We start from the raw sequence: 142,602 nt of genomic DNA on the forward strand, positions 1-142,602 counted from the left end.
GACTCGAGTCAGACAGTCAATACAATGACCTTCATCCAAACAAAAGATTAGCCGAATCTGATAGACACACTAGGCATTCTGGTAGACTCAAAGAAAAACAAGCGGAGCCAAAGAAGAAATCAAAGTTACCAACAGCTTTTCTTTTTTTTCTGTCTGTAAATGAAAGTGAGGTTTAACAATCTTCACCAGACATGTCAATGTAATGTAAAAATATTTTGTATTTCAGAATTAAAAAAAAGTATAATTCTTATTACTTGTGATAAAACTATGTCATTCTTGGATACCAGTAGGTTATTTCACCAAATATCATTCATGAAAAAATCCAGAACAAGAGATGAAGATGATTTGGGTAGGAAAACATTAGAATTATGCATTATAAACTTTATTCATGCCAACTTATGAAATATAAGCGGAAAAAAGTAAATATGTTGTTACAATTAAAAACTTGAAGACGAATAAAAATATAATTGAAAAGTTAATTTAGTTCAGCAACTCCGTTCAAAAACGTGAAACTCATAAATGCAGCATAATTTTAGACGGTGAATTTGGATGGATAAAGCCTACAGCTAATGAAAACCTGAAAAATTACGGTTCTCGAAGTCTGGAGGAAGAAATGAAAACGAGAGACACCAGACCCACCGATACAGACGAGTTGAAGGTCACTGCAGAGTCTCCTGGACTTCCTTAATATCTCAGCAGTGGCACAGGATGAACACCTTGATGCTGACGTACATCGTTGCACTAATAAAAAACAGCTAAATCCATCCACATGTTAGGTGCATATACTCAGTAGGCCAACATTTCTTTATCAAAAAATTACATTTTATAATAAACAATTTTTGAAGGTTTTCATTACCGGCAAGCTATAGCAACCAGATTTAACTGAATTTCTAATAATTTGTGTAATAAAAGTTCCACTTTTTGAGTTGAATTATTCAAATAAATTCACTTTCCAATGATAATCCAATCGCTGCACCTGGATACCATAACAAACATCCATAAACAACTGCAGAATGCAGTTTAAGTCATAAAACAGTATATATGGACAAACAACTTTGAATTTATGCAGCCAAACCTGTAGTTTGGCACTGTGCCATAAAGAACAGACAACAAATAAAATTAAGATTCTTCAGCAAACGTGTTGAGGTGAACTGAGATTGAAGATCAAAGTCACTGATTATTTCTTCTTCTTGCCTTTCTTGGATGAAGGAGGGGGTGGAGGCGGCACCTCAGCCTCCTCCTGAGCTGGTTTCTCTTCGTGCTCCTTTACCCACGTTATCAGACGGTTGCAAAATTCTTTGTAATCCTCGGATAATTTCTCACTGGTCTCCTACACGCAAAACGAAAGCAGAGAGAAACAAATGATGTCAAACCAGTGTCAGATGTAGCGAACTTAGCTCATTGTTTTTTGGGTTTTTTTTTTTTTCCAAACAATTACAGACGACGCTTTCATTAGTTTCACTGACCAGCACTTTCTCATACGTCTCGACGTGACGCTTCTTCAGCTGATATTGTTCCATCATGTGCTGCATGTAGCGCTCCATCATGCTTTCACGGGCCACCCGGTAGCTGTGGATCTTTTCGTAGAGCTTCTCCTCCCTTTCCTCCTCTCCCCGCGAGTCCAATAGCTCTGGAAAATCTTTCTGCTGTCTGCATCCAAACACAAAGCCTTGTTAAACACATTTGCAAGCACGTATGTGTGCATCACAATTTACAGTCGTGTTAACATTTCAACATCTTTCGGAGAGGTCTCCTTCCAGAATGGACACTCATGAGTAAGTAGCACATTTTGGATCAAATTTATTCATTAACAGTGCACGGCAAAACCTTTTCTATTGTAGCATTGTCCAACTCCAGAGGCTTCATGTCAGAGATTGATCTGTCTAAGAAAGTTCAAATTGTACAATTGTTTTCTCTACATCATGGGTCAAACTCGAGGTCTGGGGACCAAATCCGACACGCCTGGAGTTTTATATGTGGCTCTGTAGATGCAATCAAGGCTGTGCACTTTATGTCCATGTGGTGCGGATATCAAGTCACCATTTCTTATTTTGACATTATTTTATATGCATCTAATCCTGGAATCATGAAGCGTTAAAATATGTTTTGCTTTTGCTTTGTATAGTGCATGCTATTTGGATCAAGATTGTGGAAACTTAAGAGCTTAAAAAAACTCTTTTTTTTATTTTTATTTTTTATTTTTTGCATAATTAAAGATCAATTGACCAGCTGAGAATAACAATCCTGAGTCTATGGGAAATTTAGTGGAACTGCCGTCAATTGGAACTGCATTCACCATGCAAAGGTCAGTGCATTTTCATTAGTGCAGGCACAGTGTCTGAATAGTGGGTCATTGTTGCCATATTTAAGTGTCATTCGGGTAATTTCTGTTGCATCAGCGTGTGACCGATATGTCTCGTATAGCGTCTCAAGGTTCAGGTGTCGAATTTTTAAAGTCATTAAAGGAAACAAAAGCCAGTTTTAGCTGGACTGAAATGTTATCAAAATGTATACTGTGTTTTTAATTTTGTGCAGAGCAACAAAAAGTGCAAACATTAACAAAACTTCCAGTTGCACTAAGCTCCATGCAATTTAGAGTTGCAATGCAAGGGGGATAGAAAGGCTTCTATTGGTAGGCAGATATGCGGCTGAGTTACATTAGCATATTTATAGATCCTTATTTACAGAATTTGGAAAAGGTGTGGAATCATATATCCATCTGCGAATAAGAAGTGACAAGGAGCATTAATATGAAAGGGACAGATTGAAGATTTGAAAGGGGAAAAAAATAAGTGCAAATTAGCTAATTATACAGACAGCTGTGGTTGATGGCTTTTCTGTCACAATAGTGTGTTCAGGGAGGAAAAAAGTGCAAGTAAGATCACAGGAGCAACACTGTGAATTTCAAAGATTTACTAAGGACAACGCATACAGGTAGATGCAGGCAGGGCAGCAGAAAAGAAAAAGAGACATTAAACACACAGGAAGTGTGTTTAGAGACGTGGAAACCAGTTATTATCAGGGAGATGCCGAACAGCTGAGGAAGATGCTGAGCAGGGAACTGAGGGAAGGTGGCGCTAAAACACAGAATCAAAACAACGGGAGAAAAGAAAAACAACACACACACCAGCAAATCATTATATCTATGATTTAGTGGCTGACTTACAGTTGTGAAAAATTAGGAAACCCAATTAAAGTTATGGAGGTAAATAAAAAAAAAAAAACTTGTGAGAAAAAAGTTAGAACACAATACTCACTAGTAGCTGGATACATAAAATTAAACCATGTCTTTAAATACAGAGATGTACAGCAAAAGCAATACATGGTCGGCTTTTAGCAATACATGGGCTGCATTTTACTTGATTGAATTTACTTTGAATTGTTCAAATGACTAAAATAACAGAACATTTTAATGGCTTCAGTTACATCCTAGTATCGTCACATCAAATTTATTGAGCGCTCTATACATGTTTTCCCAGTGCAAATGGCTATTTTTGCCTGAGGGGAGGAGAAAGTCAGCAAAGGTTAACACACAGTTAATGAGCAATAGCCTTCTTGTATCTTTGTTACTGTGTGAGAAATTGTGCAAGTCTGAATAAGTGCAACACAGCGTCCTGTTGCACAAATATGTAAGAAACTAGTGAACCGCTGGTTTCAACCGGTGCCTCTGACAGACCATTGCTTTGGATCATTATCTTTTCTAAAATTGCTGGATAAGGTGTCTGCAGTCATACATGCCTGGACATAGTAACACACACATGAAAGTGTCACAAGAGGATTCGAAAGGTGACATAAAAAAGGCCACATCTCTTCGGAGCAACGAACTCGTTGGGGCTCGGAAATAGCTCTCTAATTAACAGACCCAAATATTATCTCATTTGTCCTGCAGCAGGATGGACAATGGGAGAGGAGGAAAGAGGGAATAAAAGAAGGCATGTGGGAGATCCAGCGGGAACTCAGGTGAAGACTTTAAAAATACTGACTATGACTAACGGCAATATTCATCTAATTTAAGGTGTTATTTAAAGGTTGAGACTAACCACACAGTCGTAAATATGGAAAGGCAGCAAAGCTAGGACCAAGCTGTGTGAATAGCCACCACTCTTTAGTTGATTCATAAACAGTTATTCAAAACTTGCCCTCTGGACAGGATGCACTGCCCTTTCAAGATGTGGAAAAGTCAAGGGACATCTTTCTTCACTGCACTAATAAGAGCTAAGTTCACTTAAGGGAAATTACTCCAAAAGTTTTTCGGGTAGCTTTTTAAATCCACTCTGTGGTCACAAAAATGCATGTTTCTACAATGCATTATGTAACCTGAAACATCAGTGTTCAAACACAAAATATCCCCTCTGTGAAATTAAGTAGCAAAAAAAGAGCGAAGGCAGACCTGAACAAATGACTGAACTTTGTGTACAAATCTGGCATGGCTGGGCTGGTCACTTCACTGCTGGTTGTACTGGGCTGGGTAACATGATCAGAACTGAGTGGATCTGCAAAGGATGAAATTATTGTATTTAAAAAGATAAAAGACAAAAAAAAAAAGCTAAATACATGATTTTAAGTCTTTGTAGAATAATACCATGGGCCTGGGTTTCAGGTGGAATATGATGACCACCTTCCAGTTGCTTAATTTGTTTGAGGAACTGGAGGCGGGACTGAGAAGCCTACGACAACAGAACAAGATCATGTATGTATGAGCAAATAATGCATCAAAATGTATTTTCATTTGTGGTAGGGATTAAACTACCACTGGATTTGAAATCTCTCTCTGGGTTAACTGGGCTACCTTTTCAAAACGCCCTGGATCAGTCATTTCCCAGGCTTTTTTCATGGATTTAATCTGGTCAATTCTCTCTGTATCTCTCTTTACTTCAATACACTCCGGGTTGGTGTGGTCAGCGGCGACACGCAGTGTGTAATTTGCCTTAGTCAGGTCCAGGGTCTGTGCAGAGGGACACACACACATAAACAAGATGATAAAAGATCATGCTCACCTCAACAAGCACAAGCTGAAGGTCGTTGTTCTGCTACTTGTGATGCTTTTTAAATTAGAAATTCATTCTGGTTATATTACTAATAATTAAGTTGGACAGTAACAGTTGCCAGACGACCTTCTTCTACCTCACAGACTTAAAATGAATAAATATGATCTGGCCTGCATTGCACCTGTTTTGTTGGCTTACCGTCTTCTGTCACTGTACTTTTGTGATACATTACCGATTCTTGCTTGGAAACCGCTATGGAGACAGTAGATCTTCCTCTGTGCCTCTCAGCTTCAACTTTTCGGCTCATTTTTGGTGTTTCAGTCTTGGTACCGTTGTGGCCCGGTGTGCCGATTCTGGACAAAGACTTAGCATCTCCAGGCTTGAACACTGAATGTTAAAGATAGTAGGAAAGCATTGTTTTATTTATTTATTTTTTTTATTTTGCCTCATGTCATTTGAACATGCTCTTAAATACAAACAGTTCAAGAAAATGCTTCAGGACTTCAGAAAATAGAAATATTTTACAACATGCTGAGCTGGTTTGCAAACCCTTTTAATTCAGTGTTGGACTGTTATTTTTACATTCTGCAAATTTTACTTGATCTTTTTCAATTAGATATTCTAAGATGAAAAGAAGCAGCAGCATTTAAAAAGAAGTCATGTCCATTTCCAAATAAAAATTGTTTTTCAGCCTTGTTTAAACAAGTAAAGGAGATTGACTAAGTGTGGCAAGAAGTGCATGTGTTGTGCAGTCACATGTATGCTAGATGGCACTGTTGCACTTCAAAAGCTAAAACCAACAGACTTCTAAGTGTCAATGCAGTGAATCCTAGTATTGTAACATCATTTTGCTAACTTCTTGCCATTCTCTCGGAAGCACTTTGATAGATTCCCCTATGGATGCAGAAACTTGCTGTTCTTATTGTATCTAAATATTTATGTGCATTGTTGCAAAATAAATATAACATTGTTAAAACATTAATTTTAGCTAAAATTATGTTTTCATGGTAAAAATTCCATAGTCCTCACAACAAATAAGTGTTGGTGGATAACTGCTTTAATGGAGAAATAAAGAACATATAATTCACCCATAATACTATGCATATGCCAAAACACTTGCAGTGCAGTGTTTTAATTGCATCATGTTAGACAACTTGTAAATTAGGCTTAAAAGCTTGGCATGGCATGCACTGCATGTGTATTTGCGTAGCGTGATGGGAGCATGATCAAGGGCACAGTCCCACCACTGAGACAGAGTTAAACTGGGTGAAATTAATCCAGTCTTCTGCTTGGATATTTCCCTGGGCACCAGGGGGCAAGAGCCAACTTCATTTGACATCCCATTGACCCATTTCTACAAAATTATCTGAAGAACACAGGAGGTTTTTGAGGACTGACCCCTCCACAGACATACGAACAAAAGCAGCGACAACATGCTTAACATTCTTGATAGGATGGATAATAATAGTGACATTGTGTCCTATCATTTAGCAATTTAAATCAAAGAACCAAGAAATTGTGATGATACATTTTAAGTTGGGTTGATATTAGTTTTGGGGTATGAATTTCTTATACATAAAAAAATATTTTATATGTTATAAGGGATGTAATATTGCAATATGCTATCATATTTTGCTTATTTTGAGACAAAATAGCTGAGTTAAGAGGTGGTACAAATGTATTCATTTGATCTAACCCTAACACCCATCCATTGTCTAAATGAGTGAAATCAGATGTCTACACAGACTTTAGGAAACTACTATCTTTCCCACCTTACATTTTATCTGACGTTTATTCAGAGAAAACTTCTCAAGTTTTACGTTTGTTAGGTTATGAAACTATTACTTCTCCTGTTTGCTAATGCATTAAGGGACAGAGACCTTAAATATTCGGAGAAAAAAGGTGGAAACTTGCAAATCGTGGTGTAAAAAAAAAACAAACAAAAAAAACAGCCTACAAACCTAATATAGTTACACCTGATCTTGGAGGAAATGCGAGCAAAAAAACTTCTAGCAAACAATTGTGTAAACCATGTGGAACAATACCCTAAATTTCTGACTCGAGTCAAACAATTTAAAGGCAATTCTACTAAAATCAAACAAAATTTATGTAAATTTATAACTTTAAAGAAAGGGATATTTTTTTCTGTATTTACCAAGACGGCATAATTATTCTAGAATAATTTCTAACATACCTAAAAAAAAGTGTGTATTTTATTATTAAGTGTATGTGAATATCTCATTTCAACTGTGATAGAAGCAAAATTGTCAAGAGCAGTCAGAATTCAATGACAGCAAATTGGCCTTTTTCTACAGACAATCATGCATACTCTTCCCATGCTGATCTGTTTCACAGCAACACAGCTGCAGTCAATGAATTTTCTTCAAACTGTTCAAAGTGTTCTATAAAATTTAAACCAATTTCTTTTATTTTTTCTTTCCAACTGATCTGATCTAATGGTTAAAATTAGAAACCCAGATCCAAGAAACTAAGATTGCTTCAACAGTCAATAATAAATGGGCTAAGCAGATATCTCTTTGATTTGCTGTGTTCATCTGGTTTGCATTAGACTTGTAATTACCGGCTTCTGGCCACTGGAAGCCTGGAAATGCCTAAGCTCTAACACTGCTTCTTGAGTATCAATAACACTTCAAAACAAAGAATGAGATGTACAAGAGCAATGATGATGAGAAAAAACAAAACAAAAACAAAAAAACATTTAGAACCCGAGGCCTAAATGCTGCAAAGACAAAAGGAAAACGTTTTTTATTGCCTATTATAGGCATACATGTATCAGTGGGGTAGATGAGTCATGTGGAATGCATACTAAGAGCTGCGAGTTCAGATCAAGATTCACTTGAGTGACTTGCTGTTCTAGCTTTCCTAGGGGGTATTGAGAATAGCTGTTTGTTGTGGCATCTATGTAGTTTTATATGGTACGTACCTCTGATTTCATTCTTCTTCATTTCTTGTAGCATATGGACAAAATCCAGCTGGGTTTCATCCAAATGCCAGCTCTTACACAGCATCTCTGCTTGCACCACATACTTATGATCCTGGGAAACACAAATAAGCAAAGATTCACGTAAAAAATGTAGCAATGCAATATATATAAACAAAGAAATTCACACAGTACTAAAACGATGCATACACATGCAGCATACAGCAGAATAAGCATGAAGCCAATAAGCCTTACTTATGATACAGTGGAAAAGGTGTTTTAAAGCGCAAGACATAGCTTTAGCTATTCCGTGTTTTGACTAAAGCACACAGCGAGCAAAAACAAAGACCTGCTTCGTTAACATTAAATCATGAGTATGAAAGGGAAAAGAAAAAAAAAAAAAAACGTTTCAAAACTTCAACACACGTTTTTTTTTTTCTTTTTCTCCACTAGAGGGGAAAAAAAAAATTCTATTTGTACAGGCATACACTTTTAGCAAAACTGTTTTAATACTTTTGGCACTATAGTGCATGTGTGGGTGAATGTAAATCAAGCCTGCTTACAAATCCGTATGCAGGATATGGACAGGCAGAAACTAACTAGGTGAGAGGGACAAGCATAGAAAGTCTTTGTACCGGGATGGAGTCAGAGGGCAGGTCTGATCTTTCACTTATAACATCTAAGCTTTGTCGCCTGTCCTTCCTGGGTTCTGTAAAACAAAATTCACATCAGTTTATATCTGAAGTAAAAATTGATGAAGCGCAATAGTCATCCTTAACAACATGCTCATTCAACAAGTATGGGTCTCCAGGGTGACAGAAATGTTTTAAAAATGGGGCCACACACATAGTTAGTTGATTTGCAGTTGTGACATAATTAATTTTAATTGGTTGGGTGAATAGTGAATAGCACAATCAAGTAACTATGTTACCTTCAGTTGTTATAAAAAATTATAGATTTCAAATATAACCCAAAAGAAATTTGACTTTGTAATTTAACACCTTGAAATTGGGCCTCTGTCTCTTTAAGAAAGGACAGTTCTTTAACGCTCCGCCTTCAGGAAGTCATCACAATGTTGTTCATCTATTAACCTTTTAGTAACGTTTTTAACACCCTGGCTCTAAGAAGTAGCTAATATAATGAGCTCAGCAAATGTGCAGTTTCACAAGGTGTTTGCTAATTGCTGCTGGCTAGTCTGAAGGAACCGAGTGGAAGAGTCATAGGGGAGGGCTGTTCTACGAGGCAGAAGCTTGGAAGCTGCAGCTCTGAGGAAGAGCTTCGTCCTAGGTTCCCCCAAGCGTTTTACACAGCTGAATGGTTGCCATGGGAGATTAAAGGATTTCTCAAACATGCATTAAATAATCAAAGCGGCACTCCAGGTATGTTTTTGATGAGGGAATATCACTACAACATGCTGTGAAGCTAAAAAAAAAAAAAGAGACTATTTTACATAATACTGCTCTTTTCAAAATGTATTTTCTGTCAATTTCATATCCATCACTTTATGGTGTTTAAATTTCAAAAGAAATTCAGTGATGTCTTTACACTCTCCAAAAGACGTTAAAAGTGTAGACATATATTTATGAGGCATTTTTACTTTCTGCCACATGAAGAACGTAAATTAATTAATTTTTCTCATAATACAAAAGATTTTAACAAAAAGTCCTTAACTTACCTGGCTGTTGACCTTTGTTTGCCTTGAAGAAGAATACAGGTAGTACAACAAAGCCCCTCCCAGTGATGCCGGCCATCTCCTCCTCCTTGTCCAGAACAGACAAGTGTATCAACACGTTTTGGTCAGAAGTTTCAAACTGAATTGTGCCCATAGCATCTGCAATCACGTGAACACTGTAACTGAAAGAAATTTTCAGAAAATCATAGTTTTTTTAGTCTCAGAGGAGCGTTACCGTCGGCCTGTCCATACTTTCCTAAACTGTTAGTTTAACATAATTTGTCTTCTCACCGACATATGAGATTTTTGTCGCTCGGAATGTAATAATCTTGGAATTGCTTCACTGAGAACGCACTGACGGGAACTTCACGGCTCAGTTTTGGAAGTGGTTCTTTTAGGCCGATCAACCGCATCCTCCATTTGCTATCACTGAGAGAGAAGCCGGGTTTAACCACCTCCGCAACAAACGTATAACCAAGCTACAAAACAAAAACAAAAGAAAATTAAGAATGTAAATGTAGCAAAATATTTTCTGGTGCTTTGAGAAGGAAGGTAGAACAAATCTTTGTATCCACAGACCTTATTGGGCTTGTAAACGTGGGGCACCACTTTGAGCATCTCGACTTCCTGTCCCGTGTCGTTGTTAACAACGTGCAGACAACAGTTAGAAATTGGAGACAAGATGATCGGCACCAGCAGCATCTCCTTTGGAACAATGAATACCTCTCTATATAAACAACAAAAACAAAGTGGTCAGCTAGAGATACAACTGAGTAATCATTTTAAAAAACAAAATTTAGAGATGCAACAAGAAATTGCCTTGCAACCAGAATTGACCAATGTTTCAGCTCGACTTGACACCGTTTGGTGATTGATTGATCTTTTTGTGTATCAGGCTTAGTGGTAACAGGTCTGGCTGACAACACCCACTGGTGTGGATACTTTAAAGAGTGGAGGGGATTAAATAAGGAGGACACATTGGTTTATTTAGGAAGTGGGAAAGTATCTGCTAAAATTACACTTGTAGCAGATAACATGAAGCCTACCAAAAAAAGTTTCACTCTATTGACATTGTGGTGGCTTGTCAGAGTGACTTTGAGTTACCAAACATATAAGACGTATTAAAGGTTGATAGGAAACTGTTTAATTTCCAAACCTAGCGATTAAAATAGAATTGTTCTCTAACCTGAAGACCAAAGCCCAGGACTGGTTTGTGTCCTGGCAAGAGACTGAGTAATCAGCGAAGGCGATTCTTGACAATTCATCCTGCAGACAGGGATACAGTTCTTCTTCCTCCTCTAAATTATCAATAATGTATCTGGACAGGAAAGACAGAAATCAGAACATACTTAAAAACGCAAAGAAAGCTCTATTATTATTATTAAGCACCATTTCTAAACATTATTCTCAGAGTAAATAAACATTTACACTTCAGCAGAAAGTGAATGAAACCTACTAAGTATATCACATGAATAAAAAGCTACTCTGAAGAGGGGGAGATGCCGTTTTGTTGCCTCTCAGCGTGGAGTAGATGCTTCTGTCAGCTAAGACAAGCACATGCTTAAAGGTTGACAACAGCCAAAAAATGCCCCCTCTGTCCTCCATACACACACTGACTGAGCTTTCAGTGTTCGTGCACATATATACTTCCCCAGGCAGCGGGTCATTCGACAGACGCTGCAAGCCGATTGGTACGGGGTGAGTATAAACAGCAGATGGTACCACTGGGAAAAGATGGAACACAATGTGGAAAATACTCCCTGCATGGCCCCCACAGGCTGCCACAGCCAGGAGAGGGAGCAAACTCTGGGTATGCGGTAGATCAGAGGCAAAGTATATGATCACACAATCTACACAATATTCACAAAAAAAAAAAAAAAAACCTGAAGCTGGAATGACGTTATATTTTCTCTAATGTTGGCATTTGCTCTCCAAATCAAAGTCAAGCGTTGATGCTTATCTCAGTAAATTGAAGTATGCGTTTCGATGAAACTAGTTTAACAGTGTATTTAAAAATTACAACCTCTAAGCAGGTATTAAACATTCTTTTCAGTAATCCAACATTTTTATGATATTATTTTTGGTTGTCTGAAGTAATTTAATCTTCCAGGAAATAAAACAATTATGTTTTCCCAAGCCATAAGCAGAAAGTCATCATAATTAACAGAATTAGAGGCTTGAAAACATCCATCTGTTTTAATTAAAAATTAATATTTACTTATAGAATTTAGTTAAATAAATAAACTTTTCAATAACATAATTTAATTAGATGTGCCTGTATCATTGTGTCTCTATTCCTCATAGCAGTTTCACATTCTAAAAATCTGTCTTTTATTTACCGTAGCAGCAAGGCAGAATGTTTTGCTGGATCTGCTTCAATCTTCTGCCACATTTCTGAAAGGATCTTGGAAGCACGAAGGTTTTCTTTTTTTCCTGCATGGCATAAAGAGCACAAAAAAAAAAACTAGAAAAAAAGCAGCCACCATTAAGATGTTTATGCAAAAACACAAACCATTGTTATTGATGAACTAGTTCGGGCAGGGCCACAGAAATTGGAAATCAGACTTACTTTGCCAGTCTGTGGGTTTTTCTATTTTCCTTCTTTTTTTTTAGTCCCTTTAGAAGGATTTTTTTTTATTTATTTAGCTAAATTAGATATTTAAATTCAGCTCTAAAATTGGCCAGAGTCTCAAAATCTTATTGAGTAAATATGACATGACACAGTCCAGCATTTATTGGAACTGTTCGTTGGGATGGATGGGGGTCAAGAAAATGGTGAACAAATCTTCAAAGCCCACTTTTGGCAACTTGCATAACAACAATTAGATTAAATTGAAATTTAGTTAGTTGTTCTGGTAGCCGTACGTCTGTTAGGTGAAGTGGAGGATCCATGACAGAATTTTACACTTCTGTAAAGATCGGGTTACGTTTTTGCCAGTGCTATGCCTCATACTGCGTTTTACCCAAGACTCCCCTGTTATTTCCTAGCCCCCTTATGTGGTCACATTTTCAAAGTAAATGTCGTAAGGTCTGGGTTTTTGGGGACAAGCTGCTTCACATATAAAGAGAGAAGTAGAGAGAAAATATGCCAACAGGAAAGAGGTAGGAAAAACCAAAGCATGACAGTCCAGTTTCACACAGATCAAGCAGCTAAGCCTGAGTGAGTGCTGTGGTCAATGGTATTTGACCCCCTTCAACTTTTTCTGGCAGTGCTGGCAGATTCTATAACAATGTAAGTATTCTAGATGTTTTGAAGACTCCAACTACATGTCAACTTTTTTCTTTTTTAAGTGATGCCTTATAGAAGCTACTGTTGTTTCGACAACGACACATATCATACCTGGAGTTGCCAAAACTAGTCTTAGGCGACTGAAATAACAACAAATGTCACCTTCAGAATTTCCTCATTATTCTACAGAGGCATCAAACGTCATATTGTTTTCTACTTCTTTCTATAAAAGGATAGTATGAAACAACTAGCTTTGATTGTAACATGTTAATTGGGATCAAACCACACTGAATGTGACTATGATTGCATTGTATCGCAATGAACTGGGTTGATATGAACTGATTTTTTTATATGACGGCACTGTGGCTCAATGTGTACAGTAGTCAACTTGAAATCTGAAATTTGTTGGTTGGACAGTTTCCTTCTGCCTCATCCTGATGTGCACCTGAGCATGGCGTGGTGCACCTAAGAATGCCACCACATTATTTTGTTTTTTTTTACATATTTTGAAATATTTTCAAGCATAATTTATTCTATTTTTTATTTATTTTCATTTATCTTTTTCAAAAATTGACAAATTATATTTTGTTTGCAGTTCGGCATGTTAATCTGCCTGCATATATAGTGCTTTCCTGAGGTTGGGATGGGAGCAGCAGTGGCGAAGCGGAACCTTTGTTTGCGGGGCTTTGTGAGAGCAACTAGCTAAATGTCTTCCACCATTTCCTCATTTACAGAGCTCTTTGTCTTGGTGTATTGGTAAGAATGGAAGTCCTGCACTATTTGCGCTTCTGCTTCACAGCTCAGTTTAATAAACCAGGCAAATTTTAACAACGGGTGAAAAGTAAATGCGTTTCTCATATACTTATCTTTACCTTTACCAGGCTTTGAGGCTTTAAGTGCCCTTCGCACCAAATACCCTTTTAATCGAGCTTGCAGAATTGTGGCTGCCTGGATTTCTTTGTCTGTTGGCTCCCTGTCTTCCCATGCTTCAGGGCATTTTGTATTTGCTAGAAACAGGACGATGAGAGAAACAAACCAACATGTTAAAATTATAGAAAATGAAAAAAATAAAGAATAAAACAGTTCAAATGCTATATTCTGAAATGGTTTCCCCTCAAGCAGATCTGGATTTAGGAGTAAATCCACAGATTATAGCACATGTAACAGCTATTGCAAAGATAAGCTGCAAGAAAGCATGCCATAATTGTGAATTATAAACATATGCAAATGTATAAATTTTATTTGTCAACTTTAAAATGAGACCTACGGATAGAAGGTGATACTTCTATGTCAGGGGCCCAAAGTGAGGGGTCAGCAGTAAGAGCTTGAAGTGCAAAGTACTCCTGTGATGTCAGCTTTCTGCCCTGGGCCTCACGAAACATGTGTAACACTGCCAAGTTAAACAGCTTTGTTTCCGGCAAACAAACACACACAAAGAAACAAATGCATACATAAATGTGTGAAAAATAAAAAACTGACTTTGCAACATCATAGTTATGAGAACGACTAACTGTAGGACAATAACTGCTGGACAATTACTTCTCATGCTTGCTAAAAGTTAAACATAGTAATCATTACTAATTAAAGATGACTTGTTACTGCTATTTTTATATACAAACTTTTGTGTATATAAGAAATAAACTCAACAGAATCTCTGCTAGGGCTATTAGAACTTTACCAACTTATAATTTTTGACACACCAGTCTTTCTCCAGTATATATATAAAAAAACCTTACAGGTGATTTAGTAAAGCACGTTAAAGCTTTACCATAGACGAGCTTTTAGGTCGGAGAACTTTAATATAACAAGTTAACAACAGAGAGAGGTGCATATATAGATAGATAATTATGTGAATATCAGGACAAAAATGTGTATAGACCAAACTGACACGTGTTCATAATAGCTGTGACAGTCAGAGTCCCATCACTAATTCCGTTTTTACAGTTCAGCTGTTCAGCCCAGCACTTTCAGCAAGTTTCTCTGCATCATCCATACATATTTGCTGCACAGTAAGATCATTGTTGTATGGCATTACGTTCATGTCACATTATGATCGCAAGTTACCTTTTGGTGCTTTCTTGTCCCAGTTTTAAAATAGATGCTTTGGGGGAAATAAGTAACTTCCAGGGTCTTTCTGCGTGACGGGAGCTTATGGTCATCAGTAAAGGAAGCGACCACTTTGGATAAGGCTTTGAATATGACCAAGGCCTGCTCACTGAAGCGAACACTTTCCTGTTAAGACAGGACGATAGTATATGTTTTTATTTACTACTGCCTTTTAAACAAAACTAAAATTGATGCAATTGGTGCAGAAACGTAGCAGGAAAAAAAAAGAAGTTTAAACTGTAAACTGTGCTGGCAAACTGAAAAAAAAATCTGCAATAGTGAAGAAAAGTACATGGACAGCTGCACACATTTAAAAGCTGGAGGGGTAAAAAGAAAACTAATTCCAATATGTTTTAGAGAAAATATTTCAAAAGAAAGTATTTATATTAGTAAATGTTTAAAAAAAAATTTGAAAAAATGTTTCAAATTCCTCTGGTTTTGTCTCTTTGTTTCATAATTAGTTTTCTGACAAAGAAAATACAAAATATTGCACAAACAAGTGTTCTTCAGTTCAGGAACAAAATATTGTTTCACTCTTGGAGAAATAGACAAACACAAGATTTGTCTGAACTCCCCCAGCTACGTACATGAAAGGATATTTCTATTCTTCTGAATTTTTTTGTTACACAGTGGTTTTCTTATTTAACTGGTCAAACGTTCACACATCAGAAATAAACCGATACGGTCAGTGGATTTGTCCAGTAAAACGGAAATGAAAACAATCTGTTTAGAATCAAAGGTACTATGTTGTCCAGTTGAGCCACCAACATGATCAGCTGTTTTGGGTCACCTTTGCTAGGCTGGGCATAATGGTTTCTTCATCTCCTAACATGAATTGCGTCTCGCTGGTCAGGTGGATGTGGTAGCCTAGAGTCGAATGTACGTGGAGGGAAAACACGTTGCGCCTGAAAAATGAGAGAAAGTGACAAAATATATTTTTAAAACAGCTCACACTGTTTACTAAACAGACTATAAGGACTTGTTCTACCATTTATTCAATGTTTATTATCAAATATGGACTGGATTATTGAGCATTAAATATAAACCAAAATCAATTTAGTATCAAATTTACCATTATTGTTTTACTTTACTTACACCTTCCTACTTTTTATTTTAAATTAAACATTTCTTTATGCTCCAGAGAAAAACATCTGAAAATCTGAGCATCTTTCTATACAATTTTTCCTAATATCATACTTAACCAAAGATGGAAAATTATCAAAAGCTAATTTCATACTTTTCAACACTGAGTAGGAACCCTATTTTTAAATTTTCCTGAGTATTTTAGACAGATTCACTGCATTCTTAGAAACAATACTGCATGTTTCCATTTTCCTCTGTGGTAATTAGTGGGTCAACTGGTCAGGAGCGCGCCAGTCAAAAAGTCTGTCTGCCAAGTTCCCAGCTGAGTTCAGAGGGACTGAAGCGTGGAATTGTGCTACCCAAGACCCGTTAGCTTTATACAATTCAGCCATCACAGCATTTAGTAAATGGGTGAGCAGTGAATCAGAGTTTGGCAAGTCTACAGAAACAGAAAAGGAGGAAACAAAAAACAGTGGAACAGGATAAAGAGCAGAACAGGGAGTTGAACACAAAGATGTGCTAGGGCAGTAAATTTCGTAACATAAAAGCATGATAACAGTTCACAGGAGAGGAAGTATTATGGGGCATTGTCAATTGAGTGTTGTGCATGATTATGGCTCAGCAGTAATTGCACTGCTGCACACTTGCTCCTGACCCCAGAAACTAGGCTTTCGCCTTCTAGGCCAAACTATTGCCATTAATAGAGACGAGACCAGATACTCTTTTGCTGCCTTTCAGGACAACTATAGTGGGAAAATATATGTGCTCACGTTATAAGAGCCACTGGTAGATTTTTCAATAACTGTAAACACACACACACACACACAAAAAGGAAAATAATGAACCACTTATTTACCTCTGTAGGAAATAAAAAAAATCACATAAAGTATGGATTTCTCGTACTATTATTTCTTTTGTTTTGATGTACAATTGTATGTCATCCAATAAATTAAGTACTTAAGTGATGCCAATGAGAGTGCCTTTGCTTTTATGTTTTTGAGTGCAATTTAAAATTTGTTTGCAGTTTTAACAAATGAGTCCTACCCTGGTTCCAAGGTAAGAACAGTTGCCTTTGAGAAGGTGGTCTTGATAGTGAGAACTGGAAGCTGAGCCTGCAAGCTTGTCCAGGACTGAGGTTGAATAAGAAGCGCTGCAGACCTGTGCATTCCGAATGACGTTTTCTCAACAGGACTTGCTGAAATGGAAAGCATGTCAAACATAATGGTTGTACAGTTTAACATAAATCTACATTACAAAATGTTAATGCAGGTGAACACAAAAAAAATTTTTTTTAGAAACAACTTGACATACACACAACACGCAAGTCGAGCTTCTTGCAGAAACTGCGCAGAAAATTATTTCCAGTACGTGTTCATGCGCAGATAAATCTCTTACCCTTTTCACCAATGTCTCCCCAGTGAAGCAAGGCAGAGAAACCGATGAGGATCTCGCAAGGTTCCAGGGAGTCGACTAAAAGATAGTAAGTTCCTCTTACCTCTGAACACTGTGCCAAGAAACACACACAAGACCGATATGTCCTTAAATAAAAACTGCAAGAGGAATGAAGCAAGAACAAAGGAAAGCTTTATGGAGGGAAAAACTAATGTTGAAGTTAAACTCTTAGCAGGAGAAGGTGAAAGGCATATTAAATATTTTATCAGTGCTAGCTGCTTGTGTTGTTCTGTTTTTGAACACTACGGGCAGTTTTCTAATGATCATTTCACTGATCAATGAAAACGAGCTGCTGCCCAGAAAATTCCTACATTTGTCTTGGGGATCAATGCATTTTTTGATACAGTTTTTCCCTCACCTTGCAACCACAAATTACAAGGTATTTTATTGGGATTTTAGGTGACAGACCAACACATGGTCTCTTTCTTTAAAGAAAGACTTCAAAGAGAAACTTTGCCATTTTCCCATAAAGACCAGACTTGTGGCAAACAAAAGTAATAGCTGTCCTGTTGACAACATCTCCCACCAAGCTGTGCATCTCTGCAGGTCCTCCAGAGTTATCGTGAGCCTTTGTCGTCTTCTCTACTTAATCCTGTTTGCCAGAGAGAAGACTTGACTTTTGAATGCAACTGAATGCATTTCATTTCATTTAGGCTATGAGAAATGTGAAATGGATCTTTGTCCAGTCTCATTCTTATTGTTGACTCATCACCAAGGTTCTTAACGGAGGCATGTGTTAAGCCTGCAGGGCTAAATGTTGTCTTAGGTTCTTTCCTGACCATCCTGGATGAGTCATTGATGAACGGGAGTAATGGTCACTGATGAGAAGGTTCAACACTGCTCCATGTTTTCAGAATTTATGGACAAAAGTTATCAATGTAGTTTTCTTGAGTACCAATGTAAGTGAGCTAGTTTCTTTTCTATTCTCTTGAGTGTCTTAAAATTTGGCCACAATATTTTGCTTTTTAGATCTTTGAGTACACTTTATGTTATGAGGCAGCTTCTATCTCAGTGATATTTGGATCCTACATGCCAAACAAACTTAAGACAAGGTGTGGAAACTACAAATTAATTCAGCTTCCAAAACCAAAAACTTAGTCATAATTAAGTTGATCTAAATAGCTGATCATTTACTTTTTCCACATATGGTCAAGGTTGGTTTGGAGAGCTTTTTTAGTGTTTACTCGTATTATATTTGTCTTTACCTAAAATGCCTTAGGTGATTGGAAACTTTGGCATGTCATAAAAAAAAGAAAGAAAAAGATCAAATCTATAAAGGAGAAAATAAATTTTCAAAATGTGTGTGTTTGCGTATGTACCTCAGCACTCGCTATATCCACAGATCTATTGGTAGGATATTGACAAGACGTTGCAGAGCCGCTGATACTACCCATATCTTTTGACAGGACAGTGGTCTGATGATAAAGGAACAGTCAGGTTACGGTTATCACAATAATCAGTATTAAGATAATATCCTAATCACAAAAGAATGAAATGTCAGGAAACAGAAATGTTAAAACTGCAGATATTAGTCACTTATTCTGAGATGCTTTTTATTTATCTATTTATGTATTTATTTATTTATATTTTTACCTTGAATTGTGATTTCTGGATATGATGAGAGTACATCTGGGGTTTGTGAAAGACCAACAATGACCTAAAGAAAAACAACAAAGGATGATTGATTTGTTTGTTTCACCCGACCATTACTTCATGCGCTGTAGTATTTCTTGCTTTCATTTGCATTTGTCTCACTGAAAACATTTTGCAAAGTCATCCATGTCCACCCATGTGGTGAGTAGGGGTTTGACGTTCTTGGATGTATGATCTTTAAGTGAAGTTGATAGTTGATCTGGAAGGAAGTGGATTGAACTTAGGTCAGTAATTCGTCATGACTACAGGAATGTTTGTCATACGATGTCTTTGAAGCACACACACATTATATATGGAACAAAATAATGACCTTTTTGAGACGATTAACAGCGGCGCTTTTCAAGTCACAGTGATAGTTCTAGTCTCAAAATGCTGCAAGTAAATGCGTGTGAGTCATAGCAAGTTATCCTAGACTCAAATCATTACAGCAAGTTGAACTGGCCAAACTCCCACATAATGGCACAGTGTAAGCACACATGCACGTCCGTACTCCCACTCAAACTCCCACTATCTGTGCATCCTGTCCAAAGTCACAGACATATGCACGCATACAAGCTCCATCTCAAAAGAAAAAAAAAAAAAAAAAACACGCGCACATGCAAACGGTCTACCCCCCCACCCCGAGCTCTACTTGAAGTGAGATTCTGATCAGTAAGCTTAGCCTGCGAGGGCAAGCGTCTCTGCCGCTGAGCAATGGTGGTCTGCTAACTCAAACTGCAGGTGTTACTAAGCAACTAAAAAGGGGCAGAGAGGAGGCAGAGAATCGGTTTGATGTCACAAGCTGAAATTTCAATCCTGTCTTCTTCAAATGTTTGCTTCGCCCACAGAGACACAGAAAGATGGGTGCAAATATTTCCCATCATAGTAACTAGGCTGAACTCCACCGATGCTTTCAACTAGACCAAATATAGTAACATTTCATGATGTATAATTTCATGATGTGTAATTTGTCTTATAATCAAATATTTGACTTCTTACAAGGCAGTTTTCCACACAGATATTCTTTTTAAGTAGTGAAAATATTGCATGGAAATAGCATTTACCAACAGAGAACTGATCAATGTCCTTTGTCTTGTCCTCTGCTGTAACCTAGAGGGATAATAAGAGAGACAGAAAAAAAAAAGGGAGAGAGGCATGAACTGTGGGACGCTGACAGAGTACCACTGCGAGAGATGTGCTTCTACCCTCTAGTTATTCCACGCCAGCTGTGGTGTTGTGCCATTCTCACCCGACACAGAGACACAGTTTAATGTGACAGGGCCTGCTCCGCCCCAACTAAAATCACCACCAGGGAATACCAGCTCTAATTTACTCTGAATGCAAGTGACAGAGGAGGAGTAGTTGTGTTGTGTAGTTTGTTATTCCTTTTAGAGGTGATTCACACAGTGGCTCTGATTTCCCTGCAAGTCTGCCCAATCCTTTAAAGTTATAGCACTAATGAGTCATAAATATATGCTTGAAATGTTTTCTTGAGCCATTTTTCCTCTCGTTACCCCTTCGCGTCCTCTCAGTCTGCCACCAAATACTCCTGGCTGCTTTTACTTGAAGTGTTTTACTATTAAGAAAGAAAGCGAGGGCATTAATGAAGTTAAGGACAAAAGGACCCAATCTGAATAAAGATTTAGTCAAATACATTCAGAACATCTAGATACAGTTTTTCCCCTCACCTTGCAACCACAAATTACAAGGTATTTTGTTGGGATTTTAGGTGACAGACCAACACATGGTCTCTTTCTTTAAAGAAAGACTTCAAAGAGAGACTTTGCCATTTTCCCATAAAGACCAGACTTGTGACGTACAAAAGTAATAGCTGTCCTGTTGACAACATCTCCCACCAAGCTGTGTATCTCTGCAGGTCCTCCAGAGTTATCGTGAGCCTTTGTCGTCTTCTCTACTTAATCCTGTTTGCCAGAGAGAAGACTTGACTTTTGAATGCAACTGAATGCATTTTAGTTCATTTAGGCTATCTGAGCAAAGGGGACCAAACGCAAAAGCTGGAATACTTCCATTTTCTTGGGAAAAAAAACAATAAAAATTTAAAAGACAAGTATCATTTTCCTTCATATTTTCCTATAACATTAAATGAAAAAATATATTGGACTTTCAGGTTGTGGAACACATTTTAAGGAGTATTTAGATTTCACTTTTACCAATTTATTCTTAATTTACAGTGCCGTAAAATGAGCTTTGCCGTGAGCTTAATTTAAACAAAAAACAAGGCGATTGTTCCAGAAAAGTATGCCTTTGATATCAAAGCCAATTACAAGAAGATGTGCCCGTGTCTCACTGATCTAAACCTTCCTCCCTTCATTTCAAGTCTTTGTCAAAAAAAACATTCCCTTGAGGAACCAATCTGGTGAATGTCCAAGGGTTTACTCAGTTCTGAACAAGAATTATCATTTTGTATTGTGTAGCTTCAAAGTATCCCTCGCCAAGACTCTCTGACTCAGAGAGAGGCAGAGAGTGTGTCTGCTGCTGCATGTGAGTCACCACTTATTCAAATAAGTACCCAGAGATTCAGACAGACGGAAAGAGGCATTGCGATCGGGAGGCACACTTGACCTCCTCTCTACCACTGTAAAAGAGCTCAGCTGCAACAGAAATGCCAAGATGCAGATGTCTATATATGTTGGCAAAAGTTCATAAAACTTTAAGTCATGCAATGTTTTCTATACCCATCTATGAGACTACTCATCTGTGTGGTGAGATGGGATTTTGAGACTGGATATTCTAAATATTGCCATCAGAGATTACAAGAATACAGAAAGATGATAAATGACAAAGCTGTAAGTTTGGATGACCATCCGGCAATAAAAGCAGAGAGCTTGTATCATGAGCTAATAGCATAAACCCTACTCCAGCAGAGGGTACTAATGATATCATGTGATGGCACCTCCCTTTGGTCCTGGAGTCAGCAGCAGAGCTTAATTCTATTGGTCAGGGTTAACAAAAACGGTGGGAGGGGGAAACGCAGCAAGAAACCCTTTTTGCTTGATTCACAGTCTCAGCATGTGACCCACCATGTGCTCGCCATGAAAAGTGTCACACACATGACACATGCAAACTGATCTGAGAAGTCTGCACACATAAATCTAATTAGCATGCCAACACTGTCCTAACCTATCCGCCCTATAACCGCTCAGAGTTACACAAGAGGGCGATTAATATGAATGCTATTTTTTCCTGCATATGCTGGGGGTGGAGTGTAATAATGAAGCCCCCGAGAGATGTAGAGACTCATGGCTCACCATCTAATTGCAGTCCTTTTTTTCATCAGCATAGTACATGACACCTTCCTGTACGACACCTATGCACCACCACACTGCAGGGGATTCTTTTCTTGCTTTGCACCTATGGACTTATCACTTTCTATCCATTTTTAAGCCCCTTTTCATATCCTGTTCTATTGCCCATTAGTTGCCTCTCTGTGCTCCTTGCCATCCTTGCTTCTGTCTTCGTCTCAGACAGAAGCAAGGATATGTCTCCTGCTTTGAATGCTAGCCTCTGGTATTTCCCTTTCTGAGCTGGTTCTTTCTTTAGTCCAAATGTGCCTCTGGTCAGTGGCGGCCTGACCGGGAGATTACAGAAGTGACTTTGAGACTGGGGGATGGCATCCGTGCTGTCACAAACACACAGGGCTCTACTGATCAGCCTTCAGCTGCATGGATAATGACTCTAAAGAGGTGTAAGGGCACAAGAATGAAACGATGGAAGGTAGTAACAGAAAGCTACAAAATATCACTTCTACTGAAATACAATTTCTCAAAGATCCTAAAATCTGTAGAAGCCATCAGTCCATTTCCCCTAAACAGTTAAGTTTCACATGTTAAATTCATTTATTCTAAATTTATATTAAAAATAGACCTGTGGAGGCATCTTCAGTTCGCTGCTTAGCTGAGCTACTTCAGGATCACGTCTGTCTGCCTCCTCTGACTCAGTAATCACCAACATACTGGGTCTACGGGAACGCTTCCTTGGTGTGCTCACCTTGGTCTCTCTGCCACACACAAACACATTGTCATTATAGTAAATGGAACTACGGTAGTCATTTTACCAAGAATATAGTTGTGTAGTTGCTGTATACCTAACAATAGAACAAAATTTCTACTTTAAATTAAAGGATAATTAAAAAACGCATAATTTTTATATCTTACAGTTCTGAGTTAGAAATCTTGCAATGCCATTTTGCATCAAAGGACAGAGAGAGGAACATGAGTAGCATCATTTTTGGGTTAGAACATATGGGGTCAGTTTTCTTGCTTTCTTACCTTAGTGATAAGAAAGGAAAGCAAGAAATAATATAATATTAGCACAATTTAAAAGCCAATTTTCAAAGAAAATAGCATCTTGCAAAAACAGAAAGAATAATTCAACTTTTTCATATTTTGATCATTTAAAAGAACATACGGTTCTGAGACGCAGGATTCACTCCTTATGTCACTGTGAAAAACAAAAGCCAATATTAAAAGACAATAGTATCTTGCAAAACCAAAACAGAAAGAACAGTTCAACTCGGTTTCATCTTTTGGTCATTTAAAAGAACGTACGGTTCTGGGACAAAGCCTCCAGTGGTTTTGGCACTGCGAAAAACGAAAGTGCTGGTAACCTCAATGAATTTCTCATGTGGTGGCTCAGGTTCCTCTGCAAATGGAGAAAAATTGAAAACTCAACCATACCATGCCAACATTACTTGGACAGAGTCATAAGGAATGAAAATGACATTATAGCAGACAATACACACCTTTTATGATCTTTATTCGAGGTGTTTTCTTCAGGGAGTAGGTACTGCATTCCTCTATTCTCAAGAAACAGGACAATAATTTCTTTCATGCCACTTTTCCAATCATGGTCAAAATATAGTGAGTTATGAGGAAGGCAAACAAGGTTATAGGAGACAATACATACCCCTTAAAATCTTCATATGAGATGATTCCTTCATGGAGAAGGAACCGCCTTCCTCTATGCTCAAGGAAACAGGACAAAAGTTTTCTTTCATACCACAAGAAATTAAAATAATTAAACAGTAAAAAGGTACCATAAATTGCTGAGGTATTCAAATCCCTTTGCTATTAATGTCACAGTATAATGTGTGTGTCTTTTCATGCAAATTCTTGCTGACAATCAATCAATCAGTCGAATTTATCCAGCTAGCCAACACACTGTGGCATTGCCTGCACCTTGTTTGTTTGATATACTCCCATGCATCCTCTTCCAATTTTCCTTTCACCATGCTTTTATTTCCAAACACAATTCAATGTCTCTTTTTCTTACTTTGAGGCTCAGATGTGACTACTATCTTCTTGCGCAGACGGATGAGTTTCCATCGGGACACCATCTTAGCTTTGGGAGGAGGTATCAGCGAACATGAACGGGTTTTGGTCAACAGGACAACATGGCTGTGCAGCATCGACAAACCATAAAACCGTAAAAGCTCTGAGGAAGTTGCCTGTGTGACCACAAATGTCAGACGCACAGAAATAAAAACATCTTCAGCAAAAGTTATAAATACTTGTTTAAAACAGTAAAGTTAAAAGTATCTGCTGCTGACAGATTTCTGCTTATTTTTGTTTTTGCCACACAGATCATTAAATAAATGCCAATCTGAGATAAATATAACTTCAGAAAACAGAAAATCCAGTATTCAAATAATAATTTTGTCAACTATTCAAACACATTTAGCCCTTTGTGAAAAGGTGTCTGCCCAATTAAACCTAATAAATGTCTGTGACCACATGAAACCTGAAGTAGCCAGCAAGAACAGAAGAACACTAGAAACATAAATACCGTTTGAACGAGCCCAAAAGAATCTTGTTGAGAAGGGTAGAAGCTGGCACATACTGCAACTTTTGGAGGACCTGAAAAATACCAACAACAATGGTTGAAAGGAAAATCAAACCTAAGGTTAATGCTTTTACAAAACAGGCTGCACCTCCAAAATTTTAAGGTTCTACCATTCTAATTCTTAAATATTTATTTTTCATCCCTAATGTAGCAGTGAACATCAATAACTTACAGGGAAAGACTGCATAAAAGTGGCAGAAGCAATGTAGCAAATGAAAGAGAAAAAGTATGTAACAATGTGGCCCAGAAATGACCCTTGTGAAACCCCGTTGGTTAGAGGAGCAGAGATCAAGGAGAACTTGCCTGTCTATAAGAATTTCCTATATCATATAAGAAAATAACCAGTCCAATGCAGAGCCAGAAATACTAGCCAGAACTTTAAGCCTATTTAACAAAGTCAAAGGTTAGCAGTATCGAAGGAGACATTAAGATCAAGTAGAATCAACACAGAACATTTCCTTTCATCAGCAGCCATTAACAAATCCGGAATGCAAACTTTTACTAAAGTGGTCTTAGTAGAATGCTGATTTAGTAGATCTGTAACCAACACAAAAGTGAGATAAAATGGAGGTGTGCATTTTCAACTTGCCCTCTTTACAATGTTATCTCTAATAACATATAGTGAGGTTATCAGTGTGCATATTATCTCATAAAAACAGGGCCATACAATAAAATATCCAAAGCTTGAGAGATATAATGTCCACAAATAGAAAGAGTGTGTCACAATAGCAATCCATCCCAGAAATAGCCATTATCCAATTTGACAGGCTGGGTAAAGAGAGGATTCATTAGAGAAGCAGGAGTGGAAATTGGCTAATGGCCAAATCTCAGGTAAATTTATGAAGTAGCAGGTATTGGGTAATTCGATCAACCTACAAAAAAGGGTGAGTTTGCAGTCTAAACCGCAAAAATTTGTTAAATTTCTACAAAAAATAAAATAAAATAAAATACTTTGAAAAAAGGGATGCACTGCAGCGCACTTGGTTGCAGCAAGATGGTCCTAGGCATGAGTCCTGGCCTGAGGTCTTTATGCATGGAGTTTGCATGTTTTTCATGTGTCTGCAAACTACTTCTCTCTAAGTACCGGTAGTTTGACTTCCTCCAAAATTTCCAAAATATGACTATTAGGTTAATTGGTCTCTCTAAATTGTCCAGGAGTGAGTCTGCACAGGCATGGTTGTTTGTCCTAAGTTATTCTGTGATGGACAAAAACTGTCCAGGATGTACAAGGTCTCTCAACCAATGATTACTGGACATAGGCAGTAGCACCCATGGGGCTGCAAAGATAATGATTGTACGGATGGATGGATGAACAGGGAAAACTATTTGGGAAAAACAAAGACGGAATGTGGAGGAAAAAAAAAACCCACACATTTAATAGGGCCCTAAAAAACTTAATTTTACTTATTTTTTGTAACCAATACAAATACCATAAAGACATAAGTTTGAAACTAATAGTTGCTTGTGAAATTTTGAATGGCTTCAAATTTCTATTACCCATTGTTGCTGGTGAAAGAAATGTATTTCCAGCAGTGTGAAGAGGTAGATAAGTGGCCAATGGTAGAGCTGCAGGAGCAACAGAGATCCACCACTTCAGCAGATTCTGCTAACATGGTAGCTGTTACTTATGCACTCCCCAAGCGTGGCCTTTAGGGAAGAGTGACAAGAAGACATTCATTGCTCAAAGAAATCCCTCAGAAGCACTGCTTAAAATGTGCCACAAGCCATGTATCTGACAAAGAAAATATATGGAAGGAGGTCCAATTTTAGGTGTAAGTAGCTTTACTTTGTAAGGGTAAGGGTATTTACATTTTAGGGGGCTTGGGAAAGGAATATATAGGAGGCTATTGTAAAAACAAAAAAGAACCAGTAGGTAAAAAAAGAGAAGGGTTTAAAATAGTTGGTAGCTGAAAACAACCAACAAAAAATAATAAAAAAAAGTTTTTGTCAGTCTTCATCCAAATGTTAATGCCATTTTACAATCTGTTATATGCATTGAACAGTTCCACTTTATCATAAAATGGTCTTTTCAAATTATCTCCAGATTCATCTACAAGTTCATCTCTGAGGATGTTTCATTCTTACCTGGATCGGAGATGTAACTAAAGACGGAGTGTCTTCTGGATTTATCTACATAGTTGCAAAAGAAGATAACACCAAGAAACGAGACGTAAACATACATACTCCATATGGCCAGATGTTAGATGATTGGTTGACTAATTTAAAACCAGATGCAATTTAGAAATATGATGTAGACATTAATCTGTTGATAAATGTGTATCTAATTATACAACAATCTGGACCTGTGCTTTTTTCTGACTCCTGGACCAGACTCTTGTTGTCATGGTCTGAGGTCCCTGGATCCTCACTGTCAGACATCGACATTCCAAAAAACATATCATCGTGTGTAAATTTAGGAATGTTGTCTAGAAGGAAATCCCATATTCTTTCCGAGTGCTTCGGCCTAAGAGGGTGTAAAGGAGAGCAGAATTATTTTAAGACAATATGACTCATTGTTAAAAAAAAAAAGAGGCATTCATAGTAAAATTACAAATGTTTTATGTGTTTTTTATCTAGAATGTAGTTAGTGTTTTGGGTGTAACATCCTAAGCTGCAAAGAACTGTTTATAACAAACATCCAGCAGATTGGTAAAAATCTCACACTATAGGACTGATTACTGGCATCCAGCCAGTGAGGGAGTGGATAAAGGTGAAATCGCTCATGTCGCCACCAACCCGGAAAACTGGTCTGAGAAAAATAAAAATCAAAATAAAAACTGGTTAAAAATATGCCAACTGTAGTATGTAAAATGCTCAATTATGTTGGAAAACACAGTAACTTACATTGTGCAGGCTATTTTAATTAGAGCTTTAGCCAACAGCATTGGCCAAATCTCTGACTGACAAGTGGAGGCAGGGAGAAGCAGATTGTTCTCCTCATCAAACGGCATGTTATCATCCACGGTTATCTTTCTCCAGGAACCCTGAGGGTGAAAAGGGAGGACAGAAGAAACTGAATGAGCTGCGCATCTTTCAGGTAGAGTGGAAGAAATATGCTGTATTAGTCACCCAGTTTTTTTTATTTTTTTTTTTTATGTCAATATTAAGACCGATATATCAGTCTTACATTAATGGATTTCTGATTTTCTTTGCGGTCTAACTGATTTTAATTTTTAGTAAGCTGAAAAAAGTACAAAAAAAAAATTAGATGTTGGAAACTGATGGGTTTTACAGATCAAAAATAAATAGGAGGAGTTTTTAGTTTTGATGCACTTTATGAGCAGAGAACAATCCTCTTTGTATTTTAACCAACCAATCACTTATCAAAGACGATCATAGGAATGTTGGTGCTGTCTGACATTTGGCCATTAGATTAAAGCTATTCAGAACATAAACCATTCTTGAAAATAATAATTTCCATGAATCTACATTTTTATTACAAGTCAATTCTGTTGTTCCAAGGCAGCACATGGCTTAGCACCTTCGACCAAAAATCATTTTTGGATAAAAGCTATGCTTATAGATAAAATGGTGCTCGTTTTCGCAGTATCCCTTCTTTAATGGAGGGAAGAAAAGAGGGAATATGGCACCAACATAAGACTATGTTTGCATAGTCTTTTTATATCATTATAAAAATTATTTGCTTTATTTATTTTCATTTTTATATTTATTTTAAAAGCCACCGAAAGTGTTCAGTTGAAAGTATTTTTTGCAAAAAAATTGATCTTGCTGTTGAATTTCAGTGTTTCATCATTGTAAACACCCAAAAGCGATAAAACTGTAATTATTTGATTTTACCACATAACATTGTAAATACTATGCTGAGCATTTATAAAAAAAAACTAAACTGGCTCTTTAAAATAATGTTAGCTCATTAGTTAACATTAAAAAATGTACAACCCTGTCCCTTGTTTGAATAATGGCATATAGAGCCACTTGTCGTACGAGACTAGATGTTTCACAGATAATGTTTAAAAAAAACAAAAAAAAAAAAAACAAAACAAAAAAATAGTGCCAGCAATGAGGTAAGCGAGTAGGTAATATGGGTAACTCTAGTAATAATGCCGAGTTACATTTATTGCATGCTAACTTCTGGCTTCATGCTTTTCTCCATTCTACCTTCTAGCAATTACTGCCATTAGATTTAGAGTAATAGCTTGTTAAACTATAAGTCTGTCTGCAAACTATGAAGAAAATAAGCAGTCAGGTGACATGTCTGATTGCTCACAACCATATCTTTTACTTATCAGAACAGTGTGAACAAGCACTGCAAACCAGTATAGAAAAGAGGCAGGGAAGGGTGGAACACTTAGTTTCTCACTTGTTATTTTTAGGTCCAGGAATATATTTTCCCCACAAATGAGGATCAGGATGTGGTCATGTGATGAGGTGAAGTATAGTGCAAGACAGTGAGTATAGGTAGAGACTTTAAAAAAAAAAAAACATGGTAATCGAGTTCAAACTGAGGGCAAAAATGTAAATAAGTTATTTGCACATTGCAGAAACCTGAACAAATAAAGGAGCTAAGCAGTCTTAGAGGAAAAATGTGACAAGGAAACAGGAAAGGAGGGTAGTGGGGGCTGGGTGCCTAATAGCATCTCAACAACCATCTGTTGGGATGATATGGTTGGCAATGGAAGTGATGCCTACAACTGTGTTATGCTTGTTTGTCAAAGCAAGAATCAGCAATGTAATAAATCCTTTTCCCAGTTGACCCAAACTGTCGTGGAGAAAAGAATTGAAAAAAAAAACAAAAAAAAACCCATCACTTTAGAGGTCTGTAAGATGCACACAAACTCAAAGTGTAGTTTCAAGCTGTACCCAAGAGAAAGATTTTTAATTTTGACCCGCTTTACAGAAAAAAAATAAATCTTAAAACTTGCATACAAAATAATATACCTGCAACCAAAAGTGTAACCATCGAAATTGAGTCTTGAGAAACTCCAGACTCGTGTTAAGCCTCATCTATTCAACATATCCGTTTTGGTACAGCAGTGAGACTGATTGGTTTTAGCTCAGAGAACAAGATTCTCTTATCCCTCCCTCCCTACCTCTATTTCAGTTCATTCACATTTTCATTGGCTAAATCTGATATAATCTCCTGCATAAAGAAATGAAACACTCTGCCCTCATGCATGCATGATTACAAAACTACTGTGACTTCAGGGATGTCTTTATGAATGCATGTTTTTTTTTTTTTTTTTTTTCTGACAGGCTTACCATCCAGTAAAGTCTGATCACATATTTCCCATAGCTGTTGTAAAGTGGCACATGACCTTTCACCACGTCACACATTGAGTAGATGTGCTCCCAGGGTCTCCAGTTGTCTTGTTGGAAGGTTGAGTCTGTATAAAGCATCCAAACAATATGGATCTCACTGATGATCCACCTCATCAGCTTTACAGAAGGCAGGACAGAAACAGCAGAGAAGACAGGCAAAAATCACTGTGAGTGTAAGTGCTGCATGGTCAATGCAGAAGTTAACATCAAGACGTAGAACATGTTAAAAACTAACCTCACAACCAAACAAATGATTGTTGGGGGAGACCAGGTCAAAGTCCATTTTGTTTTCAACCACAGTGACATCCTAAAAACGACAGAGACACTGACTTGACTTTAAGATAATTGACTATTCAACACATCTATGATTTAAATGCATACAAATGAAAACATATTTACATACACAGTATAAAAAAAACCATACATAACCTTAGGTTTTTTTTGTAGCAATACAACACTACACTCTTTCCTCCCCAGTCTTCTTGACAGAAAATGCGTCAAGTTTGTGAGCCACTTTGCTAGCACAGCTTTTTAGGTCTGTCCACAATCCTTCACAAATTTGCACTCGAGCTTTAGTTTCATAATGGGACAGGATGAGGTTAAGGTTTCTGTACATTCGCAAACTAGAATCTGGCTTTTTAAATTGCTTTTTTGGGAGGGAAAAAAAAAAGGCTTCTTCCTCTCTGACTGCATAGCATTTGTTTCACTGTGGATAATGACATTCTTGTCAGCCTCAGCCAGAATCTTCACAAAGATGTTGCTTCATGTCTGATGGATACACAAATCTTACACCAAATGTATGCATCCACAAATTTTGGTGAAAAATTGTGCACCAAAATTTGCGGTGCACGTACAGTTCCGTCGTTTTGAACCGTATGATAACTGGACATTTCCATGGTGTTTGTACTTGCAAATATTGCCTGAACAAATTATCATGGTTCATTCAGGCATCAGAAATTTGTGCCAAAGAATGAACTAGACTAGAGAAGGTCCACATGGACATTTCTAACCGTCTTGTCACGTTTATTTTAAATGTTCTTATGACATAAAAGAAAGCAGTGAGTTTGAGTTTGTGCCTTAAAAACACATCCACGAGTGTGCCTCAACTTAACTTATATGTTGTGTGTTAAGCAGTTATTTAATCAGAAGCTTAGAAAGTCATTATAATATGGACTTTCTTAAATAGTTTGGGTGTAGGTAACCTACAGAACTTCAAGAAAGTGATCAAAAACACTCATTATTCTGATAATAATCAAATAAAAATACCTTTGGTAAACCTAACTGACATAATAGAGAAAACATTAAGACTAAATTAATGTCAAACAGTGAAAATAAATGGCTGTGTGCATTTTATACAGTAGCTTGTACAATTTTAACTGAATATAAACACACAATTTATGTAGTAATTTGTCAAAAGCCAATATAACATGCAATTCAAGGTCCTTATATTTAAATATATGTGTGTTTAAATTGAAACACACATCCTGCATCAAATGTCAGAAACACAGGTTTGCTGCTAAAGGAGGAAGTTTTTGTTGCTCAAACTGAAGCAACTTTTTTCAAGGACATCAAATCTTTCCTTTCATAATGCACATCTTCAGCAAGACAAGACAGCTTTTTCAGAAGAGTGTCTGCTTCCTTCTGTATGGCTGATTGCTTCCTTGATTAGCCTCTGCTCCTTTTGTATGAAACCATTGAAGTCGTTTTGACTTCTTGCGTGAAAAGACAGCATGTGACTTGGCAAAGACTGATTCAAAAATAACAGGAAGCTTCCAGTTAGTAAGTGGTCCATACACCAATGTGAAAAGTAAAGTGATGCAATTACACTTAATTGGAGAAGGTTGGAGAAGATATCCGTGTATGCTTTTCACATTGTGACGCAAGGAGAAATTTGCTTTAGGGATTTATTGCCGAGTAATTTACCCTAGGTATTCAATTGGCAGATAAATACTTTACAAGTAGGTAAATCTGGATAAATGGAAAAGGCAAAAGGAAATCATTGCCTTGTAAATAAATTTGTGCGTCTTGAACTTTTTCGCCTACCGTCATGTTTGAGTCACAGACTTCAAAGCATATCAGGATTCTATGAAATAGACCCATACAAAATAGTGGACACCAGTGAAGTGGAAGGTAAATCTGGGTATTCTTTTCTCACATTGTGATAAAAAGAAAAAGTAGAAACTGTGATATTTATTTGTTTTTTTTACGCTTATTTTCTCCGTTAACCTTAAAGGGAAACAAGACCAGTAGCCTCTGGATGATCTGGAGAGATATAATGCTCAGGTGTGCATAAATCTGGGACACTTAGTTATGAACTCAACAAATTGTTCCTTTATGGAAGAAAGATGAGAATAAATCTATTGATGGAGGGGCGGGAATCTGGTTTTAGCTTTAACAAACTATGTAGAGGATACAAGAAACATGCAAGAGAAGGTAGTCACGTTAGTCTCCCACCATGTCTAATAGCAACCTGGCACATGAGTATGAACACATGAAGTCCCACAATAAAACATGGTGGTGATGGCATTATGTTGGAGAGAACGGTTTTCTTCCACAGGGACAGACAGGGTGGTTATAGTAAATATAAACCTATATGGAGCTAAATGCCGTTTAATCATAGACGAATAACTGCTGCAGGCTGCGAAAACACTAGCGACGGGGGCGGAGGTTTCGATTTCCAGTAGAACAACAATAATATTACCAAAATTATAATGGAATAGTTTATTTCAAAGCATGAAAGGCCCAGTCAAAACCTAGACCAAAATCTGATTGAGAACTTTGAAAAAACTTGGAGACACTTTCAATCTGATCGGTCCGACTTTAAGCCATTTTCCATTGAAAACAATATCTGCATTTCAATTTCTAGATGAGCATAACTAACAATGAGACTGCAATTGCAGTAAGAGGCGACTGTCAAAAGCTATGACAGAATATAAACGCATACCACAGTTTTCACCTGTTCATTTCAATTTTCTCATGTTTGTTTTAACTTCCACTTTACAATCAGGCACTACTTTATTTTCATCTATCACATGAAGTCTTTTCAAATGCATAACATTTTAAGTTTGTAATGTAACAAATTGCATAAAGGTTCAATGGGATAAGAATACCATTTTGAGGTACTGTATCAAAACTGATACAGAATTAATGTTAGTTGCAATCTGACACAAGATCCAAAATAAATTATCTTTTAAGGATAAAAGAGGTTAAAATTATTACAAACAATTTACTTATTTAACATGATTTATTTTTTTTTTCTTATTGCTGTAACTTGGTTACCCATTTAGCGGGACAGACTGCACTGTTGGACGACATTTATAGTCCAATAGGAGTCAACATATTTACTAAATGACCAAAGTTAATATAGCTTCACTACAGAAGTATTAGACTATTATATTAGCAGGTATCCCCAACTAAAACTAACTGAAATTAAAGGTTTATGTTTTAATTCCAAACAACATAATTCTGAAAGGGATGGTTACCTTATCAACAATAAACTCAGTTGGACGTTTCCATGTGTGCACCTTCAGGGATGTAGGCAGAAACAACTTTCCTTCTGGATCTTCGAAGAATGACTGAAAAGGCAACTTGATTTTCAAATATGCGTACATGCACATTTTAATCATTTTTGTTTGAACGTGGTGATGAAGTTTAACTATCCCCCGTCTGTGGATTAGATGAATCTTTCATGAAAATGTTCAGCGCTTTCCAGAATTAACATTCTACGAAATACAACGTTCCACAATGAATAGGATATTTAGTGCAGAGGCTTTAAATGATAGATCTGTAACAACACAGACTGTAAGGACAAAGGGAGCAAAGAAAAGACGTAACAGGAAAGAAAGGGAGGAATCAAAGAAAGAAAAAAGTGTGGGAGAAAGGACGATGGAAAAAGAGGGAAGCTGAAAAGGAATGACTGAAAAGGAAGTAAGGAAGGATAACAACAAAGCGTTTTAGATGATGATACGGAATAAAATCCGGAAACATCCTTTTGTCCATGCTCTTTAGATCTTTTCCAGACGTAGACCTGGAAAATACTGAAATCAATTTTCTCACTGTAGGAGCCCCCGCCCCCCTCCCATATTTACAGAATTACTCTTGCTCTTGATTGACTTTCTGCCTTCTCCTTTAGATACGTCCCATTTCTCCTTGCTGACTTCGGCATCGCTCCACTCGGGCCAGATGTAAAGTTTGGATTTTTCGAGGCTCTCAGAGGAGTTGGGTGTCCTAAAACACCGAGACATTCGATTCACCTTTGTGCACTTTTCTCTGTTAGCAAACGGCAAAGCAGCAACGCAGCTGTATTTAATGACTCACTCATACTGCCGGTCAGATGCAGACGTTTTGCTGGCGGCGTGATCCCTTTTCTTTACCTGTGCTGGTTTGGACATTGTGTTTATGTTAAAAAAAAAATAAAAGAAAAGTAAAGTAACACGAAGCGCCTTAATTATATTCGTTTCATAAGCGTTTCTTTCTGCCTGTCGAAGTTTGACAGTTGCTACGCAACCGAGCTTAAAGGTGGGCGGGATCTAGAGCAGGGGCATTTCCTGCACTTTCTTATTTTGGCAGTGTGTGCTCAAACTTTTCTGCCAATCGCCAGTAAAACGTTAAGAAGAAGGAGTTATATATCTGCCTGATATAAAATCAATTTAGAGTAAATGATCATATTTCCAAAACATATGTCGAAGTTGTTTTGTCGTAACATCTGTCATCAGAGCCCTGCAACAAGCATTAAACCACAGCGTGACAACAAAGAATTGATAAAATGTTTATTCTATTTTGGTTTTGCATATTTAAAGTATTTTCGCCTGTAAACATGTTTAAAACAATATTTACATTTAATCAACACTTTCAACAGATTGCCATATACAAAAGCCTGGAGACCTCTGTCAGAGTCTGGTTTTGCTGCACAGTCAGTTATGCAACATTTGACACAAAACATTTTAAAAGTACAGGAATTTACACAGACACATCAGCAGAAACAAAGCTAGGCAAAGGTCTGCAATTGCTTCTGTAGTCATGCAGTACCATCAATATAGCTCTGTTCTTTTTTTTTTTGTGAAATACTGCAGTGTAATTTTGATTGTACTATGTGAAGCATAAAAATTGTTACCCATGCTGTTGTTAAAATAATAACAATGTTATGCCACAATGCTTAATTAGAGATAAGTGGACTAATACAATACAGCTTGACAGCAATAAAAGCCAAATAGCAATTTTCAAATTTTACAGAACGACTGGCTAACAGTAGTCTAATAATGAAAAAAGTAGCCAAAATTCACTCTGTGTGCAATATAATGCAATGTCCATCTACAGGCACTGAAAAAAAGCTTCAGCATCTTTATTTTTTTCTTTTTGTTCTTTTTGTTTCACAGAAAACTGAGAGGTGAGAAAATAAAACATACATGGAGTGATATTGATTAAGAATACACTAACGTGACAATCACAAGGTCAAAAATTGCTTCCAAGCGTGCGCTCCTCAACTTTCTGCATTGAATGTACCACACCCCACAACCTGTTTCTTGTGTGATATTAGTCCAAGGCTTAAGAGGTTGTCAGGGCAACAGTTTGAAAATCAGCTGTACATACTGTAAGCATTTTTAAAGGAACACAAAAAAAAAAAAAAAAAAAATCCCCCAAATGCAAAGTAAACGCAGTAGAAAACCTTTGAGGCAAGATCAAAAATAAGAGTAATGAGAATCTTGGATGCACAGGTCAAATTGGCATCAATGTAAGAAGTTCCTGAAGGTTTGAAGAGACAAAAAAAAAAAAAATCATATTTGTCTCCAAGGTTGCATCAGGGAGCTGGAGCCACAGGCTGGGTGAACTCACTGGACCCCACCAGAGGGAGGCGGATGGTTAATGTGAGTGGATTGAGTGTTAGCAGCAGCCTGACTTGCTCTCAGCAGCTATAGTCTCCTGGTCCAGTTTGATCCGGTCTCCGTTGCTCTCCTCATACGGCAAACCTTTATCATTCGCCAGGATGTTCTCTACCAAGAAACGAGCTGCCTCGTCTACGTTGATGTTGTCCTAATAACGCAAGAAAATAGTTCAGTAAGATGGAGATACGACAACATGATGTTAAATGACACGCACTACTAAAAGAAATGACAGATATGAGGTACAATAATTTCAAAACAGGTTTACGCAAGCCATGGGAACAACATTTGTTTGCAATTACAATTTCAATTTGGACAAAAGCTTTAAATGACGAACGGACATTGACTGCCAATGCAAAATATACCAAAAAATAAAGTTTTGTTCTTTCCAACTGAAATCTTGGTTCTGTTTTGCTTTTAGACTGTACACTGGAACAATTCACATTGTCGTCTGTTTTTTTTTTGTTTTGTTTTTGTTTTTTTCCAGCCAACAGAGAGAGTTTTCAAGTATTTTAATTACTTGAAAACTAGAAATACACCACCTTTTTAACTGTGGTAAGCTTCCTGGTCATTTCTCCTGTCCACCATTTTGTATTTGGGTTGGTTGTGTCTGTTCTGCCTTGACCTGGTTTTCTATTGCTTCTTTGCCTGTGCAACCAATGGGTAAGTGGTGTCCGTGGCTGCTGAGAACAAAAGGATTATTTGATGTGCTTTTTATAAGACATCATTAAATTGGGACAAAATGGCACTGATGTATTGAGAAGTTTGTTTTTGGGATCAAAATGGAAGTAGGTGGGGGGGGGAATCAACTCGTGGGTCGAAAATGGGTGTTGAAGATGGAAAATGAGTGAATTGACCTGGAGCAATCAGATGCTAGTTTAAGCTGTCAGAATATTCTATCAAGCAGATGGCTGTTTTAATTGTTTAAAACTGCTGACAATGTTTTTTTTTTTTTTCTTTTGCAGTTGTTCATGTTCACTATGTTCATGCCTGACCTGTGCTGCAATTAAAAGGCAACATCTAAGTGGATCATCTAAAGGATCATTTTACATTTGTTCTCATTAAGTCTTGCAAAACTGATGATATGCCAAAAATAACTGTACAGTGAGAGATAATTATTTTTCAAAAGTAATTGCTGAATACAATGAAATGTTATTTGCATTTTAGTAAAACTGAAATTATTCTTCAGTGTTTCTTGGATTTCTTTTGGATCAAAAATAACATTATTTTTGTATTTTTTTTATGTTGATTAACTTCTATTATTTTCTAAAATACATAAATAAATAAAAATAAATAAATAAATAAATAAGTCCCCAACTTTTCCAGTAACAAGGCCATACATTTCAGACTCATATTTCAAAAATCCTCCAAAAACATTGATTTACTTCACCAAGACAATGTTATTTTATTGCTTATGTCCTTGAGAACACATTGTTCTGTGAACATTTGGCTCCCATTAAGAGAACTCCCATTCCAGGTTTTTGTGGGTGGGGTTGTACACTAACGTGACCAGCGCTTTACTGCACTGACAGAAAGGAAACTGCTCTGCAGTCGTCACACACCCACACACTTCACATGACACAGCTCCAGGGGCAAAAGTTTCTTTGTTTTTGTTTTTTTTCATAATTAGATCAACAGAGTCAATTCATTCCAAACACATCAACACATCTCTTAACAGGGAAACAATAGCCAGCTATTATTCAAAATGTAAGGAGGCCTCTTTCTTGGAGTGTTTCCTGTTTAATGACTTCAGATGTTTTCCTAGAAAGACTCATAATGCCAGTGAGTAAAAGGCAACAGTAAGAGGAATTATGACAGGAAATATGGATGACGTTTTCCTACTCTCTTTTAGTTTTAATTGTGAAATGTACTTCTCTGTTGTTCGAAACACCCATTAGTAGTGATAATATAAAATAATTTAAACAAACAACACCTCCCCCCAAAGATATAACAAAAGTAATTTGTTAAAGTACTACCCCTTGAAGTACCTATGAGTTGTGCACAAAGAGAATGTTTTGCCTATTTTCAAATAGCTCAAGCTCTGAAAGACTGAATAGAGAACATCAGTGAAGTCTTGCCACATATTATGGGTGCAGGTCTGGACTTTGACTGAGCCCTTCTAAAAGATGACCATGTTTTGAATTAAACTGTTCCATTGCACCTCACTGTATGTTGACAGCTTTTGCCCTGCTGTGAGGTGAATCCCCATCTCAGTCTCTTTAGGACATTCTAACAAGTTTTCTTTCTTTCTTTTCAGGTCTTAGAAAAAAAAATCACTCATGCTTGATTGTTAAGAGTGGAACAAGGCAAAGACTTGTTGATTCTCAGACATTGTTGGCCTGTGATTCGAGTTTCTGGCAAAGTACCAGCTGACAGTCATGTGCTTTTAGTCAGGATTCCTATCTGGTGACAATCAAAAAGCTCTAAATGCTGAACTGCTACATCCCCCATGCAAGAAAACCCTCTGTTTTGCTTTTATGTTATGCACAGTTATAAACAGAAACTATGGAAGCAAGAGCTTCAGTTAGCCAGATTCTACTTTACGAAGACAGTTATTTGTGACGCCAGCAGAAGGGGAAAAAAAAAGTACGAAATTTCCTTTATTTGCCAATCTCAAACCAAGCCATGTGATACCATATTAAATCTTTTTTTTTCTTCTTCTTTTGCTGCGGTCTGTGTTTACCAGACCGGTCTAAACACTTTTAACCAATGTGGTTGCTTGTTTCAGGCACTAGCTGTTGAAAAGTTCATAGCCAAAAAAGAGTTCAGCATTTTGTAATTTCACAATAACCACAGGAGCAGAAGAGGCCAGGCTTCTCCACAGGATAACTTTGGATGATTTCCTGTCAGCCAGTGGCAGTAAGGAAACCATTCAGGAAGACAGCGACACATCCGGTGACAACTTTTGTCTCTTCTTGGGTCATGTAAAAAGCTCACATGGTGAAGCTGTAATCTCTCTTCAGCAACAATCACATCATGTCATGATATTAAAACAACTCCAACACTGGGAATCTAATGCTGCTGCAGAATGATTCGCTATGAAGGAACACAATGACTCAACTAAAATAGAGAGATACTGAATGTGAGATGAAAAGAACACATCAAAGGTTGAACACAAAGTCACTACATTGATTAGCAAAAATCGCAGTTTTACATTTTGTAACATTAAAACCAAGAACCTTGATAGATCCTCCTGTAATTTAAAGTGCAATTAGATCTTCACATTTTTGTTCATAATTCACTGCAGAAGGAATATTTTAAAAAGCATTTAAGTAGAATGCATAGACAGATTTTACCTCCTTTATGGCACCGATGAAGTTGCAGTTTGCCAACAATTGAAAAATTGTGTATTTTGCATCACACAGAGTAAACTATATACTATATGGAGGCTCGTTTCCCCAAATTTGCTGTGAAGTTTATTAAGCTGCTGATTTTTATATTAAACCAGTATTACAAATTAAATTGTTTTAGATCACAAGATCAGACTGCATTTAATAATAAACAGTTGGGTGAATGTAGCTCTAATGCAAAGTGTCTGAGTTGGTAGCATGACTAGAAAAGCACTATGTAAATTTATTTACTAGGTTTCTTCTGGAAAGGTTGCTGATGCAGAGTAAATTTGGCCCATGGGCAACTCCTGGGGAAATTCACCACAACTCTGTGTTTTCTCAACTTGTGGATAAACTAACTTTTGCAGTTTGTTGGTTTTGTCACCATTCACAGACTGATAGATGTCAATAATTTTGTTTCTCAACTGTCTTTGATTTTTTTTTTTTTTTCAAGACTGAGGTGTGATTTCCTGCTTTTTGGGACCTTTCAGTTTACTTTATATTGTCAGAAATATTTTTATTGAACTGATTACTTCATTCCACTGGTCTGGCATTAAATGTGTTTGGTTTTGACTCACAAAACTGAGTAAGACCTAATTGGTTAATCAAAACTATTTTATCATTTTAAAAGTATGTTGCTTATATATCATTTAATTTTTTTTATTTTTATTTTTTTTTGCTCTTTGTTGAACATTAAAGTCAGTTTGTGGATCTGAAAAATGTTAAGTGTGACAAAAAACAAAAAACAAAAACAGAAGAAACCTGTAAAGTGACAAGTACTTTTTCCAAGGCACCACATGTGGGCTATTGCTTGTTTCTCACCTTAGCTGATGTCTCAAACCAGCCCAGAAAGCCTGTCTCTTTGCAGAAATTGTCCATTAGTGTTGAATTGTTGACGCTGTCTTTCTTCTGGTCACATTTATTGGCGAGGAGCACTGCGGGGATGGGGTTGCCATTAGCCAGCTTCACTTTGCTGTCCAGGTCGTGCTTCCATTTAGACACGGCTTCAAACGTGGCGCCCCTCGTCACGTCAAACACAACAAATGCCCCGACGGCTTCCTTGTAGTACACCCGCGTCATGTTTCCGAATCGCTCCTGCCCTGGAGGGATGGAAAGAAAGAGTGAAATATTTATCTGTGGCTACAATCTTGGAAGAGTGCCATAGGTTTAGAAAAATACGAGATTTTAAACATTGCTGTTAACAGAGCTGTTATAGGGCCTCCTCTCCATTTAAATTCAAAGAACCACCACTTCCAACTCAACATTTATATTCATGCTGCATTGGCGTGAAAATGGCTGCAAACAGTTGCAAAACTGTGCAATGGTGGATTTTTATTTATTTATTTATTTTTTTTTGTAATAAGGCAGTGCCTGTTAATTGTTATTTAATAATTGGGAGGTTTTTGAAATGGCTCATTTTCCAGACATCAAGAGACATGAACATATCCCCGAAGAAATGGCAGAAGGTTATTTTATAACTCTTGGACAGTTTCTAGAATCAGCACAGAGGTGATTAGATTGAGTCCATGCATACAGGTTCTCCAAAGATTTGTGGCATGTGACAGATTTAGTACATAACTTTTTGCTCTATTGAGCCCATTAAAGAACGAAGACTCTACAGTTAGCGTATTGAGGAAAAGACAGCCGGTATATCTTTGTCACAAAAATAGGAAATGGGTTTAGAAAGCAATTGAGGAAGTGCAAGCAAAGCTCCTCCTAGCACACTTTCACTTTGCAGCATAGGTGCCTTCCCAAGCTCGCAGAAAACCAGAGAGGTGTGTTGCAGTGCAGGTTTGCGAGAGAGAGCGAATCCACTGTGGGGACCACAGGCCTGGCGGTAATAGCTCATAATTGAGAGTCTAATTTTAGCTGATATAACCCCAGGTGAATTCACCAGAGACACGACACAGTGGGATAAAGAGCCGATGGACTGAAAATAAGGCTTTTATTTCAGACTGTACAGACCGTGCGTCCAGAACTGAGCGGGCCAGGGCAGAATGAAGACAAAAATAAAGGGCCTCGTCATTCTCTGTGAACCTCTGCTCTTGTTAATGGGCTTGCTGAGTAAAATGCAACAATTATGCCAGAATGGGTTGACATTTTCGCACAGCATCATCACTGTTGGTTGGTGGGCCGGGGGAGGAGAACCCTGAGGAACATCACAATTCAGCACACTAACTTTAGGCAGCAGGCATAGCAAGTACAACAAGGATATACAGCCACATTCAAAAGTTTCAAATCTTATTAACATTTTGCCACCTTCACACCACAAGTGGTGAATGCATTTATATGAGTCTCCCTCTATTCCATCTTTGAGGATGGGATTCGACCAGAGCCATTTTTTTTTGTTTTTTGCTAAGTGAGGCGAGATTGGAAGTGTCTTTCATAGGCAATTTCCAAGCCTTACCACAGATTATTTGGCTTCATTAACCTTCTCATCTTCTCTGAAAAGCTTCACCGTGGCTCCAGAAAACATCCCCCTGCCACAATACAGCCACCACCATGTTTGACAGGGGACAAGGTATACGTTTTTCACATTTGACATCAAAAAAGTTACATTTTAGTCTCATCCTTATTTCACGTGTTTGCTGTGTCTCCTCCATGACATGTAGTAAACCCTAAACAGACTTTCTTTCAGCAGTGTCTTTCTTTCAAGTGCTCTTCCAGGATGTGGGATGCAAACTGATAGTTAGTAGCTCCTCCAGCATTATCACAGGGCTCTAGATAGAAGAGCCAGTGATCCTTTCAAGTGTATATAAAAAAGGATACTCTTCCTCTTGACATGTAAGTGGACTAAGTGATTATTAAGTGAAAATGTCAAATTTACTTTAAGGCTTCTCTTTTTAGTTTACTATTAAGACATATCCCTTTGTTTGAAAAGTAGAACTGGAATATTTTTTTGGGAAATTTTGCTGTCAATTGACCTTTTGTTCAGGACTTCCCCTTTTGTGTACCCTCCAGGCTTCATATAATTAATAAAGAAGTTTACTTTGATTCGTTTTGATTCATAACATTTCTGCCGATAACTGTATAGGGTCAATATTTTCTTTTTGTTATCAAATGGTTGCTGAGATACTGTTTAGCCGCCCATGCTCACATTTTTCTGCTTATATTAAACAACCTTGTTGATATATAATGTAAAACTCTACATTTAGCACACGTTTCGACGATGTCGTGATTTCCACAACAAACTATCAAGCAGGGGGAAAAAAATCTGATCAGCAAAAATCCTTCTAATGGTGCTCATACTTTTCTGCTTTATTTATTTAATTTGTCATCTTTCGACATATTCAAGCAAAGGAAGTGAATATCGCAACAAGATTTGTCTTGTTACGTAAGGAGAAAACAAAATTACACTGCAAACATTAATGAGTGTCATATGCCGCTAACCTAATCAGCAAAAAACATGGGAATGGACTGAACTACAATAACAATAGAGTATTTACTCAGCGGATGCCACAGAGGAGCATGAGATGCGTGCTGCTACATAACAACGCACAACATAAAGCGACTGCCAGCAAACTAAAGAAAAAACATACATCTGAAGCTGTACATTAAGACGCAGAAATTTAGAAGGAAATCAGCAAGTTTCATAAGATGAACTTTTTTTTTTTTTTTTTTTTAGCTCAGTTTCCCAAAGTTACAAGAACTGGTGCATGACCTCAAGTAACAATTAGACACCCTGGTTAGATGCATATCAGTCAGACCTCCTGCACAACTACTTTATGAAACGGCTAAGTTACAGCCACTGGTTAATCTGTGTTTGCTGCGTGGGAGAAACAGAAAGAAAGCACAGTCTCATCATTATCCACAGACCCAGCAGCCCCTGCTTCCTCTATGGTCATACACACTCTTGTGGGTGGGTTACTATAGAAACTGTCCAAGCCAGACGTTGCAGCGGCAACAGCGGCAGCAGCCTCCATCTGTTAGGGAGCCAACCGCCTGTGACCCTCCTCGTACCCTCCACCCCCATCCCAACAGCACTAAAATAAGAAAAGCAACACAGTGGCTCTGTCTTTAAGGTAGTCTTCAGCAGGGATTCCATAGCGAGACTGTGAAGAACACATGACCGACACGTTAAAATTCCTCTGAGCAGCATGTGAGGAAAAGCTGCAGCTTACTTAAGCGCTTAGCAAAGACTGAGGGAAAAATTCCATAACTTCAAGTGCAGCGTTTCATCTTTTACGTTCAACTGAATGCATTACATTCGAGAAAGTGCAACTGATGTCTTCAGAGTAAGAATTAGGTGTCAGAGCTGCAACAAAACTGATCCACAATAATCAGGAAAAACTACAAAAAGGAGCACCAATCTGTAATGGGCATCCTAATCTTTCAGTGTGCAAATATTTCAACACTGTGGCAATATGGACTTAGAGGGGATTGATGAAAAATTAACAGTTGTGCCATTATTCCATTCAGTTTGCAAACTGTGTATCAGTAAAGTTATGTGTAGTGAATTTATAGGAATGTGGAGCAACACAGACCATTTGTATAGTTGCTAAGTATGAATCATTAATCAGAAAAAATGCAAATATCAGAGTAGGTTACTTTAAAGTGTCACAAAGTTTAAGTGTGAGACAACGTTTAAAGAAAATCCTGATTGAAATCTACAGTTTAGCAAAAACAAAGAGCTTCATCATAGTGAAAGCACCTATTTTTGTGGCACTGGTTTTCAAATACACATTTGTATGTTCGATCCACCGAATCCAGTCTAATGGTTTAGTGTTCAGAAAAAAAGCAGACAATCTTAATCAAGCGTTATTCAAACTGAAGACTGTGGGGAAGTAGGAACACAGTGTTGTCACATAGCCTCTTAGAGCATTAATCAATCAGCCCACTTTCCAAATATCTGGTCCTAATTGGTGGCATTTCTAATAGACCAGAAAACCTACAGTGGATGTAAGGCAGACATAAAATAATCACAATCACAGGAACTAGATGATAGATATTGCTTCTAAAACATGCTATGATTATCTAAATACATTTCATTTAATGGGTGAATCTCAAGTAAAAACAAAACAAAACAAAAAAAAACTTACACTTCTTTAGCTTTCCCTCAAAAGAACCTTTTTTTTTTTTTGCTAAGTTGGTTCCATCTTTTAAAGAATATGGTTGACAACTTGTTAGACATTAAAAGTACATTGGTATGATTTAAAATACATTTTAGATTGTGTTAAGTCATGCACTTATGACAGCGTAATGCAAAAGAATTTAATTAACTTAAATTGCTGTATTGCATACTCCTGTGCCCTTAGATAGATACAGAGAATTTGCTGAACACACAAATCTCACATCCTTCTGAAACTTGTGTTGGCTGAGAGCAAAAAAAAAAAAAATCCCCAGCAAAACAAGTTTTCACCTGCACGTCAAAAATGTCTGTATCCTGTTTTTGGGTGTTCATCTTTCCACTGGAAAGATTTGGACTATTCTCCCTACAACTTCCACCACGCTGTAATCCCTGAAAGAAAATCTAAGCATTTAAAGACTTGGCTTTGCCTCTAAATGCTTTTGGGTTTGCCAAAATATTTGAGCAGATTGTAAAATATGTGGATTGATGTTTGTTTCTTCCAAGAAGGACTCCAGCATGGGGATAGCAATAAAGACCTTTGCTGAAATATCATTTCATCCCCCAACTTTTCTCATTTTATATGATTGTGATCTTCTACAGCAGGAACCTGAACTGGTGCTCTGTTCCTACAGACTTATGCTAAATGCATGGGGTAAGCAGTTTGACTGAAGGACCGTTTCTCCAATCACAACAATGGTCTCATTTTCTGTCAGAGACAAGAGAATTACAGTTAAGTGAGGACAGTGTGCTTTAAGTTAGCAAAGGCTACAGTAGAGTCAGGTTTGGAAAGAAGAACACAGTCATGTCGAATGAAATGGCATCTCATCTGTCTGATCTAGTCTATTGCTCAATTGGCTTTCAGTGTATGCGGCACATCTCAGCACTTTGCAGCCGTTATGGTTTATTTATCTACAAATTGATCTGAGCTGTAACTCGTTCATAGGAAGCAGAGAAAGTAGAGCAGGGATTTTTTTTTTGTTTGTCTCCAAGGGGCACCGGTGTTGTCATTTTCTAGACTTCACTAGAAAGACCTTTTGAAGATACTTTACTGTCTGTGCAAATACCTGCCTTTAAATTGAATAGTTTCGGACGGCGCAATGGGAAAGGAAAATGATGTTCTGGCACTACCTTGAGTCAAAATGAAAAATGCAGCTGAAGAAAATATCATCACCAGTTAAAAATTGCTGACCATGTGAATTACATGGCAATCACATGTACACAGTCATAGCCATGACTCACTGAAAACATTTGTTCTGTCATGCTTTACTGTCGCTGTCTACACTTTAGAAGTATCGCTCACCTCGGCATACTGGACGCATAAAACTGAACGTGAAACTGTCAGTACAACCAACTCACTGGTTAATTTGTCTAATTGTCTAACAATTGACAGGACTTGATGTCCTTTAAACTCTCCGTCATCTCCTCATGCTTACCCCCTATTTTTCAACGCACCAATGTACATAAAAAACAATCTGACAGCAGAGGAGTTGGTTTATATATGCATATACATAGTAGTTGAGGATCTATTTGTCAAAACTGCCAAAATATTATCAATTAGACAATTAACAAGGAGCATGACTACCATTTGCATTTTATGAAGAACCTTTATTGATCCTGGTGTCATTAAAATGAAGATATTTCTTTTCAAAAGAAGCACGGATCTGAAGGCTACAACACATAAAATAAGTAAAAGAATACAACAATACCCTTTACAAATACAACTTATATTTAGAATAAGTTCAACTTGTCAATTTGACAGAATTTGTAATTGGTCAATAGCCTCATTTTAGCACAGGAGCTCAGACACAACTTCCGTCAAACCTTTACGGCCCATCCTGCTCTCTGATCCTCTTAAAGTTGAAAATAGGAGTGCAAATTAAGCATTAAGGATATCCTATATGCAGAATATGTTATTTTTGCAGTGGGTTCCTGTGGGAGCTTCTGGTCCATATTTAAGATCGCTGAGTTAAAGTGTTAAAGTTATAACATTCCTTAACTTTACAGTGTCAGAGATTAGCTGTTCACAATGTTTTAAGAGGTGTGAACAAAGGTCAGCTGGTATCAGGTGACTGGTTGTGAACGCCGAAGACAGTAATGACCCACGTTGCAGGTGATGACCATACAATCGTCTACCAGTTCTGCCGAACAAGATGCATCCTCGTTTTACAATATAGCATAGTGATAATCACATCCTGTCCGCAAGCTAAAAACATCCCAGCGAAAGTAGCAATTGTGTTTGAAAAGGGGCTGGGATACTCTCCAGCTTCATACTGATTTCCTACCTCTTATAAAAGCCCCTGATTACTATCATTCTACACGGACTGTAATCACAGTTGTGCTTGTTTTAACAAAAAATACACAACTCAGAAATTGCTTTCTCTGTTTCCAAGATAAATTCTCCTTCCTTCTTTTTCTGCATGACCAAATCACCTATAGGCCATTCATTAATGACTCATCTAATTTACCTTAAGCTGTCTCTCTTACACCCACGTTCAGTTTTTTTTATTGTTTTATTTATTTTTTTATTACTTTCTCTAAGTCATCTCAAGTTTTATTGTAGATGTGGGCAACATCAAGTTGTTTTTAGTTGGGAGTAAAAATCTGTGCTCTCTCAATGTATGCAAATGATTCATTGTCTCGCCACAAAAACATCAGGCAAAGTATCATGTTTTTTTTTTTCTCTTGCAGATGTTCTGATTAGGTCCTGATTTGCAGTGACAGGCAGTCGGCCCACCCTGATGTTTAGTCACGGATGCCGTGCACACTCACTGAGCTTGAGCTGCGAGGGTCTGAACGTCAGCCTGGACTGCCAATCCGCTTCTGACAGAAACTCAAGTTGTTGTGACGACCTATCCAGCACCCAAACGTTCGCCCCCTTTCTGTCACCGCTATGAGCAATGGAATATATATATATATATAATAATAAATAATTTTTCAATTTTTGAAAAATTGTCACCGCTGTCACCGCTATGAGCAATGGAATATATATATATATATATATATATATATATATATATATATATATATATATATATATATATATATGAAAAAAACAGAAGCCTTTATAACCATCTGTCCCGATCTGTCTCAGCATATGAGGTTTGTTTGATTGAGGGAGTGGGTAAAACAGAATATGTCTAGAGGCAGGGCATATTTTTTCCTTCCAAAGGATAAAAAACTGTTTTGAAAAAGAAGTTTTAGATTTTAAATCTAACCAGTGACGCTCTAGAAGGAGATGCTGTCATGAGGAACACATCTAGAAATAATAATAAAAAAAACCTCCTCATGTGACTTGTGTTTTGAAATAAACCCAAAATGGCAATAAGTCACATTATTGGAATCATACCAGCACTCACAAGAGCTTAGTGCAAAGCTACAGGAATCATATACCCTAACCCTAAGGATTATTGTAAGATTTTGTGCTGCACAATACCAGGAAAAAAATATGTAACTTTGAACATACTGCTCAACAGTCACAATATACACGGTCACTTTCATTAGTGGAATACAGAATATGAATACTTAAAATATAATGTCATACCAAATGCGGCATTTAAAAACTCAATTGAGATTATCACAGTGCAAACACTGATATTACTTTCACAATTGTTGACTGGGAAAAAACAATTCAAAACAATGTATGAGCTGTAACTGTACTGCCAAATCCAAATGCCTCCTTGAATGCCCTTTATGAATTCTTTACATACGTCTTTTGTGATATTAAAAATCTGCAGCAATGTGTTCCAGATGTAACAATTTTGAAGCACTTCACTTAACTTTAAGTCTTCCTGAGTTCAAACTTCTCACAAATTTGCACATTTCCATTGTTTAGCTAAAATCCTAGAATCCGTAGGATGTACAACAGATCAAAAGAATATTGTCATACAAAGGTATCAGTCAGGATAAGGGTTCAAAAAGTACAGCATCACATACTCATGCAACTTTTATTTTGATTATTTTCATGCACTATACTGCCGTATGTTAAATTGGACTGTAATTTAAATAAATAAGTAAAAAAATGCTTTAAAAAACTGCTTGGATCTTTCTTTTTAAAAAGAAACCATCATTTAAAAGTTTTAATTTATTTTTCTATTTTAAAATAATTATAAAAATGACATATCTGCTTAATCAAATGAGATTTGATCAATATCTAATTAAGTAAACAGACTCTACTCTACTTTAATACATTTCCAAAAGTACAGTATTAGCCTATAATGAATAAAAAAATTACATGTTTTCCTTTCTTGGTGTTTTGTTAAATTATGGTCAGTTTATATTGTTGCTTTAGATGCACAGTTAGATGGTCTGTCAGTGTAATCCTGCAATGTTTTAGTGCAGAATTTTTCCAAGGACTAATCACAGCAAGCACTCCAGACCTTAAGTCAGCACACCACTGCAAAACTGCATTATCTTCACAACCATGTTAGCATGACGTTTTGAGGCATTAGGTCATTAACAAACACTGCCCTCTGTTACTAAGATCAAAAGTCCCTCTTTGATTGATCTGACCAGTGAACATCATTCCAGAAAGCGTGTGTGTTCAAAGGTCTGTGTTAAAATATTAGTATTTATGGGGCCCCTGAAGCCCTGGGGGGCTTTATTGAGCCACTGACTTAATTTGGATTAAACAGAAGTGCAAATAATTGACATTCATTTTAATTGTATTTTTTGATTTGTTGTTTTTAAGGCTGGTTGTGGGTTTAAAGAGTGTTTCACTGGCGATGTTTTCCAGTAACATGTAATTACCCAGTAATTTTTTTACACTTCCTGTCTAATTAACATCTTTTAATACGGTGGACCGCCGGTGGACCGCCTCGGCACCCCGACAGGGCTTAACAGGTTTTCTGGGGGAAACCCTGATGTTGATACTTCTAAAATACAAAAAAAACGAACATGCACCACTTGTTTAATTATATTCCATTTATCTACAATCACTGTTACAGAATAGATCAAATGTTTGGTTTTTCAATGAAATGTATACAGTGTATCTTAAAAGACAGAAATTTGTTTGCTCAAGGCTCAAGCGTCTTTTTTTTTGTTTTTAGAATTTATAAAAATAAAAGATTTAAAAATGTAAAAAAAAAAAAAAGTACAACAAAAACTGTTAAGTCTGTAGAAATTACATTTTGCTTTTCCAAAATGACTGAAGAAAACATACACATTCAGAGGCCCTGTGCCACATGATCTTCCACACACAATGATAATTAGCATGAATCGGCCTCATGACTTTCAGCATGCTCATGAGGGTTTATAACCAAGGAATTTCAAAAGTCTTGATGTCAGACATATTTTTAATGATAAAAACAATCATATCAAGCATAATAATAAGGAAAGGGTTTCATGGAACAATGCAGACACCATCTTTGTTCATGCTGACTGACCTGTGGTAACGCCTGCCTGGCTACAGCTATAGTGAATTGAAAGCTTCACGCCGTCTTTGCTCACTTCCTCATTCATCGGTCTTTTCAAGCATGTCGCTTTCTTACTGTTGTGATAACTCTGCTATTTTTGCATTGACATGCCAGTATCAGTTGCCTGGCTGACTTCGTAAGGGGTTAACTTGCATTTACCCGGCTCCTTTCAGCTTGCTTACTCAAGCTGCTGGAATGCAACAGGTTGGCAAGCGGGCCAAGTCTGGCAGCATTAAATAAAGAAGGTTATTTAAGTTGAAACCAAAATTAAAAGTCAACAAGTTATCATAAGTCAATGATAATTTGGCTGTGTTTGAAAATAATAAACCACAGCAGGAAAAATATGACTATATCCTTGAGCAAGCCCATAAACAGTTAATTCCAATGGTTCTCAAACATTTTACCACTTACTTAATTATGTCTGTCCTAATAATACCTAGACAGATACAGCAGTCATTCATTCATTTAACTGATATCACTTTATGAACTGTTCCTATCTGTGTAGGAACAGTACTGTGATGTAATGTAGCTGTTGCAATTTAAAGGAGCCAATCAATGCCTGGACTTTGTTATGAAGCGGTAAAGCAGCAATTTAAGACATTAACAATAAAAAAAAAGACTAAAAGAGAAAACTTTCTCCCTCATTCTTTTAAGAACAGACGAAAAGACAATTACGCTGCAACTGGACTTGGATATTTGCAGTTTGTTCAACAAAAAAGAGAACGAAAGAAAAATATTTTTCAGCCATCAGCACTGACGTTTTTCTCTATTGCTCTCCTCATTTGAGAAGTTGAGCACAGGTCAGTGTGATTAGACAACTTATTTGTTATGTCATTGGCTCTACATTACAAATAATTAGCTAAAAATTACCGCTCAGGACAGCCCAGGTGCCAGTTTTACGGGCACCACAGTTTGAGAACCCTGGTTTTATTCTAACAAAAGATATGTAAAAAATAAATAAAAAAAACTGAGAGGAGCCAACTCATTGAGGCGGCGCTTAGTCGGTAATAACAACGTGACCTACATTCCATTGACAATTATGAGCTGCTGTGATCATAAAGTGGAAAACACAATAAGCAGGCATGAAGGCTGCGGGAATTTCCTATCTGGAGTCTTTAAACTCACGGCCTACCGGAATTAAAACAGTTTGGGGGGTTTTCATTCTGTCTCCTTGCATATCAGATTTAGCGTGGCTGTGACACATTGCATAATTTCACGGGTTAACTGTCAACAAGTCGCAAATAATCTCTTAACACTTATCTGCTAAAGAGGAAACCTCAGTGACACAGGACTCTTACCCACACAACGTTAGAAATAGCATCAACTCCAAGCCAGATGATTCTGTTTTAATCTAATTTACGAAATAAGAAGTGAATATCTTACCTGCTATGTCCCACAGCTGCAGACGAACCAGCGTTTTGCTGTCCCAGTTGATGACTTTTAGAGCGAAGTCGACTCCGATCGTCGCCCTGTAGTGCTGGGAGAAAAGCTGGTGGACATAGCGTTTGATGATGCTGGTCTTCCCCACTCCCAATTCCCCGATGACCAGCACTTTGAAGAGATACTCCTTACACTCTGACACCGAGCCTCCGGCCATGCTGAGACTGAAAGCTGTTAGCGAAACTTTAAGCAACTTCTGCTTTCACGCTGACAGGAGCCGAGGAGAACTGGGCAGGTCAGAGAGCTGGGCCGGTCAGGGAGTCCCCCCAACTCCGTCCCTCCTTTTTCCACTACTTTCTAATTCTCCGTTTTTTCTCCTCCTCCTTCCTTCCTTCTTCTCCTCCCTCTGCCACACAGAAACCACCTGATAAGTCATAGGACCCGGAAATGTCGAGTAAGTTTGACATGCTTGTGCATTGAGTGCCATAAGCCTTTGCTGCTTATTATAATAAGTGAGACACTTTTCTGCGCTTCTCTGCTCCCCGGTAATCAGTCACTAAAGCCAAATCGTCTCCTCAACGTAATGTTATTTTTATTTCCTGAATCAATAGGCAACATTTAGGAAAGTTATACACATTTCTGTTTATAAAAATTGATATAAAGCAAACTGAAAACTTCTTACAAAGACATTTGAATGTAATGCCAAATCATATTGTTTTAATATTTCTTGAGTTAATATTAATAATTTCTTTATTTTTTTCTGTACTGTCCTTATGCACAAATGATAACAGGGTTCACACAGTTCTGTGTTCCTGGTAACAAAAAGACAACATAGCCTTTAAAGGATCTTGACCACATGCCACAGTATATTTTAAGGAAGATGTATCAAGAAGTTAATGCTGCCCAAATTTAGTGTACTTTTCCTTGTTGTAAGTACACTTGACTATACATGGGGCTGTGTGATTTGACACAGCAGTTGTTAGTTTTGGGAAATTTTGTATGAGCCATGTGTACAAATGTAAATACGAGTTTATCGGATCATGGCTTTTGGATATCTACTTCCCAAGTCCCTGCAATTGTCATGATGGTATAAAATCAAAGCTGTTTTTTCAGGGGGTTTTTCTTCACTTACATTTACTTTTTACGGAGGACAAATCCTGCCATAATTAAGAATAAATGCAGATATCCATGTAATAATAAATAGACTACTGTACTAACCTCGTGAGTTACATTTAACACCATAATGTTGGAAACATGGCTCAAATAGAATATGCATAAGCAGTTTAAAATATGTAAATTGCAGCAATTTGGAAAGCAATTGTGGGCAGTGACCAGACTTCTAGATATAAATAATTTTTATTTTTACAGCATTGTTCATGTCCAGTTTACTCAAAACATGAAGGCCTATTTCACTCTAGATTCAACAGTGTTAAAACAGGTGGCACCTTGTATATTTTACATCAGCTTAATTCATTAAACAACTTACACTATTTTTGACTAAAAACATTTGGAAATACAATACAGTTGCACTACAGCATGAACCATGTAGTCCTTTAACTTTGAAATTATTTTCCATCTTAAAGATTTAAAAAAGTAAGGGTAAGAAATCTAGTCTTAATTAAACTACTTAAGTTTATAGCAAGATTTAAGCGAAACTGAAACATGTATAATCCCATTACAGAAAGCAAGAGGATACAGTTAACTCAAGTTAGCTTAAAAGTTACCAAAAATTCAAACACACAGCGTCTGCGGACAGTTTCAAAATGTATAAACTTTTTTTTTTTTTTCTGTTCACATTCTAAATATATAAACATTTATTCATATTACAAACATACCACCTGTGTGAAAAAAAGCAATTGATGGCTTTAACAGTATTACAAACTTGGAGAGCTTGTACAACTTGTACTGTGTTTCAAATACAATGACACAGTAAAACTTTGAAAAACATGGAAAAATACCAGCGCAGCATAAAAAGGAAAAAACATTTATTTATTTTTTTTATCACCTTTCTAGCCAGTTAAACTCATTTCCAGGGCTATAATTTAGTGTAAACTGTATTAATAGCAATGCCATGATCTACAATCACACTTTCACTTTCATTGGATAATTTATATAAAAGATTTAAAACCAGGGATTGGCACATGATATGTATATCATACAGCTCAAGCCTTCAACTGAATGGCAGTTTTTATTTATTTATTTATTTTTGGTGTTTGAGACCTTTTAATAGTTAGTATGTAACCAATGTTTGGCACATTTCTTAATATTTTGTTATATCAAAGTCTCGCTTAGGTCTCAAGACAAAACAATTGGAGGTTACATGAACTAACAAAGGAATATCTTTAACACAGCTGAGATTTCTTTACTCATCTGATCCAGACAAGAATGAGATGCATTTATTCTAACAAAGACATGAAACTTGTCTTTTTGTAAGAATAGCAACACATTCATTCATATTTATCATTTTTGGTATGTGTCTCCAACCATATTCCTTTTTTAATTGATTTGTAAGATAATAAAGCCACATTACAGTTTCCCTCATCAGCATTTCATCGAGCACATCAGCATATATAAGATAGTAGAAACTAAGGTTATCCAAAAGTTGTGCTGATCCTCCCTCTAATTTTAATGCAAGAACAATATTAGGTTCATGGTTCCCAAGTAATCTTAAAGTTCAGAAGTTATTAAATTGCTTTTTCTTCCAACTTTGGAGAAATATGGAGAAGTTAAAACTCCAATGTGTCCAGTTTGTTTGTTTCATTCAAATGTATAAAGAATAATAAAAAAACCTTGAATAACCCAGTATATTTTAAAAATAAAATAAGTTTCAACTGATTTATATTTGTTAAACTCTCAAAGGAACTGTTAAATATGCATTATCAAGCTACCAAATGGAAGTATTATTATTATTTCAGTATTATTTTAAGATTTGCTAAAAAAAAAAAAAAAAGTTTTGAGCTCAAATGTCAATCAAGTCAAACCCTAAAAAGTAAAACCTAGAAAACTAAAATAAAAAATAGGAAATGGAAAATTTGCAAGAAGCTTGTATTCAGGTATACTGTATATATATATATAAAAAAATAATAAAATCAACTTTTGTTGCCTTCAATGTCACCATAATGAAAATGTTCTCCCATCTGGTGTTAAAGGTGAGGTACAAACCAAACTGTGATTTGTATGTACCCTTACATCTCTATGTTCTCAATAAAATTGTTTTTCTTACAGACCTTTTGTTTGCACCATCAAAACCAGTTACGTCTTCTATCACAATTTCCAGTTTTCGTTTGGCTTGAAAGAAGAGGCCGGTACTACAAAGCAGGGTTTTTTTTTTGTTTCTTTGTTTTAGCTCAACTAAATCAACTAACCCTTGGTCAGTCTGCCCTTCCTATAAGATTGACAGATTTGGTGTCAGAGAATCAACGACAATGAAGAAGCAGAAAATAATGCTCAGTATGTTCAACACAAAGATTTATAAACGTATCAATATCAATGCCACATCACTAAAGTACAAATTTATCATTGCATATTGCATTATCTTAATATGCCCCACATGCAAAACTGAAAACCAGAAGAAAATAGATGACCTTGTCGTTTATCAATTCATTTTTTAGCAAGTCTTGGGTATTTACCCATTTTCCATTTGCACTTTATGTGATCCTCATAGCACTTAATCTTCACATGTAGCCTAAGACTTTATTGTAATTTTCTTTGCCTCAACTATTTCATTTTCCTCTAAATCGTTCAAATTGTCATGTGTATGGATGTTACAGTATAAGTACATCTGTCTTGTCCTCTGTCTAAAACCATTTAGTTTTTGCATGGTGGATGAGGACTGAACATTTAGTTGTTTTTAAATTCATTCTCAGTAGTTGGAATAGTTGGAATTTAAATTCATGTTTGAGCATGAAAGCACTGCTGAATTTGCTTCAGAAAGGCAAACACGTAAGTTGGTTTTAAATAAAATGCAAGTAATTTAGTGTTAAAGGGAAAATGTTTGCCCTGTTGTGTGTGTGTGTATACTGTGGGATACTGTATCAACCCATTCTACCATGTAAGGTCCAAATTGCATATTTCTATTCCAAATTGTTGAGGAGTTGACATCATTTGGGTCATGTGTTGTGATTAAGGTTTGTTGGTGGTACCTGAAGCCAGACCAAAGGAGATCCACTAATCTTAAAAGCAAGATCATGTAGCTGAAAAGTGAGAAATTAAATATGTGTGTTAAAGAATGTTTAATACTCGCTTAATATGTTTAAAAGTTGGATATCCAGTGTTTGCAGGGAAGGTGCTTCCTGTTATCGAGACCTGAGACAAAGTTGAAATATTAAGAAAACGATTGTTCCACACACTTTACCCTAAATACTATTCAAGTTAAAAATCATACACTCCAGGTAATGGGGTATTGTAAATGTCCAAGTTCATTTTCAGTCATTTAGGATCTACAACGTCACATTATGTAATTAAAGATTCTTTAATATTTAAGCAAAACCTCTGGATGATTCAGTCTGTGTTATACATATAGATAAATATCAATTCTGGTGGGATGCACTTTATCTCATTGAAACAAATTTAGAGAGACAGAAGACACTGCTTTGCTGTTCAGTCACCTCTGTCATTTTAATTTATTCACACATCTTTAGAAATTTTATCTGGAAGCCTAAGCTGCTTCAATAAACCTGCTTCGTAGCACAAGCCTCTGATTGGTTTTGGCACTCTTCCTTCTTGTAAAATAAAAAAATCCCAAAAAAAACACGTGCAATAACAGCCTTTCCCAAAAGCGCTTTTACAGTAAATAATTCCTCATATATTTATCCTTAAGCTTCTCTTTTTTTTTTTAACTCACCTACGAATAAAAGAAATAAACTCAAGCTAGCAAATCACTTAATGAAAAATTTGAAAAGTTGTTTTGTATCTGGATGTTTCTAAAGAAATGTCTATTGACTTCACCGGCTCTGCTCTCACAGTGTTGAGGAGCTGTGTGCAAAGTTTTGGAGGATATTTGAGGTGTAGACCGAGCTACCGAGCATGGAATCGATGATGGGGGAGCCGTTCGCCGAATCCCCTGAACACAGCGAGTCTCTGAAGGGGGAGGGGGGTGACAGAGCCAGAGAATCTTCCAGAATGGTCTTATTTGGAGTTAAATCCTCACCTTCTCCTTCATCCCCCTCCCCCCCCTCCTTGGCGTCGTAAATGTAGCTGTGCAAGAGGTCCAGCTCCTCATCCTCAGACCCTTCGTCCTCAAATTCCCCCAGTCTTGGGTCTGAAGGAAACTGAGAGGGTGTCAGGCTCAAAGGCTCATTGGCAGGAATTTGCTCAAAGGAAGTGCGGCTTTTTAGTGCAGGGACGTGAGAGCTGTGCGTGTTCAACAACTCCCCCTGCAAGCACTCGCGGGTGGGGCGTGTCAAGTCGGAGGGCAAATTAGAAGCCGGCTCATCTAAATCAAATTCCAGTCCTTGTTGCGTCTGTTCCGAGCAAGTCGGAGTCCAGAGGGGGCGCTGTGCGTCCCCCTGGTCGTCGTCTTCCGCCTTATTGCATGGAGGCTTGGTGCCAGGCGTGTCCTGTGGAGGTTGGGGGTCTGTGCCATGGTTGCCGGTGGAGGGCTCACAACTGTGGGGGTCGGGGGTGTTAGTTAGGGGCCTGATGACCGCTGTCTGATTCGAGCCGGCTTCCTGTTTCCTCACATGCACAGACAGTCTGTGCCACACATTCCCCCCCCTCGGAGGGTGTCTGGGACCTGATTCAGACCATGACACAGACTTGCCATTAGAACTATGAATGAGATAAAGACCCAAGTTACTATCAAAGGAAACCAGGAGGTGGAGGCAGCAAAAAAACAAACAGCAAAACACAACAGCAGCAACATACCACAACAGGGTGATAGCATTTTAACATTTCTGGAGCATGTCAAAATACTTTTAACCACATAACTAGACATTAACAGCTTTGCTGTGAGAGCTAACTGGTGAGCCGCTAGGAGCATTACACGTAGTGGCTCAACAAACAGTGATTCATAATGCACTGCAGACAGCATTATGATCCTCATTTAAAGAATTAGGAGCCATCCAACTCATTTCTCGATTCCTTCTTTTTTTCTTTTTTTTTTGGCTTTAATAAAACAGGATGCATGCATTTGCACAGTTTTTTTATTTTATTTTTTTGTCCCTGAACTGGCCTGATAAAGACATACAGCTTAGCTCAGAATGAGCTTGGACTGGCTCTAATGTGATTAGTTTGAGGGGTGGTCAGGGAGGGTGTACATGCTGCGAAAAGTTAAATGTGAGGTTAATTCAGGATAAACCAAAAGCAGCAGGGCGGCAGGTCTCCTCGTTGGAAGGCTGCAGTGTCAAAAACACCGAAGCGACCAGATAATTGAGGGAGTGATGCGTCAGTGGCAAACTGCTTTGTAGCTGAATGCAACATTTTAAAAAAAAAAGAATGCAGAATATCCTAGTCACTTAAAAATTTGCTGTTCAAGAATCTTAAGTCTTCAAATCTCTATCTTGCTTCCAAGTAGCCAAGGTGGTCGTAAACAAGATTTTGTCCAAATTTCTAAAGGTCTGAAAAAGTTTTTCTTTGGACTTTGGACTACCATTTTTAGGAGAACAATTTTCTTGTTTCTGAAAATATTTATATGTGGCCTATGAATCATTCAACATAAAAGGCAATTTTTTTGGATGAAATTATTCAACCACCCAAATATACTTCTTCATCAGAGCAAACTTTAGAAAATCTGATGCAACCGATCAAGGTCTTCGTCTCTTATATTCAATGATGTTTTATGGGATGTCAGAGATGAGGATAAGTCTGGAGAATCTTTAAAGAAAAAAAATCTGAGAAGAGATCATAGCTTGCACAAACGAGGAAAGAGGTCTAATAAGAAAGTAAAACTCCTAAACCTTCCAAAGGACTCATGTTTCACAAGTTTAAAATTAAAGTAGTGGTGGCTACGCCACCTGGATCTGGCAGAAAGATGAAGCCAATAATGATTATCTACCAGACCTATAAGCAGGCAGCTGGTGAGAAACCCTCAATTGACTGCACAAGACTAACAGCAAGACTAGGTGGTGGCAGTAATTGAGGTTTCAGTTTCCACTAAACGCTGAGAGGCTCCAAACTACAAGTTGCTAAACAAATTACTAAACAAAAAATTCGAGAAAAGTCTGTGCTCACAACTACGCAAATATTCTGTCTGAATTAGAGATGAACCAAAAGCGGACCTAGGGCCGGTGTCTCTGAAGAAGAAAGAATGAAGTCTGAAAAGAACACCATGAAGCATGGTCATGGCTTAGTGGTGCAGCTGCTTCCTCTGACACTGGAAGCCTGCAGCATGTAGAGGGAAAGGTGAACTCATTAACGTACCTAAAGTAATAAGAACGTTAACAGATGCTGCTTTATGAGACATTTAGGAATTAATTTAAAGCTCCAGCTCTGCAGTGGGCTTTATCACAAAGCCAGTGCATATTTCGTCATCTGCAGGGCCCCACTAGGGTCTTCCTCTGGATTTGTTTCACTTTAAGCTTTAAGATCTTAATATAACAGTGGCACTTATAAGAAAGAGGCCACAAGAAGACTTGCTGTAACCATTTGGATGATTTATATCTTGCAAATAAAAATAATTCTCCAGCATGAATTGCTACAGCTTTCACACTCCACTGCCACAGAACTGAAGGAAATGTGACTCAGATATTACAGCAGTGACCCAATAAGAACAATCTCACACAATCCTCTGCTGAGTTTGCACTGATGAAGATTCTCTCACTTCGACGTGACGGATGCTCGAAGCTAAAATTGAAAATGATTTACCCTACTTTCTTAGTAACTTGGCTCATAATTGTCAGACCACTGAGTTGACCGAGATGATGAATATTTCCTTCCAAGAACATCCGTGGATTTGCCAAATGCAGCTGAACACCGTAGATTCTAACCCTTGATGCCACAACGCATGCTCTTTCATGCTCCTTTCAAAAACAAAGCTCATCAGAAACAACAAACGTATACTACAGACAGGACTTCCATTCTTCACATCTAGACTTCATGTTTGTTTTTTTTATTTCATCTTTGGTTGCATGACCAGATAGGAAACAGTGAACTAAGATTAAATTCAAGATTGTATCTGCCAGCTTGAACTGTGCATCCTTTGACACCACCACCTAAAATGTTTTGGACAATCATGCAATCGTTAGTTGGATGCCACTCAGGTTTTGTGATGAAAGGAGAGAGGAAAGTACCACTATTACCCACAAACAGAACATGTTCGGGGCAATTGTTGAAGAGCTACAAGATGCACTAATGAAAAAGTCACAAATGTTAAAGCACTGCGATTTCTAATGCGCTATGTTGAGTACATCACTACCCAATTCTTTGCAAGAAGTCTTGCACTTCAAACAGTCCAAGTCTGTTTATTATTAACTGCCACGTTTGTTTCCTGTCAGATTTTGCAGTGGAATATTTGACCAAATATTTTCATTGACTCTGATTGAAGAGTGATGGGGTTGCTCAGACTCTAAGGTAAGCACTAACCTCGGAAATGCAAGTTCACTAAAAAAATCCCAATTGAAGAGATTGATGGCTGTACAGCTTTCCCTCTTCCCTGCATCAACAGGACAAATAAAACACACCTTAATATTGGTGTGACAGCTGTTAGGGCTAAGTGTTAGGTGGGACATGTCATCTTATTGTTCCCCATCCTTTTTTAGGCACTAAGGAAGAGTTTTGTTCAAATTGAAACCCTCGTGTTTTCAAAGCAAAGTGCAAAGAAAACTGGGAATGGTTTAAGGAATTAAGAATTTGAATAGCACACATTGCTTTTTTTTAATATATTGCAGTTTCTGAACAGCCACTTTGTTGAATGTCAAAAATGAAAACAGCTCCACTGACAGTGCAGCCCTCCAGTAAAGAAGACAAATAAGCCCCCTTGCCACAGCAGTTGCCAGCCTTGAGACTACAGTGCTTGTGTAGATGAGTAAAGGTTAATGTTAGGTAGGATGCATAGCAAGGATTTAGAGACAACACCTAAACATTTTAGGATCCGTCTCATTCTCTGCCCCACTCCTTACTTCAGTCACCTGTCCACGCGTCACTGCTGTGGAGCTCAAAAAAGTTACATGCAATTCTGACTGACTGTGTAACATCTGTTCTCAAATAATCACTTACATGAAGAAAGGCCAGTTCGCTTCAAATCTGTAAAACCAGTCTATTTTGTGTGTGTGTGTGTGTGTGTGTGTGTGTGTGTGTGTGTGTGTGTGTGTGTGTGTGTGTGTGTGTGTGTGTGTGTGTGTGTGTGGTATAATAAATTGAAGTTAATTTCATCAATAATACTTTAGAACTCAGGGGGAGGGGGATGTGTCTTATGAAATCATTTATAAATATTTATAAAAAAATCAGTTTCACATTACTAAGACTAGAGTACCAAAAGTCAAATTGATATGATTTCACACACCCTAAACTTTTTCACAATTTGTTGCATTACAGCCACAACCCTAAATGGATTTTATTGGATTTTTAATGGGACAGACCAACAGAAAGCGCTGCTTAATTCTGGAGTTTAAGGAAAACGATTCATTGTTTTCATAATTCTTGAAAATGAAAAGATCCAACAGTTGTGGCATTCATCTCCACACCCACCTCTTGTGACAATAGTTTGTAGAGCCACGTTTAACTACAGTTATAGCTGCACCTATCCAAGAAAGATTGTTCTCATTCGTCCTTAGAAAAAGAAAAAAAAAAGCCCGAATTGAAAATCGGACTTTAAAAAGATCATTGGAGGCCTTCACAAGTTGGTTGTTTTCACAGAGTGCCGTAGTTTGTGACTTTATTTGCCAATTAGGTGAGTTCTAAATGGCCATCCTAGATTTTGTTATGGGTATCAGAGTAAATTAGACTGAATCAGGATCAGGAAAACCATGTTTCCTTTTCTTTCTACTTCACTGTTTCATTCAACTACATGTTGGTCTGTGACATAAAATCTCTCCCAAAATACATAGAAGTTTGTGGTTCTAACATAAAAGAAAAAATGTGAACAAGTTCATGGAGTAAAAACAATAACAGGACCTACAAAAAGAACTCAAACTATTCCACGTACAAGCTTACATACATACATCATGAACATGGATGTCATGGCTTGATTTGTTTTTAATTCATTGGGAAATATAAAGTAGGATTAATCTTATGAATTAAAAATGTAGATTTTTAGATTTGTATTTGTCCACTCCAAACATATGTGTCAGCTTCCCAAGTCTCTTTGACTTCCACTGAATGACCGTAAATCAACTCATTAGATAAGAGTTTGTTTCACAGAAGTTATTAACCAACAATGAACACTGCAGTGGTAAAGTAAATGGAGCTCAATGCAGATCTGAGAAAGAGGATTATTACTTTTAAGAGATTTATCTTTGAGAAATTTCTAAAAGACTACTCAACTCAAAGCCATTACCTGAAGTAGCTTATGTAAAATATGCTAAGCCAAATTTCATGAGAAGTCATCCAGCGTAGTGTTGCGTTCTTGATAAAACAGCAGCCACTGAGCAGTTCTGTTACAGATGGGCCTAAAGAATATGTTTTTAAAAGCACACAGCTCTGCACGTATTTCTGTTTTGTAGTTTCATAACATTTATGTCCATGATGTTCATGCAAACTTTTCCCTTTGGCTGCACTTTATAAGAACGACAAATCCATGTCGTTTGGAAAAATAGTTGGTAGACTTCTAATTTTCTCATTTCATTTTGGTGTTGAATTATACTGCAATTCCCTCAGTTCTGCCTCTAAAGTCAGAACTGGGACTTGAAAATGTCTTGGACAGTCGATCCCTTCCTGGGAGTCTCAGATAAATGAAAGCAAATTCTGACTTACAAGTTCAAAGGGGAAGGCACCAGTATCTTCTAATTTGAATGCATGCTACTGAACATGATGCAATTTTCCCAAATATCAAAAAAGATGACTCACTTGGCATTTCCGGAAATCGCCTTCTTCCGACGGAACATGTTAAGGAAGCTGTTGCTCCCGCACTGAGCCGCAGACTTCCCGTCGCCGACGTGCATTCGCACCACGTCAGATGTGGTGAAGGCGCTTCGGACGTTTCTCTCTGGTTTGGAGATGATAATGTACATCTTGGGCGTGAACATGCACCCCAGCGCTACCGTTACACTCAGGCTGACGGAGAAAGACGTGGTTATGATCTTGTAGTTGGAGCCGAAATAGATTGGCACGAAGGCAAGCCAGATGATGCAGGTAGTGTACATTGTAAAGGCAATATATTTGGCCTCATTGAAATTGGCAGGGACGTTCCTCGTCTTGAAGGCATAGTAGGTGCAGCTCATGATAAGCAGGCCGTTGTAGCCCAGCGGCGCCACCATGCCTACGTTGCTGGTGTTGCAGATGAGGTAGACCTCACGTATGCTTGGGTACGATTTGATGGGCTCGGGAGGCTCCAGAATAATGAGCGTTATCTCAAGAGTTAGCTGCACGCTGATGAGCATAAAGGCAATGATGACCTGGGCCCAGGCACTCATGAAGCGCGGTTTCCTGGTGCAGATCTTCTTCTTGCTGCCAGCCAGAATACGAGCAATTCGGTTTGTTTTAGTCACCAGAGCAGAGTAGCACATGGCAGAAGAGAGGCCTACCAAGAGTCTCTGCAGGTAGCAGGAGGCGACGGTGGGACGAGCGATTAATGTGAACGGACAGATGTAGCCCAAGAATATGCCTGCCAAGATTATATAACAGAGTTCCCTGCTGGAGGATTTAACCACAGGCGTGTCGCGGTACTGGATGAATATGAAGGTGACAAAGGAGGTGATCAGGATGCCAACGCAGGAGAAAACAACTGCGACGATGGATTCCACATCGGCCCAGTCAAGATACTTCAGAGGCAGGGGCTGGCAGCCTGAAAGACATTTAAGGTACAAAGAGTTATTAGCATGCATGTATTGTAGAAAGACATGTTTCTTTTCAGCCACTGCAAAGATTCTCACATGTTCCTGGACAAATGTCTTGTCCAGGAATGGTATAGTGCTCTGGCATCGACTTGGCTTTGCAAGACAGGAATATGTGCGTTTTAACTGCACTAGTTGCATGCTTGTCATCTAGCATGCGGAGGAATATTGAAGAGCTTAATTTGGAGGAGGAAAAAAAAACTGACATCCCTCGACTTCCCTGGCTTAACACTCCATAAATTATGTGCTTCTGCTAATAGCATTAAAATGACTTCACTGTGAAGCCCACTTTTGATCTGACGCCTAACATGTCAAATCATTAGAAATCTGACATTTAAAAGTAGTCCATGTTGTTTAACACTGCGAGAACATGCTTTTTTTCTTTTAGATAAAAACTTAAATTTGCCATTCTAGATACTTTCATTTACAATTCTAAAATAAAGAAACCCTTCTAAGTAAACCAAGTGTTCCCCTCCTCCCCCCTTTCCCTTTCTTTTCTCTCAAAATAATGAGAGTGAAAGGGAAATTTCTTCCTCAACACACTGCTGAAGTGTGTTCCCAGGCTTCTCGTGGCAGTAATGGGATTTTACACCTGGGAATGGAGAGCTCCTCTCAACTTCATAAATTGCTGTCAAAACAACCACCAAGATACAAGGTGAAGAGCAGGGAGCAAGGAAACGAGCAACTTCACCTTTTTTAAGTAACAGGGAGCCCGAGGAAGCAATGAGAGGATCACCCTTCAGGAAGAAGAGTGATCTGTAAAAGTATCAAATAGTTTGTATTTTATTCCATCTACCTAATTATTCACATCAGGTAAAGGATTAGCCTGACAGGAGCTGAAACGGGTGAACTATTATGGGTTTGTTCAATAACTTTTATCACTTATATTCAAATTAATCTAAATATTTCCTGTTTTAGATCAGACATGATTGCCGAAATGATTTTTTTAACAGCAAAAAACGGAGACAAACTGTTTCACCTCGGGGTGTATTTTAAGGAGCACCTCAAACACATTTTCCTTGTTTGACGTCAAGGTGACATCAGAAGAAATCTGGCATGATTTATTTGGCAACATTTTTTACAGTTTAAAAGGAAATTCAATGAAATGCTAATGATATTTAAAGAGAATTTACAAAAAAAAAATCTGAGATTTTGCAGTAAACACATACATTTTGTATTAGTAATCCCGACTGATCGAAACAGGAGACGTTTAATCTGATCTAATGTCAGACAATGAGAAAAAAAGCCTTTTTTTTCCATCTTTTTGTACAGTGCATGTGCATATCTGGCTTAAAAATTGTTTGTAGCAAGATATTCTTACCTGCGAGATCTTCGTCGGGCCACCATCCCAGCTCACAGGCCTTGCAGGTAAACTCATCTTGAACATACTCATTGTCCTTGCAGGTCGTGCAAATCCAACAGCAGCTCACTTCACCTTTCCTTATCACCTGTGTACAGATGGAGAACAGGCATTGTCTCAGCCAATCACAACGCTAATCCAATCACTTTAAGAAGCACAAAATTGTAATTTGCATCAAGGAAAATTTCAAAGTCAAGCATTTTTTTTTGTGTTTTTTTTTTTTTTTTTTGGAGTCAAAGACAGTGTTTGGAAAACAAGGCCAACTGCTCTCTTACATCGGGCTCCCAGAGAGGCTGTTACCAGCGCTGTGATATGCAAAGCAGGGTGATAAATGGGGCAAGAAACAAAGCAGACAGAGGAAGAAGTATGGGACAGAAAACAGAGAGAGTCTCCCTTCAGGACAGCTCAGTGTACAACAACAGAAACTATTCATCCCCAGCAGAGGCCAGTCGGGGCATTTCATGAAATTGGGCACAGAACCAGTTTGATTATTACTCAGTGAGGCAAACTGGCCTGCTCCTCGTCCAGTTAGGGTAAATGTCCCAGTATCACTGGAATATGTGTGCGGTATGTGGCATAATCTAAAATTAGATGATTCAGGAATAACCTTTCTAAGGTTACATTATTGATTACTTGTTAAAACCAGGTAAGGTTGTATTAAGTAGTCAAAACTTAGAATTTATTCCTTTAATAAATATAATATAATATAATTATTCATGTCATCAGTATTTACTAAATATTGATAACATATTCTTGTACAGAATACCGGAAGAGTAAATACTGTATATTTTATTGAGATGCACCACCAGCTTAAAATTAAGCTAATTTCAAGTTTAAAATTAGCTTAAAATTTAGCTAGTTTTAAGCAAGACAACATTTTATTTTATATTTTGTGTGTATTAATGATTTTTGATGATGGCACTTGACAAAATGTAATCTGTGTTACTGGTTTCTCGATTGGTGAATGGCGTTTTCATGACTTCATTATATATATATATATATATATATATATATATATATATATATATATATATATATATATATATATATATATATATATATATATAGCTCTGTTTATATTGTTTCCCACAGATAAACTCTTGCACAACTACAGACTTAGCCTAAGTATGGATGTTCAAAAAAGGCCTGAGAAGTTTATTATGTAAAGCAGATATTGAGTGATTTTGGACATGAAAAACAGGAATGTGAGAGATAATCTGACAAAAATCAGACATCATCTGCAGCAGCAGCAGCAGTCTCATACGCGACTTTCTAGAAAATGTCTGCCATCGCTTTTGATATGTGATGTAGGCTGCCTCTGATTGAGAAAGCAAGAATCGTTCATAAAATCATTAGAATGCGACTGACTTCCAAGCTCATCCTCTTCTGCTGCAACAGCTATTTGCAGCTGTTAAATGACTATGGATTTCTTTCAGACTATTTTGACAAATCGCTGACGGTGTTTATTCACGGTTGCAGAATTCCCTCTAAGCATGATTTGAATCCCTACCTTTATCTGTCCCTTGGAGCAGGGGTCGCTGCAGACCGAGCGAACCATCTCGCTGCTGTTCATCCACAGCTTGTTGTCGTCGATGTTAAGGATGCCTTCATGCCAGGACCCTACGTTTATGTAGTCGAAGCGTTCGTCACCCACATTCTGGAGATTCATGATGTCATACCTGGAAATACGGAGAGGAAGAAGGGAGGAATAGCAGACAAATGTTGGTATGAGCAGGATGAAGTCGAAGAGGGGGAGGTAATTTAGAGAGATTAAACAGCCTCGCAACCATTTTGTCTGTTAAAATTTTGGTTTTGCAGTGCGAGACCTTGTTGGTGTTTGCGTGCGTTCAGGAGTACACGGCGTTCTCATTTTAAAAATGAACGGATGTGCATCACCTAACCTCGCACTATTGTTGGAATGGCCCTGCTCTGTTTTCAGACTGTCAAACAGTGTCTATTGTGCTGGAAAGAAAAAGAAAAAAAAAAGATGTAAGTGAACCGCCGCAGCGGACCGTCCACTGAATCTGTTCCAGTCCAAACTAATTACGTCCCTCTGTGTGCTCAGGACCAACGCTCATGTATGTGCTTATGCACGAAAGCTCCGCTTCTCATCTCCTCCCTTTTCTCACCTGCCTGGGGTGTCTCCGTTCTCATCAAAGTAAATTTCCTCCCCTGACACTCCTCTGAAGGACGTCTTGAGCAGGTAGTCCAGCAGCTTGCTGCCATCAATCGGATCCATCGCCTCACAGAGTCCCGTCTGGCCCGGGCACAGCTCCTTGTGCATATCGTGGAGGCCATGAGCCATAGCGTAGATGGCGTTGATGACGAAGCCCATCTTACTGTCTTGAACATAGTTTTCATGGAGGCCCTCTTTTCCTGTTGAAAGAAAATAAAATACAAAAAACAGTCATGAAGTGCAAGCCTTAGAACTGTGGCGAAATCTGATTTAAATGAAGTAAACAGGACTGGAAGCCATTGTCCTTTCTCTATCGTAAACATCAACATATTCATCCAAATTTCTACAGGAAACAGATTGGGGAAACATTCAGGAGAATATTTTGAGAGGAGTTAACATACACACCAATCAGTCTAATTAAATTCAAATGGATTTTTGTTTTGTTTTGTTTTGCAGGATGTAGTAAATGTACGAGAAAACTTCAGAAATAAAGGTAGTTGAACAAGTTTGAATTTCAGTTGCATTTTCTCTAAAAGTGAGAGACCCCATAAACAATTTAAATACATCTATTTCTTCAGGTGGATCCAAATCATGTTCCTTTGTGTTTCTGAAGGTAAAAGTTTAGAAATCTTTGTGATGGGTTGCATTTTATAACACATCAAAATTAAATAGAGCCACACATCAGTTTCTACTTCCACTAGGGGTGATCGATGCTTACTTTGAGAACGGATCATTTAAGGTCATTTTGTGTAATCTACTCTCGTACAATCATATGCTGTTGTGTGATTCCAGTAGTCGCCATTTATCAGCAAGAGAGGTGTGCAGATATTTTGATTTGAAGGACCATAATCTCTCATATTTTGAGGAAAGGGGACAGAAAAGCAATTAATGGAGTTGGGGTAAAATGCTAATTGCTGCATAAAATGTTTTTTTTTTTTAAATCCCGAAATATAACGCATTTAAATTAAAGGAAAATGAAATGGAATAGCCTTATTCAAATTGTATTTTAATTTAATTTAATAAAATGTAAGAATTGTTATGACTTGTTTTATCCTCATGATACATCTAAATTGTGGTTTAGATGTATGGCAAGCGGGTGAACTGTGCTCTGTGTCAGATGCATGCATTCACTCTAGAAACCACAATGTGCTCTAGATCCACATAGGTGCCAGTGTGAGCCATTCATTAGTGCAGTCTATGAATCAGACCCTTTTTTTTTTTCTTTTTCTTTTCATAAACTTTTATTTGACTCCGAAAAAAGCAGCTTGGTACTTCACATATCAGTTTGACCATTGAAAATCTCAGTATGCATCATAACAGCCTCAGAGATCCTTGTTTTCAAACTGGCCAAACTCATCTCGCCTTTGAGGAATCAAACATAAACCATGTGCAAGTGGCAAAAAAATTAATATTAACCTGACACTCACCACCTTGAAGATCTTCGGGAGGTTTGATTTTAAACGGCGACACAGACAATGCAGAAAAGCAGCTGTGACTACAATGACTGTACACGTGTGAAGCAGTAAAATTCATAAGATTTCATTTCGTTTATTATTATTTTTTAAAAAAAAGCAGGCGGTGCAACTCAATCAACTGAATGCAGTGGTGGTCGATTGTGTCAAGAACAAAATTTACCGTGATCACCTTCGAGAAGCAAACGAAGAGAATATTCAGAAAGAGAAAAATAAAAGATGTCATTGTTCTTTTACTGCTTAAATGTAGCTGCTCCAAGGGGGGAAAAAAGCATAAAAAGTGACACTTTAGATCAGGGGTCAGCAACTCCAATCCTCGATTGCAACTGGAGTTGCAGACCCCTGCTTTACTTCAAATCTAATTCAATGCAACCTCCTTTGTTTTAGTTCAGAAACTAAATCTGAACTTCTCACTGTTGCCACCTACCAGAGCAGACTTTTTTGTAGTTCTTGTTTTCCTGCGGATGCCCCGGAAGGCGACACTGGAATCGATACTGCCAGAACTCGGCGAACCAGGGGTTCCTGGTGTTCTTGTCGAGACGCAGCTTCAGGTAGTAGTCGTCGAAGGACTTCACGACCTCCGACTGCAGCTTCATGGTGATGCCTCCCTCCGCCTCCTCCTCGTAACCCTCCACCACTTCGTAACGGTCAGCCCATCCATCGCTGCGGTGACATGCAAATAAATAAGCAAAACAAAAAAAAAAAGAAAGAAAAATACTTAAATATATAAATCATAGTCATCAAGATAATTATAGACAATAAAGCATCGACAGAACAGTAAGAAGTCACCGCAGACATAATGACAGACTTTGCTCGTCACTGTCAGTGCTCCTTTTAAAATAGATTCTTGTTGGGTGTAATTTGCGATTAGTATCAGATTGATGCAAGAACAAACATTTGCAAGAGCTCAGAAATGTATTCCTTCATTCACTCACTCGTTTCACCAGTGCAGTGTTTGGTTACACAGCTCCTTCCTTGGGTTTTATTCGCAATGCTTTTGGTAAATTGATGGCTCAGTTTTACCAAGTAATCTTAAAATTGATACATCAACACACTGATGATGGTTTGCTTTAAAGCAGCTCTCAAAGAGGATAAAAAAAATTGTCATTTGAAAAGCACTTAAATGTCAAAATGGAGTTTTGTTAATGTGTTCATATTTTGGGTACAGCATATCCACAGCTGGAACTACATATTTATTAGTCCTGTATATAAAAAGATAATTAAGTTCGTTATTTTAGGTCAGCTAGGATGGAAGTTGTATAATTTTGTTTGTTTTATTATTATTTCCATATGAAGATGGTATGATGTTTGGACAATCTGCTGCAACAATCTTTAAGTCAAGAAGACAGAAATCTCACCAACACTGCCTCAGCTGTTACTGTTGGTTTTAGAACGTCTTTCCAGCTTGCTGGTTTGCTCGCTTGCGTAACCCAGTGCGCCCAAACGTCTACCCTATCGAGCTCATTTGGATATTATCTGGCCAGTGGGCTCAAAAAGAAATGAAAAACATCAGCGAAAGTGACACTGAAACACAAAATTAACAGATGAACAACGCCGCTCAGGGCTGCCTTTTTTCCCCTCACAGCCTGAGCCAGAGAGTTTTCAGCTCCTTGACTCCCCGCGTCTCTCCGTCGTCCTAATGTTAGCTCCGGGCTCCTGCCTTCAAATACCTGTACCGTCTACAGCTGCAAACCAATTAAGTGCAACTCACCGTGGAACCAATTACCTCACACGTTGTTCCAGGTGATGGATAAGGACACGAACATGTCTCTGTGAGTTCAGCTCAGAGTCTCTGACCTTATTGTCTACAATTACTGCCAGTCAGGAAAAAAGGAGGCAGTCAAGCTAATTGGCGAGATTGTGTGGGAGAGGCAGCAAAGCCAAGTGTGGACCTTATCAAAGCAAAAGCCGTGCATATATTTGTTCAGCTGGAAAAGGGAAAAAATATGGAAATTATTTTAAAGGTAAAGCTCAGGTTAGTCAGAAGTTGGCTCTGATGTCTGATCCTCTGATCTTTTTTCATCTTGGTTAAAACTGAACTATCACGCTTGAGCAAACTTTTATTAAATATACTCTGTGGTCATCCCACTGTGCAAAATCAGAGACACATTGCCATATGACATTTGTGAATATTGGCCATTCCCAGTACAGAAACAGTTTTTTTTTTTTTTTTTTTGGTCAATCTGATGTCTTAAAACATTTACATGCAATGTCCTTATTTATTCACAACTTTCAGTGAAACAGTGCAATTTCACAAGCCACACCTTGAGCTAACAATTACTTTACCTGTAGAATTAATAAATCCCTCAACAAACAACAACAAAGAATTATTGATAAATTATTGTTCAGCTGCCTAATTCAGCTGACAGTCGTGTTTTTGAGTTAAAAAGTGTTTAAAGTTGACAGGAAATTTGAAAATATCACTTGATAATTATGTGTTATTGTAAGATTAATGCTTGAATGCTGGCTATAAAGTCTTAAAAAATGCAAACATTAAAAAAAAAAAACAAGTAAAGCCTGGTGGCCCGCCAGGCTTGTAATGCACTATAACATATATATCTTATATTAAGTCAAAAATCATATCTGGGCTAAACATTAACTTGTCAAAATGGTCAGCAGTCAGACAAGATCTAATCAAACATTGTTTGTTGACTTTATAGTTCCACAAAATAGCATAACCTTGCATAATCCTGCTGCGTTCTTAAATGCCAATAGATGAGCTCTGTGGATGATGTACCAACAAGATTTCCTGCATTTCTGCTGACTGTTTAAAAGGAGAGTTGATGTGACTCACCACTAGAATTCTCCAAATTGAGTTAAGACTCAGAAACACGTGAACGTCATTGGGTCATAAGTCACATTTCCTTCATTCTCTCTGAGTCAATACCGTCTCTGAAGCTCCTTCTCTTCCTCAGTACAAATGACACAAAAAACGAGCCCCGTGTTATCATTTAAAAACGTTAAGCGCATCGTAAACACGCCAGCGTGAAAGGTTAAAGGCATTTAGTGAAGTCTGCGCTTTGCAATTTCATGTTTCGCTCTGAGTAAAGAGAAGGAAGCAGGCGGTTCTAAAATAAAGACAGTGAGCGAAAGAGAGGCAGGAGGAGTGCTGTTCAACACTCCACATGAATAATTCACAGCGCACTGAAGACATGCCTGACTGTGTCTCACAGTGCAGTTTGTGATAAAGTGAAATGACATTTCTTTCTTCTCACACTTCTCTCTTTGAGAATATTCCTGTCTGGCAAAGGTCCAAACCGCTCATCAAAGCTCACCGTGCCCCATGAGGGCTGCCGAATGGGACCAAATCTGATTTACTGTCGCCTCAATGTTCTGCACCTTCGCGCTGCATATTTGAATGGTCCGCCGTTACATAAACGCAGTTGGGCAGACCAGAGAAACACCTGTTTGAACAGATTAAGTGTGGCATTAGCGACGCAGATGGTTCCACGATGACAGACAGCCAGAAGGTTTAAAAATAAGCAAATCTTTCCGGAAAAGGATCACAACTTTTGATATTTGAGATATTGTAGAGCAAAAAATATATACTATTATATAATAAGAGCTTTTCCACCTTTTTTTTTTTCCATTTTTGACCTGAATTGTTTGAAAAGGTGAATTCATTTTTGCACCTTTAGTTTCTAGGTTTGTCAAGGAAAAGAAGAGGCTGAAATGGACAACTGGGAAACGGGTGTTAGACTCACTAAATTATTCTGTAGCTCTAAAACATGATAGATTTACATGATGGGTGTGAATGCTTTTGAACAGATATTTGTCTAATTCTCATTTCAACCAAAAATATATAATTGTAATTTCACAGCCGACATGCCAGGAATGGTGAAGATTTCTGGATGGAAGCGATGTGTAACAGACCGGAGTGTTTGACCGGAGTGTTGAAAGGAGATCAAGCTTTTTCTGTTGCTGCTCCTGTTTTATGGAATAACTTGCCTTTCCAGATTAGATCTGCCCACAGCCTGGATCATTTTAAATCACTTCTTAAAACTCATTCTTACTCTTTGGCATTTAATTGATGTTTTGTGTTCTGTTTTGTCATTTGTGTTGTCGTTCTTGTACAGCACTTTGGTGCAGTTTTATACCTGTTTTAAAGTGCTATATAAATAAATTTGACATTAAAACCAGACAGAAGGTGAAAAGACATGGTGCATCTGCTGAGGGTCATGTAATGATTTTGTGAACATGCCTCATGAACACATAGGACAGCATTACAGCATCATCAAGTGCACATGCAGTAAATGTCTTGACTCATAATGTGGTCAAAAACTGGAAAATTTGACAGACAATCTGTAATTAGCTGCAATGATTTTGTGAACATCACAAAATCATTGTGATTTTTCTTCCTTCAGCAGAAAAAAAAATGTGTTTGAAACATTTAAGATGGATGAAGGATAACATTTGACTTGGATAATTGCAGGTTTTATCACATAATGAATAAATCCTGATCGTCCTCATTGCAGTTTGCCAAAAAAAAAAAAAAAAAAAAATTATGCAACCAGATTATGCAACAGGCTACTTTTTTTCATGCCTGTGAGGAAGCATTCACTCAAAATCAGAAGATGTCTTAGAATGGTAAGAGTTTGTCCTCGTGCCTTCGAACACCTTTAACTAAGCCAGATTAGTGGGACAACGGGGTAAAATTTCACAAAAGGCACATCTAGACGACGTTTTTCAAATGTCTCATGTTATTCCTTAAACTCAGCCCTGATCTCAGTTTCATTCTTGATAGAATGAAACTGAGATCCCGTGTGCCGTTGCTTAGATGAGAAAACACATGTGAGCCGCTTAGGTTATTTCACAGAAGTGCATGAAAATTGTGGCAATCGAGGACTCTGCCGGATGATCTGGTTCCAGTTTGAAAGTACGCTTGTATATTTATAAAATCATGAATTAATTGGCAGGGAAGAGTTTTAATCACATGCACCGTTTTCCTTGGAGGACGACTGAGAAGAATTGCTTTAGAAAAGTGGGGTAGGAGAGTGAAGAGTTCCTAAATTTGCTGTGTGGATTTAAAAATAACAAAACTTGTAATCATTCACAGATTGGGACAATAATTGGGTTATTGTTAGTGGGAATTATAGATGTACTGATTAATATTTCCTGGCCAGTACGCATTTCAGGATTTCCTTCAATGTCTAACTTGTTGCATATGACTTTGAGCAACTCTGAATTTTGTTTTTGTTTTCTTTTGAAAATGTTATTTATTAATTAATTTATTTATTTGACCTGCTGATCACCAAATAAAACCAATCAAGACAAAAATGGGAAAATAAGAGATAGACTGGTGCATCTCTAGCTCTTATTAAGATTTTGCATGATTGTTGATGAATTAAAAAATAATATTTAAAAAAGTTAATTTAAGTTTGAGTGTAAAACGTCTAGATTTTATATTGATTATACATCATGAAATAAATGCATCACAACTTTAAATAAACTGCAGGATATAAAGTAACATAATATAAATGTGTGGGGTTTTTTTAGTATTATTGGATAAAAAATCTCAATGTTTAATCTGAATAGATGAGAAATTTATAAGTATAACCCCAGGAAACACTCAGCAGGGCATAAATAATATTAAATGCATGGAATGCTCAAATAAATGAACAGAGATTTTAAAAATAAGCATGATGCCAAATTTGTGGTTTTGTCTTTAAAGCATGCGGTTTCTTAAATGATGCCGAGTTAGAATCATGTCCAGAACTCGCCTCAATCTTGCCAGACTGCCTCTAGCGATACAATCCTATCTACACTTATCAGAAAACTTGATCTACATTAATAAACAATATGTTGTTCGAACAGTAAAAAATAAATGCAATATGATCCAAACAAAGGCAGTTAACATGTATTCACCTGAAGACTCCACAAACAAAAATATCATCCCTCTTTCTGTAGTTTAGTTTTCATCCATTTTTCTGCCTTGTAGTAAACACAGCTCTCTTGGGGTGATGCATAGACCCAAAGTGGTCTATGGAAGCCATGCAAGCTGCGTTTTTATTAATTCATCTTGCCCCAGTTTAGGTTGAGAGATCAGTGTCCTGAGCGTTAACAGGAAGGACCACAGGGGGGAGGAGTCCATTTTTCTTTTTACTATGAAAGGATTCAGTTCACTTCAAAATCCCTTCACAACATTTATTTCCCAAATGGTTCTAAAAGATATTAAAAAGTTGAAAACGACTAGTTAAATTTTTTAGCGCTGCTCTTCTTAAACTGGGTTAAGTTCTGGTGAAGTTTACACTTTCCTGTTTGTCTGTAAAAACCAAAGAATTGCTATCAGTTTTAGTGAAAAGCTTTTAAGACCCGACTATATAAAAAGTGACCTGTTAACTAACAATCAAATAAAGGACCATTAATTAATTGTTGAAACGTTTCAGAAAATGTGTAGTCAAGTGATAGCATCCAGAATGTTAAATGTCAAAACACCTTCACTACATCAAAAAGGTGATGGCATCATAAAAATGTCCTCTGTGCATTTTTACCTCACTTAAATGATTCAGATCAAATTAATATTTACATCAGACCAAGACAGCCTGAGCAAATTAGTCTTTAAATCTTCTGCACTGTGAACCAACGATGAATAAACATGGCAGGAAATGATGGGTGGAAAGTCTTATGCAGATCCTGGCAGGGTGCCGGCACGGGGCAGAATTTGCGTTGAGTTTTCCAGGTCATGACATCCCCAGAGAATCACACTACCAGTACCGTGTTGGACTGCCGGGACTTTGCTCTTTTTCTGAAATGCTGTGTTAGTGTTACGCCAGAGGAAACACAGTGAACACCTTTCAAAATGTTCTCCTTTTGCCTCATCTGTCCACAGAGTATTTTCACAGAAATCATGGGGATCATCAAGATATTTTCTGACAACCATGAGACATACACAACATTTTGCTAAGTCTCTTGTTCTGTGTTAAAGCAATGAGAACTGCAATGCTTTAGATTCTGGTCCCTAAGCTCAGTTCTAAGGTGCTAATATCCTGCAACTTTTAGATGCATCCCTCCTCCAGCACAACAAACCTAGAAGCTGCAGAACAGTAAGTTTCCAGGAGTATTGCTTCTGAAATACTTTTGCTGTGTTAGAGACTCCTGGGAAGGTTCACCTTTGTGCCATTTGTTCTCCATTTGTTAATGAATTTCTCAGTGGTTCAGTGGAGTCTAAAGCCTTACAGATCTATGGCCTTGTAAATCCTGGATTACTAGGTTACATTAGATTTTTCTTTTCTCTCTGAATAAATTAAAAGCATCAGTCTTTTGTATTTACCTAGATTATATTTGATGTAAAAAAAAATGCATATTGGATGATCTGAAATATGTAAGTGTGGAAAACTAGCAAAGGGAAAATACATTTTCACATCACTGTACATGTGACTACCTATGTAGATTTATTTGAAGTGCAACCATCGCCATCTTTCTGTTTTTTCTGCAAACTCAATGCTTACCTTCTCTTTTCTTTCCTTTCACATCTTTTCAAATGGCCTCTTTGATTCGCTGAACCCACAAGGTCGACGCAGACCACAAAAACATCTAAAACTTTCACAATTTTAGACATGTGCGATTTAAAAATTCAACTAATGCATGTAAAAAAAAAAAAAATCGTTCGGTTCAGTTACATTGTTCAGTAGAAAAGCCTAGCACCCACGCACTTTGTTCTAGAGGCCTCTGTCTGCACAAAAAGCCTTACAGCTTCCACTAATCAGCTTGTGACAGCTATGTCCAGATACGAGGCCAGCGAGCTATTTTTGATCCCTTCAATGCCGTGGAGCCACATCCTTGTACTTGGAGCACAAGGCATCAATTAGAAAGATAGATGCCCTTGACAATGTGTGGCTGCTCTCATTTAACATCATAGGTGTGATAAAAATATCCAGGTGCAGCACATTGTTCTCCACAAGCGAAGGCAAATAAATCCATCAGTCTTGACCCAACATGAATTAAGATTCAGAAACAATTCCTTTACTGCAATACATTCCTTACTTAAAGATGTATTTTTTGAAAAAAAAAAAAAAATGTATTAATGGAATATTTTCAGCCATGTCTGCTGAGAAAGAGCCATTGTGTTGGCTTCTGCGAAGCCCCGCTGACAGAGCGCTCAACGGATCTGCAATGCAATGACCACACCAACTTTTGTCAAGAGGTCAAACAATGTCTCCATGGAGACTGTTGTGAAAGCAGCACGCAAATTAATTTCTGTTTGTTTTTTCGTGCTTTGGTTCAACAGATTCTTGTCCGCAGACGTAAAGTGGAATGATTTTCATGTGGAATCCCACAGAAAAATCTCAGAGCACCTAAGTTTCCTATAGAGTTAATGAACTGGAATGAAGCCATTTTTTTTTCACACAAGTCTTAAGAGAAGTAAGCAGAATAAATGGAAATAGTACACTTAACCTGTGTCTGCGTGAGGCATAAAAGAATGCGAAACAGGGAAATTAGAAACTAAACTGTTTGTGGCATTTAACTGGATGATAACTGAATCCTGGCAAAGTTTGACCCCTTATATTGTGTTCGTAGGTTTATAACGTGGCAGAAAGGTTGCTAACATTAAAAGAGTGTTTTCTCTTCCACCAGGTGATTGCAAACAAAACAAAATAAATAGGATAGAAAGGACATCTCAAGGCTGACATATTTCTGAAGGTGATCGAAGCATGGAGATTATGTTTTCTTTTTTTTTTATCTTTGACAAGAGTTTGTAAAGCAACATATAAAAGTATAATTTTACATTTTCCAAAGTGTTGAGGTCGGAGCCATTCCAGATCCCCACTGTTAGCCGGCTTTATCAGTTTTTGGAGTGTGTTTAGGATCAAAATCCTTATGGGAAATCCAATTGTGTTCATCTTTCCCAAACTGTCAGAAACTGGTTTGACTCTCCAAGTCAAACCAGTCAAGTCAAATTGTTCAATCATAAATCATAAACTGGAATCTCACAATGTAGACTCTTTTAGACATGTATTAAGTGTGTTCTTTTTCTGCTCCAAAACTAGTATCTTTAATCTTCACAGAAATGAGCAGCAGACATGTAGGTGGAAGACTAATAATCATCAATAATCAAAAACCCTTAATGTTTATGAACTTCATTCTGATTCCTATTTTGTAAACTACTGGATTAGTGAAACATGTATAAAGCATGGTAGTGCTTTTATTATTCTAGCTAATGATGTGCATATTTGTGGGATTCTTAAACTGAGTTGTGTAACAAAAACATTTTGATCTCTTAATTATTTCAAAAATAATTTCATTCAGAATATTTTGAAACATTTTATTGAGGAGGATGGATTGTGCTTGGTTAACAAAAAAAAAAAACGTGCAGAGCTGCCAACCCATTTATTTCATCATTACTTCCAGTGCTATTGACAGAAGGAGCCTCTCTCTTTGCTCATGCCCCGCTATTTACCAAATAACTCGTGTCAAGAAGCCAAGAGGGAAAATTTTGACATCCCCGGTGCTCTCCTTCAGACGGAGAGAAGATGAGACACACAGAAATGACTAGATAAAGGCAGTAGAAATGTGTCCATTCAGAAACGCTTCTTTTCCTGTAGCCCTAAACATTTTATGATTCAGTCTTGGAGGAAAACGCCATTCTGCTCTTACACACACAAAAACAAACAAACAAAAAAATCAATGGTACAGCTGAATGCAGCTGGTACATACAGCTCAGATTTCCAGCTTTCTCTTTACAGATAAAGAGTCGTGCAAATCGTAATGACGGGTGTCAAGCGAGTCAGTGTCCTTTTTTGACAGACTAAACAAGACCAAAGTCTTGAAGATTGGACCCCGACCAAAAAGCTGCGCATGTAGGAGAAGGAGAGAACTGAGCGCTACATGTGGAAAAGCAGCTTATGCAAATGGTGTTTGGTAATAACGGCATTGAAGCAGCATTAGAGAGAGAGAGAGAGAGAGAGAGAGAGAGAGAGAGAATGAATGCTTCTAATTACAAGAGAGCAGGCAGGCAAATGAGTGGGTGGATTCACTGCATGCCACCATTCAGAAACTTGGTGGTGGGGAAGCGGCAGAGGGAACAATAACAAAGGCCACCGCACAGATAATGCATAGCTGGTTTTGAAAAGCTGCACAAACTAAAGCTCTGCAGACAGACGTGAATACCGCGATCATTTCTTTTTAGAGTGGAGCGGGTGGAAAATTATTATTCCGCATTCAGAGATTCCTTGTAACATTTTGAACTGCAAAATGAGCCTAATGGTGTTGGCCCCAGGGGAACGCTATTTAAATATTTTTGTTAAGATGCGACAACATCTCACAAACATATTTTCGACTCTCATGACAAAACGACTTTGAAATAAATGAATATCCTGAATTCCTGTTTTCAAAAATGCCAACATGAAACCAGGTTTGACTCCTCATGCCTGAATCTGGTGTAATTCACAGAGCAAATGTTAGAGGGGCCACTTTTGCAAAAATAGGCGTTAAATACAATCAGGAGGTTGTACCTGAGCTAAAGATGAGCTGAAATGAGTCAAATCTTGATCCCGAGAGACTTATTTTTATTACATGGCAGTAGTTGTGTCAAGGTTTAAATTACATTTGAATTGTCTTGTGAAGGATTCACAGCTCCTTAAACGTTTTAAATTCTTCTTCACTTATAAACTACGAACTCACTGTATTTTAATTGGGATGTATTTGAAGGACTAACACAAACTAGAAGTAAAGAAATGTAAGGTAGAGGTAAAATGAAACATGGCTTCCCAGCCTTTACACAAATAATCTGAAAAGTGTGGTGTGCATGGATCTTTTCAACCCCCTGTCCTCTGATACCCATAATTAAATCAAAAGCTAGTTACCTTTATACATCACCTAGCAAGTGAATAAATATATTAATGTGTGCACAGCTGTTCTTGGAAGGGTGGTTTTGAACTCTGGAGGAACTGAGAGATCTCCAGTTCAGAATATGTTTTCATAGTTGTTGAAACTATCACTATGTTGTGACAGTAAAGTATGAGACAGATAAGCTGTGAAAAAAGTTAGCTCCTCTGCATTCTCCCTGTGGACTTGCTGTCTGCTACATAAATACACTGGTCCACCTGAAACAACGAATCAGAGCCAGGAGGAGGGTCTTAGTACTGTTGATCATCCTTGTGTACTTGCTGCTCACAACCTCTCCCTTTCTCTTTTGCGATGCTACAGATGGGTTCACAAAAGCAGAGGCTTCCATGAATGTTCAGGCTAGTTAGCATAGCTACCGATGACGGCAGTAAAAACAGTTTTTCTGGAACTATAAGTTGCTTCTTCAGCATTAGCACATTTAGCAGCACATACATAAGTTGATTGACAGCGCTAATACGCTCCACCTGGTACTGATTGATAGTTTTTGATCGGGAGCGGTGCATTGGTGATGGAGAAGCTCAATCTTATCACAGATCATTTGACTCATATTACTCCGTCACTTTTTTTTTTTTGTAAAAGTTACACACGTTAGCTTCAATTACTCCACAAATTTGATCTAAATTATATTCACATTTGAGGTTTATATTTGTTCATTTTCCTTCCACTTCACAAAGTTGCACTACTATAACTTAAAGTTTAAAGTTATAGTAGTGCCCTTCTACAGGGGGCTTACAGGGGGTGAAGATGCTGATATATGAAAGAAGCAGAATCAAGTTTGAACTGTAACAATGCACACTGGGAGCCATTGTGCATGTTGCTTTGGCACGTAGCTAATGTGTGGCCATCTGCACCATCACTCTCTGAGTAGCTCGCATTTCTTGTCAAAGTTGGTCTTTCATTCAAACAAAGCGGAGTAGCCTCATTGATCTGCTGAAAAAATAAATTAATAGGCTACTGATTTTGTCCAGAGCTGATGTGCCGACCTTTCGTTACCAAACTTCACAACCTTCTATTAATGCAGTGCATCAGGAAGGTCATCACACTGATATTTCTACGTTTTTTTTTTGTTTTGCAAATCTGTATGAGTCAAGCATAAATTAATATTCTTGATTACTGAATGGGGCGGGTTGATCTGAAATTGTCTGAAACTGATATCCACTTTTACATTTCAAATCTTTTTCAGTCAGTCCATACAACTAGACCTTCTTTGGGGTCTCTTTTCTGCCTACAACCCCTCAGTTAATTCCTGTATAGGAAAAAAAAAAACTACCATTTTAGATTTGCATGGTGCAAAAAAACTGCCCATGGTGGAACTGCAAGTTTTGGTTTGGATTGTTGCTGCTAGCATTTTCCACTTTCCCTGCAAAGCAAAACAAAAAAATTCTAGTCTGCTGGGAAGCGTTTAATCTTTGAAAACAACAGAAAGCCACAGATGATAATCTAACAAAATCTCCATCCTCAGCTCTCTTATCTTCCTCCAATTTCTCTGTTTCTGTCGACTTGTTTTGTTTTTCTTTTTGTCTATCTTTATTATTAGTTACTCTGCAAGATCTCTAAATCTGAAAAGTTCAGAATCCACACCTGAAGAATACCAATATTCATCTTCAATTCGTCTTAACTGCAGAGCGGAAAAACCACTCACAGTCTTCCACGTATGTGAACCAAGTCAGTTTAATGCCTCTGCACTGTGTTTTATTTATTAAAACCATCTATAAAACACATATATCATGATATAGTGGATCACACAGAATATCTAGAACTTCTCCTTTACTGACCTGTCAGAGAAAGCATGATCCTACCACGACCATGCTTCACCAGGGCAATAGCTTTCTTTCAACAATTACTTTCTTCTTGCCCTGCTTTCATAAAGGTCATATGTGTGGATTTTACCACACCATGGGGATATTGACTGTTTCTCCAACTAATGCTCTACTTCCCCAGTTTGGTAGGCTTGCAGCTGTGCAATACAATTTCCATTTTTACATGAGAAACATCCAAAGCTTGAGACATTATTTTATAGCCTATAACCATTGCTACTTTTATGTTTTTCAGCAAAAAAAAACAAGTAAAAAAATGTTTTAAAAAATTAAAAACATAAACACTGATGTTTGTAGTTTAAAGGTGACAGCACTGAAAAAGGTTCAAGTGTCATGAATATACGTAGGGCACAATATGTTGGGAATGGAAGTTCCTCTTTCTCTGTTCACACCACACTGATAGCTGGTTTCTATGGAGTTACAGAGAAACTCAGAGAGCTGGATGAGACAATCATCGCTAAAATCACGGAGAGAGAACGAGAAGAGACTCCCGGGCCACAGAGAAGCAGAGTGGATGGAAAAGGTTGAAATGAAGGGATGAAGTGGGTCGAGGATGACGCCACATACGGCCCTCGTCTGAAGAGCAGGTTAGATGAACAGCAACAACAAAAAGCTCTCAGATTCAAAGCACTCGCATGCGCCCACTTGCTGTAGTGTTTTTGTCTGCCTCTGTGGTGTTCCACGATCATCACGGTGTACGAGATGAGGATGAAAACCACCACGCTGACAGCATATATGGTTTCACCCTGATGCGCTGAATCAAAAGCTTTTATGTTGCTTTATTTTGTGTATTGCAATTTCTTGGCACAGCTGCAACTGAAATAAAGTAAAAGAGATACAAGCTTCAATATAAAATCTCATTTTATGGGTTTGGAAGGAAAAAGTTGACTTACTGGTTCAGGGTTGGGACCCTTTTGTTGCTAGTATTGATCCAAAACATTTCATTTTCAATAATTGCCAATATGTAAACTTGAGCCATTGTTTGCAATCCTCTCAGCACAGAGTTGCACATTACACATCCTAAGTAAAATAAGAATATTAAAATCAAAACTACATTTATGATTTAACATGCCAGTTGCTCTACAAAGGTTCAAAGCTTAAAATGACCAGCTGCCTTACTCATGTCAGTTTCTGTGATTCTGAAATGAATCTCTTGTGCACAATCCACCTACTCCCATGCATGAAGCAGCAGGATCAAAATGTTCATATCATCCACCATGGTTTTCGTATTTCCGGCATTATCAAGCAAAATGATAGGAACTCATCGTTTGGCAATTTCCTTTCTGCTTAGCGTTTCCTCAAAAGCTTGCTCATATGATCTCCAGTATGAACACCAGTCTATCAGAAACAAATCTATCCAGAGCAAATTGAAGCTGAGCCAATGATATCAGGCAAATCACCAAAAAGCCAAATACCTGTAGTTAAGTCAGCCGCATTAGCATCACATAGCAAATCCTCCACGTAATATTAGAGGGAGTGTTTTAATACCTTTCCACCTGGAAAGGTGACAAAAACCTAAATTCCTCTCCACATTGATGAGTTGTTCATCCAGTGTAAAGACATTCTATTAAAGGGCGTTGCCAAACCTTAACTTTCAGAATTGAACAAGTTGTTTTCAGCCTGTGGCTCTTCCAGTTCAAAAATATCCAAACCACTAAGGTTGCTAGTGTTCAATGAACTGCTTTCATTTGTTGTTTAAAATAGTTTCAAAGCACAGACATGTTTCGTTGGACCGGGTTTGCCTGACGGAAGTAGTGATTTGCCCTTACTTTTTAAGCTGATTTATTTTTTTTATTATTATTATTACAAGCATACTGGGATGTTATTCATTTACACTCTGTGTTGTTCAGCTGCTAATTTATCTGTTTATGTGTGTGCTGTCAAGTGAGAAGTGGTCTCCAGGGGCTTTTTCACCAAAAAGCAGCAACTGGCTACAACTGGGAACCAACCACATCAGGCAACATAAACTGTGACAAAACAGCACTTTCACATATAGCTGTAGGATTTTACCATTGTTTCAAATGTTCCTATATCCAAAATTATTGATTAAAACTTCAAAAATCCGGTCTTAACTTAGAACGTTGGACTTTTTTTTTTTTTGCCTCTTTACCAACTGTATGCCATCAGTCTGAATGTTCCTTGTTGCTTTATGCAAAAGTAACACACAGAACAAGCCAAAATGCACATGCACACATCATGTGAAGAGGCTCCCTGAAGGGTGAAAGCATAAATTAGGAGAACAAGCTCCCGTTGGTGAGCTAATACCTACCTGCCAGCTTTATTTGGCCACACACATGGCATAGCATCTGTGCTGGTCCAGACTTGCTCTGTCATTTTACACACTCCTTTCTATCTCCGTTTATTTCCTGTGACCTAGAAGTACTTCTTCCTCCCATGGAGACTTCCACAAAAAGCTAAAAAAAGATTCACTTTTTCCCTCTCCTATGGAGGAAAGAGAAAGGGATACATATGGGAGCCAGCCTTAGAGTGTCGTTACAATAGATAATTTAGATGGTATTCAAAAAAAAAGGAAGACTGCCCTGCTAAGAACTAAGGTATGCATGGTTGCATTGGATGTAGAAATATAAACAGGCAGCTGGTAAGAACGCCGATTGAGTCCCCTTCACTTCTGCTTATGGGAAATAATATGAGAAAGGCTCATTCAAAGGCGAAGACAATGACAAAAAGATATTCTTCAACATGAAAGGATTAGATCAAGTGATCTAAATCTGTGTGAAAATACTAAGCATAATTAAAACCCTCACTGAAAATATTAATCCTGATTCTCATCTAAATGATAATTTAGTTTTAGACAAGGGACAAGAGCCTCACTATTTTATAAAACGTGATGAATAAGAAGTTAGAGTTTATGTACAGGGCAGTCTTCATGGGGAATGAGGTTGTGTTCTGCAATGAGCACCTACTCTTACTACCCCCTACTTCCATTAAGTTAATGGAACCCAGAATTGCCAACTTTGGATTTTCTTCAGTGTTTATCGCTATCTCAGTCCCTAGCCACCTACAAATCTCTGAAAACATTATGTTTGCTCTATTGTTTCTCCCTCTATTCCTCTTTTATAAGTTCAAGTCATGGCAGCATGTCTGCCTGTTGGAGTGCAGACATTAAAATGAATTTACTATGTTTTTTGTTGTTTTCTTTCCTAAAAAAAAACAACACTTAATTATCTTATGTTAAACAGGGAGCCTCAAAACACTTAAACTGGTTTCACACTGACAAAATATTCCCTATTTTTTTGAATGAGAATCGATAAAATGAAACAGAAAATAACAGCATGGTGTAATCCACGTAGTTTTTATGTTCTGGAACATGGCATCTAATTTACTCATAGCAAGGTTAGAAAATTAACAGTGCAAGAAAATAGAAAACTCAAACCACTGCTTGTCTGTCTTAATGACATGGCACAGCTAAAACCACAGTGAAACAACAGCATTGCCAACACTTGAAGTTTGTCCCAAATTGATGAAAAAGCAACAACCAAGGTGGTCAATGAAGCTGCCAAGAGGCTGACAGTAACACCAAGAAAACTGAAGAAATATCTGTCAAGTACCGTCTGTGTTCTTCTGCATGAGACAACAATATCATCCTTTGTGTCCATTTATCTGAAAAGAGAGGAGGGCTGTGAAGTTGAAATATTTTTCTTACAAGTGAAACATCAAGAATTATCTAAAGTTTCCCTGAGCTTTGTGGGATAATGTGTCACAATTTGTTGAAACCAAACTTGAACTCTGAACCAAAACTTGACAAGTTAAAAACAACATTAAATCACGACATTGTTCACACCCAGGATGAATATATCGGCAGCAGCATCACAATCAGTGGCTTTCAATGTAATCTCATTGTTTTATCTTTATTTGTTTTATTGTTCTCGGCAATCTAGTAAGAGCAAGGATGAATCCAATTATTTATTTTTTTTTAATTTAAACATTATTTTACCAAGATAAAAAAAAATCATAGAGATTAGAAACCTATTTTTCTGGTCATGAGGCAACAACAAATACAACACATAAAAATAAAATGACTTGAAGAAATGAAATGTAAGATTTTAGAATGTCTGTGGGGGAAAAACATGTGAAAAGATCTATCAAGGTTCCACTCTCACGGCTCAACAAACCACCCCGTCATTTCAACCTAGCTTGTGGATATGATGCTAACGCACCCTGTCACTGCTGTGACTGACAGCAGCAATTATTTATGCAAATAAATATTTACATTTTTTAAAAAAGCTTAAATTAATTGTGAGATAAAGCTTAATTGTACATCCAATTAGGAGGAAATTCTATAATTCAAGTGCTTGAACCGAATGAGTCAATGCTGAAACAAAATGTAACAAATATATAAGAAAAATCTACCCTAGAGAGGGCAGGTAGACATTGGACAGGAAAAATTGACTGTCTATTTGTGCATCTGTGACAGAAATGATAATTACTCAATCTAGACAAACATTTCTATTCAGTGCTGCTCTTATGTAGTCTGATTCTTTTTGGTTGCCTTGGTGACATGTGCTTTACAAAGACAAAACAGCCTCTCTTAAACTCCCAGCCTGTTAACAGAGTCATTGTCATCCAGCAAGATGCTCTGGACTGTGAATTAAAAAGGTGAGAAAAAAAAACAACATGCAGATACATACAACCATACCTGCCAACAAGGAGGAATTCCCCACGCACCCTTTGTCGCCTCATAGCCATCAGAAGATTACGGACCGTCATGCCCTCGCAGAAACACACCACCACACGAGCTTTGGGCAGACGTTCCTTTAGTTTCCCCAAAAGGCGATCAAAATGTTTCTCTCCGGCGTTGCTGTAGATCTTGTCTGAGTGGGCGATGCACAGGCCCTCTTGAGAGGCCAGCTCCTTGAAGGCCTCCATGCCGCTCTCCCCATAGTTTCCTGAAGGTGATCAATAAAGCAGACATTAGCTGCGTTTCCATTAACCACGGAATTCCCCAAATTGAAATTACGCATTTAAAATTGCTTAATGAAAACAAGTCAGTTTTGAGAGAAAAAGAAAATCAGTTTTTTGATTAAAAATCAGTTTTTCCGCCAGGATCAGGTTGTTTTTCGGGTGTATTTAGCAAAACTGCAATGGAAACAGTTTTTCGCACCAACCAAGTCACATGATCAACAGCCGGATGTTGCTGCTGCCGAAAACAACGAAGAAGTCAGCGGGAAGTAGCAGGAGGATGATGTTTGTTTTTGTTTTTTTTTTTCGGACAATGTGCAGCTGGCTCTGCCAGAGCTCTCATAACATCGCACAGTTCATGACAAGTTTTGTGTCAGTCAAACGTGTTGAATCCCCAGTTCTTCTGTGAAATCGTCAACTACAATTTCCCTCAAAATGCTGCAAACATAGTTGCCCCAAAAAATAAGGGGCTTGTCACTCAGACGCCTGAACAAAACGCCGGCGTCTCCTCTGATAACTGATAGATGAAAAGCGCTAGCTTTACGGGTGAATTATTCATATAATTAATGTTTACAACTGTTTACATCGGTCGCTGCCTTGATTTTTTAATGACTTCACCTGTGATTTTAATTTAATTTCTCAATTAATGGAAACACCGCAATTACAAAATTGTGTTGTTGTTTTTTTATTTACATTAGCAGAATAGAGACAAAGATTTGCACACATCTGTAATGGAAATGCATCCTTCTTTTTTACTTTAGAAATGAAGCCTGAAAAAAATCTAATCTCATAATATTACAAATGCTTCATGGCAGGTGTTGTCATCACTGGCACAAACAGGTTAGTTGGAATAGTTTTTTTTTTTTGTTGTTTTTATCTAATGTTAATGTTGTTAATGTTATGTTGTTAATGTTAATGTTGTTTGTTGTTTTCATCTTATTTTATCTAATAAAATAAAACGTCTTTTGAAATCTGCCTTTTGTACTCACTCTGGTGGTTTTAATTTTGAAAGGAAGCAGATTATCAGAGTACAGTTAACATGTTGTTTACAAGTCATATTCTACATATTTATGTAAAAGACAATCAATGTTATGCCTAAAGGACTCCTCTCAGCAGTCTCTCACTGCCTCAATCCTTGACTGACCCAAAGCTCTGATCCACTGATAATGAGAGTCAGACTTGACTTGCTGCTGATTGCAATCAAGCCCAAAGGGGTGAAGACGCCTGTCCCTGTTTAACTCTAAACTGTCCCAATCAAGAGCCTGGCAAAGCCGTTTCTACGTCTAAATCTTCTCCTTCCATGTAGACTGCAACGCTGCTCTGAATTGATGAGAAAACCCACAGCTTCTCAGTCTGAGAGCTGGATTACACAGACAATCCAATCGCTTTGCGTGCGACAGAACACGTTTTTGCATTTGAACAGACATGTCATCATAGGGAAATCAGAAGCACCTTGCTGTAAATATGTGAAAACATTTGTCTTGCAGTTGATGAGTAGCCCCAATCCTTGCAGGAAGTCTATGCCGTGTTTTGCATGATTGAAGACAAACAATCATACATCTGCACATGGTGAAGCTTTACATTGCTGCTGAAATAGACATCAGTGTAATTCATTTTCGCAGGTCCATAATGCGTCCATGTGTTGGTTTGTCAATAGTCCTTTGATTATATTTTCAATTGCCTCTTTTCATTCTGCTGCAGGTAAATAGAAATAATGATATCCAATTATTTTACTCTCTCCATCTCAGCTATGAGACCGGTGGGTGGCGGTGCATTAGTTGACACCTCACAATGACCAAACAACAAAAAACCCGCACTAAGCATTCATCGCCACATAGATGATAATCGAGACAGGTAATTTATGCAATTTCACAGCTCTGGCTGTTGCTACAGGCAACAAGCTGCACTTATAACTTGTCTCGGGTGGTGGAGATAGAAAACTGATGAGCTTGAGCCAGTCGTGACCACGGATTCAAGATGACTAAAGACAAGACAAACAAGGATAGTGCCTTGCGAAAGTATTAACAGTACTTTAGTTATGTTACAGCCAAAGGAGGTTGACTACAAATGCATGCCGCACTTTACAGATTGTATTTGCTATAAAACCTTTTATACTCACTTCACAATTCTGTTCTGCTCTCTGCTGGTTTATCACAACAAAATCTGGTGAAAGACACTGAAGTGTAACGTGTAAAAGTTCAAGGGTTGTAAATACTTAAATTAGCTCCAAACAATTTCAATCAAGTTTGGAAAATTTTGTCTTATTTTCATGGACAGAGTATGACTTTCCCTTTCTGGGAATTGAGTTAAGAGTGTTACAACAAATTTCAATCTCTTTCAGATTGGTCAAAGGTAACCATAGTAATCTATACAAGTTGAACAAGTTGAAGAGATTTAAAATAAAAAATGTCAACGAATGTCCAAATGTCACTGCTTAGGCAGAAGCCAGTGCTTGTAGCTCAGCCAGTTGCAGCAGAAATGTAGAAAAGTTTCATTATAAAACTCTCAGCTGTTGTTTATTTCAAAACCAAGGGGTTTATTATAATTTGTTGAATTTTTAACAACGTAACAAGCGTCTGGCAAATATCTATTGTGATGAAAAATGTTGCTAAGAGCATCGCTTGAATACTTGTGATTTGCGAGTATTCAAATCATAAGTATTCACAAAATAGATCACAAAATAACAGCTTCTGTACCAATTATTGATTTCCCAGTGCTGTTCTGTATTGCATTTGATATAAATGGTAATTTTTCCTTTATGCCAATGTTCTGCAGTTCTTGAATTTTCTGATGGCATTCCCAGAGAAGGGTCAGATACCTGATATCACCTATAGCCCTTCAGGTACTACACTTTCCTAACTCCCTTTGCCATTTAGCTAATGCCAGCTTGCACTCATCTCCCATACCTAACTATAATAAGACTCCCCAAAGATGTTTTACACTCCCAGCATGTCTGCAGTTCCTTAGGGAGAGATCCTGGTTAATGCAGCCTGTCAGTCATAATTTGGGTGCACATCACTGACTGTGTTTCACCAAGACTTTAATGAAAAGCCACGGACATAATTCATTTCACAGTAATTACTCTGTCTACCCAACCCGCCTTTTTTCTGTTATCTCCTGTCTCCACCACAACATAGGCGATGTGCTGCAAATGAGGAAAAGTTTTCAAAAAGGGTAGAAGCTAATCACAATGCGAGAATGTAAGTGTATTTATGAGAATTTACGTTCAGTTTAATTAATAGGTATTTGATGAAATCTGAAGCAGTTGCATAATTCTTAACCATGTCCTCTCCAAATGAAAATGGAATAAATATTAATGTGTCTATTCTAAAATAGTCCCTCGTGTGCTGTAGTGCAGTTCTGAAACTTGCTATGGTGGCCATCCTAACAAAGCCAGAGAGTTCACACGTTCTTTTTTTTCCGATTAGCAAAGCACATTAGGTGTGAAGTTGTGGAAACAATAGGAGTACTCTTTATGCTCTTGCTGTGCAGATGTACATGTGAATGTTCCTGCCAAGTGTGAGACATTATTACAAAGAAAATGATATAGAGTTCAACCTCAAAAGGTTGACACAAAAAGAAACTCAGTTGGAATTTAGAAAAAAAAAATCAAAGTAAAAACTGCTCTGGGGTCAGTGCATATTTATATTGCACCATAAAACCCTGAGGACCTGTGAAGCCTCAACGGCATGTGATCCTCAATATGTCAAAGTGTATGACTCCTCTTCTATAAATGTAACAACTAATAGGCTGTTGTGCCACTCCTAATAAAAAGAAATGCTTTGATGAAATGGTTAATTGAAGATGCAATCAAGAGAACCTGGGTATCTATAAACTAGGTATTTTGTTTACTAGCATGTGACATTGGATTATAAGACCCTTTAGTGCAGTACAGAGTTGGTCTGTGTCAGACTTTAAAAAGGTTTTTAGGACATTAACCCAGAGCCCTCAGGATTTTGAAACACAAAATATATTATGAGCATTTCGAAAGCAACGTTAGGGTGCTTTAGAAATTTACTTTGGTTCTCATAGATATCATATATAGCCAAGGCAACTATTTGAAAGCAATGACGTCATAGTAGTCCTACCTCTAACCTCAAAGTTAACTATGAGCAGGTCAAGACATAACAACAAGCCTTGTGCATGTTTTTTGCCACCTGTGTTTTATATATATATATATATATATATATATATATATATATATATATATATATATATATATATATATATATATATATATATATATATACACTGATTGGTTTAAAGTTCACTTGATGTTTAGAGTCATATATATATATATATATATATATATATATATATATATATATATATATATATATATATATATATATATATATATATATATATATATACACTGATTGGTTTAAAGTTCACTTGATGTTTAGAGTAACCAATCATCTTCCGGCTTGATGGCTTGCAGCAATAATAATTACTTTCCAGAGCACTCCAATACAGGAATTTAAAGATTAAATCAATACTGAAAGGATTTAATACATTTTACTGTTTAAGAACATCAGTTTTTAGTTTTAACATTACACTGAAAACATTGTAAATTAATGTTTATTTTGTTGAGAGGTACATTGAGATTATCCTTAAATATAACTCATAAATACTTTAGCTATTAGTTGAACTGTAAACATTTTAATAACCATTAATAGATAAAGTACACAATTTAGCGAATTAGAGAGAATTTCAAAGTGATCAGCATATTGCAAAAAGAAGAAATGTTCCAGTTGTGGTTATATGACCACATATGAATGATAATTTAATGAATTATCATTTGGCATTTTAGGGTTTTAATACCCATCAGTCTGTAGGTTTAAAAATGGACTGAAATAAATCTGGCCCAGATCCCTCAAAAAATGGATCTGGAGTTGGTGCTGATTTTTCTCACCCTCAGTGTGAACTGCAGACACGTAGGTCCAGTTGTGAAGCTTGACTATGTCCAGCATGGCCCGGGCCTGCAGAGTGTCTGAAGGAACGACCCTTAGGAAGTACTTGAACAAAGTCTTGTCACTCAGGTCGATGCTTGTGGCAGAGTAGGCAATCTGTGGAATATTGAATAACTGTAAAAGGTTTTGCACTTGAATGGCCACAGAGCTGGATCCGGGGCCGATTACTCCTGCTATGGGTTTCTTTGAAGGCGGTGGCTGGTTGGACGGGGTTCCGTCGATGCACCATTTGGAACCGTCCTTATCATCCCGAATCGAGATGAGAGAGTCCCGTATAAACTCAATGCTCTGCTCCAAGGCAACAGAGGAGTGCCAGCAGGAGTCCCGGATCTCACAGCCGAGGCTGATGTTGGGGAGCAGGTGCTGGTCGGCGTTGATGCGGTCAAGCGTGTGGAACATGGCCTCCACCCGCTGGATACCGTATTGCTCCCGGACGTCCCCGCACTTCCGCTCGGCCACCTTCTCGGCAGACGGCTGGTGGTGGACAGAGAAGAGCGCGCCGATGATCACGTCCCCGTCCATGCGGGCCACGGAACGGGACGCGGCGCGGGGCACCACCGATCTCTCGTGGATGCTGCCGCTGCTGTGGGTGATCACGAGGCATGCGGGGAGACACAGGAGAGCGAAAAAACTCATCTTTACGCGTGCCATGTCGTGCCACAGAGCGTGAGCCGTGCCGACTGCGATGGCATATTATCTGCTGTCTGTCAGGGTTTCCACGCTTATCCCAGCCATTACCTGTGGGATTGTTCCTTGGAGTGTATCCGTAGGCACCTGCAGAAAAAAAATCCAGAAAATTGTTGTGATATATGGGGAAAGAAGGTTAAGAGTTTACCAAGCACGCATGTTCTTCTCCACACGCCCTGTTTCACAGTCTCCTGTCAGGATGCCTTTGAACAAACCACTTAAATCACAGCTCAATTACGTGTCTCTAATTCTTTAAAGATAATTTAACTATTGCACCTCGTTGAGTGCCAGTGTCATTCATTGAAAAAATACAGAAACCGGATTTCAGCACCACGGACAGCGCGCTTTCCAAACACGTTACAAGGACGTCTATGGGACTGTTGTCTGCACGCATCATCCCCGCAGATCCAAACTCTTCACGGTTTAACCTAAATAATCTATATATACGGAAGAAGAAAAAAATCCCACCTTTATTTTAGCACGAACAGAAGCACAAAATACCTTCCCTCCCTCGACTGTTTTCTTATTTGTCATAGATCGTGGATTTTCTTTTCTTTTTTCATTTATTTTTCTCGAGAAGTCTCTCTCAATCACCGAATGAAGTCAGGATTATCAATGATATTATCACACCAGTTGGCTTAATAATCTTTAACCACGAAGCAGAACGTGTCTGGTCACACAATCGCACAGCTCCACGCATACGGATGGTTCTGCTGTGTTAAAACTTACCTCAGTCCTTGGATCATGTCTCGTGCCTTCGTCCGTCTTCTGTGCCGCGTGGTCCTCGTCGGTATTACTTGAGTTTCTCTCCCTCTCCCTCTTGCTCATCCAACTCGAAACATGATAACGAGAACCCCCTCCAGTCCTCTTCCCACCACCCCACTCCCAAGTTCTCCCCTCCTCCCCCCACTTTCCAGAGCTTTCTTTGAGTCTTTATCTTTAGGATATAACTTAATTAGTTTTACTTGAAGCATTTCCAACAATAATAATTACCCAATCAGAAAAAAAACGGCACCCTTCATGGTACTACTATAGGCAGTCTAAATCTGACTTTCACAGATTTAGACTGCTTAATTACAATGCTGTTCTGTTCAATAAAGTGAATTCAGATTCTTGAAACCAAAAGACAACATGAAATGTTAGGAGTTGCTTCATCCATTTGGATCCCAAGCAACAACCAACAAATCAAAACTCTTTGCTTCATTTGAATGAAGTTTACATTTCATGGATGACCAAAAGTGCCAAAATTCTATAGATAATTACACAACAAATTAGTACTTAAGTTTATGAGTAACTGTTGAAAATTATAACAAATAGTAAAAAAAAAAAAAAAGAAATTGTGCAAAAAGTATAGTGCCAGTTTATTCAAAAGCAGAATTTGCAATGATTGTGCTCTTGACCAAGATTAAATACGTTTAATCTTAAATTGATTATCCATCAAAATAAGTAAGCAGGGTTAACATTACTCCAGTCCAGGCGGTCTAAAACGGAGTTGGTGTTATTTACCCAGTCAGGAGTTAGTCTGTTTAATGAGCCAGTCTTTGCACTGCATCACAGAAGTTATAAATATTAATGTAGTTATTTTTGATTTCTTATTTGTTATTGGGGTTCATCTTACATTAACAGATCAAGTAAGGGATAAAAGTACACAATATATTTACAGAAATGTATGAAGCAATGTTTTCTGGTCATGACAACAGCCATTTCCTGTAGAAAGTAGCTACATGCATCGCTCTGGTGTGAATTGGCACATTCTCCCACACAACCTGTATTAAAATCTTGAATGTGTTGACACTCCAGCATTATGCACTCTGACAATCAGTTCTGTCATTAGATTCTCAACTGCAAATAAGTCCAGTGATTCATTGAGCCATTTTAGCCATTTTACTTCTTAGTTCTCTCAAATCAATTAAGAGTGTCCTTGACTGTGTGTCTTGTCAAGCTCGTTTCATCAGATTTTGACAGCATCTCATATTTAACTGTTTTTCAATAGAAGTGTTTCTTACAAAGCCTTAACACACCCTGCACCATGATGGTCCCACCTGCAAACTTCACTTTTGGCATGAAGATTCTGGGGTGATGAGTGGATCTCTTCTTCCTTCAAACCTGGAGTCAGGTGACATTCCCACGGTTCCACTTTGACCTCATCTATATTCTCCCAGCATTTCACTGGCTTGTCCGAATCTTTAAAGCAAACTTTAATCAAGCTGAAATATGCCTTTTCTGTAGAGGTTTGAGCAGTGAGCATTGACACAACCAATGAAAGCCCTCAGTTCCCTCTCATGTGACGTTTAGCGTCTGCTTGAGAGTCATAGATGTTGATGAGAACTTCTCTGTTCATCTTAAATGTGAGTTGTATTTGATATAACAGACCAGGTGAAGCAACCTTGGTCTGCAATGGCATTCTCTTTTGTCTATAAATCTTAGTAAGCTTTGTAAGAAACACTTCTATTGAAAAGCATTTAAATATGAAATACTGTCAAAATAGTCGACTCCAAAGTAGCAAATGAGTCGGTAAATAGTTTAACTTTCCTCTCCTTGGGGACACAGACCCTATACATGAAGGGCTGTGTCGTGACTCACACCAGGCGGTATAAATCACAAATAAACTTAAGAAGTCTGTGTGACACTGTTGCCCGAGGCTTTGGGAGTGATCATCTGTTACTGAACCTGAATAAAAGTGACATGTATGAGAAGGAAAGACTGTTTGGATGCTGTAGACACTCTTCAGGCCAAAGGGCTATGGCTAAGCTTGGTCTATTCTCATAATGGAGTGTGTGTGGGTTGACTGCAAGGCAAATGACTTAAGCATTATAAGCCTATATAATCATCATCATGATGAATTATTGGTAGTGAACATACTTATTAGCCTTAAAAAAACTGTATGAACTAGATGCATTATTCGGCATGTTTGCTATTCAATTTGCAAGTGTACTTTTGAATGTAACAGAGAATTAGATTGTTTCAAAGACATTTTCTTTTCTTCTTACAACTATTTCTATGACTTTGTATTTTCTCTTATGTCAAGAAACCCACTCAGAAACTATATTTGTTTCTCAGTAAACTACAAGGTTTGAGACATTGTAACTACATTAACAATACCATAAAAGGATTTAAGTGTCATGATATATCGAGGTTGTAGTGAACCCACACGCAGAGAGGAAGGAGCGTTTTGTGCGTGGTGATGTATTTAATGAAAACAAAAATTAGTAGAACTTGCATACAGTCAGGAGCACACAAAAAAAACAGGAATACAAAAATCAGGAACTCAGAGGAGTGTAAACAGGATGTAACAGGAGGAACCAGTGAGAAGTGGAAGCAGGAGAGGTGTATAAATACTGTAAGGGTGAATGCTGGAACAAAAGACCAGGGCTGATTAGCTAATAGATTGAAGGTATGAGGGGAGAGAGAGAAAGAAAATGTCACTGGGGGCGAGGGAGCAGATCCAACTGGAACTAAGTGAATGTAACATTAACAAATAACTAGACACAAGAAATGAACATAAACAAACCAAGAAAGAACTGAGCAAAGCAAAACAGAAACAAGACTGATCACCTATCACCTTGTTCTCTTTGGCCAATATAGTGAAGAAAAGCGTCTAGTTTTCCATTTCTATTACAATATTCAGCAGAATATTTTTTAGTCATTTAACTTTTGGTCACTGATTATTTATATTTAAAAAGTACAGCAAAAGCTAATTGAAACAAAGTGATGTGCTTTATTTACTTGCAGCGACTGTGTTTTGCGCCTTTAACAGTTTTAGATTTCGTTTATACAGTGAGGAAAAGGACACTTATGTTTCAAAGGTTATCATTTGCAAATGCATCACATTCATTTAAAATGTCACAAAATACCACTTAAGAGCTCTATTTGTAGTTTTTTCTGTTTCGATCTGATATGTTAGATGTCAAATTTTGGGGAAAATCCTGACCGAGGGAGATCCATTTTTGCCACATGAGTTGACCACAGCTTTGCCTTCCGTCAGCCTTTTTGACAAATGGTCAACTCCCTCCAAATTGAATGACGGACACAAGGGGTTGTTGATTTTTACTAGCATTTAATTGGACACAGGTACCAGGGAGAACTGTACAAAACAACATGACAATCTATTTTCATGCAGTAAGTTATTAGAAAACAATAGCACAATATTTTTACAAAATCTCCATGAATCAGTATCTTGACTTTTGCAAAATGTTGACGCAAACTATGGTAAAAAGAAAACATGCTGCCCTCTGCAGAGTGTGGCGTGTAACTGAATAAACCGTTCAGACCTGCTTTTCTTTGAAGGTCTTTCTAGCACAAGAAGATACTGGTTTAAACAGTTTTGCAGCAGTCAGTCTGCTCATCATATTGTTTGGAGCTGTGTATCTCTGCATCTTCACTTGGGCTTATGATATTTGAACTATCCTGAGATGAAGTTTGTTGAATATTTAATGTCTAGTGAAAATACTGTTTAACTGGGCTTTTGACTTAGACATTTTAAGTTAATAAAACGCAAATAAGTTGATGTGAAAATGAACACTGAACTGTGATCAATAGAATAATGTGAATCACGAAGTTGCAAAAATAAAAATATAAATTAACCATGTTTTAGAAAACAAGCTAAAAGTCTTGCAGACATTAAAACCTGTATGATCAATTTTTTTTTTACTTTCAAATTAAAATATTCCAATAAGTCTGAGCTGAGTATTTCCAAAGTAGATCATATTTCTCTTTCGGGCCTCACTACTTTTTATTTTATGATATATATTCATGTATTTTGCTGACTTGGCGAAGGCCATTTGAGATTCTAGCTGCATTGTTTTTGGCATTTTGGATAATATGTATTGATAAAATACTTATTCTAGTGTTTATATATAATATTTTTTCGATGTGACATAATGACAATCATAGTGGCCCCATACGATGGTTTTGTTTCAACTCTTGATGACAAGTGTGCTCATCAGTGTCGTTGATGTGCCCATGAGTCAGCTCCTCCTGCTCCTGGGGGTTTTGTGTTGTGTAGGTGACCCTAGACTTGAAATGTGGCATCTCCCACTGTCAACATTAATGAGCAGGCGTCTGTTCAAACCTTTGTCCTCAAGTGAGAAAATAAATCACGTGCTACACTGCCATCTCCTGTTGCAGCCAGGCTATTACATTTTAGTTTTATAAGCCGTGTTCGGCAGTTCAGATGTTTGTGGAATGACTTGACTTTTGCATTAACAGAAGAATGCCCTGTACCTCCATGCCATTTCTTACAATTTAACTAAAAATACTAACAAAGCTTTAATGAGTTAATTATACTTGCTTTACGTTTTTTTCCCACATATGTAAATACTTTTTAAAAAATTAATGATAAAGAAAATTGTAGCTATTATGGCCGTTTTCTCCATTCTGATAAAAACAAATAAACTTGTCTATCTCATAATTATTCTTATAATTATGATCATTACGCACTGATTTGGAAGCAGACACCTAAAATGTACAGGGCAGGTTTACTTGAGGACAAGTTTGAGTACTACAGTAAACTATACTAATAGGGGGCAGATATGTTTATACTTCTTTCAGCTCTTTTTCATTCATATTATATATATATATATATATATATATATATATATATATATATATATATATATATATATATATATGGAATAATAAATTCGATGCTACGTTATCCAAGTTTCTTTTCACCGTCGAATAATATCTCAGGCATTGCAACACTTACACTTTACAATAAAGTTTCCGAAAGGAAAAAAAAACGGGGTTGCGACTGTGGCTAGGCTAGCTAGTCATGTTTCCAGAGGCAACTATGCTAACACACGGGTTTACCTCATATATGTAGACACTAATAAGTCGTAGTATGCATTTTCCAGTGAACATGACTTGAGGTAAGGAAAACCAGCAGTGGCTACATATTTTGCAAAAACGGCCTTTGTTTTGGAATGCTTAGCTTCCGCCCGAGCTAGTTGTTTTTAGCCCACATTAGCATAGTTCAGTGGTATCTATTTCTTGAACAAAAAAAGAAAATGTTGTTCCACAAATATCTATATCAAAAAGTATTTTATTGCTGAAAAAGTTACTTAAGAGGTGATGGTTGCAGTTTAATTTTTTTGTTGACATGCAGCCTGGAAATCCATTTTAATCTTGTAGAAATGTATTGTTTCGGACTGAAATCAACCGAGCTCCCCAGCCTCCAATTAAAAGTCATTTTAATTCCATAGTGCTTTCAAGAATAGTTGGACACTAGTTATGTACATTTAAACTTCAAAATTATTGATATATGCAAACTGAAAAATCTGGTGTTTTGACTTCTGAAATGTCACTGACCATTGATCACAATTTTGAGATTTTAATTGTGATTTATCAGTTTACTTTGTAGGCTAAACATTGTATGTTTCCATTTACTACTCTCATTTTAAACAAACATGTTAGTAAGATATAAAAAAAGATTGCCTTAAACATAAATATACCTAAGGCATTAGTACTTAGAGCCCAAATGTATAAATTAAAGCTCTGAAACTTAAGACATGTTGGTGTGCAGTGACAGATTCCACCATAGTTGGATTTACAAATGCAAAATCCAATATAGAAGCTATGTTTTAATTTTGACCATAACCAATTAAAGCTTATAATTATATAATGGCAAGAAAAATCTAAGAATATTTAATAAGGTCACTTTTTTATAATTTGAATATTTTGTTTGGCTTTCTGGGGAATTTCTGAAATTAATCATAATTTTTTTTTATTTCTGATTAAAATGTAAAATCATGTATGAACTTACCTTTAATATCAAACAGACTGTGGAACATCAACAACTGTAGAAAATGAGTAATTAAACAAGTACATTGGCGATATAAAGACAGACCGCAGTTGGCTTGCGCCCCCAGAGGTGAGGCACAGCACTGCACTGCCTCTCCTTGGTCTTTAATGTATTTTAAGAGGCAATGTGTAAATTCAGCAATTTTGAGTATAAAAATGTTGAAATGACCAATATGAAAAACAATTTATAGAAGATTAAAGTGGACAAATTGATTTTCTTTTATCATTGTTGGCATGTATTATACTTCTCATGGCCTTGTGTTTATTCATCACAATTACCTCACCTACATCCCCTACCGCACATCGCTGTTGGTGCACCTGTGATGTAGGAGAAGTGTGGAAAATGTGTCATCCCACTCTTCCTGTGTGCTACATGTCTGCCAGACTATTTTTGTTTATCGCCCCTTCTCCCTCTTTTTGTTTCTCCACAGGTTCAAAGTGGAAGCTGGTGCCAATTTGCCTGTGATTGGCTTGTGGGTTGGAGAGGAACCAATCAAGACTCAAGGAAGCAGCTCACCTATAGGGCTGGCCAATTGACACATGTCTTGCTGCTTGGCTCTGTCTGTGGGAAAAGGTTTCTGGTGGGAGTTAGTGGAATAGGTAAGCTTGGGGTAGCCTATACAGAGACTCTGTCAATTTATTGTGGCTGTCAGGTTATTCTCCCCTCCTCAAAAGTGGAGGGATGCAACAGAGATTTAAGCTGTGACACAGCAATCACCATTAGCCATGTAACATCTGGTGGTTGTAGTTAAAAATTAACATTTTACTTGTTTTGCATTTGTTGCCTAAGAGCTGATTTCTTTAACTATCTTCAGTGCATTTCTATCTTTGTGTGTCTTTACATTTCTCACATCACTTGTTCTTAATCATATTAAACATTTTATTTATTTTTACAGAGACCACGCCCTTAATTCTGAAGATGGAGAACCATGTTCACTGTATCTCCTGTGTTAACCAGAGATGCATGGCACAGTCTGAACCAGGAGTTTCTTGTGAGATTATCACATGTCCTTTGATGTGTGGGGCTATGTTTCATTCCTGCAAAGGTGATGAGCACCAACTTTTGTGCCCACTCATGAAGGTTCCATGCCTTAATAGCAACTATGGCTGCCCAGCAATTCTGATCCGTAACAAAATCCCTGCACACATGGATGTTTGTCCGGCTGGGGTTGTCTTCTGCCCAGAGAGATGGAACTTGCACCCAACAGAAATATTGGATTTGAAACCTGGTAGGAGATTAGGAAGTATCTTGGATGAGATAAGGAACTATAAAGACCTTGCACTTGCTTTGGAGGACCACCAGGCACTCCTAGAGACCATAGAGGAGATGGGGATGGAAAACTTAACTTACAAAGATTCTGTTATTGAAGAAGCGATACTGTTAGCTTTAGCATTGTCTGCTTCTGAGGCATCAACCGTGTCTTCCTCTCTTCAATTGCAGTCTGGTCCAAAAGGAACAGAGGACGTTATGAGTGGAATCAAAGGTTTCAACAAAAAAGATATAAAGGAGAACTGTTCTAGCCTGAGATGTTTGGATGAAAGTGGTGCTCCTGAAAATATCGGTGTATTAAGTAAAAATGTAACCAATGGATCATTGATGGAAACAGAAGCCAATAATATTTCAAAAGAACCTGTGACCCTTCAAATAACATCACACACTTATCCCCCCATTTGTGGTCAGTCATTTCGCCGCGACCAATATCCTTCCCATTATCTAAATATCCACTGTGACTTTCACCCCAACTTCCGTGACCGCATAGAGTCCCACTGTCCTCTGGCATTGTATGGTTGTAGATTTTCCCAGCAGAGGTTGTGTTCATCCACCCACAGGGCCAGGGTGGTTTACCATAAGCACCTTAAGTCGTTTGTAATCCTGCCTTCTATCAATGCGGAACCTGCAAAGGACTCCCAGTCAGACCAGTTTAGTGGACTCCCCATTGAGATACTGTGGCACATAGCTAGATTCCTGGACAGTTTTAGCCTCTGCCAGCTGTCCTTGGTGTCGAGGACTATGAGGCAAGTGTGTGCCAGTCTCCTCCCTTCAAGGGGGATAGTAGAGCTGCAGTGGGAGCGAGGACATTTTCCTGGTCATCCTCACTCTTTGAGATGGCGGGTCAAATGTAAAGTGAGTAAAAAAAAATAAATAACTTGTGTATCTGTGTGTTTTAAACAATCACTGTTATGTAACATGCACCATGGAAATAATTGTGGATTTACCTTTAACAGCTGCAAATTTCTTTTTTTATTTTTGTGTAGTAGTAAACTCACTTATTTTTTTACTGTTGTAGGTGTGGAAGTTCAGCCCTGCCTTCAGTCCCGTGTACTCGTGGCATTTTGTTGATGTTCCTAGCATGTCGGATCACATGAAGAAGTGTCCTTTTTTCAACAGAGCTGAGCTGAAGACTAAGCCTGTGCCCCTTACCGCCCTGTGCACCGAACAAGACAGACTCTCAGTCCTGCACTGTTATCAGTCCCTGCGTAGCCTCATTGCTTGATCAAGCAAAGCTGATCTTTATGAGATTCACTGTGGAATTATGAGAATGTTGCTAATAAAAATGTCCTTTCTTGCACTAAACCAAAATGGAACTCTTATTATTCAGAAACCTTTACGCTAAAATGATATACTAGTCAAGTTTGTAATTTTGAGTCAGAAGAGAGGAGTAGACATCTTGGATTTGTGCTACAAATATTATGTTAAGTTTTGCATGAATGGCAGCCTGGAGAAGCCCTTCCAATTCCACACTAATTTCTCATGGATTTTTCATGTAATGCTCATGGCCTTGATATGTAACTACACTTTTTTAAGTGCCCATATTTTTGAAAGGACAGTCTGAGTTTAAAGATAATTACTTAATCTATTAATTGGCCCTAATTCAGTGGACTTGAAGCCACAATTCTTCAAGTAATTGTGGCTTTGTTACAGAGGTTCAGGTCTCATCTTTCAGATCTGAGTTACTCTGTAGTCTGCTTTTTCTGGTGTTCCTCGGGGAACCATTTTGGGTGCGTTTTTTATCTATGTCCCACCTTTAACGCATCAATTTCAGAATTATAACAATTTTGATTTATAAGCTGATAGTATTCAGACTGACATTCAGCTGAAGCTCTTCCATTCCTTTTCATAAAGCCCACTGACTAAATGATGACTTAAAGTATGAATGGACTTTTGTCAACTCATACATTGAAAAAACTTGGGATAGCATTTGATTCAGATTTGTTTAATTCTCATTTTCTATTCATCTGATAGAAAATCAAAGACTAAAACAATTCACCTGTGTAAACTACAGTAATGCTTCTTTCAGCAATATTGAAATGTGTTTTCCTTTTTCTCCCACTCGATTATATTGCAACGGCATAAACTTCACATTTTGTTAAATAAAGTTTTGAAGAGGGGTGAAAAAAAAACCGGTCGAGACGATGACTGACTGAGAGTGGCTAGCTATCTTTAGCAGTTTCTTCCCAGCGGCAACTACAGTTAATAGACACGTTTAGACGCATTAATGTAGAAACTATCAAAGACGTCATAACACGCCTTTTCCTGTCAATACGACACAGGTGAGAAACACCTGGAACCTCTAACACATTATTTTACGAAAAGTTGTTTTTGTTGTCAACTGCTCAACTTCCGTCCGAGCTAGCTGTTTTTAGCCAACATTAGCAACACTCACTCCGAGGTTTAGCTAGCTTTCTATTGTTATCTTTATAAGTCGGTATCGTAGAAAAATGACAGACGACAACATCAGAGTTTATATTAGGTTGATGGATAAAAATATGTAGATTACCGAAACTAAATGTTGCTGCAAACTTTGCTACAGAGCTGTTGGTGGCAACTGAACTTTTCCTGTTGACATGAAGTAGCTCCAATCTATTATTGTCTCAGTTGTTATGAGTAAATTCGCTTTAAAAATGCTTTATTTACTCCATAGCCATCCTAAGATAAGATAAGGTACGATTTTTGATAACAATCTGAATACTTACTTTATAAACGATTTATTTAAACGTATGGAAATACATTGGAATGTCCTGAAGAAATAGACAACCTTTTAATTTTCTCTAGATAGCTGAGTAGTTATGGCTTTACATTTAAAATTTCTCCCATCTTCTGGTTTCCATATGTTTTAATGGAAATTAATGCATTTATAACATCACTCTGTGATCGCAAGTTGTTTTTCAAGCCCTTACTAACTTTGCTACTTAAAAGTTTTTAGTTGTTGCAATGTTAGATTTATGGAAAATTAATTTGCAGCTTTAAAGTAAAGCAATGTACAACAGCAGATCTATGATCAAACTGCAGTTTTAGGACAGCTTGCAAATTGAAAGGCTCCAATATGGAGCAATCCAATCTCAGTTATTTTGGCCAAAATAGAAATTGCAATGCTATGACTGTTTGAGACAGGAATTTCTTTTATCGTGCTTATTTATTACTGTTTGTCTTTTGGTCAGTAGCATAGTGTTTTGATTGGATTCAAAATTAAAATGCAATTTTGATCAACTGCACAGCACTGCCTTTAAATTTCAAATAACTTATTTAATTTAGATCTTTTTAAAGTTTTGTCTACTTTTAGCTAAATTTATTTTTTGTTTTACACATGTAATTGGTTGCTTCTCTTAGCTTGGGTTGAACAAGCATATTCATGATAAAAATGTAATTTCATGTAAACTGACTACAACTCTTGAAAATGGATTTAAACCCCCTTTTGTTGTAGAGCCTGAGGCATTCTTCTTTATTAATTTTTGTTGCTTATTTATGTTTTCAATCTTGCACATAAAATAAATGCTAATGTTCACTTTCAAATGGCTCTTAACAAAATCACCTACAAAAATTCTCACCAAAAATCCCATTGCATAGACAGAAGTTCCTGAAACTTAAACATCATTGATCTTTTGACAGTGATTTGAAACAATGAGGCATGAATGAGTTAAGTCAGTAGTAGTGACATCTGCTGGTTGCTGTTGTGATAGCAGTCTTTCAAGTCTGAAACAAATCACCAAAACACTGTTTGTCTACTTAATACCAGTACATCTAAAACAATATAAATATTAGAAATATCATGTTTTTGATACCTCATTTCAACAATTGAATTCATATATTCATTACAAGTAGAATTTCATATTTTAACCCTTTATTTCTAGCCATTTTTATGATTGACTTGCATGAAAACCCAAACTTTGGTTTCTCAGTCACTTAGAATGTTACAGAAGAGCAAAAAAATAAATAAAAATAAACCAAATTGTCAGCCTTTTGAAAAGAGAGTTTACTTGAATACACTACTTGATTGGGCTTCCTTTTGCATGAATTGTTGCATCAAAACAGCTTCATATGGAGGCGATCAGTCTGTGGCTTTGTTCAGCTGTAATGAAAGCCCTGTAGCTGGCACGCCTTTTCTTACTACACTTTTTCCTTCCATTGCACTTTCTATGAATAGGCTTGAATGCAGCATTCTGCAAACAACCAACTTTGTTAGCAATGATCTATTGAGGTCTATTCTCCTTGTGGAGTATGTAAATGACATCTACCAAGTCAAAATGGATTGAGTAAACCATTTTATACAGATATGCTTTTTTTGTAATTTGTAATACTCTTAACTTTCAGTGATGTTATATTTTGGGTTTTCATTTAGGGTAAGCTACTATATGATCATCAAAATTATACAGATTTATATATGATTATATGTGTAGGAGTGTGTAATGAATCTATGTTTAGATTCAGTACACTATTTTGTAGTAGCAGCTGAATAGTGTTTGTCATTCACAATTTTTTTTAGCATTTATGTCTTTTGTCTTTAAAACACATTGACATAATGTAAATACATCATTTAAATCATTTGGGCCTGACTCTTATCTCTCATAATATTCTCCTACAGAGGCGCCCATATAAACCACTCCACCCCCTCAGTGGCTCTTCAAATGGAGCACCACCATGTTCACTGTATCTCCTGTGTTAACCAAAGATGCATGGTCAAACCTGAACCAGGAGTTTCTTGTGATCTAATCGCATGTCCATTGGTGTGTGGGGCTGTGTTTCACTCCTGCAAAGTTGATGAGCACCAACTTTTGTGCCCACTTACGAGGATTCCATGCCTTAATAGTGGCTATGGCTGCCCAGCCATGCTGATCCGTAACCAGATGTCTGCACACCTGGATGTCTGTCCAGCTGGAGCTGTCTCCTGCACAATGGAGTGGAACAGGTGGCCTGTTAGCTGCTTGAACTACACCTCTTATGAGAGCCTAATTAGCCTGTTGGAAGAGATGGAGCAGCTGGACATGGCGCTTGCACTTCAGGACCAACAAACACTCCTTGATTCGATGAAGATGATTGCCAACACTCCATCTCCACAAGAAGATCCAGCCACTAGAAAGGAGATTAAACCGAAACATTTAGCTTCACAGCCGTCTGCTCTTGAAATCTCAACCTCGCAGTTGTCCTCCTCGCATCAATCCCAGTCAGCCCCCAAAGCTTCAACAAAGGAGAAAATTCTCAGTGGGATTAACGGTTTGAAAGAGGAACACCTGAGTAAGTTGTATGAGGCCACAGTTGAGACTGCAAGAAGCTTAGCTGCTGCTCTAGACTTTGTTAGCAATGCCAGCTGTGGTGAAAGTAGCTCAGGAGGTGAGAATGTAGGAGATGTCTTGCTACAAAACAGTTTGGACAGTAATAGAGACATTCAGAATGGACTGGAAGACATAACCCCACAACATGCTGATGGTTTGCACAAAAGTAACATAAATGGGAACAGTTCTAGTCTGAGCCGCTTAGATGAAAATGGAGCTTTTGAAGGAATCAGTAGGCAGAACAAAACCGCAGCCAATGGACCATCGGTGGAGGCAACAAATGCTGATACTTCACAAGAACCTGCGACCCCACAAATTATATCCCCAGTCCATGTGACCCAGGGTGTGGCACAGCGGGCTGACCATGTAGTTCTGGACAATAAAGGGCTAGTTCTTCCAGGAAGTCTTGGACCTGAGAGGATGCTGCCCCTGAACCTCTTCTATAAGGGCCAGGTTCAATATCCTCTAACTAATGGACAATTAGGTGCTAAAGCAGACAAGTCACCATATAGGCTGCGGGTAGAAATGGAAGACAAAGCAGTTGATACTTCAGACTTGGAGCATGATGATGATCCTATGGGCCTTGGGGAGATTGATGCGATCCCACCAGCTCTACTCTTCTGTTTGGAAGAGTCCAGGGAGTGTAGAAGGATCTCTGATACGGTCTACATTGATGGTTACCGTGTTGACCTCGGCACGCAGACTTTCACATTTCCTGCGGCAGTCTTGGTGACTAATACAAGAGTGGGCGACATGGCCTCTGTTTCAGCCTGTGACCATGCAGCACCACAGCTCGCCTACCCCAGCCCTCTTCGCACCCTTCGCCTCGGCCAGGTCCTCGAAGCTCTGGATTCAGAGGCGGTCCCATATAATCGTTACCTCCCACCTAACCCCCAACACCAGCACACCTTTCCTTTCTTATGTGGTCAGTCATTCAGGCGGGACCAGTTTTCGTCACATTTCAGAAACATCCACGGGGAGATTCACGCTTGGCTCAGTGGCTGGATAGAGCAACGCTGCCCCCTTGCATATTATGGCTGTACATTTTCCCAGCGGAGATTTTACCCATCTACCCGAGGATCAAAGGTGGTTCACGATAGGCATCTTAAGGCATTTGGGGTTCAGCCCTGCACCAGACTGCAACCTCCAACAGATTCCCAGTCAGACCGGTTTAGTGGGCTCCCCATTGAGATACTGTGGCATATAGCTGGATTCCTGGATAGTTTTAGCCTGTGCCAGCTGTCCCTGGTGTCAAGGACTATGAGGGAAGTGTGTGCCAGTCTCCTCCAGACCAGGGGCATTGTAGAGCTGCAGTGGGAGCGAACAGATTGTCCTAGTGGGATCCGTAATGTGTCGTGGCAGGTCAAAAATAAGGTGAGTTCAGAACTGATTTATCAGTGTTCAATGAGTGTGAATACTTTTGCGAAACAAAATCTCTTTATGATCATTCAAATATATTTTACTGTTACAGGTGTGGCGATTCAGCACCGCTTTCACTCCTGTATCCTCTTGGGGTTTCACTGAGGTCCCCAGCATGTCGGTTCACCTTAAGAAGTGTCCTTTCAACGTAGTAGAGCAGAAGACAGAACCAATACCTCTTCCTGCCATGTGTACCGCACGAGATGGACTGTCACTCCGCCGCGTCCTGCGTCATGTCAACACTTGACCAAACAAGGCTGATCTGCATGAGATTCACTGTAGCTTTATGAGAATGTGGCTAGTGAAGTAAAATGGATTCCGATTAGTTTTGATTATAAAGAAGCCTTAATGGGGAAAAAAAGACTTCAGGTCTGTTAATGGTTTTGAATGAAAAAGTGAGCATTCACAATTGCTTTGCATGGATTTGTGATGAAAGTGCACCTTTATTCTGCTAAGAAAACATATTTTGACAAAGATAATTGTGCACAACAGATTTATATTCTCCTGAAGATGAAATATTCTGCCTTTCGTATGTATCTATGGAAAACAGTACATGTTAAAACTCCATTATTTCTGAATATTATAAACCATGCCAGCACTTTATATTTTAATTCCTTCCAAACTGAACAGTGAACTTTGTCTGACGAGCTTCCGATCGCTGCTAAGGGTCAAGTTCAGTGTGCATGTTATGGTTAGGTTTATCTGAAGTTTGGATCACAGTTTGATATCACAAAATGACTAATGTACCTGATTGCTGCAGTTTAATAAAGTGTTTACTGACTTTTTATTTTTCTCTAAGGCCTCTTTTAATAGTTCATTTCCATATTTATGCAAAATGTTTGGATAGAAAGCAAATATTGCAAAATCCAGGAAAACAAATCCAAATTCAAGACTGAAGTTACTACCCTTACTTAGCTGTGTACTATGTATTACAATAACATATTGCAATATATACTTAAACTGTTTCATTGTACAACTGTTTCAAGGGCAAAATAAACTGCCAAACCCCATCAGTAGTGAGAGGATGGGAATAGGTCAAAAGTGACAACTGTTACAAATTTCACTTTGTGATTTCTGCCCATAAAGGCATTGAAACATGAATGGGTGACTGGAATTCGGACATAAAATCTATTACTTAAACCTATATTCAGGCTTTTAAATGGATATAGATCACAAGCAAAATATAATTTTTAGTTTTTTTTCCAAGGTTTTTGTGCCAACTTAGAATTGATTCAGGTGAATCTTGCATAAATAGATGTCAAACATGGACTGAAATATCACATTTGCTAGTTTTTACATTTTCAAAGAAAAATAAAGGTTGCATTTATATCCAAGATTACACCCAGGGTGCTGTTCAAGAACTCCCTCTATTTTTGCCTTTTAGACTTTAGTGTATTAACCTTGATTTTGTATTTTTGACCAGTCCATTATCCCACTCCTACCTTTACAGAGCTTTCTTAGAAAAACTGGGAGCCAAAGTATTGAAATGTTTCACCTTCTAATTGGCTTTCCAGGTGTATTTGACCTTGTAATGATCAGTCTGCCCATTTAAAGGGTGACAAGTAGTCACTGCAGTGTTGTGACTGTGTGTACTTGATAGAACATGACCACAGGAAGCAAAGAGTTATCCCTGTAGATTAGAAAGACAATTACAGACAAGCATGTTAAAGGTAAAGGCTATTGGAGCATCTTCAGCTTGTTGCACCTATTCAAAAGGTCCATGGCAATGTAACCAACCTTCCTGGGATACTAATCATAACCAAAAAACTGGTACAGGGCATCTTGAATCTGTGCAAGGTATGGTGAAGTCTCAAGATTAAGGATTCTGGAGACAAGTGTCAAGATTCACAAGTCAATTTGTGTGCACACAAATCCTAGACATACTTTTTAATTAATGCAATTTTTCTCCCAAAAAATAAAAGCAGTTTTTTTAAACAGGCTCTCTGTACATTACAATTAAATATGCTAAACTATTAAGTGAGACTCAAGTCATTCATCTCATTGATTCTGAGTAGACTTTTAGATGGTTTTCACCCTTGCTAGAAATTAAACAGCCAAGTCAATGTTTTGTCTGAACAGCTGTTTGACACCCCATAATGTCATTGACATACTGCACACAGCGAAGATAATACCCTTCAATGAGCATTGTAGAGACCTGTGTCTTGGGGAATTGTACAGTCAAGACTGACCACCACAAAGCCTTTCATACATGCCTTTATTTTTTAAATATGTGATGAACACAATCCCTAAATGGTCACACTGTTTTCTACCACATCAGGGTTCAGATATGTGTAGGGCATTTCCAGTTCTGCATTTCTTGCTGCAATTTCTTCCGTCATGTAGGACAAGTCAGCTTGCAAGACCTTGATGATCTCCTTTGGTATTGGCTCGTCAAAGTACTCCTCTGGAAATTGACCCAGGAGAACCTGCATGTGCCAGACAGCAGAGAGACCGCTTCAGAAATGTGAAAACTGAACATTTTTTGTAATCCATCCTGATTTTCTTACCACATCATTGTACTTTTCTGAAAGAATCCTAGCAGCTGACATAATCTTGACCGAGTCGTCAACATCTGGGAGAGTCTCCAGAACAGTCTGCATGCTGGACTGCCCCTTTATGGCTGGAGGAGGTTTGCACAGCAGGAGGGAGCCATTGGGTACCCAGGAGTTGTAGTCATACTAGAATTAGAGATAAAATGGATAAGAAAATCTAGGGTGTATTGGAATCCAATTCAAATCAGAAAGTTAAAGATTCCAAGACATTTCCCAGTTTTGATTAGAGCTTACAGTTAACTCTTCAAAAATGTTAACACATTTTAATAAAGACTCCATGTTTATGTACAGGATGTGGACACAGTACTAATGCAGTTATTGCTCCATTGTGTAAAGTGATCAGCCTGAGGTATTCATTCCATTGATTTGATTTACTTAATCGCATTTAAGACACATCAAGTCCATTCAAATTGTATGTGCTAAAATGTAGTCCAGTGCAGAAAATGGATAACATTTGCCCACCTGGCCATTGTTAACTGCAGCATGCTGTACAGACACTCTGAAGATCACCATGGTGATGAACTTTGCCACTTCCTCAATGGTATTGAAGCAGGATGGGAAACCTGTTGTAGAGTCACTGTCCATTATTCTGCAGCAGCAATTGAACTGAAAACAGATCTTTACCTGAATGTTTGTTCTCCAAGAAGCCATGTGTGAATATCTCATTAACCCATTCCTGCAGCTCAATGTCTTTCATCACATCACAATCAGAAGTGTAGTAGTGCTCCACCATAGCCTTTGCAAAACTGGCAAAAGAAAATAAAGATGCATACATGCATTCTGAAACGAGTGCATTTAACAATATGTTGCCAAGTTTAATTACTCATTGAGGTAGTTCCACAGCTTCAGTGCATCATCTCTGTAGTAAAAGTTTGGGATCGACTCCAGTCCTCTTTCATTGATGTTTTCAGGCAGACAGAGGGAGCTGTAGGTCAATTGAGACAGATCTCTTCTCATAAGCTCCATCAGCCCCTCCACTCCAAGTGAGCTCTGTTAAAAAAAATTAAAAAAATGTTCTTAAATACAAACCAAGAGTTTCATGAAAGGCTTCACAGATTTTTCCAGTCATACCTCACTCAATGCTCCCCCAGGTGAAAGTAGTAGTTTGCGGACCAAGATGTTTATGTGGAGAGTGTAACGAAAGTGCGGGATCAGCAGCTGTATAGACATGACAAAACTGAAGGTCAAATAGCTTGAAGAGACTATTGCTTGCTCATCTTTATGTCAGCCGATACCTTATAAAGAGGATGAATGGTTGGGAGGCAGCGAAAAGTAGCAATAGTGAAGACTTCTGCTAGATAGTGAGTGTGCAAGAGATGATAGAGCGTCTGGTGTTGAATCAGGTCTGAACTCCTAAAAAACAGCTTGGCCAGAAGCCAATCTGTTTCAAGGTCACTTGGTAGAAAGATGGGGTTCTGCTCAGAGGGTTGTTGGTACAGCTGCATGGAATTGGGATAGAGAGAAAAAAAAAAACTCAATTTGCCTAATGCCCCCAGTTAGTGTCACATTAGGTCCCATTTTGTCTCAAATGATCATTTTGTGTCATCGTCATTCACATGGCAAGTGACTAATGGAACATGAACATGTTTAAGTGTTTCTCCCTTCAGTAAATTACCTGTATGGCAATTGGCAACAGTTTTCCTTCTGGGTTCTTGTAAAACAAGCACAAACCAGCTGCAACATGCAGAGGATTTCCATCTTTCTGTCTGGTTGGTAATCCATCCATTATCTTCTGGTCACATAGAAATATATTGCCTTCCTGCGGGGGGGAACGAGTTGATTCAGTATATTCCTTTTCTCCATATATCAAACCTCATTTTATTGAGTGAATATGAATTCAGGAAAACAAGTACAACAGATTTTAAATATTGTTCTTTAAAGACAAAACTGAAGCACATCAGTATCAAGTTCCCTTTAGAAGTTCAGCTCTTAAGCAGTGGTAAAATACGAGTACATTCCTAGTTGAGCACCTAAAATTGTCTAAAAGTAAAATCCTTCAACACCTCCATTAAGCATCGTTTCATGTTTGTCATATGAAATCCCAAGCATATGCTCACCTCCATTTCCTTTTCCAGAGTGGTTCCAGTTTCCAGAAAAGGTTTCACCATCTCATCAGTCACTGGAAAGTTTGGGGGAAGTTTGGAGCAGCGCTTGATCACATTGGGGTTGGTTCCATTCAAAAACTGGTATCCAAAGAAGTCATCTTCCTTCCAGTGCTCTGAAACGTACTCTGGAATAATAAAAGTTGGAAACCAAACAGCATAATTCTGATTCTTTAAAATACATTTCTGGGAAAAAATAAAAATTGAGATGTATATTTAGTAAGGTTTCAACCACCTAACATCTTTGTCTTTTTGAACTGGAAGATATTTTTTATGTCTTCAATTTGTTTCCATTTTTTACCAGGTTCAGTCAGTCCCTTCATTGCAAGTTCAAGAGTTCTGAAGAATAGAGCGCAAAGCAGAAATCAGTGAACACATACCAACTTCAAGGTATTAGGAGCACAAATGAGGGGCAACCTGGAATAATTGGCTCACATGAGTTTGTGTGTGTGGTCCAATTCAGACATGGAGAAACGAACTTCTGCCAAAAGCTCAAACACATCTTTGAAGTGACTGATGTGCAGCAACCCATCACCAATGAACTCCCATCTAAAAACAAAAATTAAGTTGAAAATTTGCACAGATGCAATTCTAGAGAAACTTGACTGGAAACTTACTTGTAAGAGCTCTTTTTCAACTCCAGTTCTTTTTTTCTGTGGTTAAGCAGCAGAGGATGTTCCTCTTCCATAAATGTTACTCCTTGGACACACACACAAAAAAAAAATCTTATACCATGGTGAAGATGAATATACCCAATAATCAGACAGTGTGTCAGCATTAGTAACATTGCACTTTAAAACTTAGACCTTTTCCTCCTCTCAGCTCCACAAATTCCCCCCTGGAAATCCATCTATAACAAGGGAAAAGAATTTCTTCTTCCTCTGGAGTCGTCACTTCTATTTTGGAGCAGTACCACTCGTCTTCTGGGAAGATCAGAAAGGGATCCTTCTCAACCTTGACGAGCAGAAGTTTCCCCAGAGATGAGCTAGTTTTGACTTTGTATGCACCAGTCTGAAAGTTATCATACAAAAATATGAAAGTCAATGTGCCATCCTACATATCCATATCAGAGTGATGAATGTTTAACAAGTGTATCCATGTTTATGGTAAAATATTCTTGAGACTTAATGCATTCAGTTTTACATTGTATGCCAACCTTATTAAAAAAAAAAAACTTAAATATACAGCAGCTTGCCTTTCCGGTTATAAAGTCGATCCCCAAATTGTTCAACTCTGTGCGCTCACTCTGCCCTTCTGTCCCAATCAAGATGATGTAGATGTGATCCATTGTGCCTGAATGCTTCATGGCACCTGTTGTCACCTTGAGCTTGTATTCAGCCATAGCCTGAATACACACTGCAGCAGGAGAAAAATCAAGACATTATTTCAATTGGCGAAAATCAAAGAAAAAAAAAAAAACAAAAAAACTACACGTTACTTTCTCCTCAGGGAGAGAAAGAAGTGCCCAAGCAGACATTATTGCACATAAAATTACAGCTGCATCTTTAAGCTACAGCACACAAAGATATAATTTCAAATTGTCAACATAAGGCTAATGTCAACAATTAAATCGAGTTTAATTTACCTTACCAGTGACAGGATAACCAACTGACAAAGTTAGCAGACAGCTAGGGCAAACTGTCAGGGGTGAAAGAAGCCAGATCGCTGAATGGAAGCAGGTGGAGGTCATGTCCAATAAAAAGAAGAAAATGGCAATTATGAAAGCTGAAACAGGTGTGCTGTTAATTAGTGACCATCAGCAGGTTAGATTAGTGGTTGAAGGGAGAGAAGTGTGAAAGCACTTTGCTCAGAAAATGTGAATATGACATGAGACCTCCAAAAACCTCAATGAAATGACCAAAATATCTTTTGAATGTTTTTTTTATATATATACAGAAAGGTTGGCTACATTATCATGGACCTTTTGAATAGGTGTAACAAGCAGAAGATGGTCCAATAGCATTTACCTTTAACCTGCTTGTCTGTAATTGTCTATCTCTCCAGGGACAACCCTTTTCTTTGCTTCACGTGATCATTTTCTGTTGTATATTCTGTTGTATAAAAAGTTGTATATTGACACAAACTGGCAATTTAGCAAAGAATGGGTTCTCTGTCACCATGGCAGCACTGGAGAGCCTTTTATTTTAAGCATCTATTTTGTTCATTTCAGTCAGTATGACCTACAGATGAAATCAGATAGTCTTAGAGCACCTTATTGCCCTGTAGAAATAAAATATTTGTGAATTCCAGTTTTATGGTAATTTGAATTTCCATATAAAAAACATTTAAAAGATATTTTAGTCATTTCATTGAGGTTTTTGGAGGTCTCATGTCATATTCACATTTTCTGAGCAAAGTGTTTTCACACTTCTCTCCCTTTAACCACTAATCTAACCTGCTTTGCATTGTTCTATCTTGACCTGTGTCAATTCCCCAAGACACGGGTCTCTACAGTGCTTTTTGAAAAGTATCTTCTTTGCTGTGTGCAGTATGTTAATGACATAAACATAATGCAGTCAAACAGCTGTTTTACTTCAAGCAAAACATTGAATTTGCTGTAAAATTCCTAGCAAGGGTGAAAAGCAATCTAAAAGTTTACTCAAAGTAGATGAGGTGAATGACATGAGTCATGAGCCTGTACATTACAACTAAATGTACCAAAGAGCTTGTGTAAGAACAATTGGCATTTATTTTGAAAAATTACAGCAATTGGAAGGTATATTCAGGATTTGTGTGCAGACATTGTTGATGGCCCACTTTTTGATCAAAAAGAGCTAAATGGCTACGCCACAGAAATTACTTGAAATAAAGTAATGAAAATCAGTTTTTGTGGTTCAACAGAATTTAAACTACTAGAGCCATGGGGCAAAGTTGTGGTACCTGTAAATTTGTTGCACAACCAGAGGCAAACCCTGGAACTTCTGTACCTGCCCAGGTGTTTTTGGCCTGCTCTACTGTAAGTGGGCAAAATGCTCCAATTGGCTCAGGTTTAAAGGGTGTTTTCCCCAGATGCACAAATGTTAAGTAGGATTCAGATGAGGGCTCACAGGTCAGTTGAGAACAGCCCCAGATCCAGACGAGTTTAACAGGGGCAGCATCCACTTATTTTGGTAGACAACATCAGTAGCCTACGGGCTACTTGTTAACGAGCTAAAGGTGCTGTATTATTAGCTAGCCATCTGTTAGCTAACAATACCTGTGTCCAACAGCTTTACTGAACTCAGTTTGGGGGAAAAATTGTGCAAAGTTCTTTGCGTTTTGCTGCCATGACTCAAACACACCTGCGCAGCTCCGCACAGCAGCAGCAGGTCTCCGTAGCTGCCGCGTAGGTGTAAACCCAGCACGAGCGTCTCAGCGTTCATGATGCGTTTGAAGGCGGCTCGGATTAACGGATTTAACGGATTAAACAGTTTAAACTGCTGAAAAAGTAACAAAGGACACACATGGGAAGTGCGGAAGACCCTACTGTATCAAATTGATATAGGAATAACAGAGTTGGCCATTCCAAGGCAAAAAACAACTTCCAGTCCAGGGCAGGCAATGCCCCTCAATGCCCGCCAGGCCCCAGTTCAGTAAAGCTGTTGGATACGTAATGTTAGCCAACAGAACTAGCTAATAATACAGCACTTTAAGCTTGTTAACAAGTAGCCCGTAGGCTACTGACATCTATGTTCAGCAACATAGATTCATTTTGCCTAGTAATTTCTGTGGCGTGGCCATTTAGCTCTTTTTGGTCGAAAAGAGGGCCATCAACAATATGTCTGCACACTGTTAAAATAAATTTTAAATATGCTAGTTTTAAAACTTAACATGTCTTGATTGAAATAGCCTATTTATCATTTTCTTATTCTGCCCTATTGACCTTTATGTTACCTGTAGTTACCGCAGATTGTTTACTACTCATGTGTCAAACTCAAGGCCCGTGAGTTGGTGTCAGGGCGGCAGGTCGCGCTAGACTTTTTTTTTTTGTTATCCGTTATCTTGACCGACAACATAAAAAAAAATCGGTCATGTACTATTTTTATCCGTGAAATTACAATCATATTAACATCCGCAGTGGTTGAGCAGCGGACTCCGCATGTTACAGTCTAATTAACTTTTGCATCGTCATTTATTTCCTCAAGATAAACTACCGGCTCCTCAAATGGATTAACACAACCAGGGGCGCAACTACATATTATTCAGGTGGATGCGAAAACATAAATGAACCATTTTTAATTTTGAAGTGTTGATTTTATTTATTGTAAAGTGTTGATTTTATTTTTGTATTGATTTTATTTTGAACCCTTATTCATTGTAAAGTGGTGATTTTATTTTTGAACCCTTGTTTATTGTGAAGTGTTTGATTTTGTATTGATTTTACTTTTGAACCCTTATTTATTGTAAACTGTTGATTTTATTTTTGAACCCTTGTTTATTGTAAAGTGTTGATTTTTGTATTGATTTTATTTTTGAACCCTTATTATTTTTTTTTTTGAAGTGTTGATTGTCTGAAAGACCTTAGACATGAATTGCCCCATATGGGGTTTGAACCGATGACTTCAGCATTACCAGCACTGTGCTCTAACCTGCTGAGCTAACTCACCTACCTTACAAATTGTTGAGTTTCCATGGATTTAAGAAGAACTCACATGATCTTACCACAATGAAGATTTGATAAAATGCTTATATTCTAATGTTTTTCAAAACAACATACATAATATTTTATTTTCCAGAGATTTTGTATTTTGAAGTGTTGATATTATTTTTGAACCATTTTTAATTTTCAAGTGTTGATTGTATTTCAGAGATATTTTTTTATTTTAATGTGTTAATTTTATTTTTGAACCATCTTTTATTTGTAACGATTGATTTTATTTTATAGCCATTTAGCCAAATCTCTATAGAACCATTTGTCTCTGCTAATGACATTTTCTATACATTTTTTGATCCCAGGCTTAGTTTATGGACTGTAATGTGAAATTAGGAACAATTATAAGTCTGACAGTTTGTTCACCAAGTTACTGTGCTCTCTGAGAGGATCTGTGGTATGAGTATTTGACTTTGTTCCATGCCCATCGTTGACATTAGTCTCTAACAAAATAACAAAATTTGGTCTACCAGGAACAGTGGAAAGAGCATGAGTTTCTGTAGTGTAGTGGTTATCACGTTTGCTTCACATGCAAAAGGTCTCTGGTTCGAAACCAGACAGAAACAGATTTAGTATGTTCTATTCATCACAGGTGTTTACTAAAGGTCAACAAGGGTTCTGTGTTGTCATGGTCTGTACTCTGAATCCAGGCATCTGAGTGCAAACCTCAGTTGAAATTTTCATGCGTTGTATCTCACATCATCAACTTTGGAACCTCAAACTGAAACAGAGCAGAGAAGTTCAGTTCCTGCAGTGTAGTGGTTATCACGTTTGCTTTACACGCAATAGGTCTCTGGTTCGAAACCAGATAAATAGTTTTTGCAGGTTATGCATCTTTTGGGGTGCAGTGAGACAATAAGAGTCTTCCCCTTTCGTGTTCCATGCCAAGTTGATTGGTTCATTTGCCAATCGACTTCAATGTAGGCTTCTTTGAAATCAAAGTTACTTTACTTCAATTACCAATTTTCAGTTCTATGGCGTAATGCACATGTGTCAAACTCAAGGCCCTTGGGCCACATGTGGCCCCACAGCATTTTATAGGCCGATGATTGACTTAAAATAGGTTTTGAGCACAAATTGACTACAAACTACATTTCAACCAAAGGTTTGTAATGCGCTTCCTAACCAGACGCTCCAAAGCGTTCGGTCCATAACTCTTCAACACGGTCAGAAAGACGCATTTAGTTCAGAGACCATGAGATAATATTCAGAAAGGATTTTTTTAATTAATTGATTTCAGTTGCCTCTGAGACTAAATCTTTGCGTAAAGTCTATATTGTCTGCCCATGTGACTTGTTTTTATTTGCTTGCTCACCTTTAAACACTGATTTAAATAATGTAATTTTTAAACTGAGCAGTAATTTTTACATCCATGGAAATTTAAATGTAATATTTAAAACTTCAATACATAAAATCAGTTATTCAATATGAGGTGTTTATTTTTAACATTGTATTTTTATACAATGATACTAGGGGTGCCCAAGTCTAGTTTTCCAGAGCTACCATTCTGCAACTTTAGATGCATTCCTTCTCTAACACACCTGGACCATTGAATCATAAGCCTCTTCAGACCTGAATGAGGGAAGACAACCTTTTGTCTGGGGTGTGTTTTAGCAGGGATGCCCTCCTGATCTGTACCATCAATGTGGCCAATATGCTGCAGTGGCCCTCGGTGAAATTGAGTTTGACACCCCTGGTTTACTAAGATCTTTTGAACTGCCCTTTGTGTGGGAAAACAACCAGAAGTTCCAGTTTTCACACTGATCTGTAAAAAGCCATAAAACAGCATGAGTTCAGGCCAGTGGAGGAGAAGGTCTGCTTCCACTTTGTTTAAAGGAGACAACTGGTGTTTGATCTTTAAAAATTGCAGGGAGTTTAAGTTTAAAGAGGTGGTTGGATGAACAAAAATGCACCTTTACTATAAAATTTTGTACACCAACAAATCAGATTTGTTCTTGCAATTCTTCAGACACCTTTGCTTTTCTTTTCCATTTGTCTCAGGTAAATGAATGCATGTTTTTCAGCAGTTTCTGATGTAATTTCATACGTTGTCTATTGGATTAAACTCCGACATCTACACTCATCGTTTTGTGTGGCTTCACTTCAGCCCGCCGGGAGAAACCTGGGATCCATAAGATTGAGCAATAGATCTTTATAACCCAAAATCTTCAACACAAATCCTGAATATACCTTCCAATACTGTAATTTTTCAATATAAAAGCCAATTGTTCTTACACAAGCTCTTTGGTACATTTAGTCATGACAGCCACCTCCTTTACTTTGAGTAAACTTTTAGATTTGCTCAAAGACAAGCATTTGCCACTTTTGATTAGGAATTTTATAGCCAATTCAATGTTTTGTCTGAAGTAAAGACTATTTGACTGCAGTACATTTGTCATTAACATACTGCACACAGCAAATATACTTTTCAAAAAGCACTGTAGAGATCTGCGTCTTGGGGAATTGTACAGTCAAGACAGAACAATGCAAAGCCTTTCACACATTCCTTTAATTTTTTAAATCATGAAAACACAATCCCTAAATGGTCACACTGTTTTCTACCACATCAGGGTTCAGATATGTGTAGGGCATTTCCAGTTTTGAATTTCTTGCTGCAATTTCTTCCCTTATGTAGGACAAGTCAGCTTGCAAGACCTTGATGATCTCCTTTGGTATTGGCTCGTCAAAGTGCTCCTCTGGAAATTCACCCAGGAGAACCTGCATGTGCCAGCAGAGAGGCCGCTTCAGAAATGTGAAAACTGAACATTTTTTGTAATCTGTCCTGATTTTCTTACCACATCATTGTACTTTTCTGAAAGAATCCTAGCAGCCGACATAATCTTGACCGAGTCTTCAACATCTGGGAGAGTCTCCAGAACAGTCTGCATGCTGGACTGCCCCTTTGTGGCTGGAGGAGGTTTGCACAGCAGGAGGGAGCCATTGGGTATCCAGGAGTTGTAGTCATACTAGAATAAGTAGTGAGGTGGGAGAGAAAAAAAAAGCGAAAGATTCCCAGACATGAAGCATTTGCCACTTTTGATTAGAGCTTACAGTCAACTTTTCAAAAATGTTAACATAAAACCAAACATTTTAATAAAGATTTTCTACTGAAGACTCCATGTTCATGTACAGGATGTGGACACAGTACTAATGCAGTTATTGCTCCACTGTGTAAAGTGATCAGTTTCACCATACCTCAGAAGAGGTATGGTGAAATACCTCTGCTGAGGTATTTCACCAATTTTATTTTCTTGCATTTTAACCACATCAAGTCCATTCAAATTGTGCTAAAATGTACAGTCCAGTGCAGAAAATGGATAACATTTGCCCACCTGGCCATTGTTAACTGCAGCATGCTGTACAGACACTCTGAAGATCACCATGGTGATGAACTTTGCCACTTCCTCAATGGTATTGAAGCAGGATGGGATACCTGTTGTAGAGTCACTGTCCATTATTCTGCAGCAGCAATTGAACTGAAAACAGATCTTTACCTGAATGTTTGTTCTCCAAGAAGCCATGTGTGAATATCTCATTAACCCATTCCTGCAGCTCAATGTCTTTCATCACATCACAATCAGAAGTGTAGTAGTAGTCCACCATAGCTGTTGCATATCTGGCAGGGGGAAGAAAAAAAAAAGATAATTGCATTCTGAAACGAGTGCATTCAATATGTTGCCAAGTTTAATTACTCATTGAGGTAGTTCCACAGCTTCAGTGCATCATCTCTGTAGTAAAAGTTTGGGATCGACTCCAGTCCTCTTTCATTGATGTTTTCAGGCAGACAGAGGGAGCTGTAGGTCAATTGAGACAGATCTCTTCTCATAAGCTCCATCAGCCCCTCCACTCCAAGTGAGCTCTGTTAATTTAAAAAAAAAAAAAATGTTCTTAAATACAAACCAAGTTTCATGAAAGGCTTCAAAGACTTTTCCAGTCATACCTCACTCAATGCTCCCCCAGGTGAAAGTAGTAGTTTGCGGACCGAGATGTTTATGTGGAGAGTGCAATTGATGTGTGGAATCAGCACCTATATAGACAAAACAAAATATAAAACTGAAGGTCAAATAGCTTGAAGAGACTATTGCTTGCTCATCTTTATAATGTCAGCTGATACCTTATAAAGAGGATGAACGGTTGGGAGACAGCGAAGAGTAGCAATAGTGAAGACTTCTGCTAGATAGTGAGTGTGCAAGAGATGATAGAGCGTCTGGTGTTGAATCAGGTCTGAACTCCTAAAAAACAGCTTGGCCAGAAGCCAATCTGTTTCAAGGTCACTTGGTAGAAAGATGGGGTTCTGCTCAGAGGGTTGTTGGTACAGCTGCATAGAATTGGGATAGAGAGAAAAAAAAAAATATAACTCAATTTGCCCAATGCCCCCAGTTAGTGTCACATTAGGTCCCATTTTGTCTCAAATGATCATTTTGTGTCATCGTCATTCACATACCAAGTGACTAATGGAACATGAACATGTTTCTCCCTTCAGTAAATTACCTGTATGGCAATTGGCAACAGTTTTCCTTCTGGGTTCTTGTAAAACAAGCACAAACCAGCTGCAACATACAGAGGATTTCCATCTTTCTGTCTGGTTGGTAATCCATCCATTATCTTCTGGTCACAAAGAAATATATTGCCTTCCTGTGGGGGGAAACGAGTTGATTCAGTATATTCCCCCTCTTCATTTTTTTAGAACATGAATTGAGGAAAACAAGTAGAACTGAGATTTTAAATATCTGATGAAGTGCATCAGTATCAGGTCCCCTTTAAAAGTTTAGATCAAGTACGTTCCTAGTTGAGCACCTAAAATTGTCTAAGTAAAATCTTTCAACACCTCCATTAAACATCGTTTCATGTTTGTCACATGAAATCCCAAACATATGCTCACCTCCATTTCCTTTTCCAGAGTGGCTCCAGTTTCCAGAAAAGGTTTCACCATCTCATCAGTCACTGGAAAGTTTGGGGGAAGTTTGGAGCAGCGCTTGATCACATTGGGGTTGGTTCCATTCAAAAACTGGTATCCAAAGAAGTCATCTTCCTTCCAGTGCTCTGAAACGTACTCTGGAATAATAAAAGTTGGAAACCAAACAGCATAATTCTGATTCTCTAAAATATATTTCTGGATAACAAAATTTAAAAAATGGGATGCAAATATTTAAACTTCCAAGAAGGCTTCAACCTCCTGACATCGTTGTCTTTTTGAACTGGAAGACATTTTTCATGTCTTCAATTCGTTTCCATTTTTTACCAGGTTCAGCCAGTCCCTTCATTGCCAGTTCAAGAGTTCTGAAGAATAGAGTACAAAGCAGAAATCAGTGAACACATACCAACTTCAAGGTATTAGGAGCACAAGTAAGGGATAACCTGGAATAATTGACTCACATCATTCTTTGTGTGTGCTCATATTCTTCTGATTTGGACAAGGAGAAACGAACTTCTGCAAAAAGCTCAAATACATCTTTGAAATGACTGATGTGCGGCAACCCATCATTAATGATCTTCCATCTATTGAAAAAAAAAAAAAAAGTTGAACATTTGCTCAGATGGTGTAATTCTAGAGAAACTTGATTGGAAACTTACTGGTAAGAGCCCTTTTTAAACCTCAGTTCTGTTTTTCTGTGGTTAAGCAGCATAGGATGTTCCTCTGCCAAAAACTTTACTCCTTAGACACACAACACACATATCCCATGGTGAAGATGAATATACCGAATAATCAGCCTGGCAAAACCTGCAGAGTATCAGCATCAATGATGTGCAGATTGCATTTTAAAACTCAGACCTTTTCCTCCTCTGAGCTCCACAAATTCACCCCTGGAAAGCCATCTATAACAAGGGAAAAGAATTTCTTCATCCTCTGGAGTCTTCACTTCTACTTTGCAGCAGAACCACTCGTCTTCTGGGAAGATCAGAAAGGGATCCTTCTCAACCTTGACAAGCAGAAGTTTCCCCAGAGATGAGCTAGTTTTGATTGTGTATGCACCAGTCTGAAAGTTATCACACAAAAATATGAAAGTCAATGTGCCATCCTACATATCCTTATCAGAGTGTTTAATGTTTAACAAGTGTATCCATGTTCAATATTCTTGAGACTTAATGCATTCAGTTTTACATCGAGCGCCAACCTCATTTGTTTCTTTTTTTTAATGTTTAAATACACAGCAGCTTGCCTTTCCGGTTATAAAGTCGATCCCCACATTGTTCAACTCTGTGCGCTCACTCTGCCCTTCTGTCCCAATCAAGATGATGTAGATGTGATCTATTGTGCCTGAATGCTTCATGGTACCCGTTGTCACCTTGACCTTGTATTCAGCCATAGCCTGAATACACACTGCAGCAGGAGAAAAATCAAGACATTTCAATTGGGGAAAACCCAAAACAAAAAAAAAAAACCTAACAAAAAAAAGTTACTACATGGCCAACCTGTCATTATTGCACATAAAGTTACAGCTGCATCTTTAAGCTACAGCACACAAAAAGTTCATTTCAAGTTGTCAACATAAGGCTGATGTCAACAATTAAATTGATTTTCATTTATCTTACCAGTGACGGGATAACCAACTGACAAAGTTAGCAGACAGCTAGAGCAAACTGTGAGGGGTGAAAGAAGCCAGATCGCTGAATGGAAGCAGGTGGAAGTGATGTCCAATAAAAAGAAGAAAATGGCAATTATGAAAGCTGAAACAGGTGTGCTGTTAATTAGTGACCATCAGCAGGTTATATTAGTGGTTGAAGGGAGAGAAGTGTGAAAGCACTTTGCTCAGAAAATGTGAATATGACATGAGACCTCCAAAAACCTCAATGAAATGACCAAAATATCTTTTGAATGTTTTTTTTTTATATACAGAATTTAAATTGAAAATCTGCAGTTCCTATGCTGTCCACGAGGGGCGCTGTGTTTTATTCAGAGCACACAACATGATGCAACACTGCAGCGGAACTAACAGCAGATGGCAGCACTGAGCTTCAGGTTCTGTAAACAAGTTCGATTCTATGCTTTACCAGCTTTTTATTTTGGCCCTGGCAACGTCATATTTCTCGTGCATGCTAACATACATACATGTTATGTATGCAAGTTTTTCTATATGTATGCATTTTATGTATCAACAAATGTACTTAATCAAATGTCTGTTTAAAACAGCTGACACTTAAGATTTCAAATGTGTGAAGCCAGATAATTTGTTCAAATTGCTTCCCAGATGATTTTAAATCTTTTCTTAATTTTTGTCTGTTGTATTTTGTGATGCAGGACAGTGTTTTTAAGTTCCAAAAACTGTGAATAAATGTTTTGCATAAGAACTGAGATCAGTTCTTATGCATAATGCACTTAAATAAATGCTTAACTGAGTAAAGGTATTGTTGAAATTGCAGATACCTTTCTTAAAAACTGAGATTATTCATAATATATTTTGTAAAAGTGAAATTCGTTTAATATAAAAATCAACAACAAGTCCACTTTTATTGGTTCCATTTAATCTTGCAATGAGTTTACTTGTGTGGCCCCCTGCAGATCAGATTAAGCTGTATGCGGCCCCTAAACCAAAATGAGTTTGACACCCCTGCTTTAAAGTCTCAAAATCACCAGGTCCGTCGGGACTGTTTAGAACAATGAAAATGTTAAGATGAACCAAGAAGCAAAACTGCAGCAATAGTCAGACTCAGCTAGAAGAGAAAACATAGTTTTTCACAGAGAGCAGTTCTTAATATTTAATAAGTGCAAAAAATTTTAATTTTTAATTACCTGATTGATCACCATTGTAAAGACCAGTTGCCAGTTTATCTGGGAAACCAGAAGAGACCAGAAAGATCTATCTCTCAGTTCAGTTGGAAGAATATGTCTCGCTCTGCCTTTTATACTTGGATGTTTCACCCTGCGGCACTAATTAGGATTTTTCTAGAATTTAGTGATGGTAATCGGTTTTAGGCTACTAAATTCACAGAAGTAGTAAGACGTGTTCTTTGTTGTCTATTTCTTTGTTGCGTTTTCAAAGAAAAATAAACAAGCAATATAATATATAATAAATATAATAAATAAAAGTAAGTAATGTTTTTTTTTTCCTGTTGTGGCAATAGATTGCAGAGTTGTAGAAAATTTCCTATACAGGCGGTGGGGTTTTCTTATTGGGTGTTGATTTTTTCTTCTTCTGTGTTGTCAGTAAGTTTCCAAGATTACATCACATACCTACTTATCACATTCTGCATCTGGTTTTACAAAAAAAAAGCTTTTTGGAATCCTGGGGAACAGACTGGATGACCCAGTCTTGTCCACCTGATGATGTTTGCTTTGCTCTGGCCATCAAAGATGTCACCATTGGCCCCTTACCGCAATGTTTTCAACTTCTTGTTACGTAAAGATGGTCTAATGTGCTGCCTTTGAATTATTTTTGAGGGGGCAGGAAGGATTTAAAGTCACCTATTTTGATATTTTCAACAAAAAAATTAATAAGGAGCTTTGTGATTTTAGAGAACATTTGCATAATTTGATCTTCAGCACATTGTAACTCTTTTGGCATTTATTGATTCTAACAGTTGTTAGAATGAATGCTCCTTTTAAGGTTTTCCAGTTCTTCATTGATGTTATCACTACCCTCGTTACTTTGTTCTCCTGAAATGTTTTTCTCACACACATTTTTTGTAGAAATTCTCAATATGTATGACTTTGTTCTTTCTGTTCTGTTGTCTTACAAACCCCAGTCTCTTGTGAATTATCACAAATATTCTTTGTGAGTTCCTTTTGAACTCGCCTGAACTCCTAGCCTAACTTTTCCTGTTTTCTGTGTGTAGTTCAACCCATTTTTGTTCCTCCCCTGGCTGGTCCCAATGCATTGCACTTTAGATTAGGGCTAGAGAAGTTGTCACGTATTTGGGAAAAAAAAGTTCTACAATAGGGTTTAGATTTTCATCATTTTATTGCATTTTCTGTTGATTGAGTACCGTATTTTCCGCACTATAAGACGCACCGGATTGTAAGGCGCACCTTCAATGAATGGCCTATTTTAAAACTTTTTTCATATATAAGGCGCACCGCATTATAAGGCGCATAGAATAGACGCTACAGCAGAGGCTGGAGTTACGTTATGCATCCACTAGATGGAGCTGCACTACAGGGAATATCAACAAAACAGTCCGACTCCGGTCGGTTAGGAGAGCCTCCTGCGATTGGGCCGAGGCGTGGCCAGACGATGGTCACCCTTCTCCGTTTGCGCACAGCATGTTCGTGGAGAAAGTGGTGCTAAAAGACCTGCAGACGACCTGATTATAGACGATCGGTAGGTAGATAGGTCAGTCAAACTTTATTAACAAACCAGCGTTCTGACAACTATCCCAGCATGCACCGCACGCTTCTTCCTCTATGGGCGAAAATGAAGTCGGCGGCTGCTTACCGTAGTTGCTAGACCTGTTGTGGCTCAATATTGGTCCATATATAAGGCGCACCGGATTATAAGGTGTCGGCTTTTGAGGAAATTTAAAGTTTTTAGGTGCGCCTTATAGTGCGGAAAATATCGTACTCTAACAAATAGACAAAGTTGTAGATACTCAGGAGTAAAAACAAAATCTTCACAGTTTTTTTGTTTTTTTCAATTCAGTTATTTTGCCTTTGGCAGATTGAGCCAAAGCCTAGACTTGCTCCAAGGATTACAGAACTTAAAAGCAACACGGAGAACATTTGCAGTCAAGAAATTAAAAACGAAAGTAACTCAAAAATGCAATAACTAGCAAAATAAATAAGACACAATATATGCAATTATCTGAAAGACCCGCAAAACTTTCAGGAGAAGCCAGCTGAAAAATAAGAAAAGAAAAGAAGTGTCTGCTGGCCTTGTTTCCTAATTGGTCACACTCTTCTCTATAACAGCAGGGTTCAGATATTGGTAGGGTATTTTAAGCTGAGAATTTCTCACTGCAATTTCTTCACTCAAGTAAGACAACTCAGCTTGGAATTCCTTAATCATCTGCTTCAGGGCAGGCTCATCAAAATGTTCCTCAGGGTATGTACCCAAGGGAACCTGCAGCCAGAAGAAAGCCATTAAGTAAGGCTCATACACCAGTTCATTTGGAGAATAGTTTTAGAATTATAATGATTCTACTAACTCACCACATCAGTGTACTTGTCTGAGAGAATCCAAACAGTTGACACAATCTTTACTGTGTCTCCAACATTTGGGAAAACCTCCAGAAGCGTCTGCATGCTGGACAGCCCCTTAGTGACGGGAGGAGGTTTACATAACAGGAGGGAGCCATTGGGAATCCAAGAGTTGTAGTCAAACTATAAAAGAAAAAAAAATACTTTATCATTAGGTAAAAACACAAATGAAACTGTAGAAGTTGCAAATGGTTGAACTTTGATTTAATACAGATTTTTTTTATTATTATTTTATAATCAGAAGATCATTTTATTTCCTAAACATTTCAATCGGTTAGATCTTTGTCACTCACCTGTCCATCATTAACAGCAGCATGTTGAGCTGACACTCTGAAGATCACCATGGTGATGAACTTGATCACTTCAGCCACAGTGTTGAAGCACGATGGACAACCTATTACATCATTAGTTTTATCTCCAACCAAATTAACAATTAAAAACAACATGCTACAGACGGTATTTGGCAAAAGTAAGATTTTTCTTGGACTTGATTACATTGAAAAATGTTGGAACTATAAAGAAATATTGATCAAAACCCATATTATAGGTTAGTCTGACACTCACCTGACAATTTGTTTTTCAGGAAGCCATGTGTGAATATCTCATTGATCCATTCTTGCAGCTCAGAGTCTTTGCATACATTGCTGTCAGAGTTATAGTAATATTCCACCACAGACTTCACAAAACTAGTAAAAAGTAGAAAAAAAAATACAAATTCATCTTTTCTTTAGTATGCATCTGACTGTCAAATTGTGCAGTATATTTCTGGCAATAAAATGCCCTGCAAAAGTATTCACATGCATAATTTTATCACATAACAACCACAAACTGCATTGTATTTTATTGGAATTTAATTTCAACCCAATTGTGGGAAAAAAAAAGTGCAAATAAATTCACAAATTATGGAAAGTATTTATATTCAGGCCCTTTCACCCTGAAACCCAAAATAAAGTCCAACTCAACCAAGTATCGTTATAAGTCAGCTACTATATTTAGTAAATAAAACACGTCCACCCTTCAAGAATAAAATTGGAGCCTAAATGCAGCATTTTGTGAAGCGTTTTATCAGGAAAAGTTAGTGAATAAAGAGCATGAAATTGTCCCATTTACAGTTTGCCACAAAATATGTAGGCGACACCACAGAAAAAAAAATGTGCAAATGTTCCTCACATTATCATGTGGTGGTGGCAGCATTATCCTGTGGGATAGCTTTTACTACGCAGTTACAGGAACGCTTTTCACAGTCAATCGGTTGATAGAGAAACTATTGATTATTCAATCTAGAAATGAACCTGATGAAGAAGTGGCATCGAGAGGAAAGCGCTCCGACTGGATGAGATCAAATCAGAGCACAGGAAACTAATAACTTATGATAAAGTTTATTATTTTAATAAAATATCTACAATTTCAAGGTGTATGAACATGCTTGAAATGATCTGTGTAATATTCCATTCTTATATTTCCCTGAACCAATCACTTTTACACTGTAAACAAAATATGTTTTTGCTTGAAATGTACAACAGTTTAACAAATCATTACCTGTTGATGTGATTCCACACCTTCAAAGCATCATCTCTGTAGTAGAAGTTGGGAATCGTCTCCAGCCCTCGAGCAGCGATGTTCTCCGGCAGACAGAGGGAGCTGTAGGTCATCTGAGACAGCGCTCTTCTCATGAGCTCTGTCAGCCCCTCCTTTCCAAGAGAGCTCTGTTAACCACAAAGTACCGGCATAATTAAACTATTCAAAATCACTTTAATCATGTAAGTCTTCAATGACAAAACAGGAGTGTGGTGTTAGAAATGTATGTTAAATCGCAGTACCTCACTCAAAGCTCCACCAGGTCCAAGAAGAGTTTTACGGCCCACGACGTTTATGTGTAGAGTGTGGCGGAAGTGTGGGATCAGTAGCTGTATAAATAAAACCAAAATATATTTTAAAAAATTAAGTCAAACTAAAAACATTGCTCCGTCAGCTGTATTATTTTGGTTGATACCTTATAAAGGGGATGAATAGTTGGGAAGCAGCGGAGAGTAGCAACAGCAAAGACTTCTGCCAAATAGTGAATGCTCATGAGATGATGGACGGCCTGGTATTCAATCTGGTCTGAACTCCTAAAAAACAGCTTGGCCAGAAGCCAATCTGTTTCAAGGTCACTTGGCAGAAAGATGGGGTTCTGCTCAGAGGGTTGTTGATGCAGCTGAAATGAAAGATTTTATCAAGGCTTTTAAAAGTAGATTATTGTCTGATATTGATGTCATTCAGGAGCCTTTTGATTGGCTAAACACATCTGAATTGGTTGGTTGTGCTAAGATGAGTGCCATGATGTTGGTCTCCCATCACTGTAACTTTTGTTCCTTCATGCCACACAGTTTAGTTGCCAAAAAATAATGAGAAATTAAATTTCAATTAACCAAAAACTGCATTCTGTTCACGATCTCATAACAGAGCTGGCTTTCCCATCAGGGCATTTACCTGTATCGCAATTGGAACCAGTTTTTGCTCAGGGTTCATGTAGAACAAACACAAACCGGCTGTCACATACATAGGATTTCCATCCTTCTTTCTGGCTGGAATTCCATCCATTATCTTCTGGTCACACAGGAATATATTGCCTTTCTGTGAAGGACAAAGAACTATGCTAGAATCAGGCAAACCTTTGGAGAAATTGACAAATAATTAAAGATAAATGTCAGTCCATGAATAGTCTTTCGAACCTCCATTTCCTTTTCCAGAGTGGTTCCAGTTTCCAGAAAAGGTTTCACCATCTCATCAGTCACTGGAAAGTTTGGGGGAAGTTTGGAGCAGCGCTTGATCACATTGGGGTTGGTTCCATTCAAAAACTGGTATCCAAAGAAGTCATCTTCCTTCCAGTGCTCTGAAACATACTCTGGAAAAAATACGAGTAAAGATAAATTACATTATTTTATCTTATAGCAAAATAATATATAAAAAAAGTCTTAGTAGCTCCTTGATACATCATCTTTTAGTGGAGCGGTGTCAAACTCAATTTCACCGAGGGCCACTTCAGCATATTGGCCACCCTCAACGGGCCACATTGATGGTACAGATCAGTAGGGCATCCCTGCTAAAACACCCCAGACAAAAGGCTGACTTCCCTCATTCAGGTCTGAAGAGGCTTATAATGATTCAATGGTCCAGGTGTGTTAGAGAAGGAATGCATCTAAAGTTGCAGAATGGTAGCTCTGGAAAACTAGACTTGGGCACCCCTAGCATCAATGTATAAAAATACAATGTTAAAAATAAATTAAACACCTCATATTGTTAAATAACTGATTTTATGTATTGAAGTTTTAAATATTACATTTGAGTTTCCATGGATGTAAAAATTACTACTCAGTTTAAAAATTACATTATTTAAATCAGTGTTTAAAGGTGAGCAAGCAAATAATAAAAACAAGTCACATGGGCAGACAATATAGACTTTACGCAAAGATTTAGTCTCAGACGCAACTGAAATCAATTAATTTAAAAAATCCTTTCTGAATATTATCTCATGGTCTCTGAACTAAATGCGTCTTTCTGACCGTGTTGAAGAGTTATGGACCGAACGCTTTGGAGCGTCTGGTTAGGAAGCGCATTACAAACCTTTGGTTGAAATGTAGTTTGTAGTCAATTTGTGCTCAAAACCTATTTTAAGTCAATCATTGGCCTATAAAATGCTGTGGGGCCACATGTGGCACGCGGGCCTTGAGTTTGACACATGTATTACGCCATAGAACTGCCAATTGGTAATTGAAGTAAAGTAACTTTGATTTCAAAGAAGCCTACATTGAAGTCGATTGGCAAATGAACCAATCAACTTGGCATGGAACAAGAAAGGGGAAGACTCTTATTGTCTCACTGCACCCCAAAAGATGCATAACCTACAAAAACTGTTTCTGAACCAGAGACCTATTGCATGTAAAGCAAACATGATAACCACTACACTACAGGAACTGAACTTCTCTGCTCTGTTTCAGTTTGAGGTTCCAAAGTTGATGATGTGAGATGCAACGCATGAAAATTTCAACTGAGGCTTGCACTCAGATGCCTGGATTCAGAGTACAGACCATGACACCACAGAACCCTTGTTGCCCTTTAGTAAACACCTGTGATGAATAGAACATACTAAATGTGTTTCTGTCTGGTTTCGAACCAGAGACCTTTTGCGTGTGAAGCAAACGTGATAACCACTACACTACAGAAACTCATGCTCTTTCCACTGTTCCTGGTAGATGATCCAAATTTTGTTAGAGACTGATGTCAACGATGGGCATGGAACAATGTCAAATACTTACAGATCCTCTCAGAGAGCACAGTAACTTGGTGAACAAACTGTCAGACTTATAATTGTGCCTAATTTCACATTACAGTCCATAAACTAAGCCTGGGATCAAAAAATGTATAGAAAATGTCATTAACAGAGACAAATGGTTCTAGACTTTTAGAGACTTGGCTAAATGGCTATAAAATAAAATCAATCGTTACAAATAAAAGATGGTTCAAAAATAAAATTAACACATTAAAATAAAAAAAAATATCTGAAATACAATTAACACTTGAAAATTAAAAATGGTTCAAAAATAATATCAACACTTCAAAATACAAAATCTCTGGAAAATAAAATATTATGTATGTTGTTTTGAAAAACATTAGAATATAAGCATTTTATCAAATCTTCATTATGGTAAGATCATGTAAGTTCTTCTTAAATCCATGGAAACTCAACAGTTTGTAAGGTAGGTGAGTTAGCTCAGCAGGTTAGAGCACCGTGCTGGTAATGCTGAGGTCATCGGTTCAAGCCCCATATGGGGCAATTCATGTCTAAGGTCCTTCAGACAATCAACACTTCAAAAATAAATAAGGGTTCAAAAATAAAATCAACACAAAAATAAAATCACCACATTTCAAAAAACAAGGGTTCAAAAATAAAATCAACACTTTACAATAAACAAGGGTTCAAAAATAAAATCAACAGTTTACAATAAAAAGGGTTCAAAAATCAACACTTTACAATAAATAAGGGTTCAAAAATAAAATCACCACTTTACAATAAATAAGAGTTCAAAAACAAAATCTGTATATAAAGCTTTGTTTTGGACATACAAAACAAAGTTTGTATGTCTCAGCAAGATTTTCTCAGCATTTGCAAATTTACATTGTTTGCAAGCAAGCACTTCAGTGTGATGGATGAATTAATTTCTTGTTTAAAGATATCAGACAGGAGAAATGTACAAATCATTAAAAACCATGTCATTTTTACTGAAATGGCATGGCATACCTGATAGTGTTGTCTTTTTGGACCAGAAGATGTTTTTCATGTCATCGATGTCTTTCCATGTTTTGTGGGATCCAGCCAGCCCTTTAAATTTCAGTTCAGAGCCGCTAAAACAAATGTGCGCAAAACAGTGCAGACATATCGGTTTAAAAAAAACAGAAGGAGATTGTGATGTTGATGTTGTAATATTTTACTCACTTCATTTTTTTTGTATATTGAACCTGTTCTGATTTGGACAAAGAGAAGCGAATTTCTGCAGGGAGCTCAGATATGTCTTTAAAGTGACTGGAGTGCGGCAACTTCTCATCAGTAATCTCCCACCTGAGACAGAAAAATAAGTTTTAAATATTGTTCAGACCAGCTCCTCTGACAAAGCGTAATGGAAACTTACTTGTACAAACTCTTTTTAAGTTCTAGTTCTCTTTTTCGAAGATCAGTCAGCAGGGAATGTTCCTCCTCAAAAACTGTCATGGCTTCCAGATTTAAAAACAAATACATTCAAATTAATTATTATTAATTTAACATCAGTTATTTAAAATTTATTTGGTGGCACTGTACTTTTCTAGAACAAAGATTATTTTTAGAACCTGTAGATTCTTGGAAGTTTTATGGAATTAACTTTTTACTTTCTTTGAACATGCCATACTTCCTAACCTATAACTTCCTAGCACCTACAAAAACTTTTATAAAACTTGTTGATTAATTTCCCTGAACTAACCTGGTACTTTCCCAGAATTAACCAGGTGCTTCTCCGGAGCTTTTCAGACTTTGCTTTCTAGAAACTTTTCCAAAGCCCATTTTGTGGAACTGTCATAAAACTTTATCATTACTTTACTGGAATTTATCTACCACTTTTGCTGAACTTAGACAACACACTTCATCTATTTTTTTTAAAATATAGAACATGCCTCAAAGAATCCTGCAAAGTTTACAGGAAAATAACCAGTACTTTCCATTATAGTTCCCAAAAATACTTTGTAAGTTCTGGAAAGTATCCTTTACAGGAAAAGTACAAGTTCTATTATGTAGTGCTATGATTTAAAATAGGTTACATTTGAATCAGACCTTTTCCTCCTCTGAGCTCCACAAGTTCACCTCTGGAAATCCATCTGTAGCAGGGGAAAACGATCGCGTCCCCTTCCGGAGCCGTCACTACGATTTTGGAGCAGTACCACTCATTTTCTGGGAAGATGGAAAAAGGATCTTTTTCCACCTTTATGAACAGAAGTTTCCCCAGAGATGAGGCAGGTTTCACTGTGTATGTCCTTGTCTGAGAAAAAAAGAAAAAAAAAATCAATGTATTGAGCTAATGCAGTTACACTAAAGTATTACATTTATTGTGGGGAAATAAGTATTTGAGCCTCTGTTGTCAAGACCTTATTTATTTTTATGTGAGAGGTAATTTGCTCTGGTTTTCATGTACATGTGGATTACTTTAATTGTTCCCAACAGCTGGTTTAAATGTCTTGTTTGTAGAAACATTATTATAACTATATTTCCTGAGAAAATCATTATTGTGATCAATACTTGTTTTAACAACTATACTTATCTTTCTCACTATTTAAAGGATGTTCTTACTATTATGTGCTGGATTTCTTTCTGGATGTGTAGAGACATTCTGTTACTGTAAATGAAACTAAACATTAAAGACTATGTAATTAAGATGAGACAATCAGGGGATTAAATACTTATTTTCTTCACTCTGTTCTGTAATAGTTCACACCTCTAAAAAGTATCAGTTTCCAATTATATTAACCTATTAAAGGTAAAAGAAAGAAAGGTGTATAAAATGACAAACGTACAAAGAAAGGAAAACATAAGCGTCACAAGAGCAGAGGCCCATTGTTTGAAAAACCAGAGTAACCTGTTTAAAAATCATAAACCACGCTTAACAGAGTGCAACTTGCCTTCCCAGCTTTAAAGTCGATCCCAGAATTGTCCAACTTTGTGCGCTCACTTTGCCCTTCTGACCCAAACAAGATGACATAGATGTTGTCTGTTGTCCCTGCATGCTTCATGTTACCAGTTGTCACTTCCAGTTTGTATTCAGCCATTGTTTCTTCGAGGCAGCTGTCCAGAAGAGAAACAAACTGTGAACTCAAACGTCTAAATGAAAGTATATTAAGTTTCTTAATCTGAATGATTTTCTCCTCAAGAAACACTACCTGTCTTTCTTAAATCAGCAACAGCAGGTTGTATTGCCTCAAGACTAATTCAAAAATGCGGCTCTGGACCTTTGCCTTGAATAGATCATGGAGGAATGTGAAAGAGGCGTGTTCTACTGGACAAGCAACATGTTTAGTAAGGTTTACCTGGTGGAAGCCAGACTGCTTCGACTCATTCATAGCTATAAGCTGTGTAGTTGGTCTCAAAGGGAAAATGAATCTTTCACGTCTCTTGCCAAATTTCTGCCCAAAGCCAGATTTATCACTTAAAAACTTTCAAAAGTCACTTCTGTGCAAAGCTGGTGCAACTGTTTACCAAGTATCTTTTATTTTTTGCAGGACCCCAATGCTTCTCTTTACAGAGAAGCTTTGTCGACCTTCTAATTGCACTTCCAGCAGGACTTGAGAGCTGCCCAGAATGACAAAAGTACCAATAACTTTAACGATCATCATATCACTGTGTTTGATTAGCTGACAAACTCAGATGGCTCAGTGGAGCTTCAACTATTGATCTAGTAATTCATGCAAAAGGAGCCATATCCAAATATTTAATCCATATGCTATGCAATAGTTGAGAATACTTTTACGAGGCCCACATTTTTGTATTAAAAATCTATTTTTATTTGTCTTATTTGATAAAAATTTTCTGAGAAACTGAGTTTTGGGGTTTTATTAGCCCAAAACAAGCACAAAACTCAAGGAATGAACCAATTAACCTAGTTTGAACAGTATTGTTTTTTTTTATTGCTTAAACTTACAGAAAAATGTAAAGAAAAAAAATTCAGAGCCAAGGAAATAGTGTTCCTCAAAAGCTTATTCTAACTATGGGTGCTTTATTTATTTAAAGTTGGCATTTATTAAAAATGTACTGCAGGCCTGCTTTCTGGAGAGCAAAGCTGGGACAGAGTCATGCTGATTAGGATCTACAGAGTCTGATAAATATCAAAGCAGAAAAAGACAAAGACATTTCAAACTCTTAGATAAATATCCGAGGTTTTAAAAAAAACTAACTTGATGTACAGACTGAGGAATGCATAGTATGCAAGAGCTGCTTTCTTCGTTTATTTCTTTTTTTCTCTCCGAGCTCGACTTACATTAAATGATGTGGCCCATGATTGGTTCCTCGGGATTCTGAGGAGTGAACCGTCTGTATCTATACCATATCTTTGATGCCAAACGTACCATCACAGGGCCTGACTATTTTAAGATCACAGCCCACAGTCTGCGTCCCTCACGGATTTACAGAACAGCAACAACACTCCTGTTGTTAGTACCAAACTGAACGCTTTTCAAACTGAGGACATGATTTAGAGACGTTTAGCTACACCTGCGAACATGTTGTTCAGATTCGGTGTCATTCTGACTCCGGAGTCCTCGGACGTGGAGGTTTTAGTTCTGGGTTCGCGTGAGGAAATGGGTCACTGGGACCCGAACGGGGCGGTTCGGATGAAGGCTTCGCAGAAGCTGCCGTCACCAGATGAACCGTGTCTGTGGACGGGCGAAGTGGAGCTGGCCGAGCCGTTCAAAGACTCTCTGTGGTTCAAGTTTATCAAAAAGGCCCGGGACACCTTTATCTGGGAAGGTACGCAACGATTTACACAGATGCAGCAACACAAGACACCGAAAGGACTGAAACTAATGTCATATTATCTTAGCATAGAGAGAAAATAAGTACGTCGCCATGTCTGCACTAGTGATGCATGTGATGTAATACATACTTACAGCCACATGGTGGCAGCAAAGTGCCTTGGATAATTTCAAAATGTATTATTTAACACACACGAATAGTATCTAGTATCTTTTTCCTATTAAAGCTAAAATAATATTTCCAAGCACTGCTGAAAATATTGATATTCTTAAATAAAGGAATTAATTTATTTATTTGATTTATTCCTTGAACCTGTGTGTTTATTTATTGAGGAGTTGTTCAGAACATCTTTCAATTTTTGGCTTCATGACTATCAGTTGTCAGCAAAACAAGAAGTGCTTGTGGTTGGTATCAAGACATCCAATTGTTTTAGACAAATAAATTTGTGTAAGCTTTGACTTTTTTTACAAATAAAAACCTACAGAAATGCATCACAACTCATACTACGTCCAACTATTGGATATTTGTGTTTCTTTTCAATGGAATAGGTCGACAGAGTGACTGGTGTTTGATTGGATGCACCATCAGAGAATTGAAATATAAATGTCCTTTAATAAAAATAAAAAACCTGTGGTCTTCTTTGTCCATAGGTAGCGGACCAAGTCATGACAGGCATTGTTTATATGATGAGAGAAATGTGGTGAACGGAGTGTACTGCCACCCCATTGGTCACTGGATAGAGGAAACGGGACACACTGATGAGATGAAGCACACCACCAATTTCTACTTTAAGGTTGCAGGTCAGAAGGCCATACATTTCTCCAGGTAACTGTATAATTTGACAGACGGCGCCTATAAAAAGTAATCCTCACCCCCAGTGGTTGTTTCACCCTTTTTATTTCTTCATAAATCATGAAGGACAACATTTTTAACAAACAGGTACAACAAATGTAAATGAAAACTGACTTTTCCAAAATAATGACAAAAGGTTTTACATAAAATAAGTGATTACAAATTGGTATTTGTAAAGTAGCTGTACCTTTGGCTGCAATCACAGAATGGAATCTGTGCAGACATGTCTTAGTTAGTGCTTTCACATCTAGAAAATGCAATTTTACTCAATTCTTCTTTGAAAAACTGTTCAAACTCTTGTCAGGTGGCCTGGAGATCGACTGTCCACAGCCCTTTTCATTTCTCATCAGACCGAAAACTTTTCTTCCACTCGACCATTGAGTCATGCCTTTTTTCAAACAGTAGTCAAGCCTTGATACGAGTTTTCTTCAACAGTAGTTTTCTCATTGCCACTCTCCCATAAAGCGTTGACTGGTGAAGAACCCAGGCAACCGTTTACTGCAGCGCCTCTCCAGTCTTTGTCTTCATGATTTTTATATATATATATATATATATATATATATATATATATATATATATATATATATATATATATATATATATATATATATATATATATATTTCATTTTTATGATTTTTTATTTGTCATGTTTAGTTATTTGCATGTCATTTTCATCAATCAACTTCCAAAATGCCAAAATGAAAAGAATCCAGCTTTTCTGCACAAAACAATAAATCCAATTCTCTAGGAGCTGGAGGTGCTTTATTTTCTTTTACAGTATAAAAAAGAAAATGAGAAGAGGCAGAATATCCTCACTTGGAGCTGTCCTGATATGTAAATACTATTGTTGTGTGTGCCTTTAACATTTGGCCTCTAGAAATCTAAACAGTGACTGTTTCTTGAACAGCCTGGAGGATTGCATCAGGCCTAAACACACTTTTTGACATTTGCTGTCTTTCTTAAAAAAAAAGAAAGAAAAAAGGTTTTGAATAAATATATATTCTGCCTCTAAGTTGAATTTCTTCTGTCAAAATGTTCTTCCTCGGTACCTTACGACACCACAACTGTCTATATTCTTGATGGAAGAGGCAGAAAAAAATATCTTATTTCTATTTCCAGTCTTTCCTTCATGTTGTAGACTCTCAACATGAAGTTGAGCTCACCTCTACCATGGAGGTATACTAACAAAACCTGGCCTGTCTGAATGCAACGATATTCACAATATTAACCATTTTTGTTTTCTTTTTTTTTTTATTTTACTTTTGTCTTACATAACATGCCTATAGAAAGTATTCATACACTACAAACTTTTTCATATTTTGACACGCTACTGCCACTGACCGCTTTGTTAACACACGGTAGTTTGATAAACATAAACTTGTGCATAATTGTAAAGCTAAAGAACAATTATCTGTGCATAATTCTCTGTGCATTTGCAAATGGAATCCTTTCTCAAATACCCCAAAGTAGAATCTAATACAACCAATGCCTTTATCCGGCATGCTAACATTATTTCTTCAGCACAGGATTCTTCTCTTTACCTTGGATTTGTAAAAGAAAATGTTCAAAAACAAACTGAGTTGGTTTAATCATTATCCTGTTCCTGTGTGCAAGGAAATAGTTCAGAGCAGTGGTTTCTTGTTTAGATTTTTTCTTTATTATTGTGGACCTGTAAGATTCATTTGTACTTATTTGCTGATGGTGGCATCTAAATATTATGTTTCTTCAAAATCCACATATTAAAACATAATTATTACAGGATTGACGTTAAGTCAAGGTGCAACTCTGCTTGCATTCAAAACTGTGGCTTTATTGAACAGACAAAAATATGTATTAGTGAAAACAGTTTCCCTGTTAATTTCACATGAAATATATTATTTGCTGTATTATTTAGCAAATGGTGACTCTCTGTGCTGTGCTCCTTCATCTGTATAAAAAAGTTCACCACCATGTTTGGGGGTTTTTTTTTCCCCCACTGCTGTTCTGTCCTTTGATTCTCCTGCCATCCCTTCATCTATGAGAAGACATGAACTTTGGTTGACTGCTGCAGCATCAGTGGGAGCGACAGACAGTAAATGTCATGTTCTGAGCAACAAGTGAAGCTGGCGTTAGCTTTGATTAAAAAACTGTAAAAAAAAAAAAAAAAATAGAACTGCTTTGTATGATCATAAAAATCTTTATCTTAGACTCATACACGTCAATTCTTTGTAGAGCGCAGAGTCAGTGCCACGCTACTGCAGGCACAAAAACATCCCTGAAGCTGTGAGTGCTTTACTTGCATAAGAATGAGCTGGGCTTGCTTGTGCCATCGGGTTTTAATTTGTGCCTAAAAGACCTTACAAGTCTTATGTCAAGGGCCGGTGTTCAGGAGGAAGCACGGTGAATTTGTAACTCGCCTATTAATAGCTTTCTAATTTAGTCTCTCCAACTGTGCATCCGTACAGCCCCAAGACTAACACGCACACACTCTCCGTGGTAAGTCAGCAATATATTCAAAGAGATTTTCTTATTTCATAACTAACCTGCCTTGCTCATAAGTAGAAAAAGTGGAGGCCTATTGATTATGTAGAATTTAGTTTCTTTTTGTTTATGGGAATAAAGCTAAATTTTAAAAATAGCTGCTATTTTGTGCGATTATTTTTTGAAAGAATTAAACTCCAAAAAACATCAGTTCACCCGATGAGAACAACCCGAGACCAAAGTGCTACAATGAGACGTCACATATTAACAGTGTCCGTCCTGTCTTTCACGTGTCACCTCCTCTGCTTGTTGACTTTGTGCATACTAATGGTCACTCAACAGAGTCTGCCCCAGGCTATGGGGACCAGGAAAAAAGAAATAAAAAATAGGGACACGAGTCAAGAAAACATCAGAGCTGTGACGGAGAACAAGAGAATGTTGAGAGACAGAAAATAAAGGCGAAGCCTGCAGCTCATTAGCAGTTTGAAATGTCTAATTTGTTTCCTAAAGCTGTAGCTAACTTAAAGATTTTTGGCTTAACTGAACCAATATATTTCTGTTACTCTCTCACATAAAAATTGAATCGACAAGAATTATAAATCTGTCCTTGTCTGGCGATCGTAGAGTTCTGCCACGTGTCTGGCTGGGAAGCTGCCCTCGACAGGTGGAGCACGTGACCATAAAGATGAAGCACGAACTGGGCATCACCGCCGTGGTGAACTTCCAGACAGAGTGGGACGTAGTGAACAACTCCAGCGGATGCAGACGTAACCACGAGGAAGCCATGAGCCCCGATGCCTTGATGCATTTGTACAAAGACTGTGGCATTGTGTATGTGTGGCTACCAACACCTGACATGAGCACAGAGGGTAAGAAGCGGGCTTACATATTGCTTATGTTTGTATTTCAGAAGGAAAAAGTGACCAGTCACAAAGAAGAGCCTGCTACAAAATGCAGAGAAGATTGAAATAATATTTTTCAGCCACTCTGTACGTACAGTTTTCATGTACTTCCAGGTTAAAACGAAGCGTGATACATAACATAAAAACAGGAGGCAATAGAAAACAAAACAAAATCAGTTTGGTAGCTTTTTTTTTTTTTTTTTTTGGAACAAAGGTAAACTGGAACAAAAGCGAAAGAGTTTCCCCAAATTGTATGACATTCTCAACCCCCGTTGAAGCAGCCCTGATTGTTTGGAGAAGAGAGGACTCAAATATTACAGCACAATATGGATTCGTATTTGTTTTTTAAGTTACTCAAAGATAAATGAAAAAAGTCTGAAGTCTGAGACTCTGAGCCTTTTATTTCTACATATTTTGATCATGTGCACCTATTTATTACAATACATGACTATTATAAATACGTGCGGCTGTTCCTCTAAGGAAACTGCAGAAAGTTGCCTTTACCTTATTTGTTTATAATATATATACTGCTCAAAAAAATAAAGGGAACATTACACTTTAATTTTGTGTGTGGCTCCAAATCCAGGCCTCCATTGGTTAATAAATTTGATTTCCATTGATGATTTTTGTGTGATTTTGTTGTCAGCACATTCAACTTTGTACAGAACAAAGTATTCAATGAGAATATTTCATTCATTCAGATCTAGGATGTGTTATTTGAGTGTTCCCTTTATTTTTTTGAGCAGTGTACTTTTTTCTCAGAATAGGATCGAAGGGAAAAGCATGTGGGAAAAGATGGCAACTACTGACGAGTTACCATGTTTCAAAAACAGTCTTTAATGTTGAATATTTATATTTTACTCAACAAGAATTAGCAACATTCATCATATAAAAGTGGATCTGAGAGAATGTCGTGATGTCTGTGTTTTTCTTTGCAGGTCGGATCAGGATGCTTCCCCAGGCTGTATTCCTGCTCCACGGACTCCTGGAAAATGGCCACACCGTGTACGTCCACTGCAACGCCGGAGTCGGCAGGTCCACGGCGGCTGTATGCGGCCTTCTCATGTACATCCTCGGCTGGAGCCTCAGGAGGGTGCAGTACTTTGTCGCCTCAAGGCGGCCAGCGGTCTACATAGACGAAGAAGCTTTAGTCCAGGCTCAGCAGGACTTCACCCAGAAGTTTGGTCAGCTGCGATCATCAATCTCTTACCCAGAAACGTGACAGCTGAGAGTAAGCATCCTTATCAGAATGGACAATAGGCCGTGCATCATCCCTATAAAATGATCTAGAAGGTGAAAATAAGACATGGTAAATGTAGAAACTGCTCTACTAAAATCTAATGAATGCAAATGACCCACTTCAGCTGAGTGGCTTTCAGGATGTGGTTGATTTCTGAGTCTTTAGAGAGAGTCTTGCAGGCTGCCAGAAGGGATGTTACAAGCAATTAATCTTACTGTGTTAGCTTTTACCTTTTGAACACTTGCCCCACACACAGCTACAAAGTATGGATCCTGTTTGTAATTTTCAGCGTATGCCATCAGGGGGTGGCTTGGGAAGAGCTTTACTTTAGGCCCTTTTGCTTGCAATCAATAAACAGTCGACATTTGGAAAAGGCGTTAAACTGAAATGAATAAAAGCAACACGTAGAAAGTCAAATTACAAAATATACTGAAAAGTTGGCCTAAATCCATGTAGGAAGCCAAAAGAAAAAAGACACATTCTGTTCTCTCTTCCTTGCCAACATTTCCTCTAACATATTTTGTTCTTCTGTAGACAATTGTGTGCATTAATTACAGTGTATTATTTTAGCTAATCTGCCTTTCAATTTCAGAAGAAAGAGAAAGTTGCTTTCTTTGTTTTGCAGAAGAGGATTGTAGAGCCGTATGGCGGTGCTACTCCTTGCCAGAGACACACATCCATCCTCAAATCCAATAAATCAAGAAGGACTTTACCTCCCTCCCAGAGGTATCTGCCTTCCAGACATCAAGGAGTACAGTTGTCTCTCACAGTGCTTATTTGGAGCATTTCCTCCTTCATGTTTCCGTCAGAAGCCATCCTCAGAAAAACAACATCACTTTCAAGTCATATTGATATAATATAATCCATTAAGAGGGCAAGCTTTCCTTTTTGAACACCACAAACTCTCACTTTTACTTTTTGAAAGACAGAATCTTGTCATTCTTCTCTGATTAAAAAAAAAACTGAGTTACTTTGAAGGCTAAGAAACTTTTTCCTGAAGCAAAAATCTTTACCGTTACTTTTCAGTGACTTACTGAGCTAGATGTCATTTGGGATGTGTGGGTGGATAGAGCTGTGCTTCTGTGTTACTGAGGTGAATCAGTCAAGTTTTATTCTAATGTGTGACATAAAGAGAAACTCATATGGAATAAACAAAAATAATAATGGAGAATTGTGCATTTTCACAAGTGTGGTTCATCCTCCGGTACAATTTCCAGAGTAGTTAAGGTGTCACGTTCATCTGTTTAAACATGTGTTGTGTAAGAACACAAGGATGTCCAGTCATTTTAAAGAAAGTATTCAACATTTCTTTTATATATATATATAATATATATATATATATATATATATATATATATATATATATATATATATATATATATATATATATATATATATACATCCATCTCATTATTTTTGTCATAGAAAATAGACATTTTTGTAAACCTAACTGACCTAAAACAAAAAAAGATTTGAACAGATGAGTGAAAGTATTGATTGTACATGATTTAAGGAGACTTAGAATCCTGGTACTGTATGAAACTCAAGGTGTATTTTAGATTCCTTATGACAGAGGTGGTCAAATCCAGTCTTCATGAGCCTACGTCCTGCATATTAAGATGTGTCGCTGTTCCTGCACAGCTGCATTTCCTATTCAGAACATCATTGAGTTCTACAGAGACATCTTATTCATTCATTCGATAGCCACCCTTGCTTTATGACTATGCTAAGACTCAGGTGATGAGTCAGCTTTGTGCAAAAGTCTCTTCTGTAAAGCAAGAAACCCCTTAAATTACAGTATCCAAGCCACATTAAGGGAAAAAATTAATGTCATGGATAGCTAGATCCATGAATCTTCTACCCAGATAGAATTAATTAGTTTTATTTGGACTGTACTTTGGGACACTTGGAAGTGTTGTTGCCTCACAGCAATGGGTCCTCGGTTTGAATCCAGCCTGGACCTCAGCATGTTATTCCAGCTTCCTCCTATCACATATTCACTTAACCGCAAGTCATCTACTGATCTGTACATTTGGGTGAATGTGAGCACGAATGGTCGTGCCTCCAGTGTAAAGCAGTCCGATTGGTCAGTACGACAGCAAAAAGTACACCATTTACACTTTATCTCAACACTATTTTCCACAGCTTGCCGAATAAGTAGATGTTTTTCATTTACTTATTTTATTAAAGATAATCCAAATATTTATTTATTTTTTTACTTTGCTTCCAGGCATGGCTCCAGACATCTTGGCAGGTGCTGACACTATTCAGATAATCGTATCTGATCTCCTAAAACCAATAGTGACAGGACTGATAGGCGTGCGTGTCTCAGAAGACGCCAGCAGCAGCATTTCCCCTCAAGCTTCGTTTGCTTTGTCAGACGTAATTTTTTGGAGGAATAAAATTCAAAGAATTATTGGAGGGTCAAACAGAGTTATC

General features: G+C 37.7%; 10 protein-coding genes and 2 non-coding genes across 13 annotated transcripts; 4 read left to right on the forward strand and 8 right to left on the reverse strand.

Annotated features, from left to right (window-relative positions):
• Positions 1 to 341: 341 nt before the first annotated feature.
• adgb (androglobin) lies at positions 342 to 34,594 on the reverse strand. Its single transcript, XM_088002208.1, has 38 exons — positions 34,334 to 34,594; positions 33,728 to 33,820; positions 30,481 to 30,552; positions 30,186 to 30,362; positions 27,810 to 27,949; positions 27,628 to 27,714; positions 27,269 to 27,429; positions 27,051 to 27,095; positions 24,909 to 24,979; positions 24,396 to 24,570; positions 24,030 to 24,083; positions 23,866 to 23,919; positions 23,672 to 23,765; positions 23,532 to 23,564; positions 22,989 to 23,121; positions 20,168 to 20,213; positions 19,227 to 19,323; positions 19,065 to 19,128; positions 18,791 to 18,886; positions 17,415 to 17,523; positions 17,064 to 17,214; positions 15,727 to 15,841; positions 14,895 to 15,062; positions 14,098 to 14,236; positions 13,703 to 13,837; positions 11,941 to 12,034; positions 10,788 to 10,919; positions 10,181 to 10,328; positions 9,893 to 10,080; positions 9,605 to 9,783; positions 8,565 to 8,638; positions 7,933 to 8,044; positions 5,221 to 5,375; positions 4,790 to 4,945; positions 4,583 to 4,667; positions 4,391 to 4,493; positions 1,467 to 1,650; positions 342 to 1,330 (listed from the first exon to the last, which is right to left on the reverse strand). Exons 1-38 carry the CDS (start codon positions 34,487 to 34,489, stop codon positions 1,178 to 1,180), a joined length of 4,428 nt encoding a protein of 1,475 aa, XP_087858334.1. The 5' UTR covers positions 34,490 to 34,594; the 3' UTR covers positions 342 to 1,177.
• Positions 34,595 to 35,000: 406 nt separating this feature from the next.
• rab32a (RAB32a, member RAS oncogene family) lies at positions 35,001 to 51,722 on the reverse strand. The gene is made up of 3 exons (XM_015005242.2): positions 51,316 to 51,722; positions 40,276 to 40,553; positions 35,001 to 36,275 (listed from the first exon to the last, which is right to left on the reverse strand). Exons 1-3 carry the CDS (start codon positions 51,527 to 51,529, stop codon positions 36,126 to 36,128), a joined length of 642 nt encoding a protein of 213 aa, XP_014860728.1. The 5' UTR covers positions 51,530 to 51,722; the 3' UTR covers positions 35,001 to 36,125.
• A 4,548-nt stretch (positions 51,723 to 56,270) lies between these two features.
• Positions 56,271 to 63,230, reverse strand: LOC148153056 (metabotropic glutamate receptor 1-like). Its single transcript, XM_088002267.1, has 2 exons — positions 62,254 to 63,230; positions 56,271 to 57,081 (listed from the first exon to the last, which is right to left on the reverse strand). Exons 1-2 carry the CDS (start codon positions 63,228 to 63,230, stop codon positions 56,271 to 56,273), a joined length of 1,788 nt encoding a protein of 595 aa, XP_087858393.1.
• A 741-nt stretch (positions 63,231 to 63,971) lies between these two features.
• LOC106928760 (metabotropic glutamate receptor 1-like) lies at positions 63,972 to 91,498 on the reverse strand. Its single transcript, XM_088002268.1, has 7 exons — positions 90,745 to 91,498; positions 85,567 to 85,816; positions 68,675 to 68,910; positions 66,729 to 66,975; positions 66,110 to 66,278; positions 64,561 to 64,687; positions 63,972 to 63,976 (listed from the first exon to the last, which is right to left on the reverse strand). Exons 1-7 carry the CDS (start codon positions 91,451 to 91,453, stop codon positions 63,972 to 63,974), a joined length of 1,743 nt encoding a protein of 580 aa, XP_087858394.1. The 5' UTR covers positions 91,454 to 91,498.
• A 7,697-nt stretch (positions 91,499 to 99,195) lies between these two features.
• Positions 99,196 to 100,871, forward strand: LOC106928767 (F-box only protein 30-like). Its single transcript, XM_015005257.2, has 2 exons — positions 99,196 to 100,415; positions 100,579 to 100,871. Exons 1-2 carry the CDS (start codon positions 99,210 to 99,212, stop codon positions 100,783 to 100,785), a joined length of 1,413 nt encoding a protein of 470 aa, XP_014860743.2. The 5' UTR covers positions 99,196 to 99,209; the 3' UTR covers positions 100,786 to 100,871.
• An 819-nt stretch (positions 100,872 to 101,690) lies between these two features.
• LOC106928766 (F-box only protein 30-like) lies at positions 101,691 to 107,043 on the forward strand. The gene is made up of 3 exons (XM_015005254.2): positions 101,691 to 101,842; positions 104,152 to 106,213; positions 106,311 to 107,043. The coding sequence occupies exons 2-3, from the start codon at positions 104,195 to 104,197 to the stop codon at positions 106,503 to 106,505; spliced, it is 2,214 nt and encodes a 737-aa protein (XP_014860740.2). The 5' UTR covers positions 101,691 to 101,842; positions 104,152 to 104,194; the 3' UTR covers positions 106,506 to 107,043.
• A 1,412-nt stretch (positions 107,044 to 108,455) lies between these two features.
• On the reverse strand, positions 108,456 to 112,610 carry LOC148153057 (hydroperoxide isomerase ALOXE3-like). Its single transcript, XM_088002041.1, has 15 exons — positions 112,503 to 112,610; positions 112,108 to 112,268; positions 111,719 to 111,923; positions 111,530 to 111,611; positions 111,348 to 111,461; positions 111,148 to 111,251; positions 110,868 to 111,040; positions 110,426 to 110,569; positions 110,046 to 110,249; positions 109,882 to 109,968; positions 109,634 to 109,800; positions 109,435 to 109,556; positions 109,273 to 109,373; positions 108,766 to 108,936; positions 108,456 to 108,684 (listed from the first exon to the last, which is right to left on the reverse strand). The coding sequence occupies exons 1-15, from the start codon at positions 112,600 to 112,602 to the stop codon at positions 108,505 to 108,507; spliced, it is 2,115 nt and encodes a 704-aa protein (XP_087858167.1). The 5' UTR covers positions 112,603 to 112,610; the 3' UTR covers positions 108,456 to 108,504.
• A 3,425-nt stretch (positions 112,611 to 116,035) lies between these two features.
• Positions 116,036 to 116,108, forward strand: trnav-cac (transfer RNA valine (anticodon CAC)). Its single transcript has one exon. It is a non-coding gene; the product is annotated as a tRNA-Val (tRNA).
• Positions 116,109 to 118,033: 1,925 nt separating this feature from the next.
• Positions 118,034 to 122,186, reverse strand: LOC106928763 (arachidonate 12-lipoxygenase, 12R-type-like). Its single transcript, XM_088001881.1, has 15 exons — positions 122,077 to 122,186; positions 121,704 to 121,864; positions 121,316 to 121,520; positions 121,117 to 121,198; positions 120,919 to 121,041; positions 120,716 to 120,822; positions 120,425 to 120,597; positions 120,034 to 120,177; positions 119,657 to 119,860; positions 119,483 to 119,569; positions 119,235 to 119,401; positions 119,037 to 119,158; positions 118,875 to 118,975; positions 118,338 to 118,508; positions 118,034 to 118,260 (listed from the first exon to the last, which is right to left on the reverse strand). Exons 2-15 carry the CDS (start codon positions 121,848 to 121,850, stop codon positions 118,081 to 118,083), a joined length of 2,013 nt encoding a protein of 670 aa, XP_087858007.1. The 5' UTR covers positions 121,851 to 121,864; positions 122,077 to 122,186; the 3' UTR covers positions 118,034 to 118,080.
• Positions 122,187 to 124,423: 2,237 nt separating this feature from the next.
• Positions 124,424 to 133,218, reverse strand: LOC106928764 (hydroperoxide isomerase ALOXE3-like). 2 transcript variants are annotated; one of them, XM_015005252.2, is made up of 15 exons: positions 133,121 to 133,218; positions 132,863 to 133,025; positions 132,021 to 132,225; positions 131,347 to 131,428; positions 131,154 to 131,276; positions 130,959 to 131,062; positions 128,392 to 128,564; positions 128,150 to 128,293; positions 127,671 to 127,874; positions 127,498 to 127,584; positions 127,217 to 127,383; positions 126,242 to 126,363; positions 125,971 to 126,071; positions 125,630 to 125,800; positions 124,424 to 125,540 (listed from the first exon to the last, which is right to left on the reverse strand). In XM_015005252.2, exons 2-15 carry the CDS (start codon positions 133,007 to 133,009, stop codon positions 125,361 to 125,363), a joined length of 2,010 nt encoding a protein of 669 aa, XP_014860738.2. In that variant the 5' UTR covers positions 133,010 to 133,025; positions 133,121 to 133,218; the 3' UTR covers positions 124,424 to 125,360. The 2 variants fall into 2 exon arrangements, with proteins under 2 accessions (XP_014860738.2, XP_087858008.1); XM_088001882.1 differs by having other exon boundaries at positions 132,863 to 133,168.
• On the reverse strand, positions 129,813 to 129,885 carry trnav-cac (transfer RNA valine (anticodon CAC)). The gene has a single exon. It is a non-coding gene; the product is annotated as a tRNA-Val (tRNA).
• A 959-nt stretch (positions 133,219 to 134,177) lies between the features above and the next one.
• On the forward strand, positions 134,178 to 141,334 carry epm2a (EPM2A glucan phosphatase, laforin). Its single transcript, XM_015005253.2, has 5 exons — positions 134,178 to 134,702; positions 135,359 to 135,533; positions 138,646 to 138,890; positions 139,862 to 140,154; positions 140,789 to 141,334. The coding sequence occupies exons 1-4, from the start codon at positions 134,456 to 134,458 to the stop codon at positions 140,143 to 140,145; spliced, it is 951 nt and encodes a 316-aa protein (XP_014860739.2). The 5' UTR covers positions 134,178 to 134,455; the 3' UTR covers positions 140,146 to 140,154; positions 140,789 to 141,334.
• Positions 141,335 to 142,602: the final 1,268 nt, after the last annotated feature.

Source organism: Poecilia mexicana, unplaced genomic scaffold (genome assembly GCF_051168715.1).
Source record: "Poecilia mexicana isolate PSO_F unplaced genomic scaffold, ASM5116871v1 scaffold_21, whole genome shotgun sequence".
In the NCBI taxonomy this organism is placed as follows: Eukaryota; Metazoa; Chordata; class Actinopteri; order Cyprinodontiformes; family Poeciliidae; genus Poecilia; species Poecilia mexicana.

Bases quoted from the DNA above. Each gene is read 5' to 3' on its own strand.
- adgb (XM_088002208.1), bottom strand. From the start codon at position 34,489: ATGTCTCGGTGTTTTAGGACACCCAACTCCTCTGAGAGCCTCGAAAAA. The intron at 27,950-30,185 runs GTAAGCCTGTCA...TTTCACCCTCAG, and splicing joins TGATCAGACTTTACTGGATG to GGTTCCTGGAGAAAGATAAC. The intron at 27,096-27,268 runs GTCCAGATTGTT...GCAACTATGTAG, and splicing joins GGAGTCAGAAAAAAGCACAG to ATAAATCCAGAAGACACTCC.
- rab32a (XM_015005242.2), bottom strand. From the start codon at position 51,529: ATGGCCGGAGGCTCGGTGTCAGAGTGTAAGGAGTATCTCTTCAAAGTG. The intron at 40,554-51,315 runs GTAAGATATTCA...CCATCCCTCCAG, and splicing joins GCAGCTGTGGGACATAGCAG to GGCAGGAGCGATTCGGAAAC. The intron at 36,276-40,275 runs GTGAGAAACAAG...TTGCGTTATTAG, and splicing joins GGTTTGAGACATCAGCTAAG to GACAACATCAACGTAGACGA.
- LOC148153056 (XM_088002267.1), bottom strand. From the start codon at position 63,230: ATGCATGCTAATAACTCTTTGTACCTTAAATGTCTTTCAGGCTGCCAG. The intron at 57,082-62,253 runs GTGAGTCATCTT...TCTCATTCATAG, and splicing joins GCGATTTCCGGAAATGCCAA to TTCTAATGGCAAGTCTGTGT.
- LOC106928760 (XM_088002268.1), bottom strand. From the start codon at position 91,453: ATGGCACGCGTAAAGATGAGTTTTTTCGCTCTCCTGTGTCTCCCCGCA. The intron at 85,817-90,744 runs GTGAGAAAAATC...GATCACCTTCAG, and splicing joins GTCTGCAGTTCACACTGAGG to GAAACTATGGGGAGAGCGGC. The intron at 68,911-85,566 runs GTATGGTTGTAT...ATGTCACCGCAG, and splicing joins GAATTCCTCCTTGTTGGCAG to CGATGGATGGGCTGACCGTT.
- LOC106928767 (XM_015005257.2), top strand. From the start codon at position 99,210: ATGGAGAACCATGTTCACTGTATCTCCTGTGTTAACCAGAGATGCATG. The intron at 100,416-100,578 runs GTGAGTAAAAAA...TTACTGTTGTAG, and splicing joins GATGGCGGGTCAAATGTAAA to GTGTGGAAGTTCAGCCCTGC.
- LOC106928766 (XM_015005254.2), top strand. From the start codon at position 104,195: ATGGAGCACCACCATGTTCACTGTATCTCCTGTGTTAACCAAAGATGC. The intron at 106,214-106,310 runs GTGAGTTCAGAA...TTACTGTTACAG, and splicing joins CGTGGCAGGTCAAAAATAAG to GTGTGGCGATTCAGCACCGC.
- LOC148153057 (XM_088002041.1), bottom strand. From the start codon at position 112,602: ATGACCTCCACCTGCTTCCATTCAGCGATCTGGCTTCTTTCACCCCTG. The intron at 111,462-111,529 runs GTAAGTTTCCAG...TTTTGTTTTTAG, and splicing joins TTGAAAAAGAGCTCTTACAA to ATGGGAGTTCATTGGTGATG. The intron at 108,937-109,272 runs GTGGGCAAATGT...CTCTAATTCTAG, and splicing joins CTGCAGTTAACAATGGCCAG to TATGACTACAACTCCTGGGT.
- LOC106928763 (XM_088001881.1), bottom strand. From the start codon at position 121,850: ATGGCTGAATACAAGGTCAAGGTGACAACGGGTACCATGAAGCATTCA. The intron at 121,521-121,703 runs GCAAGCTGCTGT...GATAACTTTCAG, and splicing joins TCGACTTTATAACCGGAAAG to ACTGGTGCATACACAATCAA. The intron at 120,598-120,715 runs GTTGAAGCCTTC...TTATTATTCCAG, and splicing joins AAAGACAACGATGTCAGGAG to AGTACGTTTCAGAGCACTGG.
- LOC106928764 (XM_015005252.2), bottom strand. From the start codon at position 133,009: ATGGCTGAATACAAACTGGAAGTGACAACTGGTAACATGAAGCATGCA. The intron at 128,565-130,958 runs GTATGCCATGCC...TATTTTTTCCAG, and splicing joins CAAAAAGACAACACTATCAG to AGTATGTTTCAGAGCACTGG. The intron at 127,875-128,149 runs GTAAATGCCCTG...CTTTCATTTCAG, and splicing joins TGGTTCCAATTGCGATACAG to CTGCATCAACAACCCTCTGA.
- epm2a (XM_015005253.2), top strand. From the start codon at position 134,456: ATGTTGTTCAGATTCGGTGTCATTCTGACTCCGGAGTCCTCGGACGTG. The intron at 135,534-138,645 runs GTAACTGTATAA...TGGCGATCGTAG, and splicing joins AAGGCCATACATTTCTCCAG to AGTTCTGCCACGTGTCTGGC. The intron at 138,891-139,861 runs GTAAGAAGCGGG...TTTTCTTTGCAG, and splicing joins ACCTGACATGAGCACAGAGG to GTCGGATCAGGATGCTTCCC.